Source organism: Thamnophis elegans, chromosome 10, assembly GCF_009769535.1.
Source record: "Thamnophis elegans isolate rThaEle1 chromosome 10, rThaEle1.pri, whole genome shotgun sequence".
NCBI lineage: Eukaryota > Metazoa > Chordata > Lepidosauria > Squamata > Colubridae > Thamnophis > Thamnophis elegans.
The window spans coordinates 54,133,362-54,277,540 of NC_045550.1; the positions used below are offsets into that span (position 1 = coordinate 54,133,362).

A 144,179-nucleotide genomic window follows, 5' to 3' on the forward strand; every position below is an offset into this window, starting at 1 on the left:
ATGTGAAAAAAAAGAGAGCCCAATAAACAAAGGAGACAAATGAAAGTCAGTTTTTATTTCTGAAGCTGTGTATTCACAATTTTAATGTAAAATTGAAATATAAACCAACTTGATGATACTGTCAGTAATCTCACAGAAAGCAATATTACCACATAAAAATGTCCAATAAAAAAGAAGTGTGCTGTTTAACAAAGGTGCAATTACAAGCAAATTGAAGCAGCAATAGTATAAGGTGCTTTGATTTTTCATTTATATAATCAGTTTTTTTTCAACAGACAGATTAATAACAAATAAATTTTACACCACTTTTACGGACCATAACAAATATGAGAATCTAAAATTCATCCACATGCTATACATGTATGTATGTATATCTGTATTCATACATACAAGATACATATAGCTTAAACTTTACCTCATTCGTTGTGTGGCATTTTTCTTTTAAGTTAAAAATGATTCAGCTTCTTTTGGAACAAGCAGTAATTAAAAAAAGCAACTCAACACTGGAAAGAAAATCCAAGTCCCAAATTAGTGCCACACCTATTCAAAAAAATTTTCCATGGTAGAGAGATTGGTTATTTTTATAATCTCATATTAGTTTATTTGGAAATACCCTCAGTACTCGCTCATTCTCACAGATGAGCTCATTCCTAACACAGATTCCTCTCTTTATTTGCTTCTTCATATACTGCATTTATCTGATAGGAAAGAGATTTTCCCCATATAAATTGTCACTGTGAGTATGGCTGGGGAGGAAGGGACTTCACCATAAATTAGCTATGAATAGATGATACTGTTGGAAAGGGGCTACTGGATAGGTCTGAGGCCTACAGCAGTGGTTCCCAAACTTGGCAACTTTAAGACTTGTGGACTTCAACTCCCAGAATTCTCCAGAATTCTGGGAGTTGAAGTCCACAAGTCTTAAAGTTGCCACGTTTGGGAACCACTGGCCTACAGGGCTGCTTTGAAATTAAAATAACCTTGCACATTGCTTATTGCTTGCCAGGTTGAATTTAATCGGACATCCCTACCCTGGGCAGATATAGTATTTGCTCCCTATCCATCCAACATGGTTCCCACCTTTGTCTTCCCATATTTCCCAGTGTCCTTTTTGCTCACCCAATACCCTTTGTAGCAAACTGGTGTCACCGTTGAAAGTGGTCATTATATATTTGTGTCCTCATATCTCACGCAAGTATGTTAAAGCCGCAGCATTTGGTTGATGATGTCATGCGTGTTTCATCCCCCTGCTCCCCTCACCCCACTTCTGGATGTATAGCTTCACCCCATTTACTGCCTCATTGGCATCGCAGGTCCTCACTGCTTTTCCTGGAATGACAAAAAAGGGTTGCAGTATCGCATGCTCTGCTTCTTTTTGGGTGTGCGCACAATCACAAGTGACCAGGCTGGCATCACAATGCAGCAATGCTGCTTTTGCCGTTCTGAACACCCCTTTCCGAAGCTCCTATATCTTGCTGTTTCTGATGGAAAAGGGGGGGAAAACTGTTTTGCATCCTTGCCTCTGTGTACTTGCGTGGATATATGAGTAATTGGTTTAGTTAGATTGGGGATCAATTGAATTTATAAATGTACTTCCATATAATCTTAATCTACAGCTATTAATTCAATATCAATTTATTTTTCTGTCTTTTGCTGGAGCGTGACTTCCGAGTACCGTACATACATATATACATACATATATGGACACACATGTACAAATAGTCAAACTCACGGATTTGAAAGTAGGAAATATCCTGAATTGGGTTTCATGTGGAAGTTGCCAAGGCTGAAATTGTTATACATTACTGCGATGATTCCCTCAGACGGTTCCCCAGTTATGTCTCCTTATGTCAGCTTGGAGGAAGATGAACCAGTTCCAGGCACGTCTGAGTTGGTTAATGGCTCCAAGCAACTGTCTGAGAGGGAGTTGATTCAAAGCAGCTGCAGCAGGACAGCCCAGAGGCTTCAGGTGGAGAAAGCATGCAGCTGGAGCCTATCAGGAATGAGGAAGAGGAACTCACTGCTGAAATTGATCCAAGAACACATTAGGGCAGAGAAAAGGCAAGGAGCAGCGAAGGCCAGCCACGTTACTCGTGAGGAGGAAGCCTCGTCCTTCTTGATGGGCCGCACCAGAAGCTGGCTATTTAGCACAACAGGTAGGTGGAAATGATGCTGGGAACAATGCGTTCATTTCCCAGCTGTGTGTAATCTGGTCGTTGTGATTCCTTGCCTTGCTTTGACTTGGATCGTGCCTTGTGAACGCTGGACTTTTCCTGCCTCGTGATCCCTCTCGTATTGTGGATTTAAATTTGTCAGGTGGGTTTATTTTGATTGGAAAACTTTCAAGTGCCTTGTGGCCTCATTGGCCATTACTCTGTGGGCTACCATTGGTCTGCGTGTGGCTGGACTTAATTAGGACAATTCTGGGTTTTTGGTGAAGGGAGTTGCAGGAGAATATTAATAAACCCACTAAACCACAGTTATGTGCGTGAGTGAGTGGGACAGCACAATCACCTACTCTGTTTTTAGGAGGAAAATTAAAATCAGGCAAATTTTCCTTTCAGGTAAACACAGTACTGAAGAGGGCAGAGTGACCCCAGAAACAAACAAACAAAAAAAAAGAACATATTGTCAAGAATAACTTGGAAGCAAATAAAGTCAAACATGACATACTTAAATAGCTTTCCAAAAACCAGTGCAGTACAAAGGGCGGTATAAATACCTTTTGTTGCAACAAACTGTAACTTTGTCCATTTTGCTGGTCCCTATATTCTTGTTTTATGAACAGAGAAAAGGGAATACAAAATACTAATTTTACAAAATCAGAGACAATAAACTTTTACAAACATTTAAGGTTACAGGTCAGTTGAACTTGTCCTCTTTCGCAGGGCACAGTTCTTAATAAACTTCATAAATTGGACAATCTTCAAAGTGGTTTAAATATTTATCAAATGAACCCTTATGAAAAAAACTATATTACAAAGGTACTCCAAAAGCATGAAATTTATCAAATGTTATGTAGATCAAACTTCTCTTAATATAAATAATAGCTGATTTTTCTTTCTTTCTTTCTTTCTTTCTTTAACCATCCAGATTCCAGATACAGATGCCCAGTTTTTTTATTAAGCTGGAAAATAGCTTTAGACCTTGATAACAAAATAAGGATATAATGAACCTGACTTGATAAATCATTGTTTGTAAGGGATGAGAAGAAGTTCACGGGCTCCTCTCTGCCTCCTCGAATTAAGTGCTTTTACTATCGTTTCTGAAACAGCTTATGTCTTAAATCACTAGCTGAAATCACAGAACTAAATGGTATTAAAAGGTAGGGGACAATTTATGGAACTCTTACATCTTACACTGCTGCCAAATTGAAGATGTGTGGACTTCAATTCCCAGAATTCCCCACACACAGCATGATGGCTGAGGAATTCTGGGCCCACACATCGTCAGGTTGACAGGGCTCAGAAACACTGTCTTACACGAAACCTTTTTAAGGCCTGTCATTATTGCAAGTCATTAGTCACGTATCATTTTACTTGTTAGACCCTCCAGGGCCATAACAAGAAAGTGCCTCCATCTTTCCTCTATCTAGTTTCTTTCCATGATTGCAACCATTATCAAGCTTGTCATGACTGACACAAAATAGTAACACATTCAGTAAGGAAAGCAAAAATACTTAGAAATATTTCAGAATAAGAAACGGCGAAATGCTGCGAAATTTTACAAAAGGAAACTATCATACAAATATTCTAGGAAGAACGTACAGTGAAGTCTCTGTTTAATACAGAGGTCTCCTGGCAGCTTTAAGCCTGGTGGATTTCAACTTTGTTGAACGAGATGAAGTCCGCCAGGCTTAAAGTTACCAAGGTTGGAGACCCCGGGTTTAATAGACTTCTATTTAATGGACTTTATATATAGCAGGCAAGATCCTAAATGGATGTGTGCCGCTCCCCAAATGCAGGTAGTCCTTGACTTACAATCACAATTGAGTCCAAAATTTGTGTTGTTAAGCAAGACATTTGTTAAGTGAGTTTTGCCCCACTTTACAACCTTTCTTGCCACAGTTGTTAAGTGCATCACTGCAGTTAAGTTAGTGCCAAGGTTGTTAAGTAAACCTGGCTTCCCCATTATGGACTTTGCTTGTAAAGAGGTCACAAAAAGGGATCAGATGACCTTGGGACACAGTAATTGTCATAAATATGAGTCAGTTGCCAAGTATCTGAATTTGATCATCGGACCATGGGGAAACCTTCGACGGTCGTTAAATGTGAAAACGGTCATAAGTCCCTTTTTCCAGTGCTGTTGTAATTTTGAATGGTCACTAACTGAATTGTTTGTAAGTCTGAGGACTACCTGCAATAGGAACAGTCCATTAAATCGAGGTCTTACTACCTTCTATTGTATAAGGTTTGCATTTTTGTGCAGTTAACTCTTATCAGGCTTATTTGCAAAGAAGATATTAAAGGATCTGTTTCTTTGTTTAAATATATATATATATATATGTACACAAGGATTTTCATTCTACAAGGAAAGTACACTTTAAAAACTGGTTTTCACAATCCTGTTCAAAAAGAGTGAAGCAATTGTAACCAGGATTTACTTTATCACAGGGATCCCCAGCTCCTGGGCTGTGATCCACTAATGGGCTGTGACCTATTTGGGATTGGGCTGCACAAGTGGCAGGGCTGCATGCGCAACTCAACTTGCACAAGCAGTGGGCCAGTGGGCACTCTTGCGCACGCTCGCTTGCCTGCTGCTTGTGCAAATTGGGCCAAGCTGTCCCACCTCTCACCGGCCCAGTTCCCCTCCCCCTCCAGCCGGACCACCAAACTGCAAAGGTTTATCTGCTTTATTGGGCCCCCTTTGGAAACACTGTACCCCATTCAAAATACACACTGCCTAGGTAGTCCTCAAGTTACAGCAGTCATGGTTCCTGCCTGTGAAGGTCGTCTAACACATGTTTTTGTAAATCAGGTTCGCCCTCATGACCAATTTTTTTAGGACCTTTTTTCTTTTGCGATGACTATTAAGCAGCTGCTGCACTTCAATGGCTGCCACGGTTGTTAAGCCACATTAATCATTAAGCGAAACACTGCTTGGTTTGGCTGGAAATGCCGGTTTTCAGCAAAATTACTGTAAAATGCAGTGATGGGACAGGGCGATACTGTAAATAGCGGTAAAAGTGCCCCATCCGATTGCACCCAAAATGCAATCATGGTCATGGGATACAGAAGGGATAACCTCACCATCAAAACTTCGAATCCAGATGGTGAAGTATCTCCAGGGAGATCTGTTGTAATGACCACTGCTAAGTGACTGGTTGTAAGTTGAGGACTGTCTGCAATGTATTCCTTTCCACGAAAAACTGCAGCCTGAAAAGAAGCCGCAGAAGCCGGGAAGTTTTCTATCTGTGCTCTGTTCAAGTCTATGAGATGCAGCTATGTTTGGCTTTAGTGGACAGGTGTTATGCCAGTCAGGGAAACTCATCTTTCCCCCCTCATCCCTTGCCATACTACTACAAGTAGTAAACAACACTACTATTATTTTCTAAATGGTCCCTGAACTATTACAAACAACTTTTCAGGGGATCCTAAGAACTAAAGTAGAATTAGAAAAACTAGCAACAGAATTCAGTGTCTTGTATACATTCAGACGTTTTTGTCGTGGGATGCAACAACTCGGATGAGGCAACTCTGATACAACAACCCTTGCGCCCCGGGAGATATTCTGCAGACACCTATAGCAACAGCCCCAATTTGCCAAAATAAAACAAAAATTACTAATGATCACTTGGTGCACTTTTTAGGGGGAGACTCTGCTGGCGAATCATGAAATGAACTTAAGAAATAGGACATTGCTAGAAAAAGAAGGGGGGAAAAATATCCCTCAGACAAAATCTTCTAAAATGTTCCCTCCTGCAATTAACCTCTTGCTTTTTATTTGACAAATTGCCTAAAGAAAATGGATAAACCTTCCAAATAAGGGCTCTCACTGTTGACTGTGTTCAGACAAGTCACAGGGAATTCAACTCGCACAATTATTTCCATGCAGCCTCCAACATCAGCACCCACGGAAATTGCAGTGAAAAATGCTCAAAGCAAACACAAAAGCATTCTAATTGGAGGCAATCCAAAAAGCTTTCTTCAAAACAAGTCCTTCCCAAGCAGGAAGCTGCCTAGACAGAGGACAGCACATTCTGCCCTTTTACTAACTCAGGGCTAAACTCTGCATGCAGGGGGAAATGGGACTGGAATTATTATTATTATTTTTTTAGCTACAAGACTATTCCCTCCCCATGGATGGCAAGCGGAGGGGGAAAGGATTGTATGCAAACACAGATAGTCCTTGACTTATGACCACAGCTGAGCCCCAAATTTGTGTTGCTCATCAAGACAATCATTAACTGCCAAATTTGTCATCTGTTATGACCTATTTGGACAAAGTTGTTAACTGGATGACTGCAGTGGTTAAACAGCAACATGGCTGTTAAATGAATCTGGCTTCCCCATTAATTTTGCTTTTCAGAAGGTTGCAAAAGGTCATCACGTGACCCCAAGACATTACAAGTGCCACAAATACATGCCGGTTACTTAGGGTCTGATGATCACATGACCATGGGGATATTGCGACAGTCGTAATGGTAAAAATGGGTCATAAGTCACTCCCCCCCCCCAGTGCCGTTGATGGTTTTAAGTTGAGGACGACCTGTGGGGTCCTCAGTAGCCTGACAATTCAATTTGACAAAAATGTTTACCACCTCCTCAACGCAAGAGGAAGGACCCATGCCTGTCAAATTATCCAGATTTAGATATGCCAATCACCCGGATAGTAATGCTTCGGTGTTCTTTCAGCAGTTATCTGCAATCTGTCAAATTCTTTTCCTGGGGATTAAGCTAGAACAAAATCTGTTTTTCCCCCCTCAGGACAGAATCCTTTGTGCTTCTCATCATATCCTGCATTCTTCAGAGAAACAATACTACTACTGACTACAGAAGAGTAATACCATAATCCTCTTTGTAAAATTACTGTAAAGGTTATAACATTGTGCAGCTAATGAAAATCAAGTGTGCATTTGGGTTAAAATATATAATACTTATCATACTACTATGAATATGAAATTGTGCTCTGCCGACAACTACAGAATATGCAAAAAAAAATTAAAATGCTGTAGCATTTACATATTTAAAATATAAACATTCAAAGAAAAGTCGCTCACAAAACTAAATCAACCCGATATTCAACTCAGTAAAATGTAAATCGTGTGCTAAAAGTGATTTATAAATCAGCATGTGTGTACTCTCTAATTTAGTCCTTTAGAGGACCCCACTCTTAAATTCTTTAAAGTGAATGGGACCAAAGTGGCTATTTTTGTTTGGAAGTTCAACAAATGGGGCCAAATTTGTAATTCTGCTTTGGCGTAAGTTCCCTTCACAAAGCTACCTTTATTTCCAATAGTTGCTCATAATCTTTGCTTGGCTGAAAACAAATTGTCAGATTTTTGCTACATAGCCACAAGGCCTTGCTGTATAAATAATGTAATCATAGTAAAAGTTGAGAATTGGAGAATAATGCAATAATATATTTGATCCCCACCCCACATGGACATGTTTTAACAATAGCAATTAATTTTCTTGTTATACAGATTGCTTTGAGCTTCCAATAACCTTCAATATTAATCTGTCAATATGTAAACAGCTAGGAATCCTTCTGAAAGTATTCCAAAATACCAGATATGGAATCAGTAAAATGCTGTTTAAGGCTTAAGTGCTCTTGCTAGCTCTAAATAACTGTCAATCAATCGAGGTAATAAGCATTTTTTCTAATAATTCTCTAATCAAATAAAGAAATTTTTTTTGAGATTTATAACTGTAATACTATTTATCACCAGGATGATACCCATATAGTTCTTAATGAGTGACCTTCTATCAGTCAGTGAAAGACGTGTGAGCAGAGTGATTATTTGCTCCCCATCCAGACTGATTTTGGGAAGTCTTCCAGTTTCACAATTTTAGGACCTCCAATAGGCAGGAAGGAAATAAATGAAAAATCACCCTTTATCTATTTTGAAAGATTCTTTCAGTGGAATAACCATAACCAGGTATCTTTGCTAGTACTGAGGAATTAACTACAGTAGCTTTCAAGTTCTTCCCAAGAAACAAATCTGTATTAATTGTATTATACTGAAGTCTACCTGTGTCAGAAATGAATACAGACCTTATGAGACCTTCTGGAAGATTTACATTCAATTATATAGAGGCTTCCCCTCACCTGGTCATCCCTAGTTAGGGCTGATGGGAACTGTAGTTCCCTGGAGAGTTCTGAATTGGAAGAAATCTGCTACAAGGAACTTCTTTTCTACCATAAAGGTCACCCTTCTCAAGTGTTATCTTACCCAAGAAAAATCATTGGTGTGCATGGCTGATCAAGCCCTATCATGGCAACAAGATCTTTTGGTTTATAGTGCAAAATATTAAGCAGACGCAGAGGGCAAACACCTGACCACTTGCTAATAATACTTTGGTGCCATTGATTTAGGATCCTCGTCACAGTGATGGTGACCAGTTTCTGCAGATAACACTGGGTTGTGAGAAAACGCTAAGAGCTGAAACCAATGTAATTTCAACCTGTGCTTCTTCCAATAACATCCCTAACAGCATTCAAGGAAGGAAGGAAGGAAGGAAGGAAGGAAGGAAGGAAGGAAGGAAGGAAGGAAGGAAGGAAGGAAGGCACAAAAGACAGATGGAAACAAAGCATGGTAGCCATTTTACTTCTTTAAAAACTACTCTAACAGAGCTGCACAATAGCATTCGGATGAAGAGGTGCCTCTACTCTAGGGATTGGACAGATGAGTGTCAACTCCTTTGGTCTACACGAACCAGCAGCAAAGGCAAAAAGACAGTAACATAATGCCCTCTTCAACACACAGCATCATACAAAGAGATAGTGTATGTGCTTTTGTTAACCGTGTCCTGCAGCTATACTGCTGCATGCATCATACTCACTATGAAGCTCCACCTAGTCATACCTCCCCATTGACTAAGGGGGGAATCTAAACATTGATGGGGGTTCTGCTTAAACTGGCAAGGAGGGCACATGTGATCTGTTAAGATCTAAGTGTCTATGGTAATGGTGGAAGGTTTGCGGGATTCCCAAAATATGACACATGTTTACAGAAAAGCTTCCACGCTTAAAGGAAATGGTATCGTGGTGGTTTGAGCTGTAGGATTAAGGGAGAAGAGAAGGTGAACTACAGGTTCTCTTCAAACCATAGGCTCAAGATTAACTGAAATCCAATGAGCACAATTAAATGCATAGCATTTTACCATAGTCAATGCTTCCACAAACTCTGTGGACTCTTCTGTTAATCCGTATTTGTAAAAGCTTTCTATAAAGGAAAAAAAAAGTGTATAGAAACATAATGTAAAACTGTAATCAAGGTTATATATTCAAAAGAAGCTTAATTATTGTAATTGCCTTTTTTTTTTTTTGGAATAAGCATCACCCATAACATTTTACATACAATTCTTAGAGCTTCCCACTGACTCTACCTCACTCAGGTTTTGACTAATTTTTTTTTTTTTAAAACCAGCACAGCTTATGCTTCCTGAATAGCTGGAAAGTTTTGAAAGTTCATATTAAAAATGTTCCTCCGACAGTTTTTATGTGGAAAAAAAAAGGCTTAGCAAAGCAAAGCAGTAATCATTGCATCGAACACTGAGATGTTGGCTTATTACTTTACAAGTCAATTTAAAACTGTGGTTTAAACCTTGGTTTTCCACTACAATTCCTTCAGAGAGTTGATCCGTGCACAGATTTTTAGTGCAGGTCCTAGCTTAATATTCATCGCACTCATGAGATGATCCTCTTTTAATAAGAGAAGAGCCTGCCCATCAATCTCTTGGGCTCGAAATTCATCAGCAATATCTTGACAACCTGCAATAGATAACAAACATTACTAAGAATGGAAGGCAGGGATGCCTTGAAATGAGGGACCAGAGGATATCCTTTATAACTGTGTCACCTGGGGCTTTTCAAGGTGGCGAGAAATTCTGGATAAGATCCCAAGAGATATTGGCGCAGAACCATTTTGCAACTTCCATCAAGAAGCACCAAGATATTATTTGGAATGTTTAGTAGCATTAGCACTTATATACCGCTTTATAGTGCTTGACAGCCCGTGTCTAAGCAGTTTACAGAGTCAACATATGGCTCCCAACCATACGGGTCCTCATTTTACTGATCTTGGAAGGATGGAAACTTAAGTAGAGGAAGGTGGGGAAATACTGACATATGTTTGTTTATATCATAACGTTTTATCTTCCTATTATATGCTATTAGATAGTGCACAGTACTGCAATGGAAATTTACTGCATTTTTTGGAGTATAAGATGCACCTCCCCCCCAAAGAGGCTGAAAATCTGGGTGCGTCTTATACATTGAATACAGCATGTTTTGCCTTCTGAAAAACCCACCCGCTTCACAAAAATAGACGTGGAGAGGATTTGGGAGGCCTGAAAAGTGCTCCTGGGGGCTGGGGGGAGGGCAAAACAAGCAAAAAACAGGCCATTTTTTGCTCATTTTTGCCCTTTCCAGCCCCCCAGAAACACTTTGCAGGCGCCTCAAACTCTCTGCATACCCCGTTTTTCACAAAAAATTGAGGCGTGCAGAGGGCTTGGGAGGTCTGGAGAGTGCACAAACTTAAAAAAAAAATTTACCTCTTCAAAATCTTGATGCGTCTTCACGAAAACAGGCCGTTTCTCCCCCCCCCCCCAAAAAAGGGGCATGAATAGTCCTTAGGAGGCTTGTAGAGTGCTCCGGGGGAGGGGGGGGAAGCTAGCAAAAAAAATGGCCTGTTTTTCGCATAAATGGGCCCATTTTTTGTCAAAAAAAGGTCATGGATAGCCCTTAGGAAGCTTATAGACTGCTCCTGGGGGCTGGGAGGGGGGAAAATTGAGCAAAAAATGGTCAGTTTTTTGCTCATTTCTGCCCTCCCCAGCCCCAGGAGCTCTCTGAAAACTTCCTATAAACTATGCATGGCCATTTTGGTGAATGGGGCGGTGTTCCAGGAGGCAAAAAATGCTATATTCAGTGTATAAGATGCACCCAGATTTTCAGCCCCTTTTTTGAGGGAAAAAGGTGCATCTTATACTCTGAAAAATACAGCATTTCCTGCTGATTATCAAACGCTGTAGATCTACCTAGTATTTACTTTAAAAAAATTCAGAACCTTGTGTGCTGCAAAGAAAACCACTAACCTCAGGAACAATGAATGCTTATATATAAATATAATATATACATTTCCTCTATACTTTTTCTTTTCCTTCTTATATTCTTCTTAGCTTGCATTAGTTTTTCATCTTTGTGCTTCTAAGCTTTAACAAAGAGTTTTGTTATTATAAATTATTAAATGAAAACGAACACCCTATATGAATGTGCAACCCCCATTAGGCTTCACATGGACCACGGACTCATTCTTTTAAAATAAAATGGTGTTGGAATACATTCCAGGATTTTTGATAGCCTTACTATATGGCAGATGAGTTATGACAGAATGCAGAAGATACAGACAGTCTGCCATCCTGTTATGTCACCTGTCACACATTCAAATTATTCTTGTGGAATCTGGGAAAAGAACCAGAAAAAGAGTTTTCACACACAAGCAAGTCTTCTCAAAATATTCTGAAAGTAAATTCTAGATATATCACATGCAATAGGCGGTGCATCCCAAAATTTCCCCAACGTTTTTGCAACGAAGTATGGACCTCATATACAGGTAGTCCTCGGCTTACAACAGTTCATTTAGTGAACTGTTACAACAGCCTTGAAAAAAGTGACTTATGACTGTTTTTTTCCACCAACACTTATGACTGCTATAGCACCCCCATGGACACATGATCAAAATTCAGATGCTTGGCCATTGACTTGTATTTATGGCGGTTGCAGTGTCTTGCGGTAGTGTGATCCCCTTTTGCGACCTCTTTTCAAGCAGAGCCAATGGGGAAGCCAGATTAATTTAACAACCGTGTTACTAACTTAGCAACTGCAGGGATTCACTTAACAACTGTGGCACGTAAATTGGGGCAAAATGCATTAAACAAACATTTCACTTAGCAACAAAAATTTTGGGCTCAAAGGCGGGTCATAAGTCGAGGACTACCCGTCTTCCCCTCCCAGCGAGCCTGTCTTCACAAATTGAAACAGATTTCTGCTGCGTACCAGGTAATGAGCGGATGAAGGCCCAGACATCTTCGACGGTCCACCCCGATGGGACCGACTGCATGGCTGGCGACAAATCCATGTTGTCGGCTGTTTTCCGAATTCTCAGTTCCCTAAGTTCCCGCTCCCTTTCTCTCTCGCTTTGCCTTCGCAGGCGAGTGGTCATGGCAACTGGCACGCTGTCTTCCTGAGAGGCCAAGTCTTCTTCTGCAGATGGATAAGTAATTGGTAGCTGGAAAATGCAGTACAGACAAACCACAGTATAACCATTTTCCTTTGCGACTCTTGTTAAAAGGACACCGTGGAGTTCAATTAGTATTCTACAGACCTGTCGAAGGAAGTGTTCCCTTGGAGCTCCATCAGAGCCACTGGGACGCCGCCCTCGCCGCCCAAGAGCTGGGTTATCTGGACTACGGCTCCAACGGCTGCTCTTGTCTGATGAATATAATCCAAATTTCTTACCACAGCTCACATTATACCTAGATGCAAATGACGAAACAGTATGCAATCATTATTATAATGCTTCTACAGTGAAAACCATCGAAAGTTTCAGTTGAAGTAAAACAGAACAATGAACCAGTGAAACGACTTGCCTCCTGAAGTTGTGAATGTTCCAACACTGGACGTTTTAAAGAAGAGATTGGACAACCATTTGTCTGAAATGGTATAGGGCCGGGATGACGAACCTGTGGCACGCTGAGCCATTTGTCAGGGCACGCGAGGCGTTGCCCTGTCAGCTGGCCAGCACTCATGCGCGTGCTGGCCAGCTGAGTTCAGCCGTTTTTAAAGCCATTTTTCGCCCTCCCCAGGCTCCAGGGGCTTTATAGGAGCCCGGGGAGGGCGAAAAGAGCCCCCCCACCCGGAGGCTTCAGGAGCTTCCCTAAAGCCTCTGGAGCGCAAAAAAAAAAATGGCCCTATGGGCAAACTGGAAGTTCAGGAAAGGACTTCCAGGTTGCTCGTATGGTCGGTTTAAGCCCTCCGGAGTCTTCAGGGAAGCCTCCTGAAGGTCCCTGAAGTCTCTGGAGGGATTAAACTGCCCCTATGAGCAAACCGGAAGTCCTGAAGGTTCCTGAAGCCTCCAGAGGGCTTAAACCGCCCCTATGAGCAAACCGGAAGTCCTTTTCTGAACTTCCAGTTTGCTTAAGTGACTTCCGGTTTGCTCATAGGGTCCTTTTCAGTCCTCTGGGGGCTTCGGGGAAGCCTTCTGAAGGTCCCTGAAGCCTCCGGAGGACCTCCGGAGGAGGCTGTTTTCGCCCTCCCCTGGCTCCCATAAAGCCTCTGGAGCCTGGGGAGGGCAAAGAAAGCATGCAAAAAATGGGGGGGAGAGCCTCTCATGTGCGCACGTGCACTGGGAGAGGGTCATGCGTTGCATTATGGGTGTGGCATGCCCACGCACAACCCCCCTGTGCTCCACCCCTTATGGCACGCAAGCCAAAAAAGGTTCGCCGTCGCTGGTATAGGGTTTCCTGCCTGAGCAGGGAGTTGGACTAGAAGACCTCCAAGACCCCGTCCAACTCTTCTATTCTATGTCAGGGTTCCAAGTAACACCCCAAATGAAAGAAACGTTGTAAAAGATGGCTTCCAGTCTGACATTGTATTGTGTTCTGTTCTGTTCTATTCTATTCTATTCTATTCTATTCTATTCTTGGAATTGAGGGTAGAGTCCCTTTAGTCTCATCACAAAAAGATGTTAAGATTCAGTGACTTGTAGTTCAAATTAATAATGTATGTTTCGATACTCTGGATGAAATACACACAGCCATGCATAAACTGGAAGTAATTTACACACTTCCTGTTATGGTTTTAAATGATGTAGTCACTTCATTGCAAAATATATTCATAAATTTTTTAAAAAGTAAAGATTTGATTTGAAATGTTTATATTAAGCACTCTGTGTGTGTGTACGCACGAGTGCATGCAGGCACACACACATTTCTTTTATAGCCTGAATTTTCCCCAAAGGTTCACTGTGGCTAATACAGTGTTTTTTTAATTTAATTTCATTCTTCCAATTCCCACCCATGAGATAGATTGGAATGAGAGAGAGGGATTGGTTCAAAAATCTGTTTGAGGACAAGCTAGAAACTGTATTTCTTCATTCCTCGTCTGTCCTTGGTGGAAATTTATCACTTTTGATTGTTTACATACTCTAACGATTCTTCAATGAGGAAGCTTTAGAATGTATCAACTGAATTTTACTACAATTTAAAAAGAGCTTTGTTTTTTCCTATTTAATATTGCTTAGGTTGAACAACCTGTTCCCTTTTTTGTTTTAATTGCTTTTGACGTACAAAGAATCATTTTTCCAAAGAACATGATCTCTATTTTCAACATATAATTGTTCTCTAAAGTTGTTTATGGTGTTAGAAGCTTCTGATTAAATACAATTGATTAAGAAACTTAAAAATCTGAAAGGACAGAAGAAAAAAAAATCTGAAAAAAGAAAAAAATGCATTTGAATGGACGAAAGTTTGTACATTCACCTCAGTAAAACTTTGGAGGCAGAAGCTTTATAGAAATTTATCGGCTTTATGAGCAGAAGAGTTATAGAAAGCGAGAGAGAGAGAGAGGGAAGGAGGGAAAGAGATTATTGAACTATTTTATATAATGTACACACACACACACATACATACATATACATATACATATACATATACCCAACCAATGCTGGGATTCAGTCAGTTGGCACCTATTTAGGAGAACCAGTTGTTAACTTTCTCAGCAGTTCGGAGAACCGGTTGTTGGAAAAAAATCTCCTTTGTTTTTTTCCACTTTACAGAGCTAATCCTGTAAGGAAACATTCTGGTGTTGTTTCTAGCCTAATCTTTATTGCCCTTCTTACAGAAACTGCCTCTCTGGTTAACCCTTATTAGATTGTAACAGAAGGTGAAGCGCCCATTGACGTGAGTGACGTTGAGTTGGCCATGCCCACCCAGTCACATGACTACCGAGCCACGCCTACCCAACTGGTCATTAGAGCAGAAAACTGGTTGTTAAATTATTTGAATCCCACCAGTGTACCCAACCATTTAATAACATATCCTTATGGATGAAACAAGCAAATCCTTTACTCAGAATCATCCCAGCGAGTACCTTTGTTTGAGACTCATCTGATTTAGTATCAGGGTTCTGAAGGATGCCCTAACTAAATCATGAGCCTTAAGCCAAGCTTCAAAAGAAATCCAATTATTTATTAGGAGCTTCATGTTGGCACGTTCCCAAGTGAAGCCAGGTCTGACCCCACGTAATTTACGGCCCCAATCATGACCCCCTCTTCCCAGGGTGTGTCATCAATCACATTCAACAACGGGCTGGTTGTAGAGATCACTCCCCTCCTGCCGCTATAATTAACCCTGGGATACAGCCTTGAGAGAGATAAGTTTGGAATGTGCATCTGTCTTTTGCTGCCAGTGCCGTTTTATCAGTCAGTCCCCCCCCCCCCCCCCGGCTACTTGAGAGCAGACCAGGGATCCTTTGCAAGTTGACATTTAATACATAAGAATTCGATTCCAAATCATGCACTGTATTCATGGCTTTTACAATCTCTAGAATGATAACTAGTGAAGAATACCTTTTAGCGCAGGACATGGTGCAGAACCGTTTTGACCTCAGGAACTTGTTCGCGTACCCCATTTTCCCACAAAATTCACACTTGAGAAGATCTGTCTCCATCTCATCCAGTCCCTCTAAAGGAAATAGCAGAATAACTGCAGTTAGTTTGTACCATTCCATTACAACAGAAGGGTTTGAAAGGCTCAAGTCTTGGCGAATTGTACGCCAAAATGATCTGGAGACTCTGAAAAGCTAGTGGTCACAAGGAAGGCCTTTCCTTATGACTGAACCTTCCTTGATTTAAAGATAAATCAAGAACATAGCATTAGTTCTGCCAGATTAAGATCAAATAATTAAAAAAAAATCTATCCATTGTGGACCATCTCACCCTAGGAACCACATACATCATTACAATTAACCTCATTAATTGTGAAAATATTCACAATTAACATTACAAATCAAAGATGGTTTTGTGCAATCAAACTATATGTCCAGCCTGCCTAGTTCCATTTTAAAAAATGTCAGCAGCTCACCATCAGAAATATAGGTGTTACTGAGTCTTTAATACTTAGTTAATGACAGGTATTACTTAATTAATGACACCCTAACAACCGTTGGAGCTTGCAATACCACTGAAGAAGTGGTGCTGACAACTGCTTCTCTAAATTCCAGCTGCTATAACGATCCCATGATCATTATTTGTGACCTTCCTTTCTAGCTTCTCACAAGTAAAATCAATGGAAAAGTCATGATCACAATGACATCCTTAACTCAGCAACCTACACAGTCCTCATTTAATGCTGGCAATCACTGACAATTGACATTGTTCAGCAAGAACGACCTGTAACTTCTTATTCAATAACCAAATTCTTTTAAACTGATCAGAGGTTTTAATACCAAGACCATCCATGTATAGAGCAATAGCAACAGCACTTAAACTTACCGGTATATATTGCTTTACAGTGCTTTACAACCCTCTCTAAGCGGTTTACAGAGTCAGCATATTGCCCCCAACAATCTGGGTCCTCATTTTACCAACCTTAGAAGGATGGAAGGCTGAGTCAACCTTGAGCCGGTGAGAGTTGAACTGCCAAACTGCCGGCAGTCAGGAATTAGTCTGCAGTACTACATTCTAATCCCTATACCACCATGGTATATGTTATTTGATTTTACTCTCTAGTGTCTAGTACACAAAAGCAGGTACATTGTATTGTTCTGTGTGTTATAGCTTGAAATTGTATGTCTTTTGATCCTGTAAAACCATATATATTTTAGCAATAATAAAAGAGTTCCTACATACGCAGGTTTACAAATGTCAGCATTCAAAACTACAGACCTGCATACATTTCTCGAGCGCAAGGCTCATTAAAAATAAGATTGATAACAACATGGCTTCTCCTCCAAATTAATAAATTTAGGACTAATGAAAGAGACATGGTATTTTCCAAGTAAATTCATATCTTTTTTTTTTTTTAAAAGCCCATAAGCAATATCTAATATCAATTTCCGTCACTGCTTAGTCATATGTCAATCAAGCCTCTGATTTTCATATAGTGAGGAAAAAAGCCTCCAATAGGTACCGTGTTTTCCCGAAAATAAGACAGGGTCTTATTTTCTTTTGCCTCCTGAAATAAGCCCTTGGCCTTATTTTCGGGGAGGTCTTATTATTTTTGAGGTGCAGGAGGCGGCGAGTGTGGGTCACCTCATGGCTGCTGCTGTGTTGCGATATTTTTAGCAATAGCAATAGCAATAGCAGTAGACTTATATACCGCTTCATAGGCCTTTCAGGCCTCTCTAAGCGGTTTACAGAGAGTCAGCATATTGCCCCCAACAATCTGGGTCCTCATTTTACCCACCTCGGAAGGATGGAAGGCTGAGTCAACCCTGAGCCGGTGAGATTTGAACCGCTGACCTGCTGATCTAGCAGTAGCCTGCAGTGCTGCATTTAACCACTGCGCCACCTTGGCTCTATATTTTGGGAGGAGGGCTTATTTTCAGGGGAGAGTTTATTTCAGCGCATGTGCTCAAAAGCCCGATTGGGCTTATTATCCGGGGAGGGCTTATTTTCAGGGAAACAGGGTAGTAATAACATGGTGGTGCAGGTAGTCCTCAGTTTACAATGGTTCCTTTAGTGACTGTTTGAAGTTACAACAGCACTGAAAAAAAGGGACTTATTTCTGTTTTTCCCGCATGCGACTGTTGCAGCCTCCCCGTGGTCATGTGATCAAAATTCTGATGCTTGGCAACTGACTCATATTTATGATGGTTGCAATGTCCCAAGGCCATGTGTTCCCCTTTTGCGACCCTCTAACAAAGTCAATGGAGGAGCCAGTTTCACTTAACAACCGAGTTATTAACTAAACATCAGCAGTGATTCACTTAACAATGGTGGCAAGAAAGAGGCAAATGTCTCACTTAACAACAGGAAGGTTGGGCTCAATTGTGGTTGTAAGTCGAGGACTACCTTTATTCCCTGAAAGAATGAATATTGCTTGCCCGCAGTAATAATAACAATATACATTTTAACCTATAAGGTAAAAGTAAATGTTCCCCTCGCACATATGTGCTAGTCTTTCACGATTCTAGGAGGCGGTGCTCATCTCCATTTCAAAGCCGAAGAGCCAGCACTGTCCGAAGACGTCTCTGTGGTCACGTGGCCGGCATGACTCAACGTCGAAGGCGCATGGAACACGGTTATCTTCCGACCAAAGGTGGTCCCTATTTTTCTATTTTTACATGCTTTCGAAATGCTAGGTTGGCAGGAGCTGGGACAAGTAACGGGAACTCACTCCATTACACGGCACTAGGGATTTGAACCGCCCAACTGCCGACCTTTCTGATCAACAAGCTCAGTGTCTTAGCCACTGAGCCACCGCGTCCCTATAAACTATATTAACCTATAAACATTTGAATTTTCCACCTTATTCTGTGAGGTGTAAATTGCCAGCCACTGTATTTAAATACACTGTTAATCTTCAATAAACCTTCGATGAGCTGAAGCATTCACAAGATTACCTCCAACAGGAATTTAACGATGGGATTCATGTGACTCATATACGCAGTCAATGCAAATTTTATTCCAATTTAGTTATAACAGTGCAGATGGGAATATACATCTTCTTCCAGAGCCTTTAAGTTAATCTAACATGAAAACCTAAAGCCAGGTACAGGACAGTGGTGGGTTCCGGATCCCGTTGCAATGGGCCGGCGTCCACATGAATGTGTGCGGCACCCGCACGCATCCTTACCTCCTGCGACGCTCCAGCTACTCGGCGGAGTGTTGCGCAGGCGCCATACACTCCATGCATGGAAGCGCCGAAGAGTTCAAATATAGGTAAGGAGTGCGGGTGGGCAGGTAGGCCCTCTGGAGCACTGTACCGGTACCCGGTGCTCCTGGCACGCACCGGTATGCCTGTACCGGGGCGTACCGGTTGTAGCCCACCCGTGATACAGGATGTTCCCTTGCAGTTTCAGCCCTGACACCTTACAGTTGATTGGTAACTTCCTTGCAACAAACTCTTTTAAGAATCTGGTATCCCAAAGGTGGGAAGGTCATTCTGGATGATATTTAAAGCTCCTGGGAAAATAAGAGGAATAAATATTCATATAGATTAAATGAAATAAAAAAACCTTCAGTAATTATGTCCTCCATCTCTGTGTCTGAGGAGTTGTCTGCATGTTTGGCATTGTTCTGAAGCTCCGGTTCAACACACATAACATTCACAACTTGCTCCTCCAATAAGAGTCTCTTTTTTGCAGGCTGGTCAGTCAGAAGAGATGAACAACTTACCTGTTAAGAGAGGAAGACAAAATCATTAACAAAAATAAATAAATGTTTGATTTCTCATATCAAGTGTCTGAAGAGTTCAGGGCTTTGCTGATTTGATAATCTAGCTACTGCTACAAGGACATACAGAGCCATAGATTAGATGCTTCTATCAATTTCAAAGACAGGCACCAGTATAGCCATTAGAGGGGTGGGGTGTCCAGAGGCTATGGGTGAACCACCAACATATGGAAGAAAATGTGAAATAAAATATGGAGATGTGAAGGGGGAAAAAATCAGTTTTTAATATGAAATAACCTTTGTTTGAATCTTCCATTTGTGGCTTTGTAATGAGATGCCACAGAAAAAGAAAAATGTTATCTTCAGGATACATCCTGAGTTACTGTTCTATTCTATTAAGAGGAAATGGGATTATAATCTGCTGTCTCTTTCCAGCCCTGACATGCACAGGAAAACAGACGGGGAAATATAACTTTTTGTTATGAAAGAGAAGAGCAACCAACTTTAGGATGAAGGGCCATAAGTTGAAAACACACATTTATATTTAGTTAGTTAGTTAGTGTGTGTGTGTTTCTGCGTGTGTCTGTGCATACTGGGATTTTCCATTTGCCTTTGGATGTGCAGCTCTTATGTGCAATTTTGCAAGCTGTGCTGAATGCTAACAGTACATTTAAATATATCAATACATTTAATAATAAAGGAATACAAATAATTGCATTTATGAAAGAGAAAAGTATTGAGCCTTAGTTGTGTTTAAAAGATGTCTTCAACAAAAAGGCAGGAGTCCATGCTTCCTGCCCAATGGAAAATGTCACCTTACTTCTACCCTGATGGCATCTTTGAGAAGCAACCTACCCCTGGGAAGGAACTGGTTTCCACTCAAAAAGACAATGGGAAGGACAAAGAAAAATCAACACAAGGAATCACACTTCTCAACCAAACACTTAATATTCCTCAGCTATAGATCTTGAACCCCCGCCTCCAGGATAAGTATTTTTAAAAAAATCTCTTAAGAAAAATAATTAAAAACAGATCAGTTTTAAATATAGTTTAAATGTAACTTTAGAGACATTGTTTGGTTTTTTTAAAATTCCCAATTCAAAATTATTGATGGACTAATCCCCGACATTTATCTCCAGGTTATGCTTTTTTCCCTTCCCCGAGTCAACATAATTTACAGGGATTTACAGGGAGCAAATACAATCATTACTAAGACTTATGGGCCCATCATAATTTTATTTATTAAAAATATTTAGCTACGCAGTTCACCAGAAGTGACTCTAGTGAGAATGCTGTTGATGTTGGGGAAAGGAGATTCGGTCATTTTGCTTTTATGTCAGTGGTGGGATACAACCGGTACGCCCCAGTACGGGCATACCGGTGGCTGCTGGGAGCACCAGGTATTGTTCCGGTACGGTGCTCCGGAGGGCCCACCCGCCCGCTTGTCTTCCTTACCGGTATTTGAGCTGATCGGAGCTTCCGCCCATGGAGCGTACGGCGCCTGTGCAACACTCCGCCGAGCAGCTGGAGCATCACGGACGGTAAGTACGCATGCGCATGCGGTGCATGCGCATGTAATGGACGAGTGGCCCCGTTGTACCGTACTGGTTGCACCGGGATTTGGAACCCACCACTGTTTTATGCTTATTCTTGATAACACTCAACACGTATTTTATGACCTCACATTAGTTCTCCATTTATGGTATACCCAACCACCCATGTGCTAAGTCTTACGTTACAAAATTTGGTGGGTAGGAACATGAACCTTTTTAGGGAGAGATTGTAGGAAGGATCTATGGTAGCAAATATTCTCAAAGCATCTGGTCCCACCTTTTCCAACCAACAAATCTGACTAAAAGGCATACATTTTTGTGAGTTTCCTGATCCTTTCCAGCAGAGGTCATTCTGATTGCAGTCACTAAAGTTCAGAACATTGTTGAGCAGAAAGCTTAAAACTTCACTGGCTTCATGAAGAACAGACAATAATGATTAATAAGACAATTAGTCTAAATTATTCAGAGTAACAAAGATTAAAGAAACAGAAGCCCCAAATAACCACAGCACATTGCCTTTTAAAAGGAAAATATCACACATACAAGGTGCAACGATGTATTTTTTTTTTTGCACTTACACTTACAGGAAATGGTTCTAAACCCTCTTGGATCACAAAACCCTCAATGACATGAGTCAGGATTTGTGGTTTAACGATAGCCTGTGGAAGTTTGTTTTCTATACTAGGGTTTCTATTGGACACTGATGCGCTGTGAGTCCTTGTTGCAATTGCTGGGAGCAAAAGAGGTGGCAGTGGAATAGAGGCATGCGAAGGGTCTGATGGTGATTTAATTACAGATGCGCTGACTGATGAGGCCATTGAAGAATGTCCCTCTTGTTCTGGAAAAAAAAGTAATGTATGTATTTTTAAATAACTCAAAATACCTTCATAATTATAGAAAGCAATACTTTCATTCACAACTTGGCTACTACAGAAGTCTCTTCCCATATTTATTGCATCAACTGACATGGAACTTTGGAAAATGAAGCAGATCTGCGGACCATATAGAACAGTGATGTCTAACCTTTTTGTTGTTGGGTGCCAAAAATGTGAGCGTGCATGCATAATAGTGTGCGCATGTGCCAGCACCAGAATGCAAAGCGTGTCTCCACATGTGCATGCACACACAAACCTACGCTCCCTCCCCCCACGTGGGCTGCACTGCTTGCCTCCAAGCTGAGGTTGGTATTGCCTCTGGGGGGGCTGGCGAAGGCCGCTTTTGCCCTCCCTAGGCTCCAGGAAAGCTTCCAGAGCCTGGGGAGGCTGAAAAACGGGCCCAACAGCCCTACCGAATTCCAGTAGGCCTGTTGGGTCTGTTTTTCGCCCTCCCCAGCTCTAGAGGCTTTCCTGAAGCCTGGGGAGGGTGGAAACGTCTCCCTTGGCCCTCTGGAAGTCCGAAAATCAGCTGGCATGTGCACTGGAGTTGACGGCTTGCGTGCCGGCAGATATCACTCCTCGTGCCACCTGTGGCATGTATATCATAGGTTCACCATCACGGATATAGAATTTCCACACATTTATTTCTTCTGGAGCAGGCAGACTGTGGTTCTGCTGGGGCTTTGCTGCCCTCATGAGGTTGATCGTATCTCTTGATTCCTCTTCATTTATCTGCTCCAGCAAATTTATTCACCCATTTGCAGCCACCCTTGTGTGTCTGGAAGATCCAACACCTAAATTAGACTTCTTTGACTCGCAAGGCCTGAGGAATGTAAAGCATTCTCTGTGATTCTACAGATTCTACAGTATCCAAGGCTCTGGTTTCGGACTAAAAGAACTCTATGGTTGTTGGGGCTTTGCAAAAGAGATCTTCAAGAAATCAGAAAATGACCAGTGGCTTCAAGATTGACAAGCTAGTAAGGCCAATGGATAAAGAGCAGATTGGTTTTATCCTCTTTCTTCTCGTAATCTCAGTTGCAACAAGGCTCCCCATATGAATGTATTCTTGAAAATGTCCAGCCTACCATCAAACCCCTGTATACAGCCCATGTGGCCAATAAAGTTTCTGCACAAGGAATAACTCACGTAGTAATTCCCAGCTGTCCACTATTATCTACTGCTCTTCTGAGGTTTGCAGACAGCTTAAGTGAAACAGTTTGCGGCTCAACTATGTTTGTTAACCTGCATGGCTTTTTTCCTCCTTGTAACTTATCGTATTTTTCAGAGTATAAGACACTCCAAAGTATAGGATGCACCTAGCTTTTGGGGAGGAAAACAAGTAAAAAAAATCTGCCTCTTTGCAGCAAACAGCTCTTTTCAGTTTCAGTGGCCTCCCAACGATCAGCTGTTTCAGGCTGCAGGGATTGCCATAGCCTATTGCCGCCTCCATGCGTCCCATTTTCGGCCTCTGCATGCCCCATTTTCTGCCCATTCCAGGTGGTGGGAATCGGAATGGGCGGAAAATGAGATGCTCAGAGGCCAAAAATAGGATGCGGAGACTGAAAATGGGGTGCACGAAGTGGCAATAGGCAATGGCAATCCCTGCAGCCTGAAACAGCTGATGGTCAGGAGGCCGATCCAATCAACAATCAGCTGCTTGTGCTAATCAAACTGTGCTGAAGCTGAAACAGGCTGTTTTCTGTTTGCTGGAAGGAGGCAAATTACTGGGAGGCAGAGGCCAAAGGGTGGGGGCCGGCAGGTAGGCAGGGCTACATTCAGTGTAAAAGACACACCCAAATTTTCACCCTCTTTTAGGGGGGAAATGTTTCTTATACTCCGTAAAATATGGTAATTATTCCTTGTGTTGCATTCTAAAATAACAGTTCTTGCCTTTCTTTCCTCTGACATTTCTCTCAATAAAGAATATTTGTAACTCGGGGCTGAAATGAGGGGTACTTGGTGATCTCTGAGCTTGGTTGTTTTCTTGCAGATGTTTCATTACCCAAACTAGGTAACATCAACAGTGCTTTTGTCTGAATGTTACCTAGTTTCAGTAAGGAAACATCTGCAAGAAAACAACCAAGCTCAGCACCAGGGCCCCCTCTGATATCTCATCAGGTATATGAGGAGAACCACTGTGTCCCTTTTTAGTCTTCTCTTCTCAAAGCTGACCATTCCCAGCCCCTTTTCTTTTTCTCCCTTCATAGGACTTCACTTCTAGTTCTCTGGTTAGCCCGTCTTTATCTGATGCTGTTCTAATTTGCCTGGATCCTGCTTCAATTTTAATGTTATGCAATTGCCCTGTGCAAATAAATGCAACAATGGGAGGTAACCAGATGAATCAGTGGACTAAAATGGGGGGGGGGGGGGGGGTTGAAATGCAATGTTCATTGTGGGGATTTAGCATGCAATGATGAACACAATAGAGACACCATATATTTATTGACCAACACCTGGTTTGCAGATGATCAGATTTTTGTAGCTCTAAAAAGTTTTGAAGTTTCAGTTTCCTAATGGTTCCCTTTTATCAAGTAGGGAAAAACCCACCTTGGGCAATATATATAGCCTCATTATTTTCTCTAATTCCTACAGCTCAGCAACACCCACTGTCAGTTAAAAAGTAAAGGTTCCCCTCGCACATATGTGCTACTCATTCCTGACTCTAGGGGGCGGTGCTCATCTCCATTTCAAACCCAAAGAGCCAGCTCTGTCTGAAGTCTCCGTGAACATATGCCCGGCATGACTGATAGCCAAAGGCGCACGGAACGCTATTACCTACTATTCTTACTTCTTACCTTCTATTTTTCTATTTGCATTTTTACATGCTTTTGAACTGCTAGGTTGGCAGAAGCTGGGACAAATAACGGGAGCTCACTCTGTTATGCGGTGTAAGGGATTCGAATCGCCAAACTGCTGACCTTTCTGATCCACTAATCCCTTTAGCCCCCACATACTTGTTCACATAATACAACCGTATTTTTCGGAGTATAAGACGCTCTGAATTATAAGACGCACCTAGCTTTTGGGGAGGAAAACAAGGGGAAAAAAATCTGCTTCTGCCTCCTAGCAATTTGCCTCCTTGCAACAAACAGAAAACAGTACAGACAATATACATTGTTTGTAGTGTTAAATTTCAAACTATACTTGTACAGATGCTATTAAAATTGATGTGCTTTCTGGAAGCTTGCTTATTAGTAGTAGTAGTATAATCTTTATTGTCATTATACTTAAATACAACGAAATTGGTTATTCTCTGCTATTTAAAAGAAGATACAATAACACTGGGCCTCTTCAGATCAAGCATTTATTTTAAAAAGCTTCTTCATTTTGTTAAGCTGCCTAGAACAATAATAAAGCAATCTGTAAAAAATAAGTCTAATAATTTGAACATTCTATAAGCATTTACAGTTATTGACTTACCTTCTTGCAGCAAACAGCAAACAACCAGATTAGCACAAGAAAAAAATCTGCTTCTGCCTCATGGAGTTTCACTTTCAGTTTAAGGTGCCTCCCATCATCAGCTGGTTCAGGCTGCAGGGATTGCTTTGGCCTATTGCAGCCTTCACAAACCCCGTTTTCCCCGTTTGCTGCAAGGAGGTAAATTGCTGGGAGGCAGAGGCCAAAGGGTGGGGGACAGTGGGGCTACATTCAGTGTATAAGACACACCCAAATTTTCACCCTCTTTTAGGTGGGAAAAAGGTGTGTCTTATACTCCGAAAAATACGGTAGCTCTCTCCATTGCTTCCAATATTTTTGAGCTGCCTAAGCTTGAGGTGTCAAGATGAAGAGAGATCAGTTGATGACATTCCTCCTCTTCTTTCTGCCTTGCACCAAGGGTGACTTTATGTTTTTAAGACAAGGCAATCCAATCTATGAGCTTCCACATTCTTGCTTTCAATTTACAACAAAGTCTGATTTTCAAATTGCCTTCAGCAGTACTGCACAGCCCTTAGAACTTAAAGATGATACCATGTTTCCCCGAAAATACGACCTTCCTGAAACTAAAGCTTGTCACATTTTTTGTGGGCAAAAATATAAGCCCACCCCCCGAAAATCAGCCCCTTGGACAATCCCCCCCTCCGGCCAGGCAGAGCACCACTCACCGACCTAGCGGTATCCCGAAGGTGCCAAGCCGCAGGAACAAGGTGGGGAGCAAAGGCGCTCGCGTTGCTTGGTGCTTTCGGGGTACTGCTAGGTTGGTCAGCGGCGCTGTGCCCAGCTGAAGAGGGGGGGCTGCTGGGCAGCTGCTCTCTTGTGAGCGGGCTCCCGAAGAGCCGGGCACAGCCTCAGGATCGAATGGCTGTGTTGTGCTGTCGCAGCAGCAACACAGCAGCCATGAGGTGTCCACGCTTGTGAGCAGCTGCCCAGCAACCCCCTTTCCAGCTGGACACAGCGCTGCTGACCAACCTAGCAGTACCCCGAAAGCACCTGACTCTGCAGAGTTAGCCAAGGACATCGTGAACCTGCGAGTTGCACGAGTGGGGAGCGGAAAAGCTGCTTGCGCAACTCCCCCCCTCTCCAGCCATGCAGAGCTCCATTCACTCACCTAGGGGCATTCTGAAGGCGCCGAGCTGCAGGAGGCGGAGGGCGGCGAACAGGTGCTCACGTTGCTTGGTGCCTTCCGGGTACCACTAGATTGGTCAGCGGCGCTCTGCCCGGCTGGAAAAGGAGTTTGCCGGGCGGCTGCTCGTGAGCGTGGCCACCTCATGACTGCTGTGTTGCTGCTGCGACAGTGCAACACAGCCATTCGACCCTGAGGCTGTGCCCGGCTCTTCGGGAGCCCGGTCGCAAGGGAGCAGCCACCCGGCAACTCAAAAACAATAAGCCCTCCCCTTTAATAAGCCCAAGGCCGTATTTCGTGGGTCTAAAAAATATAAGAACTTGTCATATTTTCGGGGAAACACGGTATGTCTATAGAGATTCTCAGTCTTCCAGGTCATGGTTGTCCCCAAGGTGTTTTTTTTAAAGAGGCAACTGGACTTTCTGGTTTTTCCTTGAAGACGTTTCACTTCTCATCCAAGAAGCTTCTTCAGCTCTGACTGGATGGTGGGGAATGGAAGGATTTATACTCCTTGCAGACAGCTGGTCATTTGCATCCTTTTAGCAAGTCGCTAAGGCCACCTGGAGGGTTATGTGTGTCATCCAGGGTCACCTGAGTGGTGCAAATGGGTGTGGGGCCTGTTGAAAGGGCTGTGTTGTAGACTGGAGATAGATGATGTTGTATCCCTCCTTCTCTGTTGAGGGCTGTTCAATTTTGACATAGATGGCCTCTTTAACACAGTCCTTTCAACAGTTCCAAGAAGGCTCCACACTTGAAAAAAAGCACCTTTGGGACTTACAGGTGATGCCATGAAACAAGACATCTGAGCCAGAAACTGGGCTCGGTTACAATACCACAATGTGTGTTCTTTTTCTCACCTGCAAAAGCGTCTTCGTAAGAAAGCTCTTCGCGGCTTCTTAAAGTTATAGCTGGTGGTGACAGCGTTGGTGGGGTGGGAGTCCTAACCATGCGAACACCATCTGAGTCCTCAGGCATCTCATCTTCACAGACATCTTCCTCCTGGTAAAGCTGCATTGAACAAATCAACCCTCTTTAGAGTCAAGCTTTGTGGGTATTTTGTTAACCATTTGAAAAATTATTTGCAACTACTGTCAGTTTGTTTATTAAAATCAATTCTCAAGAAATGTTAAATTAATTTTTTAAAGGCAAAACCTTAAAAACAGATCATATAGCAGGCTAAATGAATTAGATTGAATCAAATTAAATACTCAAACTATTTACAATAGAACAAATATATACCGTATTTTTCGGAGTATAAGACACACCTTTTTCCCTCTAAAAACAGGCTGAAAATCTGGGTGTGTCTTATACACTGAATACAGCATTTTTTGCCTCCTGAAACCCCACCTCCTTCACCAAAATGGTTGTGCAGAGCCTGTAAGAGGCTTTCAGAGTGTTCCTGGAGGCTGGGGAGGGCAGAAACAAGGAAAAACGGGATGTTTTTTCTTCAATTCCCCCCTGCCCCCAGGAGCACCCTATAAGCTTCCTAAAGGCTATTCATGCCCTTTTTTTTTGACAAAAAAACAGTTCCGTTTTTGCGAAAAATGGGCTGTTTTTGGGAGGTTTGCAGTTTGCCTCTTCAAAACCTTGGTTCGTCTTATATTCCAAAAAATAAGGTATGTGTATGTGTACGTAAGTACACACACACACACACACACACAAGAAATTAATTTAGAAGATGTTTTTGCTGTGAACCTGTCTTGCCTAAACTTGTTTCTTGGGATAAACAAATCAATCAGAAATCTGACACTGTTTTTTTAAAATTAGCTACTTTAAGTGGAATTATTTATTATCCCTTCATTTTTTTATGTGTGAACCATCCACAGAATCCTGGTAACTCGGTGGATAGAAATATATCAGTAAAGAAAAACTATGAACACGGAATATAAACTCATATTTCTGTAAAGAGAAAATGCCTAAAACTTTTCAAATTGGGAATCATCCCTGATAAAATCCATTGACATTTTAGGAGGTAAATACAGGCAAAATTAATTATGGCATCATCAATTACCTCTCAAGCAAACAAGTGCTTACAAAATTTCATTAGAGCTTTGCAAAGCATTGGTAAGGGGGCATTGCCAAGCACACTGGGCAGGCAAAGCCCCTCTCCCTCCAAGCATTAAAATAGCCACTCTCTTCAGAAGGCTCAGCACAGCTAAAACAATTACGATGAGCTTTCTGAAGGACACAGTCATTTTAATGCTCCAAGGGATGGATTTGCTTCTCCTGTACAAAACGCTCTACCTCGGTCTGCCTTCAACAGCTCTGCACAATCCTTATTTACAACAGTGCTTACAATCCTTCAAAATTTTGCTTCTTCGGCAGGAACCTAATGCCAATAAATATTCCAGATAACGTTCACTTGTCCATCTTTCACACAGTTTTAAAACTAGAACGGAAGTCATTCTCCAGAGGCTTACCACTGGGGTTTCAATAGGTACTGCTTGTTGCACTTGGAGGTTTACTGCAACCGTTTGGGGAGGCGGAAGAGTCTGAAGTGGCAGCTGGACCAAAGCTTCAGCAGCGGGAAGCTCCTCTTCAGAAACTAAGGTATTTTGTACCAAAACCTGATCTTGGGACAAAAGTTCAGGCTGGACTTGCAAAGATGGAACAGGAGGAAGGCTCATCTGTTGAGGGTGGGCTGGAGTTGATGACAGCTGTGGAGAGGTTGCAAGTGGAACTGGCGCTGGGTGCAATGTTGGGTATGGTTGATGAGATGATGGCGATGACATCTGTTGGGTGGGAGACAGCATGGAAGGCCGGTCTGCTGGTCCCCCGTGGACTAATGGGGAAGGGGACAACTGGGGCGGATGAGCAGCGGATTGTGAGGTTGATTCCGTTGAACTCTCATCAGCTTGCACCGAGTTATGTTCGGACTGGAGCGCCGACGATGTCAGTGGATGGGATTGAATAAGAGTCTGGGGGTGGATAATTATACTGGGGGATTGGCTGGGCGAAGTAGAGGGCGGCGGAGATACTACAACAGATTGTTGTGGGGATGGGGATGGGGTTGGAGAAAGTGGAGGAGGGTGGACATGGACAGGGGTGCAGTGCTGGGATGGGGTAATGGCGGGATCTGGAGTCAGAGGATGGCCCTGAAGGGGGGCACAGTGCTGGGACGGAGTGGCTTCGTGGCTGGGAGGCAGCTGGAGTGTGATTGGTTGGACTTGCTGTTGCTGAAAGATTAGCTGATGGTGAGAGAGCTTGGAAGGTGGCGAGTGAAGAGGGAGGTGCTGATGTTTTAACAGGGAATGAGGTTGCATCGGAGAATATGAGGCTACACAATAAAAATGGAAAGATTTACAATTAATATTTATTTTAAGAGCACAGAAAGCCATTAAAATATGCTTATTTTCAGATAAATATCAATATTTGTACGTAGGTTTACCTACTGTTTGCTGCTTAATACCCATTATATTTAACATTACTTAAATTTGACAAAGCCTTAAGAGAAAGACATCTGTGATCATGTACAATTAAACTTACAGTAAGTTTGAATAAATTAATCCCCAGTATGTTTTGATTTGGTTTTTAAAAAAAAATAATTTTAGAAATCTTTAACATGAGCAGCTTTATCTAAGGATCTATACAACTGAATTTCTAAGGAAAAAAACCACATTCAGAGCAAGAAAAAAAATCTTGTACCTTAAGTGACTTAAAATAGATTTTTCGCTTTGAACTTTAACAACAAGAACTAAATCCACTTTATCTTTATTTTATTAAACAATAAAAGAAAGCAATGAGAATGATTTTTCTGGATTATTGGATCGAGTGAAAGGAAAATATTGTATTGGGTTATTTATGCTGCCTAAACTCTACAAGTAATTCAAGGATAGCAATAGCAATAACACTTAGACTTACATGCCGCTTTACAGAGTCAGCATATTGCCCCCAACAATCTGGGTCCTCATTTTACCCACTTTGGAAGGATGGAAGGCTGAGTCAACCTTAAACGTGGTGAGATCTGAACTGCCAAACTGCAGCCACCTGGCAGTCAGCAGAAGTAGTCTGCAGTACTGCACTCTAACCACTGTGCTATCATGGCTCATAGTTGTCAGCTAGAACTTTGAATCTAACATTTGATGCCGACTGATTTCTGAATTTATTGAATTCTGTACCGAACTACTAAATTTCTTCTAATCAATTCAATTGGTTGTTAAGTGGCAAAACCTTCTCAAATGTTGATACACAGGGGATTCATTTCTTTTCTTTCTTAGCTTTCTCTAATAAATTAAAATATTGTAAATGCTGACTTCCCATATCTAATTATTCAGGTACATCAGATTTCTTCTTTGGAAAAATGTGATCCATGCTCTTAATATCGTAACTATCTAGTCAATAACAACATCTGAGATACAAAAGAGCCAGAGAAAAGAGAGCAGAGACTTCTGCTCCCTTAGTCCAAGGGCTTCGCATGAAATGGGTCCCCACCAATGAAGAGCATCCTTTAGTTCCGTAGAGATTCAGGTTTTGTAGCCTAGCCGACATATTATTGGATGCAAACCATCTGACATAATAATGCCTACAAATCAAGTGGTTTTGGTACTTGTGACTGGGGTAGCAACAAATGGACAAACATTTCAACAAAAGTCTTAACTATAAAAGAGCATCCTTAAAAATCCTTCTGTGGGCTTTTAAGGATGTCCTGCTGTTGGACTGTCCTACCTGGTGCCATTAACTGATGAATACTTGACGTACGGGTAACAGCTGGACTTCGAGGCTCAGCATTTGGGCTGTCTCCTTTCCTTTTGCTTTCTAGATCCGATTGGCTGGCTTTGGCACCGGTTACAGATTTGCTAGGACACACAGCTAATGTCTGGGGTTGACTAGCGTTTTTGGGCGTTCCGTTTTGAGAAGTAGACAATACACCCAGCTTCTGACTCCGCAAAGTCAAATTCTGGACCTAAAAACAAAAAGGCAAATAAATATTTTTAAAGGTATCTTTTCGTGTAAATACATGCATTCTCTGGGGCCGTGCCTGCACTGAGGAACAGCAATCCCTCCCAGAGATTTAGATGGGTTTAATTCTGTTAGCTTTTAGACTTAGAATAACTTTATTGTCACTTTGAATGTACACTAATCGGCATACATTAAAATGAAATTTCGTTGCATACAGCTCTCAAAGGATCACCACCTCCAATATGCACTACTTTTCGTAAGTCTTAAGTCCTGGCAGTCATTTAGGCTAGTAAATTAGGTGAGTTTTGTTGTGATGTGGTTTTGTTTTGAGGGTTATTGTTTTAATCTGGGCATCATGGGGAACATATTGTTAGGTGGATTTAATCTTTGTATACTTCCCAGAGTTGCTATTGTGAGATGGGAAGCTCTATAAATGGTTTAAACACACACAGACACACACACCACACACACACACTCTAGTTCAGGGGTCAGCAACCTTAAACAATCAAAGAGCCACAAAGGTCCTAACCGGAAGCTCCCTGTTCAATTGTGCAGCCGATCGGAAGTCCGGTTCCCCCACCATAGAGTCTCCTCCTAGTGTGGTATCTCTTTTCCTCTACCTGTCCTAACCAAAAGCCTGATTAATTGTGGAGCCAACTGGCGACAGGGAGCTACAGCAGAGGGATGAAAGAGCCACATGTTGCTGACCCCTGTACTAGATTTACAAAAAAAAAATAAAAAAATCTAATATTGAAGAAATTTGGCCATTTTCAAAACAAGACAGAAAAGCAAACCAGGATCAGGTTTCACAATAGCAAGAATTTAATATGCACCATGTCAGTGATATGGCAAATGTTGAAAATAATAGAAGCATTGTTTTAGCTGAGAAAAAGAATATAGTCTAAATTAAACTGGCAAGCCTTGCATTGGCAACGAGGAGTGGATTTCAAATACAGGTAGTCCTCAAATTACGACCAAAATCAAGCCCAAAATTTATGTTGCTAAGTGAAACATCTGTTAAGTGAGCTTGCCCATTTTACTTTTCTTGCTGCAGTTAAGTGAATCATTGCCTTCGTTAAGTTTGTAACATGTTGTTAAGTGAATCTGGTTTCCCCATTGACTTTGCTTGCCAGGTCACAAGAGATGATCACGTGACTCTGGGACACGGCAACCGTCATAAATATGAACCAGTTGTCAAGCATCTGATTTTTTTTAAATTAAAATATTTTAATTTTTAATTTAAAACAAATACAACATCTTTCTTTACATGCTATGGAAAGTGTATCAGTTGTCAAGCATCTGATTTTTGATCACGTGACCCTGGGGATGTCGCAACGGTCATTTAAGTGTGAAAAATGGTCATAAGTCACTTTTTTCAATGCTTCTCAATCGCTTCTCAGCCTTTTGGCTAAGATCAAGTGTAGTATAATTTGGTTTTTTTCCACTTTACAGGGCTAATCCTGTAAGGGAGGCAGGAAGAAAACATTCTGGTGTCGTTTCTAGCCTAATCTTTATTGCCCGGCTTACAGAAACTGCCTCTCCGGTTAACCCTTATTACATTGTAACAACTAAGGCGAAGGGCCCATCGATGTCAGTGACGTCGAGTTGTCCACGCCCACCCCGTCACATGACCATCAAGCCCCGCCTACCCAGCTGGTCATTAGGGGCAGAGAACTGGTTGTTAAATTATTTGAATCCCACCACAGATATGGTAGCAAGGAAGAACAAAAGTTCCCTCGTGAACTGTTCTAATCAGGCAGTTTGAAGTGGTCCATAAACAACTCAGAATAGACTTGTTTTGAGATTGGATAACTTCCAAATCAAAATATTGTGTAATGGAAACTTTCCTATATTCCCCACTTGGTAGTTCTCTGTGTCATGTTTACAAGAGGGTTTTTTTTTTTTTAAATTACTTTTTGGGAAAAAACTCCCAGTTGTTTTCCTCAAAACTTTCACAGTGTTAATAGATCAAGCTGCAGTAGTGACCTAAGTGCAGTCTAGTCACCCCTTTTGGTGCCACTCATCTCTCTCCACATTTGTCAAAATCTCCTAACTTCATAATTATCTCAAAAGATCTTAGTACATTATCAGTGCTTTCGCTATAATTTGCAGGGTATTGAAAATATCTTCTGAAATTCTGAAAAGGCAAATCAATTAACAGAGAGCAAACCCCACTTCCTTCTAGCCCTGAAAACATTACCTATTTGGGGAATGAAACGCCTGGAAGCGAATAACCAAGGACTCCGCAAACTATTTTCTGCGTTTCTAAACGTTAAGCTTATTTTAAGCTCCTTTCTGCCTTTCAGATTTGTACTTCGAAGTGACTGTTGCCTTGGTGCCGTTGGCTGTATGTTATCTAATGCAGACCTGTGTAGACGTGTTCCTGAAACTCATTTGGTTTAGATTAAAATCTCATTTATTTAATTATAATTTATTATTTGAAAACTTCAGACAAAACAGGGTGCAAAAGAGAGTGCAGGGGGTGTGGCAAGCCCCTCCCTCATGCCTTGTTTTTGCTCCGAGAAGGCTGCAGGGAGGCCTACTAGGCCCAAAACGGGGCAGGTGTGCATGTGTGCGTATGCACAGGGGAGCACGGTGTTGCGCGCACATTGCATTCTGGGTGCAGCACACAACAACAAAAAGGTTAGCCATCAATGACCTATTATGTAGTGCAGCTTTCTATGGAGTAGCATATATGGCTGATACCATAGTTGACTAATTAGACTTACTTGAATACAGGCAGTTAGAAAATATCCACATTTTTGGGAAGGGGAGGGGACAGTTACTCTTGCCAGTGTTGAACTTCTGTTAGGAAGTTTTTCAACTTAAATTTGCCTTCTTCTAACTTGATATTATATGGTCTTGACCTCCATGTATTTGAAAATGTTACCCCATGCTAATCTTTTCTTAAGGCTAAATATATCCAGTTCTTTTAAATTCCTGGTTACTATTTTCAGCTTACTGCTCTACTCTATATTGTATCACTTCTTCTGGAACATTAGTGATCTCATCCACTTTTGGATCATCTACAAATATGATAAGCTATTCTTTTTTTTTTTACCTCTTTGTCCAAATCTTTAGTTAAAATAGTGAGAGAGACTGCTCCTAAGGTCGAAACTACATTGCCTCCATTTGATACCAAACTTCAGTTTGATGAGAAGTCATCGATAAAAACTCTGAGTACCATTTTTCAAATATTATGTCTAATCCAGTGATTAGATATAATATCCAGACCTATTTAACTAAATGCTAATCAGATTACGATAAAACTAGTATATATCCTAGGTCAAAATATATTCTACTCAGCACCCTTCCACAATTTGTACGGGATCAAAAAATGAAATGAGTTAAGTTTTTGACAAATTCATGTTCTCACAGCCATCGCTGCATCACAATTGAAGAAACCAATTGCTGTTTTGAGCACCTTGGACACCTCAACCGATACCAAGTTTTTACTTTTTTATTAACACAATTTTTACGAATCCGAATGGCCTACATATACAATTCTTTGATGATTGGTCCCTCTTATTAACTCTTGCAATTGTCTTTTTATTTTCCTTCATTCTGTGTAACAATATTGGTTGTTATTCTTATGATTTATTGTGATACTGTCATGTTTTATTATTGTACTCTTTATGCCGTCTTCTTCTTTTTAAATAACCCCATTCATCTTAGGCTCTTTTCTCATTCATTCACATACCATTTATTTCCGGGTATATAATATACAAAGGCAAGCCAAGATGATATGAAGAAACTGCAAATGCAACTGATACAAAACAATAACGGATAAGAAAAATGAAGAAAAAAGTAATAGCATAATGGAAATTGATTCAGGAATAAGTGAGCAGATTTTTAAACCAAGAAAGGCTTAATGGACAAAATGAGCTTTCCTTTTTTTTGTGATAAGGATAGTTGTCAAAGATTATGCTTCACTTTTCAAACACATTCAAACCAAACAGTATTATCAAGCTTTGTGAAATGTAATAAAATATACATTTTGGGGGAAACAAAATGACTTTTGGATCAATGTTATTTGTTTTGTTGACAGTGTTCTAAACATTGGTTTATTTAAGCAGCAAAGAATACTTTTTCATGCAAATCCCATATCCTTAACAAGATGATTTTCATCCGTTGGTTTTACTTTAGTGCAGGTTGGGCAATGAGAACTGCAAAACAATCGAATGTTAACCATGACCAAGGGATGATTGGCTGCTGGATGATATTACTGCTTTATGATGTCACCGCTGTCATAGAAACAATCTGTGCACACAAATGAATATGCTACCAGCCAGCACAAGAGCATGGAAAGCTAAGAGAGGAGGCAACATCTTGAGTGGGGCAGGGTCAAGGTCAACAAAAACTGAAATAAGAGCGGTCGATGACCCGGGTTTCTATTCTGGTTCCGTTTAAATAGTATGGCTCATGAGATTGACTGGTTACACAGTCAATCTGGCCTTTGCAAAGTAGACCTATACAGCCGTGAAGGAGAAAGGGATCAAGATCGTAAAGTTATCTGTTTTGTTGATGTTGCCAACCTTAACATAAAGGATAGAAACAGACGTAAAAGAAGTGCCACTGACCCTTGCGTTGACCTAAGTAATCTTGAAGAAAAAGAAGTCATTGTGATTAAGGACAACGAACACAATCGGCACAGCAATACTGAAGGAGCGGTCTGCCTTTTCAAACAAGGGTCCTCTGAAGAACTTAACGTTGTGAGCTGGCTCAGCAACGACCTTCAGAAATACGCAATTGGATTCAAGCATGCACTAAGGCCCTCCGGCCCTCGTAAATCAGCTTACGAATCACCTACAATTGAAAAGATGTCCCAGGGAAGCGACACGTCATTCAGAGGCTCTTGTAGCCAGAGAGGAGATGACCTTTCATATTACGTTAACAAGCTTTGTTCCTTAGTGGTTCAAATGGCACACAAAGAAATGAAGGATAAACTGGAAAGCAGCGGAAGATGCATTCGTCAGTCCATCCGAGGATCTAATGGCAAGAATGGGGAAGACTATGCCAAGCTGTCTCCCAAACCATCTCAGGATGACCCAAGAAAGACCTCACTCTTTTACGGTGAGATGTCTAATCAGAGCAAGCAAAATGGCTACAACCAAGGAGCAGACAGACAAATGTTGGAAAGGAAACAGTCAGCACAAGATGATGGTTCTTGTAGCAAGGGACTGATGGTGTATGCAAACCAGGTTGCTTCAGATATGATGTTCTCGTTCATGAAAACAATGAAAGTCCAAAAGGGGAAGCATCCTCCACCAGCCTGTGTGGTGTTAAAGAAAGTCCTCCTCAAACACACCAGAGACGTCATATCTGACTTAATCGATTCCACCATGAAGAACTTACACAATGTAACAGGAGTGCTCATGACAGATTCGGATTTCATCAATACTGTGAAGAAGAACCTTTTCAACGCTGGGACCCAGAAATCAACGGAGATTCTGGAAGCGATGGTGAAACGCTTATTTAAAGCCCTTTCAGGGGACGATAAGAAATCTCAAAGCTTAGCTTTTGCAGCATTGAAAGCTGGTACTCATTGTGACTCCAGATCTCAAGGACTTCAGTTCGCATCACTTAAGGGCGAGATGCATGGCCCTCTAGGTGGCAGAGGAAACGGACAGATGAGACCTCTTCCATCCGGAAGCAAGGGTTCAGATAAGCACTGTTCAATGGATGTGTATGCTAAAGACCTTATCGTAACAGCATTAATGTTAATACAGCAACATCTGTTAGAAAAAAACAAAGACCAAGGATGCCGGGAGTCAAATACTACATCGTTTGGCTATGTCCATGACAGAACTGGAGGCTCCAAATATGGTTCAAGGCCAAGTGGAGGAAGGCAGGATAGCCTGGAATCACAAAAATGTGATATCTCAAGTATCCTTTTGTCAATCATCCAGAAAGTATTAAGAGAAGCTGGCTGTTCAGACGAGAGTTTTGACAAAGGCTACAAACAACCTTCTTTCGCTGAGTGCAGACCACAAAGGTCCCCACCAAAATCAAATGGATGCCCTGAGATGTATGACAACATGGAACAGATCAACAGACAATTTATTGACCAGCTGGTGGAATCTGTGATGAAGTTGTGCATGTTGATGGCTAAAGGCAATGAATCTGATGGAAGATGCAACGGGAGACCTTTGGTAGGTTCAGGATCCGAGGTGATTGTGAACAACCAGAACTGCAACAACAGTACCCAAAACAGAGAACTGCAAGCTGTGCTCCAGTGGTTGGTTGCTTCGCAGTTCAACGTGCCAAACCTGACTTTCATGAACGAGCACAATGGAGACCTAAACAGACTTCCACAGCTGGCTGATAAAGCCGTCAAGAAAGGCTACAGTGTGGGAGATATTGTTCAGGAAGTAATGAAGTATTACGAGAAACAACAGACGGATGGCATGTCAGGATGCAGGCCTCAATGTGGACTGGTCGACTGGCTGCTTTGTAACCTGTAAGAACCAACTCTTCCCTCTCATGTTACTCTCATGACCCCAGCGTAGGCGCCTAAACCATTCTTTCCTGGCGCATCCGACACCACCATTGCAACCCAACCGCAAGCAATAACGCACTGAATTGAACCAGGGTAGCTGGGCAAGCTCATCAATAAAAAAAAGAATAAAAAAAAGTGAGGGGGGAGACAGGCTGTTTATTGATCACTTCAAACAAACCGTTACAGATAGCCAAGTCCTAGTTAGCTTTACCATCCTATTGTCCAAGGATTCGGGAAAAAAAAGAAACAAAAAGCACAATAAATAAACAATATGCAAAAAAAAAAAAGAGGTGCGGCATGGTTATAGCCGTTCAGATTTCTACCATCCCCATAAAAGGGTATTGAAAACTAATGAGAAAAAGCAAAGAACAAAGAATTGGGGGTTGGGGGTGGGAATTCAGGATAATTTTTTGGGAGGGGGGAGGGAGGCGTGGCTTATAAATCTACCAGGCGCTAATACTAAAGGTATTCAAATGGTACTTACATTCAATTTAATTTTTGGCAAACTTTTTTCTAAACAGAGTTTGAAAATCTGCAGTAGTACAATAAGACATGTTTTTGCAATATGCATATTTTTCTACGCAGCTTACGCGATTACTTCGATACATATTTTTGCTGTAAGTTCCCCTAATTTTTTTCTTTGCAACTTTCCTAATATACTGACTGAAATGCCACTTAGCTCTAGCATATAATTTGGAACGTGATTTTTCTAACAATCTTGTTTATACAACCCTTTCTAGCTCAAAACAATGAGCAACAGAAAAGTCATTGTTACGGCAGAGGGCATAACAGAAGATCGTGGCATTTCAAGATAAACCCATAATAGGTTTTCTATGCTTTAATGGTTCAGAGAACATTTGGAAGCATCCATATCTCCACCATTTGGAAGTATCCATATCTCCATCTCTCCTTACATTGACTCTATTTGAAAGAGAAGCTCTCTTTTGGGTTCCAAATTGATGGGGCAGGGCAGCCCGCAAGATCCACCCCAATAGTACAAAAAAAAAATATCTTTCAGTAACCTGCACTCATCTAAAGTAGGAAGTTATCGTCCTTCGACTATTATTCATTGGTTGCCCCATACTTTCCATGATGAGAAGGAGCATGATCATCAGAAAAGAATCCCTTCAAACGACTTTGGCTTTTGAAGCATTTGTTTCAAAGCGCTTTCCTTCAGGATGTTGTTTAGGCATTTGACTCCATCCCGGTGTCATCAGGTGGTCCAATGCAAACAGGCTGGAACCAAATCCTGTTGCATTTCCTCACCTCATACCACCAGTTGCTTAAAAATTTAATAACTTGTTAGGCAAAGCTGTTCATCCCAATATTTAGGAGAATTGTATTCTCCTCTTTACCCAGAAGCTAACCGTTTTGCTGCAATCAAGTTATAATGGAAAAGATGGAATTATCATACCCTGTCACATACCTGTAGCTTTTATTCAATCACAGAGGTTATTGCTCATTAATACAAATTAGTAAGAAATGTTCTCAATCATGAACAACCTGAGGAGGAGGAGGAGGAAGAGGAGGAGGAAGAGGAGGAGGAGGAGGAGGAGGAGGAGGAGAAGAAGAAGAAGAAGAAGAAGAAGAAGAAGAAGAAGAAGAAGAAGAAGAAGAAGAAGAAGAAAAAAAAAGAATGAGATTTCCTCATCATGAGAATCATGGACCTTGCTTCCATCAATCATGGCATCCTGCTTTTAAGTATTTGTTTCAAATGTAAACATGAATTTAGATTTCACCACAGGCTTATCAGGTAAAATAAGGACTCAATAGCTAGGTTTATAAGGTAAAGGTAAAGATTTTTCTCCCACATACATGTCAATCGTTCCTGACTCTAGGGGGCGGTGCTCATCTCTGTTTCTAAGCCAAAGAGCCAGTGCTGTCCGAAGACTTCTCTGTGGTCACGTGGCCGGCATGACTAAACGCCAAAGGCGCATGAAACGGACCACCTTCCCACCAAAGGTGGTCCCTATTTCTCTACTTGCATTTTTTATGTGCTTTCGAACTGTTGGATTGGCAGAAGTTGGGACAAGTAATGGGAGCTCACTCTGTTACACGAGGCTAGGGATTCGAACCACTGAACTGCCGACCTTCTGATTGACAAACTTAGTGTCTTAGCCACTGAGCCACCACATCCCTTGGCTAGGTTTATATTACACCGTACACTCTGAATCAGGATTAGTGGAATATAGATGTATTCATATGATCTGAAAAGTACCCAACCCCATTTTAGAGTAATTTAGCATGTAACACAAAGCTGGTGGTTACCTACCATTTCTGGAACTCAGCAATAACAATTTAATGTGTTAAATTAAGATTACATGAATACCTACCATGTACTGGGACTAGGACTATGTTAACACTAAATTGGAACATAGTAATTTGAATGCCTTTTTTAGCTTAACACAAATTTTGCATTTGGGGTAGTACAATTAAGAGTGGACCTACACCCTAATTATTTTTTTGTAGGGAAGAGAAAACACAGAAAACCTTACCAGCTAGAAGAGTTTAATACTTAACAGGCGAGGAAAAGTGCTTCTATCCTGTAAAATCACCCATTATGGCCAACTGATCTATCTTAAGCATATCACAATGCATCTTGACATTTATCTAGAAAAGCCCCGGAATCAGGAAAGGCCAAGATTTTATAATAACATTTTAGTCATTTTGCAATTATAAAAGCATTTTTGGTGATACTTAAAGAACCTGGCAGAATGAAGAACAGAACCTCTTGCCCCAGGGAGCAGAACACAGAAAGCTAAAGAAAAGCAGATTCTGTTTGAATGTAAGGAAACGGCTTCCTAACCGTGAGAGGAATTTTACAGCACAACCAATTATCTAGGTAATAACAGCTAAACATTTCTCCAAAGGCGTCAAACTATTGGCTGGAGAACTACCTGTCCGGAAACTTTGAACCTGGATTACTATACAGCAGTGGTTCCCAAACTTGGCAACTTTAAGACTTGTGGACTTCAACTCCCAGAAGCAGAGCTGGCTGGAGAATTCTGGGAGTTGAAGTCCACAAATCTTAAAGTTGCCAAGTTTGGGAACCATTGCTATAGAGGGACTCCTTATGACCACAATGGAGTCCAACATTTCAGTTGTTAAGTGAGACATTTGTTAAGTGAGTTTTGCCCCATTTCACAACTTTTCTTGCCCCGGTTGTTAGGTGAATCGCTGCGGTTGGTAAGTTGGTAATCCAGTTGTTAAGTGAATCTGGCTTCCCCACTGATTTTGCTCACCAGAAGATCGTAAAAAGAGATCACATGACCTTGGGACACAGTAACACATCTAAATATGAACCCAGGGTCAAGCCCCCTGAGTTTTGATCACCTGACTGTGGGGAATGCTGCAACAGTCGTAACTGTGGAAAAATGCTCAAAAGTCGCATTTTTTCAACACCGTGGTAACTTTGAACGGTCGCTAAATGAACTGTTGTAAGTAGAGGACTACCTGTATTGACTTAGAGATAATCAGGATAGCCTGAATGGCCCCTTTCAATTCCATGATTCTATGAAAATGCAGACTTTTCAAGACAAACAATAAGAAGAACTGGTCTCCCTCCTTTCCTTTATACACACTTTTATTTGGGATGCTGCTTTTTTTCCGTTTATTTTAAAAGCACAGTTTGACAAGCCACAACTTATTTTTTGGCTCTGCTTATATCCATGTAAAATGTACCTAGGGCTTGTGTTGGATGACCATGGGCAAAACGGTGCCCTGATCTTAAGGAAAATATAAGCTTGGACTTGGACATTTATTTTCCTCGATCATTCCAATTTTACATCCTCACCATCCAGCCAGAGCTGAAGAAGCTTCCTGGTTGAGAAGTGAAACGTCTTCCAAGAAAAACAAGAAAGTCCAGTTGCCTCTTGAAAAAAAATCACCTTTGGGCTAAGCCAAAGATACTATATATCTAGAACAGTGGTAGTGAACCTGGTCCTTACCGCCCACTAGTGGGCGTTCCAGTTTTCATGGTGGGCAGTAGGGGTTTGCTGGAACTCTGCTTTATAAATTTTATAAATTAAAGTTACTTCCCTACTTTATAAATCACCATTTACTGTGGAACCAGTGGGTGGTTAGAAAATTTTACTACTAACAGAGATACAAACGTGGGCGGTAGGTAGAAAAAGGTTGACTACCCCTGATCTAGAAGCTAGATGAAATCTATTGAAAAGTGAGTCTAATGTTTTGAGTAGAAGAGTATTTTAAATCATTACGTTTTATTTTTGAAATATTTCTGTTGTTCTCTGCAAAACTAATGCAAATAAAGGATTACTACTGAGTCACAAAAATGTTAGGTAGATAGACAGGCCTAATCTTTAAATAACTAATAGATCAGGCATACCCTGAAGTCACCTCAATGGACAATCATCAATACACAGAATGGATGGGATGTACACGTAAAACACAAGAGAAAGGGAAACAACGAAGAAGTCTTGTTAAAAATATGAAACCACAAGGCCATTACATTCAGTCCTATATTCAAATTTAAATTAAAGCTGAATGGTGTCACAACTGGAAGACTAGATAGGGAAATCTGATTAAGCAAATACATTATATGCCAACATCACCACAACTTTCATAGATTCCTTACATTCTGTTCCAATTTCACATAGATGTATGAAGCTTATCTATTCTCTGCCGGTATGAAATGTTATATTTTGTGCTAGCTTCAGAAAATATAGTAACACATGTAAGGAAGTCAAGCTAAAACAATTCATTACCCCCAATTTTTGCTGTAGAAAAAGAGACAAATGGTATTTATACTACTGTGAATTTCTTCAGTGAGAATAAAAAGCTTAAGTGAAATCCTCTACATTAATTATTGATTTGTTATATTTCCTATTTTTCTTCTACATGTTCAAAATTGCTTCCATGGGAATTCATTTCATCCCCAAAACAACTGTGAGGCACATCTGGTTGAGATGGAATAACTCAGTTTTAAGGGATAAAAACGGATGTGAACTTGTCAAACATTCGGATGCAGCCTTTGATATGTTCCCATGGTGTATTTTTCTACTCATATAGTTTTAATTTGTTTGAGTCAATTGAGATGCAATTATGGAGAATCATAAGTGTGCACCCATTAAAATGTTAAATAAATTAATTGTAACATGAATATTTAATTCTTTTTTATTCTCTGCCAGTTATCTTTCGCTCTTCATTTTGGCATTGTTCCTTTTAAAATCTGTCCTCCACCAGATTATCAAAAGCTGTGTTTCTTGATCTCATGAAGTTCCATATCCCGAATTTCTAAATTTTATGGAACTTATTTCCAGGTATGTGATATTTTTGAAATGCCAACAGCACTTAACCTAAAAGAAACTTGAGACAGTATCAGCTTTGAAATTTTAAACATTTTATTGGAGAAAAATAACTACTTTCCATGCTGATTTTTACTTATCAGGTCATCTATCTTTCTTTCCTCTGAAATTTCAGTGCTGTGTTTATTTTGGTGGTATTTTAAAAAAATATTCATGACTTCTCCTTAAATAAATAGCAACTCATAGTATTATTTAATAAGTAGCTGCAGAACTCAGTCATTTTTCTACAGTCACACACACACACACACACACACACACAGAGTCTGTAGAGATTCTCAGTCAACTGGACTTTTTTTTTCTTTTGAAGAGGGAGCTGAAGAAGCTTCTTGGATGAGAAGCGAAACGTCTTCGAAAGAAAAAAACAAGGAACTCCATTTGCCTCCTGAAAAAGCACCTTTGGGACAACCGTGACCTGGATAATTGAGAATCTCTCCAGACTTCTAGCTATACAATTTGGAATGAACACCCTTTGAATGGTGTGGGAGTAGGAATGGATTTCCAGAGGGAAAAAAATGCAGACTACAGGAACCAGGAGCATTGCTCAGGTGACCCTGAGGACAAAGATAAACCTTCAAGTCTTCCAAGTGCTTCAAGAACCTCTAAAAGGATGCAAAGGACCAGCTGTCTGCAAGGAATATAAATCCTTCCATTCCCCACTATCCAGTCAGAGATGAAGAAGCTTCTTGGAGGAGAAGTGAAATGGCTTCAAAAGAAAAAAAAAAAAAAAAAACAAGAAAGTCAGTTGCCTCCTGAAAAAGCACCTTTGAAGAGAGAGAATTGAATCTGTGTGTGCCTATTGCCCTCTGGGTTAGTTGCGTCCGATGCCTGTGGCTCTCATACAACTGGTTGTTATTCTCTGTTGATTGACAGGGGCTCTCTTTGGAACCTTGATTGTGGCTGCTCCTGAGTGGTTGCTTTATTGCTGTTCTCCCAAAGAATTGGCTGCTTCATGCTTTACAAAGAAAATAATGCTAGATGGCATACCTATCAGACTTTTCCATACTCCCGAATGCTTCCACGGAGCTTAATAATTATTGGGTAGAGTAATAGTTGCAGGTTGTTCAGAAATAGAAATATAGATACAATGTACACAGACTATTGGACAATAAATAATAGAAACACAGGAAGCCATTCCAATACTGTCAGCATCGTTTGATGAAAGTTCTCCAAAGTTACTTAATGAGGGGTCTTCCACCTTCACCTTGAATGAGGCTGTGACATTGTATTTGCAATGCAAATCCTTTACCATTCCATTTCCAAATCTATTGAGGGCTACTAGACAAGCTACCTTGAACTGCTTTTATGACATATAGGGATTGTCAAAACTTTCCCAGATATGTCCTCTCTGTATTTTATTGCTTCTTGCATGTCCTTATTGCGCCAAATGCAGCTCAGTGTTTGTTACCACTGCAAACAGATCTGCAGCTAAAGAGGGAAGATTCTTTTTTTATGGACATGGCAGCTGAGCATGCAGGAAACAGAACTAAGAATTCCCTAACTGTAAGTGCTTCTCCAACTACATATAACTTGTCACACTACTTTTGCAGTGATGCTCTGAAGGACATTGTAATCAAAAGGTCCTCTAAGGTTTGGTATAGAAATAAGTTAACTACTCTTATTTCTCCACTATTATTTCAAGGAATGCAACATTCCTTTTTTTCCTAATGAAGACAAATTTCTCATAAACTGGGTAGGTGAATGAGAAAAAGTAGCTGAAATATATATTATCAGAGGGTGACAAGATGCTTCTTTGTGATGTCACTGCTGCCATAGAAACTATGTGTGCACACAAGTGAAAATGACATTTGGCAGCAGAAGAGCATGGAAAGTTGAGAGAGGAGGCAACATCTTCGGTCTGGCAGGGTCATCAAAGCAGTTCAGCTGATAAGGAACAACCTTATAGTCTTAGGTACATTTCCACTTCCAAGCCTCAGAAGATGTCTCAGGAAGTTGATTGGTTACACAGCCAAGCAGGTGTGTGTAAGGTCGACCTCTATAATCCTGGAGGAGGAAAGGATCAGGAACGCAAAGTGATTTGTTTTGTCGATGTTTCCAGCCTGAACATTAAGCAAACAGATGATACAGATAAGGATGCTGCTGGCCAATCTAAAAGCAGTGAATCTGCCACAGGACTTGATCTGGGGAAAATGCAGGACAAAGAGGTCATTGTTATCAAGGACAGTGACACACCAGAACAGTCTAAGACAGAAGGAGCAGTTTGCCTGTTCAAACAAGGTTCAACCGAAGAGCTTAATGTTGTGTCCTGGCTTTTTGATGACCTGCAAAAATATGCATGTGGATTTCAGCATGCACTAACCCCTTCAACCGCCCCTCCTGCACAAAAGCCATCGGCAGCGGACAAGATGTCCCAGAATAACAACAATACAGCTTTCAAACCTTCGGAAGGTCAGAAAACGCCATCAGATGAAGTAGCATGCACTGTCCAAAAGCTGTGCACTTTGGTTATGCAGATGGCAAGTAAAGAGATCTCTGAAAATTTGGAAGACGCCGCCAGCAAATGTATACGCAAGGCAATTTATGCCTCTAAAGATGGGAAACCTCTCAATGCCTCTGGTTCGGTAAGTAAGGTTGCATCCAAGATGGTGAATGACGTTATGGAAAATGCTCAGGATCCCAATAAAGAGGAAGGTAAAGGACTCCCCAAGAAAACGTCGCTTTTTTATGGTGAGTTATGTTCCAACCAAAGCGAATCATCACCAGATGACGAAGGAAGACCAACCCATGCCCACTTGATACATCCAAGAAAACAGTCATCCTGCAGTGAAGGTATTGGTTCTTTTAACAAAGGGCTAATGGTATATGCAAACAAAAATGCTAAGGATATGACATTTTCATTTGTGAATGCCACCAAGATACACAAAAGGCCACCACTCCCAGCCTGTGTGATTCTGAAGAGAGTGTTTCTCAAACACACAAGGGATGTCATATCGGACTTAATTGACTCTACCATGAAAAATCTGCACAATGTCACCGGAGTCCTCATGACAGACTCAGATTTTGTTACTATGGTGAAGAAAAACCTCTTCAATGCGGGAACCCAGAAGTCAACTGAGATTTTAGAAGCAATGGTATTAAGAATGTATAACGCTTTGATGTCGGATAATAAGGACAGAGGGCATAGTCTTGTATATTCTTTATTGAAAACAGGATGTTCGTTAGACCCCAATTCTCCAAATATGCACTTTGCATCTTTGAAGGGTGGGGTCCATATGAGGGAAAAGGGAAGGCAAGATGGACAGACATCAGCACAAAAAGTAGGTGAAACAATAATTAAGGATGGAATTAGCATGTTGAGATCAAGAGCAGGAGGCAAAGGTCCAGAGAGGGGATGTCATGATAAGAAGTCAGAAAAAAGTAACTCTACCACCGAGTTTCTAGCAAAAGACCTCATTTTGACAGCTTTAATGTTGATACAACAACATCTCTTAACTCAGTACAAAGAGCCTGTTTGTGAGTCAAATACGTCTTCATTTGGATTTTATGAAAAGGGAGGTAAACATGGTTCTAAATCTCATAGTGCCAGGAGTGAGCCACAGCAGCAAGAATACCAGAGGGGGGAAATACAAAGTGCCCTTCTGTCAATCATCCAGAAGGTCCTACAAGAGGCTGGTTTCAATGTAGATGAGTGTGAAATAAGCAAGAATCCCAAGTCGAACACGTATGACGATAGATCTAATAGAAAGCCCCCATCCAAACAGAATAGTTCAGATGTGGATTGTGAAAATATGGAACAGATAAATAAGAAATTCATTGATCAGCTGATGGAATCTGTGATGAAGCTCTGTATGTACATGACTAAAAGCCCTGATTTTGTTGTGGAAGATTACTCTGACGAGCAAGGGACATACATCACAGCAAGAAACAAAGGCATGTCAACTCCAGATTCAATGTTATCCCAGAAACCTCCACGAACTAATATTGGAAAACCGCTTGTGCCTGCTGGTTCTGAGGTGATAGTAAACAATCAGAGCTCCAACAGCAGCTCACAGAACAGAGAACTCCAGGCTGTCCTCCAGTGGATGGCTGCTTCTCATTTCCAAGTGCCCAATCTCACTTTCATGAATGAGAATGATGATGAGCTGAAGAAGCTTCCACAACTGGCTGACAAGGCAGCCAAGAAAGGTGCAAGCGTGGGGGATATTTTGCAGGAGGTAATGAAGTATTTCGAGAAACAACAGGTTGACGCCGCTGTGGGAAACATGCCTCGTTGCGGATTACTTGACTGGTTGCTTGCTAATATGTAGACAAGTACCAACACCTCCCTCTCATTACTTCCACCCAGCAAAGTTCCATCTTAATTGTAAGATGGAACAACAATACAGCTGATTTTCCATAGACAGCGCTTCCACAGGCTGTGACACGCAAGCTGGGCAAAATCACCAATAAAAAAATACAAATGTCAACTGTTACTAATTTGTTTATTATTTTTTATGTAGATATTATAAATAAGTTACAAGAGTAAAAATAAACCCTAAAAGTATGTCTTAATGAATTGTTATCAAAGCAGTTGGTATACTGATGGTATGTATCATCTTTGATTTCTCTTTTGTTTAAAGGATGTAGTTAATATCCTTCAATTCTAGGTCGAATTAGAGTTCGTTTTCTCTTTCTTCTTTTCATTACTAACTCTAGCAAATAATTCAAAGTTGGATGTTGACATTGTACTTGCTTAACCTTTTTCTCTTTTATATTTCCAATTTTTTTACTGTGTATTGATCAAAATCAATTAAACTTTAACATATTTATGAAAATAATTATGCTACTATATTTATTGATATTTAGTCATTCCATTGGTATCAGTCCATTGTACTAAAATTAATGAAATATGGTCATTCTTGCTGATGACCTGGAACTGTTGTGAAAAGTTTCATATATGTGTATTTACATGTAGGCAACACCCTGTCTCTGTCTTAACACACACACACACACACATACTGCTGTACTAATTTGTCTTTGTTAAATTTTACTTCGCTTTTATTCCCCCACCCACTTTTTTGTTGTTTTATTAAACAATGGTCGTTTTAAAAAATCCATAATAGTAGTGCTAAAGCAAATATAGAGGGATAGATATTTTAATCCACAGTACAAATTGTTATGATGTTTTTTCTGAAAAGTTTTTCACACACCCAGCATTTCATGTACACTTCTGCAAAATTGCCATGTCATTAAATCATAAAATCCTTTCCATTTTTCTGATATGGGATTGCTTATTGTTTGTTATAATTGATTGATCCAAAGTTGTGTTCATGCTTGTATAAATAACCGGGTTTGACCAAACACAAGAATGCAGGCATTTTCACAGATTATTTGAACAATAAAGTTCTCTATTGTCAATTTTTATTACTTTGATTAAAGACACAAATATATAGGAACCATGAGAATGGCTCAAGTGATTAGCCAATACTGCCTACTGTGTCAAACTTTTAAAAAAACAAGTAACTGAGGAAGTTTTTCACATAGGTATAAAAGACACCCAACTTACTTGCTCTATCACAGTTCTTAAACCTGAAGGCAGCTACTCTGAATGATTATATCACACTGTATGCAGTCTATTTATTATTGTTAAATGCATGTCTTATCTGCTCAAAGTTGAATTAAAGAAGGTTAAAGAATCTTAACATTAATGATTGCCCTTAGTTCTTCTTTCACCACAATACCACTGTAACTTTAAATTTTATACCAGGAAAATATGCTGAAGAAAGTTTGAATACTCAGCTGACAGTATTAAACAATGGACATTTTTAGAAGTTAATCCTGTTAACAGAGTTACAGGTACGATTAGGATTCAGTCTCTGTACAAATACGTTTATTCACTGTGTGCTTTAGGAATTAATGTTAAAGGTTAAAGCATAATAACTAGTGCATTGTTTTCCAAGTTGTTTTCCAAGTATGAACTAGTTAAGCATGGCCACATGTATCAGGTCTGTGAAGGTGCTCATCCTACTTTCCGTGGTTAAAATAATAATAATTTTATCTTCAAGAAAACACACATTCACAAACTTTATACGATAAATTATTTATAACTGACCAAAAAAGAATGCGCATCTAGAACATGTTGTATGTGTGTTTGCAAGAGTCCGGTGCCCTTTAGCATTTAAAAGCACCACTGGCTTTTTTTGTGAGTGATTGCACACACAAAAGCTCTAATGCAATAATATTTTGACAAAAAAACAACCAACAATGCATATGAACATAAAGAGGAAAGTCGCATCCCAGTCCTTCACAATGGTTCTGGGTTACAGGTAGACACACACACTCTCCACAATCCATGCAGCCTCACCTGAGTAGCTGCAGACTGACAGGGAAACGAAGATGATGAGGACACAACAGGAATGTCAGACTGGACAGCTGCCACAGTGGTAGCAGGCGTAAAAATCAGCTGTGAAGGCAGGAAAAAGAAAATTGAAAGCCACACAAAGCACACACACACAGGCAGTCCTCGGCTTACAACAGTTCATTTAGTGACCGTTCCAAGTTACAACGGCACTGAAGAAAGTGACTCGTGATTGTTTTTCACTTATGACCGCTGCGGCATCTCCAGGGTCATGTGATCAAAATTCGGATACTTGGCAACTGACTCATATTTATGACGGTTGCAGTGTCCCGGGGTTATGGGGCCACCCTTTGCTGCCACCTGATAAGGAAATCCAGTGGGGAAGCGAGATTCACTTAACAACAACAACAGCGATTTCCTTAACAACGGTGACAAGAAATGTCCTAAAAAAAGGGGACAAAACTCACTTAACAAATGTTTCACTTGGCAACAGAAAAATTGGGCTCCATTGAGGTCATAAGTCGAGGACTACCTGTAGTCTGAAAATAAAATTGGCGTGCCTTTTCTTTTAGCACAAGACCTACAAGTATTTATTCTAATGTCTTAAAAAGAACCTTAACACTTTTTGAGTAGCTTTGCTATTTCATCTCTTTGAAGAATGTCTACAGCCTGAGGCTTTCCCCAAGGCAACATAATTACATGCTGTTCTTCATTGGTATTTGAAAGTTACTAAAAAAAGAAACTAGGGACGTGGTGGCTCAGTGACTAAGATGCTGAGCTTGTCGATCAGAAAAGATGTGCAGCTCGGCGGTTTGAATCCTTAGCGCCGCGTAACAAAGTGAGCTCCCGTTACTTGTCCCAGCTTCTGTCAACCTAGCAGTTAGAAAGTATTTAAAAATAGTAGAAAAATAGTAGGAAAATAGGGACCACCCTTGGTGGGAAGGTAACAGCGTTCCATGCACCTTTGGTGTTTAGTCATGCCGGCCACATGACCACGGAGACATCTTGGGACAATACTGGCTCTTCGGCTTAGAAACGGAGATGAGCACCGCCCCCTAGAGTTGGGAACGACTAGCACATAAGTGCGAGGGGAATCTTTACTTTTTACTTTAAAAGGGAAACTGTCAAATAGATGTAAATACCTGGCCAACCTTGGCTGATCTTAGGAGTAGGTACTTGGTTGAGACACCACTAGGAAATATTAGCGTTGAGAACTAGGGTGGGAAATTGCCTACTTCCTGGAACCTTAGATCTCTGGCTGAACAGAGCAATCTAAACTTTACCAAAAGAGGCACAGATGCTTCTTCTATACTTACCAGAACATGAATAGGAATATTCCTATAATAATCGAAATAATAAAAATGCCACTGTTTGGAGTCAGACTATTTATTTATTTATAAAATGTATAGGCTGCATTTCTTATCTCACGTTAACTCTGGGCAATTTACAATCATTAAAAAAAAACTATATAGGTCAGTGATGGTGAATCTTTTCAGCACCAAGTGCCGAAATGTGAGCGCACAAGGGAAGCACTGAGTGCCGAAAAGGGGGCACTTCAAGTGTGCACTTGTCTGGGGCGCAACCAGGAAGAGGAATTGCCCAGGGGCATGCACACGCTGAAGAATTTACTTCTGGTTTTCAGCGCGCATATGAGTACTGCTGGCGACTCTTCCTGTTACTGCTGCGCATGCGCCAATCAGCCGGCCAGCATGCATGCTCACAGCATGCAGCTCTTCCAGTTTCCGGCACTGCCGCATGCACAAAGGCCAGCTGATCGTCGCATGTGCATGTGCACCAGAAATCAGGAAGAGGAACAGCCGACGCCACGCATGTCAGGTGCCACTTCGGGCACCCGTGCCTTAGGTTCGCCATCACAGATATAGGTTAAAAGCATAAATAGTTAATGCAGAATCCAAAACGCTACAGCCAATTAAAAAATGGGCAGGGCGAGAGCAGGACGGGGGGAGGAGATGGGATCCGTTGTTAATTGATCAACTGCCTCCACTATGATATTCCCTAACTGGAACCCCAAGCTAATTGAAGAGCCAGTAAGCTCTTCTGAAAGGTCAGAGAATGGGGGCTGACCTCATCCCTGGGGCCAAGATATCCCACGGAGCAGATGCAGAACATCTCCTGGATTCTACCAGTTGGAGTAGTCAGGCTAATAGGGCCCGTAGTATGTCTCCTCGGGGGCGGGGGGAGAATTCCAGTAGAATGAGACAGTCCCTCAAGTAGCCAGGACACACAAGGGCTTTATAGAAGATTACCAACACTTTGATTTGCATCTGTAAGCAAATCCGGCAGCCAATGCAGCTCATGGTGTTACATGGGCCATTCTGCCTGTGTGACCGCATCCTACCCTCCTATAGCCTCTGAATGCCCTTCAAGGGTAGCCCCATAAAGGGCACAAGTGCACTTACTTTTGTGACCCGTCAGCAGCCAGTAGAGCTGGCAGCAGATTTGGACAGTGAGGAGGTTGGAGATGAACATGGGCAAATCCTGGAGTCTCGGGAAGGCTCTGATGAGGGTCAGAGAGAGGGCCAGAGCCATATGCCAGTTATCAGCTGCCTTTAGAGTCAGACATCAGTGAGGCAGATGAACAGCTGGAGCCTATTCCCTATGTGTGCATGCACAGAGTTGCCAGATGAAGGGAAAAGCTAAGGAACAAGGGCCGACTTGGGAGTAAGGCCACAGGTGGATGGTGAATGGCCCCTCCCATAGGGAATAAAAGAGGAATGAAAGGGAGGAGTGTTTGCAGGAGACAATTAGTTCATTCCTGCATTCTTGCCAAGTATTGCGGCGTCTGAAGGATATCGGCGTGGCCACCCTCCAAGCCTGATAAAGGTCGGTAATTGTGAACTGTCTTGTCTACCGACCGTGAGAGAGGAAAGACTTTGCTGGAGAGGAATTCACTGTAAATTAAATAAAAGGGGTTTATCAGGAGAAGGACTCAGCTTTGTGCTGCTGGGGGAGCCTAGGTCAGAACACTTGCAACACGCAGCCAAAAGCCGTACATAGAGACAGGAGAGGACAAAAATGCCAAAAAGGGTAACATTAAATCTGCAAGACTTACCATCTGAGCTCGGAGATACATCTGAGCCTGACTGGCAGTCAGATTAGGAGAGGTGCTCCCTAACAGCATCGTCTGCTGCGTAAGACTGCTGCTACTAGTGTTGGAGGTCTGTGAACGGCTTATTAGCTGTGCAGGTGTAGGAGAAGCAGAAAGATTAATCTAGGGGAGAAAAATAAATTATCATTAACTATCTTTAGCCCTCTCATCTAAAGGCAGCCGCTCCCAACAATTCTATTCAATTGACGCTTCTACCGAAAACACGACAGCAGATGCCTAAGTAACATTCACATTATGCCGTGAAATAATATTTTTGTTTTGAAATTATGCTCTGTGGGACATAATTTGGATATGGCAAAATGCTAAGTCTCAGCTTTTAAAACTGTATTTTAGCCTGAAGTCTTTCCTCATTAAAAAGAATACTGGACATAGTCTACTACATGCTAACATTTGCTAACAAATAATAAGAGAATTTTCCAAGCTTAAACATGGCAATTAAACAGCCATATATTTTTTGTGTGTAAGCTTTGCCCATTTGTTAGCCAGCTATTACATCTGAAGCCAGAATTCAGTTCTAAACTCGAAACACTCTGCTTGCAATAAAAGTCCAACAACTTTTGGTAAATTGTAAATGTCATATAGTCTTCAACACTGAAAAGGTTAAATAAGGTTAAATAAATCATAAATAAGCTAACATCAAGTCAGCAGGTTCTCAGTAGTTGAAGTCAGCACTCTTAGTGGATTCTTTTCTCAATGTCCCCATTACTCTTGTACATTCTTTTCTCCAAAAAAACCTAGCAAATCATTTATATTTATCAGCACAAATAAACACACACACACACACACACACACACACACACATGTATGTAAGTATGTATGTATGTATGTATGTATGTATGTATGTATGTATGTTGCATTTGTGCTGATAAATAAATAAAGGGAGACTAGTATAGATCTATTTCAAGCTATTTAGCTCTCATCAGCTAGCCATACCCTTACTGGGATTTGATTAGCTAGCTGATGAGAGCTAAATAGCTTGAAATAGATCTATACTAGTCTCCCTTTATTTATTTATCAGCACAAATGCAACACAAATATAACAAGGGCAACAGTAAAAATAATGGCTTTCTGTCATGATGGTCTCTTGTGATGAGCTGATAGACAGAGAAAGGAAGCAATATGCTTCCTCCCATATTTGGGCATACCAGGGGTTGTGACACTAAATACATATATATGTATGTGTGTGTGTGTGTGTGTGTATGTATGTGTGTATGTATGTATGTGTATATATACAATCTTCCCAAAAGGGGAAAATAATGTTTAAACATCTATATTACTATTTCCAGCATTAAGGCACTGACACTTTAATACAGGAGTGTCAAAAGAAAACAGGCTCCCGAGGTCCATTTTCAGCTGCGAAGGCCTCCTTCAACCCTCTGCCAGCATTCAGCCCTCCTGAGCTCCGTTTTCACTGGCAGAGGGACTGCGGGCCATCCTTTGCTGTTTCCAGGGTGGCCCCGTGGGCCAGATCTAAGTACGCTGCGGGCAGATCCAGCCCCCGGGGCCTTGAGTTTGACACCCCTGCTTTAATAGGTCAAGAATCCCAGTTGTTGCTCCTCAAACATTTGCACAAACAATGTGAATATAAAGAATAAACATGGAACCTTATAGATTAAGAGAAATACTTTTGCTAGATACTTACCGAGGTTTCTGACATGCTGGACTGCTGACTGACACTGCCATTAGGAGAAGCACACTGCCTCCCACCTGAAAGATTTGCCTAAACAGCAAGCATATCTATCAAATGAGTCATCTGCATTGCTAGAAAAAATGCTTGACTAACAAGAGTGTACCCGCATTAAACTCAACGGCAGCCCCAAAGCCACAATTCTCATAATCACTTTTATTTGTGGTCTCCATTGTCTTTAATTCCAGTCGGCTTGCTATCTCTTTTGAAAGCTTAAAGAGTCATATGTTATCCTGAACTAACACTCCATCCACCTAGTAAGGAATTCCATAGTGATTTCCTTCAACCAACCAAGGGATGTTGCTACAATAGGGAGAACAATGTTTGTCCCCTCTCTTATTTTGTTTTCCTCTTTCTTTGCTTGGACCTTAAGGGTAGAAATGAAGCAGTAAATTGCTGGGTGGTAGAAATAGGAAAATGGGATTATATTTTCCAAATAAAAAAATCAATGAACTCTAACTTTTTATTGCATTTTGATGTCACTTTCATTCTTGCGTTTAATATTGCTGGAAGATTAAAAATCCCTGGACATGCAATTATTATAGAAAGATACTCAACAAAAATGATAGAGTACATTCTCTGATGTCAAAAGAGAGAAATGAAAGTCACTGTATCAATAACACAAAGGATTGAAATAATCAGATATTCATAACTAATAATTTTGAATCGCTACATAGTTTCAAAATGAAAATCAATTTGGTTCAGTCTCTAGTCTCAGGCTTCTGTTCCTTAATAGTAAGTTATTTTATTATTATTTTATCAACAGACCATTAAATTGCTTGGTTGAAATATTATTTTTTTAAAAAAAATTACCTCTTCCACTTATGAATATTTTCTTGACTATTTATATCAGAGGTAGGAAATGTGAGATCTTTTAATATTGTCAAACTGCAGTTCCCAGCATGCCTCACTATTGCCTATGCTGGTTGAAGCTATTGGCTATTAAAGTTCCACTGCTCTTAAATACCAAATTCTGCTTTAAGTGCTACAGACAAATATTTGTAGGGTGGGAGGAACGTTAGAAAACATTCCCTTAAAACCAGAGTATTGTATTGTATTATTATTATTATTATTATTATTATTATTATTATTATTATTATTAATAATAATAATAATATACTTTATTCATTAAGCATGAAACTCAGTCAACTGAATATTTAAAAATGTTTCACAAATATTATTGACTGGCACTGATGGTTGATACAGATTACTGCCAGCATCCTAGCTATCGACCAAATATCTTCTTAAAATGCATGACATTCTGAGTAGCAGAGTTTTTTACAGTTCCACTGATGTTATTGCAGGAATCTGTAATTTCTTGATGTATTATCATCATCATCATCATCATCATCAATCATCATCATCATTATTATACAATTGTATCACAGCAGCCAGTTGTTTCGCCAGATTTGGCATTGGTTACTAGTCGGACCCCACCCAGGGGCCTAGGACGTGGTAACGTATTTTCGTAATATGCATGCAGATCCAAGCAGTGCGGCTTTTTGCATTTGACTGATGGTGATTTTGTCAATATTTAACTGTTTCAAATGTAATTCCAGTGCTTTTGGAATAGCACCCAGTGTGCCAATTACCACTGGAATTACCACTGCTGGTATATTTTAAGAAGGTACTTGGTTGAGACCTAGGAAGCTGCCAGCAACCCGTGTCAACCATTAGCACCAGTCAATGGTATTTGTGATGCACTTTCGAATGTTCACTCGATTAAGTTTCATGGTTAATGAATGAAGTATAATAATAGTAATAATAATGGTCAACTTCGTGATCTTTATTTTCTAATCTACCCCAGTCTTACCTGTGGAACATTGGCCAAACTCTGGAACGGAGTACTGCTCAAATGTTGCTGTTGTAAAGCTGCAGTTTGTAACATTAGATGCTGCTGCTGAGCCGCATACATCTGCTGAAGGTATTGTGCAGCTGAGCTGGGGGGACGATGCAAGGCCTGCTGAATGACCTGTGGGGTTTTGAGTAGCGGTAACCATGGCAAGAACAAGAGATGGAGAAAGATCAGTCCTGTCATAACAGCCATTTAAGCATTAGTATAGCCTGCACTTCCAAGAAACTGCATCACTGCCTTTGTAACCAGGAACATTTTAGATCCCCTGAGCAACCCATATAATTAATCTGACCACTCAGTTTACTGCTAGTTCTATGATCACAGGCTTCCATGTCCAGCATCAGAATATATGGAAGACATGTGAGAGGTGGGGTCAATGGAAGGGGAGTTGGGGTGATAAATGATAGTGAAATGGCAATTTCTCACAGGAAGGAGGAAGCACATTCCAGAAAGGGAAGGGAGACAAGAGGCAGCATAGTCTAGATAGGAAACAGAGGAAGAGAAGAGAAGAGAAGAGCCACTCTCTAGAATCTCTCAGGATGTATCTGTTAGGCTGGGAGCGGTATTTAGTCTGGCAAAATTCCATCCGCTACAGCAGGTGTAAACAATTAAAGAACTGAACTCAGTTTGAATTGTCCAATGTTGTGCTAGGGCTCAGCCTGACAAGATATCATTCCAAGGCAAGTGGTGTGTCATTGTGTGGTCACCATGCCACAAGGCCAAATATATGTTCTCTTAGTCTGGACTATCCTATCAGATGCCAATGCTTAAAGTTAACCAACTACACTGACTGTACGCTGCACAAACCAGAAAGAGGGCTGAAAAAATATCTACAGACCCTTCATATACTTGTCACAAACTGTTTCAACTTCTCCCCTCAGGACACTGCTATTGGGCACTGCATGTCAAAACAAGTAAGACACAGAGACAGCACACACACACACACCTTTGCCGGTGCCATCACTCTGCTGAATACCTAATTCCCACAGCTCCAATTCAGGGGCAAATATATTTACCCATGTAGTAAGCTGTTGCTATTCCTTCTCATCTTTCTCACCTTTTCATTTCTCATCTTTCCTACTATCTGTTCCTATTGGTATTTTATGATTTATCGCTTGTTGTTTGTCTTTTATGATTAATGATTGCAACTAGGATTTACAATCTATGACCCACCACTTTGTGGTTTGCATGTACACTGAGAGGTTATGCACCAGAGAAAAATTTCTTGTGTGTTCAATCCCACTTGGCCAATAAGAATATTATTTATTCCATATCTGTTTTAGGTAAAGGTAAAGATTCCCTTGCACATATGTGCTATCGTTCCTGACTCTAGGGGGCGGTGCTCATCTCCGTTTCAAAGCCAAAGAGCCAGCGCTGTCCAAAGATGTCTCCGTGGTCATGTGGCCAGCATGACTAAATGCCAAAGGCGCATGGAACACTGTTCCCTTCCCACCAAAGGCGATCCCTATTTTTCTACTTGCAGTTTTACATGCTTTCGAACTGCTAGGTTAGCAGAAGCTGGGACAAGTAACGGGAGCTCACTCCATTATGCAGCATTAGGGATTCAAACTGCCAAACTCCCGACCTTTCTGGTTGACAAGCTCAACATCTTAGCCACTGAGCCACTGCGTCCCAAGTGTTTTGCTTACATCCAAACATGCTCCTTCTAGGACCATCGATGGAATGCCAAAGTCAATCTGTCTTTGGAAGGTTCTATGTCCTTCCCCTGTAGCCTGACTTATCATTGGCCAATTAGAATCCCCTAAATCTGTGCAGGGCTACTACAACACAACACTGGCTTGCCTGATGTTTCTAGTACTGTGTTTTTCAAACTTGGCAACTTTAAGAAGTGAGGGTCTCAACTCCTAGAATTTCTCAGGCAGCAAGTCTGAAAAACAGACAGGTCTAGGGGTTGGGGAAATGTCAAATGGTTGGGAAGGGAGGATTGGTGTAAATTCCTGCTCAATAGGAATTTAGCCCACCCCCAGGCTTTCAAGGAGCTTCAGCATCTGAAATGGCAAAAATTTTGCCATTTGAGATTTTGGGCAGTTCAGACAAAATATTAGCTCCACTGCTCAACAAGGGCCAAATTCTTGGTGTCAGTGGCCTCAGCTGAACTTTCATAAAAAAACGTTTTCTCTCAAATAATTGAAACTGCCTATTTTAAATAGTTTCCCCCCAGTCCTGATGACTAAGTCATGGGAGTTGCCATTCCAAGAATTTTTAGCCTCAGGCTATCCTGGCTAAGAATTCTAGATCTAACCCACCTGGAAGATATCGGGTTGCAAAGGCTGTTTTACTAACATTCCACACAATACCACTGTTTTGTAACGATCAAGCATTTTACTTGCCAGATGGAAATGAACTGTATTAAATAACTTTCAAAATCTTTGATTCTATATGAACCAAATGAACTACCAGTAGCAAATTTAGGATCAAAGATAAATCAGTGTTTAGAAGGAGCCTGGAAGAATCAAGAAGAGAAGCACTGAGATAGAAGAACAACATTAAAAAAGAGAGAAAGAATGTGATAGAAAAGGATGAAAGGGTACATACAGACAGGATGAGGTTTTTAAAAGCTAGGCCAATTATTCTTTATTTTCCCTATAAATAGAGGCATCCACATAGAATCAAAAAAAGTGAAGGCAATGGCCACAATCATCTAACAGAAACCCTACCCTATTTTGCATGTGTATTCACAGTCACTGTCTTTTTTTTTTAATTACCGTAACTCACTTCTCTCTATAGTTGCCCCTGCTGCTAATTCCAGAAATGATGCTGACTCCAATAAAGGATAGCAGAGAACTTCATTTGGTCTATGCTTTTAAGTAAATGAACAAACAGTTCCTAGATTGCTATGGATCAGAACACAAATATTCTTAAAACTGCTCATTTCCCAAAATAGTTTGCAAGCATTTAATCTATCCAGAACGCTACACTGGTTGCAAAGGAAAAAAAGAGAGAAACAAGCAGGAGGAAGGTCTGGTCAAGAGTTATTATTGAAATCATAGAAGCTGCATTTAATCAAAATATTTTTGGCAACGATTTTCAATTGCAATACATATTAACAGGGTTTCCTTGGTTAAATACCTGCACAGCATGTCGATCTGAGCCACTGTAGACAGATATCTGGGGTGGTTGTGTACGGGAGGGGGAAGATGTAGTAGCGATGGTTGTTGTGCCTGTAGAAGACGTTGTTGTGCTTGATTCATTCTCCATAGTTGTGGAATGATTTTGCCTCTGAACATAGTATTAAAAAACAACAACATCAAATGAATACCATTTTCTTCTACCTCCTAAAGGAAACACACATGTAGTTAGGATTCTATATAGAAAACAAGACCAAATTCCACAATATTCAATAACGCAAGTCCAAATCTCATGCCTGAAGTTTCATACTAGAGAACCAGAATAACAGTTTATCTCAAAATACTGTTGCAGGTATCATTTAAAAAATAAAGAGTGACTATTTTAGGAGTGAAATGGTGATGTTTCTTTTCTTTTAAATAGCTGTATATATTGTAGATGCTCTGCTGTTGCCAATCACACCTGTTTATGCTTTTGTCTTCTATGAAGTTGCCCCTGAAAATTTTGTACAGCCGGTGCAGAAGGCTGCCAGATATATCAGTACAATTTAAATGGCAAGTACATTTTGCTTTGGGAACAAACCATACTCAAGACTGGACAGGTAGTGTTTTATTTTCAACGAAAACAAGTGGCCCACATTTAGCAAATTAATTAAAATGTACGTTTGAGATGTGATTTGAACTCAGACCTCCAAGTTTAATAGCACAAAATATGCAAATGCACTTAGAATTAAATCCTGCTGTGTTTAATATTGCTTACTACTTTCAAAGAAGTGTGCATGGGATTACTATGTAAGACTAAAATCGTATCTGCGTCACGCTGATGCAATGTTTAGCTGATCCATTTTTCCTGTGTGTTGTACTATGCAAAATGAACATGTAAGTAGCTACCTGAAACAGGAATGCTATAAATCACTTATACTTTCAGTTAAGCCTTATGAAATAAAAAACTGTCCTTTCATAACATTTTAGAGAAAATGCAACTTTTATTGCAGGTGGGCACATGCTTGTGAATTGCAAAAATTAGCAGCTATTGTTAAAACAATTGACATACCTGTTGTTATCATTTTCATTTTTCAACTGCCACCTATCTAGTCATTTTTACATAGTCATATTTAGCATTTGGATATTTTGAAGGGTTCAGAAACACTTCACCTATCCTTACTGAAACCCTTTGAGTAAAAAGTATATCACCCACATTATAGATGGGAAATGAAGTTGCAATTTTTTAATAATCTGTATTAGGTTGCAACCCTATACACGACTAGCATCATCCAGCTGTCCAGATGATAATGTAAGACTCCAAATTCCACCAGCCTAGTCATATCAAATGATCAGGCATGGCAGGAAATTAAGTCCAGTAGCAGAAGCATTGCAGGTTATATGCTATTAGCAGATCATATCTGTTCTGCAAAACTCTCTCTCCTCTCATTTAATGGCCATGCAAAATTTTGCAATCCAGAAATACAGTAGTGGGTTTCTCTGTCAGCATTCTTTATACTGGTAATGTCTTAACTTTGGCAGCTTGAAGATATGTGGACTTCAGCTCTAAAACTGAAGGCTGCTGACCCCTATCATCTCAAAAACCTGTGACATTGTCACCTTTGCTGACTAGGGAATTCTGGGAACTGAAGTTCCACACATCTTCAAGGAGCCAAGATCAAGAAACAGTGGTCTGTACTTTACCTGGGAGCAAATATTATTAAAATCACTGAGGAGGAGTAGGTATGTCCAGTTCATGAAATACAGCATAATCTAGCACTGTGGCATCTTAAAAGATGTGTGTTATTCAGATAGTGAGAATCAGCAGCCTACAAATTTAGCAAACAGTAACAGCAATAGTTATTAATTAATTAATTAATACCAAATTAATACTAATTTTAAATTAATACTAATTTTACATTAATACTAATTTTAAATTAATACTAAATATTAAAATAGGTATTAATTAATTAATTAATAATAGTAAAATGGGGCGCGGTGGCTAAGACACTGAGCTTGTCGAACAGAAAGGTTGGCAGTTTGAATCATTAGCGCCATGTAATGGAGTGAGCTCCCGTTATTTGTCCCAACTTCTGCCAAACTAGCAGTTCTAAAGCATGTAAAAATGCAAGTAGAAAAATAGGTGGGAAGGCAACAACGTTCCATGCGCCTTCGGCCGGCCACAAGACCACAGAGACATCTTGGGACAGCGCTGACCGCCCCCTAGAGTTGGAAACAACTAGCACATATGTGCGAGGGGAACCTTTACCTTTACTTTAACAATAACAACAATGGTATTTTGGATGCCACAAGATTCTTTTGCCGTTCATGTTACACCAATAGTAATTTAAACCTAATGGGATTGTAGAAAAGCCAGCAAGGGCACAATTTCACTCCACCACCAGCACAGCAAATGTAAATTTTAACAGCTGCTACTTTATCTCATCAGTGAGATCTAGAGAATGAGCCCGACACGATTTTCGATTTTTAACCAACACTTCATTTTGATTCCAGGGAAAGGAATCAAATCCAATCCACCCATCTAGCAAGTCAGGTGAAAGGGGTGTACCTAGGTGTGTGCGGGATTTCCTCTTTCTCTTCCAGGACATCCTGATTTGCTTAGCTAAAGCATTGCACATGGGGGCTCTTCAAACACGGGGCAACTTTCATTTCTGGTCCCCAATATTAGACTTTGCACAGCACGGAGGGGTTGTCAGCGCCTTTTAAGAAAGGAGATTGAGCCCCACAAGGGGCGGGGGGGGATACGCGTCTCTCTCTCTACGTGGGTGATTTACGGTTCACCCTTCACGCAAGGCTGAGCCAATGCAACCTTCTCCAGACCGGCACCTGGGTAACAACTCCCGAGCCCGCAGAAGCAGGGAGTGCGCGCGCACCTCCGGAGGGCGCCGGGTTGGGGAAAGAGAGGCGAGAGAAGCCCGGGGCCCAGCGGGCTTCTCCTCTGCCCGGTTCCCGCCATCCCCGCGGCCCCGCACGGCGTCGAGGATCGCTTTGCGCCAGCCCACTCTCCCCGCCGGCCAGGAGCCCCTCCCGCGTCGGGCGGGCCGCTCGCTCCCCGCGCGCGAAAGAGAAACGCACCCGCTTCGGCGTTACGAACCCTTCACTCCGCTTCCGCCATGTTCTCGCCTCCCTCACAGGGAGGCAGCGCGCACGCGCCTCGCGGCCGGGAGGTTGCGCTCGACACGTTAGAGGGGAGGAATCGCGTGTGAATGGGCCGTTCCCGTGTCCTGGTCCCTAATTCTTCCCGATTTCTGTGGGGGTGGTGGGGATGGTTTGTTTTTGCAGCCCGCTTAGGCTTGTCATTTTTCCAGATGACGGCAAAACTGGATGAAGATTGTCCACCCCACCCCCCGACTCTCTTGGGGGTCCTGGGAAGCTTGAATGAGGGAAAATTCCCCGCGTGTGTTTGTCCAATCTTGGTCCTTTGCCGCAAGATTGGGAGGGGGGGGGCATCCAAAGGCACGCGTCAGCTGCATTCGGACGTTTCGGGAAGCCACCAATAAACGACGAATAAACAATGGCTTTTCAAAAATCGGGGAAAAAGCTTTCATAAACGTTTGCAACAAGAGACTGGGAACCGCAGACCAGCCAACTCCGCTTTAGGTTTGGGTATGACACACTTCCAGCCTGAGTGATTCCTTTGTGTGAATGGAGTCGGGGGGGAGGGAGGGATTCAATAAAAATCCTGGTGGCCATAACAAGGGTTTTTATTTTTTTTATTTTGTCACTCATGTACAACAGGAATAAGAATAAATATGAATAAGAACACAGGAAATGGGGACAAAAAAATGGGGACAGTAGGACAGGGACAGTAGGCATGCTGGTGCACCTATGCACACCCCTACTGACCTCTTAGGAATGGGGTGAGATCAATAGTAGATAGCTTAAGGTTAAAATTATGAGGGTTTGAGGATGTAACAATGGAGTCAGGTAGTGTATTCCAGGCATTGACCACTCTTGCTGAAGTTGCATTTTTGCAATCGAGTTTGGAGTGGTTTACCTTGAGTTTGTACCTATTGGGTATGTATCTCTCCCTCTCCCCCCCCCCCCCCCCCCGTGTATATATATTATATCGGATATAAAATATCCTGCATAGGGCTTTTCTTGTAGACTGAGAACAAGGTGTTAGGTAAAAAATGGACATCTGGGTTAATGAAAAACAATTTAATTACTTATGGTTTTTTTTCCTGTTCAGATGTCTGCACAAGTCCTTGAAGGTTTTGGATAATATTTTTCAGAAGCGATTTGCCATTTCTTTCTGGGACTGAGAGAAAGTGACTGGCCAATGGTCACTAGTGTGGCTTTGTGCCTAAGATAGGACTAGACCTTGGGAGGGGGGGTGGGGTTCCTGGATTTTACTCTGATAACTTAAGCACTGTACCAAGGTGGCCCTTAAGTGCTCTTTAAAGCACTACAGTTTTTGTTCAGATTTACATTGTAGCTGATTTCTATTTAGATTGAGTTCACACATCTTAAAGTTTTTGAGATTGGGAAACAATGGACTTGAAATGTTCCTGTTCTTAATCCGACTGTTATGTAGAATTTTAGGGATTAAGTTTAGGAAAGCATGTTTTGCTTGGAACCAAAGCAATTTGATGTGCAAAAACTAACCTCAACAATCATATAATAGGACAATATTCTAAAGTCCTTGATCAAACCTAAGAAAGAAACAAGCTGTGTGGGAAAGGATGAAATGTTACATATTTTACAAAAGATAAAGGGGTTCCTGCAACCCACAGCTGTCTCTAGACGTATACATTTGTTACTTGAGGAATTGTATCTAAGGATAAGATTTTCTCACATTTAATAAAAACAAAGCTTTTATTGCTCACCAATGGTTTGGTTTTTATAGCTGTCCACTCTTTTTTAAGACAGTAGTTTCAGCATCAATGGGGAAAGAGAGGGCAGCCTAATGGGTGATCATGCATTTGATCCTCTCTCCAATATTAACATGTTAAAAAAAAAACAATGAGAAAGGTAATCTGTCAGTGCAGGTCATGATATCACAAATATGATAATGATACACAGCTTGGTATATGCACTCTAATCTGAGTCATAAAAAAATGTTTCTTTAAAATAAAATTATCTCAAGTCAATGTTAAGTTTTAGGGACCACACAGATAAGACTTTTCTCAAGGATGATGTGTCCGCATGCTGGCTTTTTATGTCTTGAAATGGTCCGTTCATTTGTTATAATGCAGTTCATCTTGCTGCTGATCGTCCTCTTTTTTTTCTTCAACTTTTCCCATCATTATGTACTTCTCAAGAGATCTGGAGCTTCCCAAAATCTGATTGTTTTGAGTCTGACCAATTGTTCCTCAAATAATAAGTTTGGATTCATTTGTTTTAGCAAACTATTTGTTTTCCTGTCTATGGCATTCTCAGGAATGTTCTCCAACATCAATGTTCAAAAGCATCAGTCCTTTTTGTCTGGCTCTTCAAAGTCCAACTTTTGCATTCACAGAGCATTACAAGTAATACTATTGTCTACACTATTCTAATCATTTTAGATACAGCTACATCACAGCATTTGAATATTTTTTTCAAGACTTTCATTACTGGGCTCAAACAACTAGTAAAGCAAACGGTTTTTCCAACTATATTACTCTGCTTTAATATATATCATAATTTGCTCATATCATGTTGTAATTTAAAGCTAATAGACTGGCATATACAATGTGCTGAGATAATGGCTGAGTTTCCACAATACATGGAACTAAACAATCTAATCCCATTTCAGTCTGGTAGTCTAGCATATTCAACAACCTTTAGTGCAGGAGGCTGCCAGAAGGATTTCTCCCCAGTCTTTCTCTCCTTCCCCCCACCACTAATGAACAAAACATGGAAGCAAGAATGAAAGAATAACGTGGATTTCAACATCTGGATCTCTAAACGAGTCTAAATTCCATCAATTCAATGACTAAACGGGCAATGAAAAATTCCAAGACTAAAATCCATGTTCTCACGCAGAAGCAGCAATTGTTTTTCAATAAATCACGCTCCCACATTTTAAAGATCATGCCCCTACTACAGCTCAACACATATTGTAGCATTACTTTTCTGCAAAAAATATTAAATATTAAAGGCGTTTTCAAATTATGGAAGTACAGAAATGTGAGCACTTGTAAGTGCAAGCCAAAAAACGATGCCCATTTGAACCACCTCTGCAGTGCACTGATCCATCGTTTGAAGACTTCTACGCATCCCGCGATTTGCAGCATTCCCACTTTAGAATTCCCCTTTTGTGTCCCAATAACATACACAAAAGTTTTATACCACGCCGGCCACTTGTAATGAACTGGCGGCCCCCGGGCCGGATGCGTCACGCGCAGACCACGCCCACCCCGGCTCCGCAAAGGCAAAAAAACCATCGCGATACGTAATGTGACGCGATCGAGTTTGACATCGGTGTTCGGTCTTTTGCTTTCAGACATGCTAGACTGAGTATAGTACTATGCCAAAGTCGCCTCTCTATGATCTTTTCGTCAGGTGCGCAGACAGAAAAAAAAAGGGGGGAACTGCAAAAAAGGTTGACAAGCCATTCAGCCTATTTCCTAGAGAGAACGAATTTGGCATGCGTCGGGCTCAAGAAAAACAACGTTTCCTTCGTGCGGCCTCCCGGCTCCACAGGATCTTAAAGCCGCCCCTCTTCCCCCGGTTCTTTTCGCCCTTTGCTTCACCACCACCCCTACGCCCCGGCGAAAGTGGTTCGCTCCTCAGCTCGCACTCGGCCCCTCCCCCTGCTCATCCCTTCCGCTCCGCGACTTTGGCACGTTCGCCGAAGGGACGTACTACCTGTCCGCGCACGCACGCTCGCCTCCAGCGCGCGACCTCGGAGGAGGGTGTGGTGGCAGGGAGCGGGGGGGGGGAGAAAAAGGAGGGGAAGGCGGAGCGGTCTGAGCCGGCCATCCGTTACAGCGGCGGCTGTCGCTTTGGGGAGGGAGGGGGCGTGGGACGCACGCACGTACAGACCTCCCCCTCCCCTCTGCAGGTCCGGGGTGGGGCCGCCAGGGAGGCAGGCGGGCGGGCGGGGCCGGGCGAAGCGCGGCGAGGCACGGCTGAGGGGCGATGCCGACTCAGCGCGAGAGCGGCAGCAACAGCAGCGGCGGCGGCACTAGCATGTCGTACCCGGGCCCGGGAGGCAGCGGCGGCGGCGGGATCGGTAGCTTCGGCGGCCCCGGAGGGGACAGCGCCCATCAGGTCCGCGTCAAGGCTTATTATAAAGGGTGAGTGGCCAGCCCGGGTCAGGAGGAGAAGGACGGGTGGACGGCGTGGGGCGCCGCAGCAGCCGCTTCAAGCCGAGACAAAAGGAAGAAGATCAGGTTCCCCCTGGTGGGGATCCTCTGCCCCCAGAAGAGCCCCGGGGCTCGCGTGGCTTCCAAGGAAAGGGGAGAATAATTGCTCTTCCAGCCCGGCTCTCCACCCCCCTTCCCCCCGACAGCGGCGTGGCTCGGACCGACTAAGCTGTCTTCCTGGCCGCGCGATCGATAAGCTAAGCCCCAGGGCGAGCTCGGTTTGCATGCCGCGCTGAGCCAGCCATCCACTGCGATTTCCCGACCACAACCATGTGTGTGTGTGCGCGCGCGCGCGTATGTATGTATGTATATACACACACACATAAATGTGTATGTTGAAGGAGAGAGAGAGAAGTCGACACCAGGTGTGTGTGTGTGTGTTTGTGTGTATATAGAGAGAGACCATGTATTTATATATATATAAATGTATATATTTAGAGAGAGAGAGAGAGAGGCCTACCCCATGTATGTAATATCTATCTATCTATCTATCTATCTATCTATCTATCTATCTATCTATCTATCTACCTACCTACCTACCTACCTACCTACCTACCTACCTACCTACCTACCAACCAACCAACCAACCAACCAACCATCTATCTATCTCCATCATATATCTGTCTGTCTGTCTATCTCCATTTATATATTGAGAGAGAGAGAGAACGCAGTTTGTGCACTCAGTCATTATGGGAGGCTGGTTCTTTTGGGAGAGATTGGGTTAAGGGTCAAATTGCTGGGCAGTCTTCTCTTCCTATGCCTGGGCCTTAGAAACTGGCTGTAGTTGGATCCAGGTGAATAGGCTACCTTTGAACTCTTATTCTCCTTCAAAGGAAGCACCCTGATATAATTGCAAAATAAGAAGAAGGGACAATTGCATGGGCTGACTGACATGAGACAGATACCCTGCTGGTGGTAGCCCTCCACAGGGGTGGTTGGGGAATGGTTGATTACTCGCAACCATTAAGCCCATGCTGGTTCAGAATGACTTAACTAACTCACCTAGGACAGCCAGTTTGGTACAGTACCAGGTTGAAAACTGGGAGACAAGAATTCTAGTTTTGCCAAAGGCACAAAGGCTGCTGGGTGACCTTGGGCTAGTCTTCCTTAGCCCAAGGAGGAAGAATGCAGTGGCAAACCCATCTCTAAAAAAACATTGTCAGGAAAACTGGAGGGACTCAATCAAGAAGTTGCCAAGAGGCTGATTCGAAGGCACAAAAACAAAACCCCTCACCTACAGAGATGCCAAATGTAAATGGGCCTTTCCAGTGGATGGCAAACAAGGGTTAACAGGGATGTTTATGAAATGAATAGGGAGTTACAGGCTTAGATGGTTGCATTTTCACACATTCCTTAACAGCAGTAAGAGGATGGCGTCCTCACTCAATGGGGCCTTGTGGTTGTAAGGTACTCAGGATTTAATTGTCAAGGGAAGAATGCTGTGGGGTTTTGGGAATGGGTGGGGATGGGAATTTTTAATATTCCTCACCTAGAAGCAAGTAAATGATGTTGTGGAATGGCAGCTTTAATAAACTAAAGGAGTGCTCCTGGTGCAAAGCAAAGGGAGAAAAATGTGTGTGGGATGCCAGTTGTCCAAGGAATGCTTGTGTTACTAGGGAAGGGGGCAGGGAGGGAATTCAGGAAGAGAAAGCATGTCAAGGTCAGAACCTCAGGAATGTAGCATAGTGAAAGTTAAGGAATATGTACTCAGTGAGACTTCATGAATGATGGGTAAAGCTGAGATTTGAACTCACTCTTGAAATAACACAATAATCATAGCAATATGGTCTAAAGTATGTCAAGCCTGAATTACCACTTTATGCATTTTGTGGTTCTTTGTTTATGTTTCATGCCAGTTGCAGATAACTATTTAGAGTCACAGGGTGTGATACAGTGTTTATTGCATGGGATTGAAACTTGTTTAATGTGTGACACACACACACACACACACACGAAGAGGGAGAGAGCTTTGGATTTAGACAACCATCAAAATTAAGTCAAATAACTAGAAGAAGACTGGCTGATTCTTCAAATATGTATTTTAGAGAAATCCTCAGCTTCATGTTCTCCAGACAGCTTGGACTACAGCTGGGAGAACATGAAGCTGAGGATTTCTCTAAAATACAGTTTCCATAACAGCCAAGTAAGTTTGATAACTGAAAGGTGATAAGAATTCATAGGCTAGCGCTAGCACACGACACAGGATCAAGTTGGGGAAACTAAAGTGCTAATAACCGTCCATTGAAAATGAGTTGTGAGAAATCAGTTCTGCAAGTGGGGTGCCTGTCACAGATTAATTGAAGCATGTCATTTGATTTTGCTGAATATGTGAAAGAAAATACTTGGACCTGCCCATGACACTTGTCAATCATGTTGGACATAAAGACCTCTACTTTTTGTTTTATTTTCACCCTTGAACTGACTCATTGTTTTAGCAAGTGTTGGGCAACTTAGTTGGGGAATTAAGAATTCCTTATAGATTTTTGGTTTGAGGAACAGATGATATTTAAAGAAATATTTATTTGCAGTTTGAACTTACTCTTAAATTATTAATCCTACTTCGTGAAGTATTAGCAACTAGGGACAGAATAGAGTTCAACATAATATTATCATTTCTTTTAGATCACGTTTAACTAACATCTTGCAATCTCTGAATCCTCTCTTTTCCTTTTCTTTGTGAAAGAATTATCAATAGCAGTATATCTTCAAACAAGGCTATTCTCTTATACCGATACTCATCAACTTATGAGTATCGGTATAAGAGAATAGCCTTGTTTGAAGATATAAAGTTCATTTAAAGACCTTTCGAAGTTACAGCAGCACTGGAAAAAGTGACTTCTGACCATTTTTCACATTTATGACCATTGCAGCATTCCAACAGTCTCATGACAAAAATTAGACACCTAGCAACGGCCTCATATTTATGATGGTTGCAGTGTCCTGGGGTCATGTGTTTCCCTTTTGAGACCACCTGACAAGTAAAGTCAATGGGGAAGCCATTTTCATGTAACAGCCTGATTACTAACTTAACAACTGCAATGACTCACTTTAACAACGTGGCAAGAAAGTTCATAAAATGGAGCAAAACTCAGCAGTTGTTTCACTTAGCAACCCATTTTGGGCTCAATTGTAGTCGTACATCAAGGACTACCTATATAGGTTCATGCAAATTCATGTTTTATTTCATTGTATACAACGTTTATTACTTTCATGAATAACTCAAGGTAGTCAGCATATACAACATAACTTTCTCCTCCTATTTTCCCCACATCACTGACCCTGTGAGTTGAGTTGGGCTGAGACTGAATGATTTGGCCCAAAGTCGTAACTTATAGATCTTGTTGAAGAAATTTCATGCTGTTTTCTCTGAACTCTAGATGTAAACATTTCTGCTTGCAAATAATTTGAATGGGAAATTATCAAAGGGAAACCAGGGCTTCATCTAGACTAGAAAGTAAAAAAATATCTTGAAAAGCCGTTCCATATTCTTGCTAGGGAAAACTGCATGGATATGTCCATAAAACCATCAGGAGTCTAACTTGTTTGGAGTGATTGTACCTGGTAATTTCCCAGGATTTATTTAAAGGCTGTGTTTTATGTTTTCCAGTTTCAAATTAAATGTATTACTTTATCATAAATCAAGCAAGTAAATCTGCTATTAAAGCAGAATTTCTAAAAAGCAGCATTCTCTCTTTGTTTTCATCGTAGTGCTTGTGTGAATTACACCAGGTACAGACTCGAAAAAATATTTCTTTTTCTCTTTCTATTAGGTATAATATTTTAAATAACTCCATTTTTTTCATTGTGATGCTTTTGATTTAGTAATCAATAAAGGTCAGTCTTATTATGGCAATTGAATCCAAAATGTCCATTGCTAAGCAATGTGGTTGTTAAATGAATCACACCTGATTTTACAACCTTTTTGCCATGGTCGTTGAGCGAATCACTCTAGTTGTTTAGTGGATCACAAAGTCACTAAGCAAATCCAGATTTCCTTATCGACTTTGCTTATTGGTAGCCAGTTGGGAAGGTCACAAATGGCATTCACATAACCCCGGGACATTTCAACCATCATAAACACATGCTGGTTGTTAAAGCACCTGAATTTTGGTCACATGACCCTGGGATGCTGCAACATGTAAATGCAAGGACCACTTGTAAGACATTGTTTTCAGTGCTGTAACTACAAATGGTCACTAAATGAATGACTGTAAGTCGAGAATCTTAATATGTTAAACACCCTAAAGGTAGAAGCTTAGAAATAATGTCAATATGGAATTAGGGGAGGCGGGGATGTGTGTGGTTTGATAGCATATTTGAACTTTGAAGAAGAATGTGTGTTGTTGGGGGGGAAGACAAAGACATAACACTCAAAATCAGCTTTCATGATCTATTTTGAAAAAAACAAAAAGAGTGTTTTCTTGTGAACAGTTAATAACATTTGGTTAGTGTTGTATTCAGTGACTCTTCCCTCCCAGTGTCAGGTTTTATCATACTGCTGGTAGAATTACAGGGTAAGAGAGAAATGCCTATGTAAACCTTACATTCCTGTTCTTACTAAACAGGCATTTCCCTAAGATTTTTTTTCATTTTGAATACTTACATTTCCTCTCTCCCAATGCACTCCAGTATCTGTTCTGTGAATCCAAACTATAATAATACTATAATACATTCACTAATGTATATTGCAAAATACAGAATATTGTATTTGGTTTATTTGTATACCATAGAACCAAGTGCAACACCAAATTGAGAAAATAAGAACAGCTCAAACTGTTGGCATCCAGTATTTTTGTAGGGGAAAAAAAGAATGCATTCATTGTTCATCTTTTCTATTTTGTCTTAATACTTAGATGACATTTGGAAGCATAAACATTTTCAATAATGCATCTCAAGAAGAACAGAGGCATAGGATTGTAAAGGACTTCGGAGATCTTCTAATGCACGGGTGTCAAACCTGCGGTGTCATATTGCTGCACGCGACATATTGCAACATTTTTTTCGTGGAGCTGGGGTGGGCGTGCCTATGCGTGATGCATCTGGCCCATGCGCCGCCAGTTTGACACCCCTGTTCTAGTGCAACTCCCTGGCCAGGGCAGGAATCGTCAGACCATCCAAGACAAATGGTTGACTATCTTTATTTGAAAATGATCCTCTGATTGTAACGATTCCTCCTTATTTCAAGGTTTTCCTTGCGTAAAGGCTATTGATTCTTGTTCTGTCCTGGGATACCACAGATAATAAATCCATAGCCTCTATGACGGCCCTTCCAGTATTGGAAGACTGTTGTATGTCTTCCCTCAGCTTTCACGGGCTGAAAATGCCCAGGTTTTTTTTTAACTTTTCAGAAGACTTTCCTTTAAAGCCCTTACTTTCTTTGTTGCTTTTCTCTGTACACCTTCGATGTCTTCAGTTTCCTCCTTGTAATTGCAGTATTCCAGATGCAATCTGACCAGCACAATCTAAACTAGAGCTATCACTTCCTCTGATCTTGATATTATATGTCTGTTGATTCAACCCAAGATTGCATTGGTTCTTTTGGCAGCTGCAATGCAGTGCTGGTTTATGCTTAATTTGTGGTCTGCTAGGAAACCAAGAGCCTTTTCAGTAATATACTGCCAAACCACCTATGTTATACCTGTGCATCTGCATAAATGCAGAACCTTTTTTTTCTCACTGTTGAATAGAATTTTGTTGGATCGGGTCCAATGTTTACGTCTTACCAAGATCCTTTTGAATCTTGAGCCAGTCTTCTGAGGTCTTAAGTAGTCTATCCCAACTTTGTATCACATGCAAATTTGATGAACACCCTTCTATTTCCTTGTCTAAGTCATTTGTACAAGTATGCAAAAGAATATAGGTATAGGCAGTCTTCACTTAACAACTTCACCTAGAGTTTGCAACTGTTGTTGCTAAGATATAAGGTTGTTAAGTGAAATATCACATGATCATACCTAACTTATGAAGTCAGTTCTCTGCAGTGCTTATCAGGTGATTTTCTGGCAGTTATTAAGCCTGAAATGTGAACCAACTTGCAAATTGCCTGTTGGCTTTCCCATTGACTTTGCTTGTTGGGAGCCAGTTGTGAAGATGAAAAATGGTGATCACATGACTCCAGGATGCTGTGATTGTTGTAAATGCGTGCCAGTTGCAAAATGCTTGAATTGTGGTCATACGACGGGGGATGCTGTAATGGCTGTAAGTTCAAGCACTGGTCATACATTTGCTTCTTCAACATTGTTCTAACTTTGAGTGGTCACTGAACAAAGTAGTTGTTAACTACCTGTATAACACTAACTCTTATAATCACTGATTCATATAATCAGATTTGATTATATCAGAAGAAGGGCATATAAATAAGCAGTCTTGTAATTGAAGGATAGAAACTTGCCTTCAAAATTTAAATGTTCCTTCCTTTGGAATTGCCTTGTTTATCTTGGGTATAGGTTCTCAGAAGAAGTTGTCTCCGTAGTATCACTAGGCTTAAAGAACCATCTGTTTGCTATTGTGCTCAGACTTCCCACTTGTATATTGTATATTATTCTTTGAGTTGACAACAACGATGGTTCGGCTTCACCTTAGAGATAAATAAAAATGTTGTGTGAAACAGTCATAAATGTTCTTGTAGCCATTTGTTACAGACATCTAAAAACCAAAACCTTAGGTGCAAACTAAATAATTTGAATTTGTTATCATAAATGATATTTCTCTGGTACAAAAAATATCCTCTTTGTACAGATTCAGGCATCCAGTGCTATATTTGTACAAGAGTAAAATCTGACATGTTGAAAACCCTGTTTTCAATATTTATTCTGTTCTCTTGATTGAGAGAGTAACCTCCAATAGAACATGAAAGGAAAAACTCTAAATCTACTTTGATTATTTAAAAACTTCTTGCATCCTGTAGATGTTTTCAAAGAAATAACTTCCATCAAATATATCAGGATGTCCAGGTAAGGCTGGAGCATAGTTAGAAAATACATATTAATCTAACAGAGCTTTTGCACATTCTTGCTTCTGAACATAACTCCAGTTTGGTGATAACCAAAGTAAATATAGAATGTTCTATTATTTTTTAATGTTCTTTAAGAACTAATGTTCAAGATAAAAATATTGTGTGTAAAAAATCTCGGTCAGTGAATTCCTTTTGCTGATAGCTAGTTTCTAGTGCTCATAAAAAGATGGACTCCTAACTTTATTGAAGGAAGTGACATAGGCACAAAACTATTAACTAACCTTTGAATTGTCTTTCCCAGGTATTGATACTTGCCTGCTTGCTTTCTCTTAACTGATGAAAAGAGAAAAGCATTTTGTCTCTTGTTTTTAGCTATTGATGCTAAACACAGTTCAGATCAGGTATGTCCAATCCGTCCCTGGATAGCTAATAGTGCGGCTCCAGAAGAACGTTGAAAAATACTAAAAAAATTAAAAGGATATTTGTTATTTATGCAACCAAAGAGAATTCCTTTTCACTCCGTGAGACCCAGGCAAACCAAAAGGCTGGATACCCATGGTTTAGATACTGTTTTAATATCTAAATTAACCTAATATAATTTGCATTTTGGCATAGATCTAAAATTTCATATGTATGAAGATCTGTTTAAGCCATGCCAGCTGTTGTGTGTGTTTCATTTAAGAAGAGTACCGGTACTGGTGTAGTGGTTATAATGCAGTATTGCAGGCTCTGTCCACATTGCCAGGAGTTCAATTCCTTCGATCCTGACCTCTCAAGATTGATTCAATCTTCTTTCCTTCCGAGGTTGGTAAAATGAGGACCCAGATTATTGGGGGCAATATGCTGACTCTGTAAACCTATTAGAAAGGGCTGTAAAGCCCTGTGAAGTGGTATATAAGTCTAAACAGCTATTACTATTTAAATGTCTGGTGAACTTTATACATTTCAGGGTGATTGTTAAAAACACTGATTGAACAATAATGTTCAATAATGTAGATAAGTGGTTTTGTTCTCTCTGATGCTCTGTTAACTTTTATGTTAATGTTAAAAGTTAATGTTTCTGCAGCTGAGTATTACATGTGGAGTTTAAATGAGTCAGAGGGAGTTGTTTCATGGTCTGGCATAAACAGGTTAGCTAACTGGAATTATACTTAGTCACAATTAAGGTGTCATGCCTGTAAAAGGTTGATGAATACCTTTTCTTTACTCTCTCTCTCTGTCCAATTTATTTTTAAGAGGAAAAACCAAAGTAGACTAGCCTTTAATCGCAGAACAGTATTTCTGGAATTATGTTTTAAACATGGGCAGTAGTTGATGAAGAAAAAGAAGAATATTAAAGTTAATTAAGATTAATGACATTTGAAAAACAGTGTGGGTTTTTTTCTATCTAGAAAATATTATTGAACGTTGTGCTTCTGAAGATCTTTAAAGAGATTAATTTTCTTATTTATAATAGGTTATTCTCTTTAACTTGAACAAGGAATTTGAAGTTTCTTTCATGAAGGAAATGTTTTTAGCATGTTCAGATTTGACTGTAGGCCTGTAAATTGTTTGTATAACCATGAACGGCCTTTCTTCGCCTAACTCCTTTTTCCTTGCTTGTTTTTGTTGGCAAGAATAAGCTTTTCTGTGACTAAATTCTAATATATGGCTACAAAAGTGCAGAAACAATGGTGTAGTTTAGGGACAAATATCAAGCGGTTTTTTTATATTAGGAATTGAATGAAGATTCACCGAGATACTGTTGAGGGAAAGAAGGAATTTAATTCACCAATATGTCTAAACAGCTAGTGGAAAGAGTCTTCCAGATGCAATTAAATGTATTGCTATTGAGAAGACAAAGTACAGGTAGTCCTTGACTTATAACATTTCATCTAGTGATCCTTCAAAGTTAAAATGCCAGTGAAAACAGTGACCTATGACCATTCTTCATGCTTGCAACCATTGCAGCATTCCCACCGTCACATGATTAAAATTTGAATGCTTGGCAACTGACCCATATTTACGACGATTGGGATGACCTATATTTATGATGATTGCGATGTGTGTGTGTGTGTGTGTGTGTGTGTGTGTGTCATGTCATCCCATTTTGCAACCTCCTTTTGACAAGCAAAGTCAACGGGGAAGCCTGGTTCACTTAGCAACCGTGTTACTAACTGAACTACTGCAGTGATTCACTTAACAACTGTGGCAAGGCAGGTCGTAAAATGGGGCAAAATTCACTTAAAAATGCTTTGCTTAGCAACAGGAATATTAGGCTCAACTGTGGTCGTTAAGTCCTGGTGTTTTTATTGCATTATCTGTTGGCTAAGAATTATGAAGAATGTGAATAGCTAGGCCATAAATATGTTGGTTTTATCCTACTTTTATTGATGATGAGTTCATCAATAATGAAGCTTCCGGAAACTTCACCGTAAATGCCGTAGAACCAAATTTATCTTCTCGTACGGTTGAGCCTTTTATTACACAGGGCTTTTCAGTAATGATGGTGATTCACGTTTAAAAGAGTCCTAGCCAGAAGAATTCATTGAGGAGTGGCCTATTGTAGAAATATTTCTAAACTCTTCTTATGCCCTTGTTTAATTTAACAAAAAAACCAAAACCTCTTAACAACGTAATCACAATGGGGATCACGCTCTCATCACTTTTTTTTAAATTAGATTACTGCAGTGCATTTTGTATGGGGATGCCTTTGAAACCTCCCTGGAGGCAGCGGTTATTGCAAAAGGCAGTTAGTGGCTGATGTTAACCAACCAAGAGCCATAATTTGCCCCTCAGTCCCTGTTCTGGTTATTTAGCCCTTTGGAACGAGCTCCCTGTTGAGATCCGGACCCTTACTACCCTCCAGGCCTTCCGCAAAGCCACCAAGTCCTGGCTGTTCCAGCAGGCTGGGGGGAGCTGAGAAGCATCTACCTCCATAGAAATTGTGAATGTTGGTTTTGTTTTTAATATGTTGTCTTTGTCTTGTTCCCCCCTTTCCCTTGTCTTTTGTGAGCCCCCCGGAGTCCTCCGGGAGTGGGCGGCATACAAGACAAATAAATAATAATAATAATAATAATAATAATAATAATAATTTGTAGGGGTCACTCAGCAATGCAGAGTGCTGTTTTGGGGCTCAATCCCTTACCGCTCTAAGGTCCATGCAGAACCCACCTTTTAGTCTATTCCAATAAATTCTTCCTAGAAAGAGTTTTAGGTCATGCCCACTTTCATAAAGGGAGAGGAACGAAGACCCAGAATTGTTTCTCGGTTGCTTTTCTCTCCTTGCCCTTTAGCTGTGATGGTGAGCCTATGGCATGTGTGCCAGAGTTTGCATACAGAGCTCTTTCTGTGGGCACGTCAGCCGTTGCCCCAGCCCTGCTCCACTGCGCATGCGCGCACACCTCCACTGGGGAGCTGGTTTTTGGGTCTCTGCCATGCATGCATGGGGGCAGGAGGCATGCAGGGGAGGGGCACACGCATGCATGAGGGGGTGGGGTACATGTGCATGCTTGCATTGCATTTTGGGGCATCACACAGTATCCCTGCGCCTAGTTTTGGCTTCCAGGTTGTTGCAGAAGGCCTTCCAGGTGTGTTTGTGTGTTTGCGCGCACACATTGCATTATTGGTGTGGCCGCACATGGACGTTGTCACATGCACGCGCTTTTGGCACACAACAACAAAAAGGTTAGCCATCACCGGCCTATAGAATTAAGACTGGCTCCATTTTGTCCCAAAGATGCTTTTTCAGGAGGCAACTCAACTTCCTTGTTTTTTCTTTGAAGACATTTCACTTCTCATCCAAGAAACTTCTTCAGCTTTGACAGGATAGTGGAGAATGGAAGGATTTATATTCCTTGCGGATAGCAAAGAAAAAAAGGAAGAAAGATTTAACTGTTCTGCATGCTTTTGATGATTGTTTTCTAAACTACCACAAGTCTGCTTTGATTTGGAGATATATAAAAGGAATGGATAAATAAATCTTGTATACACTTTGTTTCCAGAGAAAGTAGAGGCTCATGCACATTTAAATCGGCATGAAGTTGTTTTGAACATACAGGCAGTTGCATGTAAATTTATCAATTAGGAGCAAATAAAATAGATACAATTACAAATGGATGTTCAGTTCTGAATTAATAGTCTATTCATTGTATTCTTTTCAGGGACATTATGATAACTTATTTTGAGCCTTCTATCTCCTTTGAGGGACTATGTAATGAAGTTCGAGACATGTGCGCCTTCGATAATGAACAGTTATTCACTATGAAATGGATTGACGAAGAAGGTAAGTACAAAGAAAAACTATTTCATAAATTATTAGCGTGTTCCATCAAGTGCCTCTGTAACTTTCTGCAGTGCTGTAAAAAGTCCCAGAGGCACTTTGTGGTTTTGGTCTTGACTCTAGATTCAAATTTATAATAGTATAGGGGTTATCAAATGATAGTTGCATTGCTTTAGGTTTCATGACGGTTGTATGGATAACTCTTTTTATGTTTGAAATGAGAAAAGAATATTAGAATTTAGGCTTCCCTGTTTCACAGATCCTTAATTTTCTTATCCTGCCTTAGTTTATTTTCAAATTACGTGGGAAATAAATTGAAAAAGACTACAGTAATTGTTGTAGGACATGTGGAAATTTATATTTCTCTTGTTCCTCTCAAATGCTTTTGATTGCATCTTACTGCATTTCCAGTTGATTCATAGAAAAAAGATTGTCCTACAGGCTGGCCAAAAACTCCAAAGGTAATTAGGTCACATAGCTGGTCAAGTTCAGTTGAGTAAAAATATAAGACATTAACTGTGGAAAGAAATGCAAATAAAATTATTGAACTGGAAAGTGGCAAGACAAGTTCTTTATTATATTTCATTCCAAGTAACCTGCAGTAGTAAACTTCCTGATATTTAATCTTAATTCAGAATACTGGAGAGGGAATCTTAACTTCCTGATATTTAATCTTAATTCAGAATACCGGAGAAGGAATCTTAACTTCCTGATATTTAATCTTAATTCAGAATACTGGAGAGGGAATCTTAAAAGTAAATAATATTCAGGTAGTCCTTGACTTACAACATTCATTTAGTGACCATTTGAACTTACAATGGCATTGAAAAAAGTGACTTAGGAGAATTTTTACATTTCTGACCATTTCAGCCTTATAGGCATGTGAACAGAATTTATATCAGAGGTGGTATTCAGCCGATTTGGACCGGTTTGCCTGAACCAGTAGCAGAAATCGTGGGTGGGCCCGCTCACCTGCCCTGGCTCTATGACATCCTATTTAGGCACGTTTTTAAAGCTGGGAGCATGCGCGGAAGGCACGTGCGCGAACAAAGCGCATCTGTGGAAGGCTGGGTGCATGCGTGGCAACAAACGTGTGGTAACAAAATGTGAAACCCACCTGATTTAGATGTTTGGCAACTGGCTCATATTTACAATAGTTGCAGTGTCCCAGGATCATATGAGCATCTTCTGACAAGCAAAGTTAATGGGGGAACCAGGTTAAATTTAATAGTCATTTTACAAACTTAACACTTACAGCGATTAACAACTCTGGCAAGAAAGGTCGTAAAATGGGGCAAAATTCACTTAACAACTATCTTGCTTAGCGGTGGAAATTTTGAGTTTAGTTGTGGTTGTAAGTTGAGGATTTACCTGTACTGCATTTAATTGTTTAAAAGGTATAGTGAGTTAGAGATATGAATAAATGGCTTGCTGCCCACTTCCAGCAATCTAATTCTAGATCTGCATTATTGGGGGGGGGTTCTGTCTACTGACGCTTATTCAATGAATATATTATAGAGTTAGAAATCCAGTTTTAGCTATTTCAGTATTTAACCCTTTTTCCAGCTACTTACATGATGATAGCAGGAAGGACTTTGTGGCGACGGTTAGGTAAAACAGGAAAGTTTTAAACTTTGGCATGCATAGAAGTATTGTTAAAGAAAATAAACATTAATTCCAGGAGGATTATAGGCATTAAATGCCCTCAAGGCATATTTGGGAACATGCTTCTTGGATTAGCATTGTATTTTTTTAAAAATTGCTCTGTAGTTTTGCTTGAAGAAGAACAGGTTTGTTCTCTAAACAAGGCCTAATAAAAGTTCTTTTTTGTAAAAAATAAAATAAAATCTGCAATTATGTTAGGTGCTTCAGTGTGTGCATTAGCTGGCCTTTCTAAGAGCTGCAAAGAAGGAAATGTAATCCTTGAATTTTGAATGGTTAACCTTTCAAATGAATATGCAAATAAATGCTTGTTTAAAAGCAGGATCCAATTGGATATGTTGAAAGGAAAGTATAGGTCTACCCTCATCAAACAAACAAAAAACCCCACTAACTAACACCCAAAATAAACAAAGGAAACAAAATGTTTAACTTCCACAAAATATTTGGTTTGTTTCTGCTTAGCTCATGAAATCTGGCAGAATGGACATGCTTTTAGATCTCTTTATGCAACAATATCACTCTGTGAGACTTGTGGACTTCTTTGTATCAGTGTCTGCTCTGAGGAACTTCATTACCACTGAGGTTCAGAGGGCATTTATCTTTCTGTCCTTCTTCAAGGCCCTAAATGGGTTGATTCTTCCTCTTTGGGCCAGGCCATGGGAGGACCCCTGTGTAGAATGTAAACCAGGGGTGAAATCCAGGGGTGAAATCCAGCAGGCTCTGACAGTTTTTGGAGAACCAGTAGCAGAAATTTTGAGTAGTTCGGAGAACCGGTAGCGGAAATTTTGAGAACCAACAAATGCCACTTCTGGCTGGCCCCAGAGTAGGGTGGGAATGGAGATTTTGCAGTATCTTTCCCCTGCCATGCCCACCAAGCCACACCATACCCACCAAGCAACGCCCACAGAACTGGTAGTAAAAAATTTTGAATTTCATCACTGATGTAAACCCCTTGGATGTTTGGGTTGATATCAGTTGTTTTTGTTGTTGTTGTTACTACAATGACTCCATTGTTGTATTTTTAAAAATTATTTTATACATCCTTTTATTTTTTTAAAAAGATCACTTTTTATTATCATCTTTTTTCAAACTGTAAGTTATTGAGATTTGCTTTTGCAAATTAAGCAGCCATATAAACCTAAGTACAGGTAGTTCTTAGTTAGCAGTGGCAATTTGGGCTAGAATTTTAATCACCAAGCCAGTGGTTCTCAACCTTTTCTTCACCAATGACCCCCTTTTTAAATACCTTTTGTAGCCATGGACCATAGCCACTAACCCCCAAGATTTAACTCAGAAGTTAACCTCAAGATGTAACTCACTCCCCACCATCCAGTCAGAGTTGAAGAAGGTTCTCGGATGAGAAGCGAAACGTTTTCAAAGAAAAACAAGGAAGTCCAGTTGCCTCTTGAAAAAAAAACAAACACCTTTGGGACAACCATGACCTGGATGACTGAGAATCTCCATAGACACTTAACTCAAAAATTTCAATTATAACATTTGTTCAAGCTTTTGTGGACCCCCTGTGATGACATTGCCTTCCCTAAGGGTCTGCGGACCACAGGTTGAGAACCACTACACTAAGCAATGGTTGCAAAGCATAACATCTTGTAACTGCACTACTTAGTGATGGCAGCTCTGGTACCTTTGGTTGCCATTACTAAGTGAATCCTAGAATAGAATAGAACTCAACTCAACTCTTTATTGTCCAAGTGTGACTGGATTTGGATTTTTTGGATTTTATTAATATTTGTAGGCCGCCCTTTTCCCTGAGGGGACTCAGGGCGGCTCACATAAAATCGGGGAGGGGGAATACAGACGTTAAGATAGAGACATATAATAAAATAGTCAACAACATACATTCATCATTCGGGAGGGGTAACTATCCTTGTCCCCAGGCCTGACGGGCGAGCCAGTTCTTAAGGGCTATGCGGAAGGCCTGGACGGTGGAGAGGGTGCGAATCTCTACGGGGAGCTCGTTCCAAAGGGTCGGGGCTACTACTGAGAAGTGGACACACAAGGAATTTGTGTTCTGTGCATAAGCTCTGAGTGTACATAAAAGATGTGTAAACGATAAATCATGATCATAGTCATCATAAATACATTCGTCATGAATCATAAGATACAACACTTCGTAATAAGGGCCTCCTGCTGGCTTCCTCATAGACTCTGTTTCCCAGAAGCCAGCAGTGAAGGTTGCAAATGGCAGCTATATGACTGGCATTCTGGAATGTTGTAACTGATCTGGGTGTCTGGATTGCATCATGTGAATGCTGATTTGCTGTGATAGGCAGAACTTCAAAGACCATAAATTCTAGCTGTTCAAATTACAGCTGGTAGCACAAGCATTCCAGAGAATAAGATGTAAGACATTGTTGGTCAAAAATAGTGACGAGAAAAAGAGCAAGAAAGTAATTATTATGATGAAGAAATATATGCTTCAAATATATGTTGAAGTACGACAAAGTATTCTTAAAAATTAAGGAATAAAGACAGTAAAAAATACTGACAATTCAAAAAGTCAATTAAATTAAAATAATTTAATAAAAAAAGTGTTATGCTTTATGATTTCTTTCCAAGCCAGAAATGAATTAAGGAAAGAGATTTAGGTCCATCTTTTGGAAGGCTAACTTTCCAAGGACCAAACAGGTCCGAATGTGGCATAAGAGGGGAAGCTGCCAGAGAAAGAATTAAGTTCAAAAATGCACAGGGACTGTGGAGAAAAACAGAATTAAAAGTTCATCACCAGTACTTACCATATGGTAAATATTCCTGAAAAGAAGGCTTGCTGGCAAGAGAGATTGCTGATCACTGAAGAATGAATCATGTGATCTTTTTGATGGATTTTTCATACATAATTTCATGCCCATCTTGTGAAACTGATAAAACGGAAACATTAATATAGCTCTGAGAATTCCTAAAAACTTCCTACAAAAAAAAAATAGTGCTGTCATGAGAAGCTCTCATAGAAATATGCAGTCTGTCACATTAATCAATTTATAAAACAAATAGGTTGGTGCACATTTATTTTATTCAGAAATAAGGGTGTGTATTGAAATAAACAATCTAGTATTGAAGGACAATATTTCTAAAATAAATACTTCATAAGTTTCCTTGTTTAAGTTGTGCAATTACCCTATGAAATTGCAACATTGAGAACGTTAAAGTATATTGGTGGAACTTATGCTTTTTTCAATGTTTCTGGAAAAAAACAATTTAAAAACATCTTGATTTAAATTTAGTTGTATCACCAAAGCTTCTGGCAATCTGGATTGTGGCAGGGCATATATGTGGTTAAGTAAAAATAACTAAACTTGAAATATCTCTTTTTATTTTTTAGGAGATCCATGTACTGTTTCTTCCCAGCTGGAACTGGAAGAGGCTTTTCGTCTATATGAATTAAATAAGGATTCTGAACTTCTAATACATGGTAACATGGTATAATCTCATTCTTCCACCTGTGTCTCTCCAAAGATTAGAGAGATGGAGGTGAATATTGTGGAACAGGTAGATAATTCTTTCCAGAATAGAAAACAGTTTTAACGAAGTGGAGATGGTTGAAACTGTTTTCTCTTTAGCAATAATTCTAGATTCATCTATCTTTGTAATGGAATGGTAGTAGACAGAACAATATGTGCAATTCCTTAGTGCTACTATGATTACTAATTTTATTGGATGAACGTGTTCTGACACAGCCTTAGCAGAACCAAGAAAGAGACTTCTTGTCCCGAAAAAACCCTCTTTATTTAACTACTGTGAATTCATGGCATTCACCCACAGGAAAGTCCTGGCAATAACCTTCCAAGGGTTAATTGCAATAACAGACCTTATCAGTCTTGGATAATTGCCAGGCCAAGAGCTTCCAGTTGCAAAGCTGTAAATTAATTCCTGTCCCGCTTCTATTTATTCCCCAGCCAGGGAGGGGCCATTCAGCGTCCACGGGTGCCTTTCTTCCTGAGTCATCCCCTGTTCCTGAGTTGTTCTCTCTCCTGACAGCTCTGCCCATAGACACATCTGGAACAGGCCCAGCTGTTGTTCTTCCCCACGTATCTCCAAAGGCAGTTGGGAAATGTCAGATGTTTCTGGCTCTATCTCTGCTTCCATCTATCAGAGCCTTTCCCCAGACTCCAGGACTGGTTCAAGTTCCTCCCCAACCTAGTCTGCCGCCAGCTCTGCTGGCAGCTGGCAGGGCTACAACAGAAGCTATATAATAACTCAGATAGATTCTTTAAAAAGGAATACTGGAGATTGCTACTTGAAATGTTGCATTGTATATGTTTTAGTCTAGAGCAGACATAGGTATTTTATATCCCCTGGGCCACATTTGGCCCTTTGGCTATCCCTGTCCAGCCCACATGGATTGCTTTTAGTTTGAAGGTGACTTTTAAAAAATATAATATGTGAATGCGTGCGTGAATATGTGAATGCATGAACGCCTATGCATCTTTATAGCCTTATTGGTTCCTCCCTCCAGAACTATCCCAGTTACTCATGCGATCCCCTGGGAAAATTAATTGTCCATTCTTGGTCCAGATCAATGGCCTTCAAACTTGAGATATCCGAGGAACCCTTTTCAATGTGAGAAATCAGTGTACAATCAGTGTATAATCCACTGATAAATCATTTCATATAATACATTTTATTAAGCAAAAGGTTACAATAATACATTTCACACAGTGTGAACAGAAGTTGTCATGTTGAACCCTTGGATGATTCTCACAGAACCTTCCAGGAAACACAGTATAATACTATCTAGTCTAGAGGGATGTAAATCTAGATACTGTAAAGTTTTAAATTAGTTTTTCAGATGATTTTTCAGTTCTCTCTAGGGCACAGGTGTCAAACTCGATCGTGTCACGGGCTGGATTGTGACGTATCGCAATATGTTTTGCCTTTGTAGAGCTGGAGTGGGCATGGCCTGTGCATGATGTATCTAACCTACGGGTCGCCAGTTTGATAGGCTTGCTCTAAGGGGAAAAACTGATTTAGGTTAAAACATAGTTACATAAATCATCTCACAAAGCATGAAAATTTCATCCTGTTTAACGATGCATCAAATCCTGAGTTGTGCTGGCGCAGCGCTTAGAATGCATTAGTGCATGCTGACCCTGCCCACTGCCAGGAGTTTAATCTTGACAGGCTCAAGGTTGACTCAGCCTTCCAGCCTTCCGAGGTTGGTAAAATGAGGACCCAGATTGTTGGGGGCAATATGTTGACTCTGTAAACCGCTTAGAGAGGGCTGTAAACATGATGAGGCGGTATATAAATCTAACGGCTATGTTATTATTGTTGCTTCCAACATCTTTGAGTTAATGACTAATCTAATATTACTACTTTCCTCTCTAGTGTTTCCTTGTGTACCAGAAAGGCCAGGAATGCCATGTCCAGGGGAAGATAGTAAGTATATTAAAGTTAATAAGTAACACAGCCATATCATTTAAATTGATAGAGCTTTTGTAAATGGAATGTATGACAGCATTATTCTTATAAATTGAAACTACTTATTTTAAATGGAAAGAAAAAAGTGGATAAAAAATAAACAGGTATTCCTCAACTTATGACTGTTTGAAATTACAATGGCCATCGTAAAACGTCACGCCATACTCAAACATATCTGAGGACACATGACTGCATTTTGCTGCTTGGCAACTAGCTTGTATTTATGTGATTTGCTATGTATTTTGTTGGTTTCTGGCAAAAAAAATGCCCATTTGGGAAGATGGATTTGCTTAACAAACGAGTGATTTGCTTAATAACTGTGGGTTTCGGACTTAAAACTGCATGATTTGGATTTAATGATTGCATGATTCATTGAATGAGCATTGTAACAACAGTCAAATACATTGGTGTCTCAACTTACAACCACAGACTTCCAATCTGAATATGGTGATAAGTTAAGGACTACCAGTAGTATATAATAGGTTGTCCCCACCCCCCGTCCCCTCCCCAATCTAACAGAAACACTGAATTTCTTATTACATCTATTTTCAGGCTTTAGTACAATTCTGAGTGATAAATTGGGATAGGAGAGAGTATCCTATCCTATAAAAAGCAACAGCTGTAGTTATAAAATAGCTCTGACCTATTTATAATTGAGAAATTTCAGTGCTTTTAAATGCACCCATTTCAGAAAGCACATTTTTTTTTAGAGGTGATTTTTTTTTCTGAATCTACCTTTAAACATACCTAATGGTCAAACTCTTTAATGTAAAAAGGCCCGTATGTTGTTAGATACAAAGCTGGTTCAAAAACATTTTTCTGGCTTTCCTACTGATAACCATGTGAAACTTCTGTTTAGCTGAGCTTGTGGAACTTCTGTTGGCTAGAAAGAAGATAGTAATAGCCATATTTCGGCATCCAGATATCCTTTGGACATTTTCCTGAAGCACAAGCAAAAATGGGCATTTCACTTTCTCATAAATTGGAATATGATACCTGAATACACACAGTCCTTGACTTACAACCAGTTGCTTAGGACTGTTCAAGGTTAACTATGTCTCCAGAACACCATCCCCTAATAGCCATGTGAACACTTCTTGGGTGCTTGGCAAAAGCTCACCTTTATAACCATTTGCAATGTCCTTCGGCTTTGTAGCTACAATTGGTGATTGCTGTGTTCACTTAATGAATGTTGTAAAATTGGTTCAGATCGCTTGATGCTTTGACTTAATGACTTAGAACCTACGACCATAATTCCAGGCTCAATTACAGTCATAAGTTGAGGATTGCCTATATTTGAACCATGCTATATATGATGCAATGCTCCTGGAAACTCCAAGGAACTTTTTTTGTTTTGTTTTGCATTTTCGTACAGCACATTTTCTCAAAGTTGATTGGTAATAAGTGATCCCAATTGAGATGAGCTATTATATTTGCTACTGGCTGGTATTTGTTACTGTCTGGTGAATTCTGGGAGTTGAAGTCCACAGGTCTTATAATGGCCAGGGTCGGACACAGAGGTAGGTTGTTACTGGTTCGCACCGGTTTGGGCGAACCGGTAGTGGAAATGGCGACTGGGTTGCTGAACCAGTAGGGATGGCAGGCTCGCCACACCCCCGAACCGGTTCCCCCATCGACGTGGCATGGTTTATTTTGGCATTTTTAAATGTTCTGTGCATGTGCAGACCTATTTACAGGCTACTGCGCATGTGTGCAGAGCACACGCAAAGCGCGCACACACCAACCGGCAGTAATGCTGACAGGAACCACCCCTAGTTGTACACCCCTCCTTTAGACCTTCTGACATCATGCAACTACTGCATTTTCTATACACCAGTGTTGTTATGGGGGTGGAGATTAGCTAATGTGAGGAGATGTTTCTCTATGGATGAATACCCCACTCTTGGTGTAAAATAGAATAATAATGGGGCAAGGATGCATCCTTGTTTAAATTAGTTTCCAGTTCATATGTTTCTGAGAGATACCATATTAAGTTACACTTTCCCATGAGACTGGTATTGTGACTTTGGGTTTCTGCAGTAAAGATTTTCCTAGATATTAGGTGGAAATCCTGCTTAAAATCAAAGAAGGTAGTGTACAAACCTGTTTTAGGTTATTGTTTTTGAATCAGATGATTAAAGTATTAACTGATGTATAAAGTGGATGGACCTGATCCAAAGCCTACTTGCTTTTCTGCCAAGATAAACTCCTAAAATATTATCTGAGCAGTGCGGTGGCCTAGAGGTGAAGATTCTCACCTCCTACTCGGAAGGTTGAGAGTTCAATCCTAGGCAGCGACAGACGTTTCTCTATCAGAGTGCAAAGAGAAAATATCTGCTGCAAACTCTTCGTAGGCGTCGGGAAGGGCATCAGGCCAGGAACAGCTCAACTCCATTCAATTTCCTGACTCCAGCCCGAATCAAGAGACGATAATTGTAAAAAGAGAAAAAAAACCCTCCTAAAATATTATCTGAGCCTTTTAAGCTAGCTATAATTTTTTTTTTTAAAACCATTGTTAATGAGGACACTGTTTTCAGTATATCTGTTCTATTTTTTTAGTATTACATGTAAATTGTTCTCATTTGCCTGACTTGTTCAGTCTTTGTGACAACAAAATTTGATTCTTGCAGTTCTTGAACAAGGGCTCAGCTTAACTACGTACAGCTTTGTCTGTTTGTCATAATTACTAGATTAAGTTAATTTATTTATTTCTCCTTAGAATCTATTTATCGAAGGGGTGCACGGAGATGGAGAAAGCTCTATTGTGCAAATGGTCATACGTTTCAAGCCAAGCGTTTTAACAGGGTAAGTGCATTGCTGCTTTCACTTTTCAAAATTGGACTTTGATCTTTTGTGGTGTCAGATAACTATTTCCTTTTATTTAAGTACTGGTGCTAAGAAAATAGACTTTAAAAGCTCAAATTGACTTTATCAGCTTTTAACCCAGAATTTATTTACATTCACTATAATACATCTTTATCAATAAGCATTTTTATTTTTGATAACATTTCAATTTTCAAACAACGACATTACGTACTTCCAAATTATCCTATGTCCTTAAAAGGGAAGAAATACCTTGCAACTATTTCTGAAGAATTAAAGGATCTACTCTTCCACTGGTCTGAACACATATACCGGAAATTATTGTGTAGACTATAGTTGTCCTTAGCAGCTGTAAACCACAAAACAGGGGTGGGAAATGAATTTTCTCAAGGGGCCACATGAGAAACTCGAACTGTGGTGGAGGGCCAAACGAACAGGCTGAACTTAATTCTACGCAATATTAATTTGACCCCTTTATACAAAGCAGAAACTTATATGGTTTTCATTAGATGCTACTGCTAAGAATACATGCCACATCTTATTTACATTTGATTTCTAATTTCCCGTTGATCTCAAACGGCCGGGTAGGGACAGCCAAAGGGCCGGATGTGGCCCAGGGGCTGTAAAATGCCCAGGTCTGCCATGAAGGATTGCGGCAACTAAAAAACATACAATGCTTTGGAAGTATAAAACTGCTTCATGTACCGTGATTGCATTTGGGTTGCTTCATTGTTCATGCTGTTTGCTCCCGCCTTTGCAACAGGAGCAAGCAAATCAGGAAGATTTTTAGTAATATTTTTTTGAAATTTATCCCTAGCATGGTTATATCTCAATTAAAAAACACAATAGTCAAATGAATTGAACGTATACTTGAACATCATAAGCTGGGAACCATAAGTCCTGCAGGTCTTTTGGGTTTTGATGCAATGCTGTCTGTCTGGAAATTAAATTATGTAAACATATTTCTAAACCAGTGGTAGTCAACCTGGTCCCTACCGCCCACTAGTGGGCGTTCCAACTTTCATGGTGGGCGGTAGGGGTTTGCTGTAACTCTGCTTTATAAATTTTATAAAGTAAAGTTACTTCCCTATTTTATAAATCACCATTACTGTGGAACTGGTGGGCGGTTAGAAAATTTTACTACTAACAGAGATACAAAAGTGGGCGTAGGTATAAAAAGGTTGACTACCCCTGTTCTAAACTATACTCCACTTTGTTTTACTGTTTGTTTGGCATGGTGTTAAAAACATAATCATTGTTGTATATGATTATGACAGTAATGAAAGTGTAAATCTGACATTGTGGTTCATTCAACAAATTGTCCTTTCTCATATTAAAATTAATTTAATGTACTTTTTAATGATTAATTTTTCATCAACAATGCACTAAGTACTAACTATGCAATGTCAGTAATTCCTTTGTCCACTTACAGATACTAGATTTATGTATCAGCAATTTTTCCTTTTCTCCTTTTGCTTGTTCATCCACATCATCACCCTTTATTATTTTTGAAATGATTAATAAATATTTTAAAATCCTACTGTTAACCCAGCTATAGGTTTAAATACTATATGAATATATGGTACCAAATATATATTCTACATTATGTTTGGTACCAAACTATATTATATATAGTTTTAATTGGGGAAGCTATTGATATTTTTTGCAAACATTCAAAAATAATAGAAAACAAGCACTTGTAGAATATAGGATGTTAGCACAGCTTCAGAATATAAAGAAAACTATAACTTGGGAAAAAAATAGAAAATTAACTAAAAACAATACTTAATGTAGAACAAATATTAGGAGTAATAAAGAAGACTATTGGTTTGTTTCCTATGTAATAATTTACAAGTAAAGCAGAGAATAGGAATTAAGTGCAATTCCAGATTGAGAGCTGATATCCAGATACTATTTATGTTCTTTTTTTTTCCCTAGAGAGCTCATTGTGGCATCTGTACTGACCGAATATGGGGATTAGGGCGCCAGGGATATAAATGCATCAATTGTAAATTTCTAGTTCATAAAAAATGTCATAAACTTGTCACCAGAGTATGTGACCGTCATGCTATACCACCGGTAAGTAAAATCGATAGTTGTACTTCTCTCAAGTGTATATGTGTCTCCATGTATAGCAGTACACTGAATACATTAGTAAGAAATAATCAAGGCTTGAAATCTGTGTTTTTTGTTTTGTTTTGCCTGCCTACAAAAACCATATTTGTTGATTTTTCCTACATTATTAAAGCATTTTTATGTACATTGAACTATTTGAGTGAATTCATATAATACAATAGCAGAGTTGGAAGGGATCTTGGAGGTCTTGTAGTCCAACCCCCTGCCTGGGCAGGAAACCCTATACCGTTTCAGACAAATGGCTATCCAACATCTTCTTAAAGACTTCCAGTGTTGGGGCATTCACAATCTCTGGAGGCAAGCTGTTCCACTGATTAATTGTTCTAACTGTCAGGAAATTTCTCCTCAGTTCTAAGTTGCTTCTCTCCTGGATTAGTTTCCACCCATTGCTTCTTGTTCTACCCTCAGGTGCCTTGGAGAATAGTTTGACTCCCTCTTCTTTGTGGCAACCCCTGAGATATTGAAACACTGCTATCATGTCTCCTCTAGTCCTTCTTTCTATTAAACTAGACATACCCAGTTCCTGCAACCGTTCTTCATATGTTTTAGTTTCCAGTCCCCTAATCATCTTTTTTGCTCTTCTCTACACTCTTTTAGAGTCTCCACATCTTTTCTACATCGTGGTGACCAAAACTGAATGCAGTATTCCAAGTGTGGCCTTACCAAGGCATTATAAAGTGGCATTAACACTTCACATGATCTTGATTCTATCCCTCTGTTTATGTAGCTTAGAACTGTGTTGACTTTTTGGCAGCTGCTGCACACTGCTGGCTCATATTTAAATGGTTGTCCACTCGGACTCCAAGATCCCTTTCACAGTTACTACTGTTAAGCAAGGTACCACCTATACTGTACCTGTGCATTTCGTTTTTGTTGCCTAAATGTAGAACTTTATGTAGAAATCTCATCAGAGGGTTACTTTATTTTAACTAAACAATTTCTAATGAAGGCTCCATGCAGCTTGATCTCTTGCATGTTTTTTTCTGGTTTGCTTGGAAAATAGTGAAATTTATCCCAAAATAAAAACACTGCCTCTTTCCAGAAATGGTAGGTTATTGAAAACTTATGATCTTACATTTTCCCTTTTCCTTTCATTTATGTTTTTTGTAGGAGCTTATGGATCATTCCTCAGTGCATTCTGATAATAGCGAACCAGGTAATTGCACCATCACCCCCACCGTCACATGTTTACTGTCTATTTGCTTGGCAACCTATTCACACTTATCACCGATTATCAAATGCCTCATGCTCATGGGATCCCAATTTGAAACAACCTCTGCTGGACTACCCAGAAAGTCATGAGGAAGCCATCATGGAAGGTTGTGAGGTGCTGCCACTTACCGAGAGGACTTCCTCTGGTCTCTGGGAGCTGCCTCCTGAGGGGACCTGAACTCCTTTGGTGGGATGCAGAAATAGAGCTGCAATTGTGAAAAGTTTGGCTCCATTTCTGCACCCCACCAAAGGAGATACTTTTCATGAACCAACAAGAGCTGAATTCCTTTGATCAGAAGCTCTTGAAGCAAGCCCCTAGCAATGAAAGTAAGCTGAAATCCAAGCAGACAGTCAGCATGGTAAGGTAATGGTTGCGAAGGTCCTCAAAGCTGGTTGGGGAAGGCCCAACCCAGGCCATGCATGAGTGGATCTTCACTCAGGCTGAAACCTTTTTTGGATGTCTCTTCCATGCCTCTGGCATCTCGCATTCCTTACCTGCAACTCCGCTTAATGACCTATGTCAGGGGTCAGCAACCCACGGCTCTGGAGCCACATGTGGTTCTTTCATCCCTCTGTCGTGGCTCCCTGTCGCTGGTCAGCTCCACAATTGATAGGGCTTTCGGTTAGGACAGGTAGAGGAAAAAGGATGCTGCTCTAGAAGGAGAGACTCTATGGTGGGGGAACCAGACTTCCGTTCTGTTCCAGAATTGAACCGAGGGGAGGGGGATTCTGGTTAGGACCTTTGAGTGTTTAAGGTTGTCGACCCCTGACCTATATGATCGCTCAATAATTACAGTTGGTAATACCAGGATTGCAGTCTTGTCATGTGACGTCTCACTAAACGACTGTTTTACCGAACAATAGAGATTACTATTCCAACTATGGTTATAGGAGAAGGGCTACCTGTACCTGCAGTCATGGCAGCTTGCAGAGCATAAGTGTTACATGTGCCGAGTGACTGGTACCTATAATTACGTTTTGCACCAGCTGAAACATGCACGATTACGTTTTGCACCAGCTGAAACATGCAAATTACTCTTATGGGGTAGTGCCATGTAGATTAATTGCATTAAGCCAATCTACTTACCAGTTTTAACACAATCCTTCTACAAAGATTTGCATTTATCTGGAGATCTAAGTTTTTTTTAAATTTCTTTTCCTTTTAGTGATTCCATATCATCCTTCAAGCCATGAAAGTTTAGACCATGTTGGTGAAGAAAAGGAGGTACTCTTAATTCTTTTCTACTAAAATTGTTGGTCCCTTTGTAAGTCCGTAACTGAAAATGCCTTTAATTGGCAGTGTGGTGACCTTATCACAAATTAGTAGTAAGAACTATTGGCTATAAGAATGGTTCAGCATTGCATCCTCACTAATTAAAGGAATTTCTCTTCTTACAGGCCAAGAGTAGAGAAAGCGGCAAAGTATCTTCCAGTCTAGGTCTCCAAGATTTCGATTTACTTCGTGTTATAGGGAGAGGAAGTTATGCAAAAGTACTTTTAGTTCGGTTAAAGAAGACAGAGCGCATTTATGCCATGAAAGTTGTGAAAAAAGAACTAGTTAATGATGATGAGGTGAGTGATGCTTAACAATGTTTTTAATTGCTACATATTGCACGATCTCTTCGGTGATTTTATCCTCTGCCTTACCTGCTGAAATTATTCTATGACTGGGATCCAGTCAAATCCAGTGGAGTACCCTCTCTTTCTTGAATGGACAGCTACCTGGTGCCTTATGCCACTTCAGGGAGTTGGTATAGTTCTTAGAATAGGGAATTGTTTATCCAATGATTGTTTCACCTACAACATTTATTATGGGTAAGCCAGGGAAATGTTTAATGAAGCTGCCAGTAGATTAGACAGTTAATAGTTTCTTGAGATTTGTGATCAGATTTTGTTTCTTAAAGAGCTTCATTTCTGAACTCCTATTACACTTAACTATTTTTCCCATTAACAATAATGCTGGAAATGTTGTAAACAAGGCTGATTTTTAATAACAGGAGCACTTTAAAGTCAGAAACCATGGACATTCAAGTGTAGTTTCATTGCATTTTGTGATATATTCAACCTAAATATGCCCAATAATGCATAAACTTATTAGCAAATCTCAAGTCATCATGTGGTGTCAAGATATTTGATTGAATTCATTGATGGAATGCAGTGAAATAAGCACAGAGACTAAGAGCTGTGGGAAATGTAAGTTTTTTCACTTGATACGTAAAGTTGGAAACTTTAGACTCCTCAGTGGTGCCTTAGGAATTTATGAACAATTGCTGCTGGTGGACATGGAGAGTACATGATTTCCCACCTTGCTATTATAAGAGTAGATATCACTGCTTATCTCCGGTTCAATAATCAACTTTAGCTAACAGGTTTAAATAGCATTTCCCAGAAAATATTGCAAGACAAGAAGTATTCTGTGTGTCTTTGTTACAGGATATTGACTGGGTTCAAACAGAAAAGCATGTCTTTGAGCAAGCATCAAATCATCCTTTCCTTGTTGGTCTTCACTCATGTTTTCAGACAGAAAGCAGGTAAACTACACAATATGTTTTTTGCACATATTTTTCTATTCTTTTTATAAGAGATTGTTTATACTTTGGTAAAAAAAAATTTATTGCTTTCATTTTAAAAAATAATTATATCATTACTTATTTCCAAAAGTGATTTTCAGAAGAAAGATGATCAAACAAAGAAATCATCTACATAATTAAGAATATTATCACATAAAGCAACATACACAGGGTTTTTAAGATGGAAAGATGAGAATATATGTTTTACACACAAAAAAAACCTTTCAATAGCTGTAAGGATATATAAATTATGAAAAATATTATTTGACTATAGTCTTATAACAAGCTAACATAGGATAACTTGATAAGAATTCTGAATAGGTTTGAGTTTGTTTTTACATAATAATATTTGGAAATTTCAGCTATAGATTACGTGGATCTATGTAGAAAAATTTAAAAAATGGCTTTGAGTGTGGAAAAACTGATCCAAGAGTGATGATGTGAACAAAATAATGTAATATGTAAATGATCCTTTGAAAATACAACTTCCTATGTGGAACAGATGCAGCTCTTGATACTAGGATTAGAAATCCTGGTAAAACAGAGTGGAAAACAATTCCCCAAATAGGTTGCAACAAATTAATCTTTGTAATTTTCATATCTGCTGTCCTGCTCCCATACTTACATGATGATGATGAATAAATTCTCACTGAAATTATCTAAGGAAGACTTAATAAAAAGAAATAATTAGTCTTGAGGTGTTTAGGAATGCTTGGTGTTCTCCCTATCTTCTATTATTATCAAAAAACAAAAAAAAGAGGGAAATTTATAAATAAAGCACAGTGATATGAGGGAAAATCTTACAAATTGGTAAAGAATAAATATGCTTTACAACGAATAGCGAGGAAATCATATTGTGAGAATTATAATCGCTTAAGATTCATAAGTAATAAGTAGGTGAATGATGATAACCGGATACGTGAAAGTTATCCATTACATAATCTCTCTTTGTGATTTAGGCTATTTTTCGTTATCGAATATGTGAATGGAGGGGATCTCATGTTTCACATGCAGCGACAAAGGAAATTGCCAGAAGAGCATGCCAGGTTTGTGCTTCTTTGACGTGAATTTTGCAGACTAGTTAGAGAGAGAAAACAAATATATTTGAGTGCAGCATATTGTTTTTTTCCCGCTGGGTATCAGCATTTTTTCTTTTGTCTCCTTTTTCCGGGAGCTGAACGGCTCTGATCCCAGCACTGCCTTTTCTGTTTATTCTTTCCAGCTTGGCTGAGAAAGGGAGAACAATATCTCTCTCTACATATTCATATTTTTTTCCATATTAATTTTCCTTGCCTTTCCAAGGATATTTTTTTGAATTTGTCAAGAACCAGAGATTAATTTTCCCCAGACCCAGTGGATTCAGTTCCGCCTCAAAGAGTCTCCAAAAGTGTTAAAGAAGTGATAGTAAACTATTTAACATTTTTTGTCACTCAAAGCCAAAAAAAGTAACAATTACAGTTAATGTGGAATTAACAGTAATTACCACTGCTGCAGCTCTGTGCAATTATTGGTGCTCAACTGAAACATGGTGGTGTCTGGCTGGTACTGGTAATTATACCCATCTTCTTCCAGCTTCCTCAGATAACAGCATATAAAAAGCAGAACCTTAAAAAAAATGAGCAAGATGAACTGTAGAAGGAATCTTGGGCACAGAGGCTTGGCAGTGAGCCTGTTAGTAAGGATTAAATCCAGCTAAGCAAACAGCTGATCTGACATAAAACGGGGAAATTCATGGTGGTTTTGAACCACCTTTAGGTAGAAAGCAAATGTGTATCTTGCCCTGTTTCTGATTCAAAATATTCCATGGATCTTCCCATCCAATAGCTTGTTCAGGAGCAGTGTGATGCCACAGCCTAAAAAGGCGCGGTGAGAAGAAAAATTAAGTGTTTTCATTTTTTCTGGGAAAAATGACTTTGTAGGCAGGGATCTATCCACATTTTTGGAAGTGTATTTTAAAATGCTGGTTTCATTTTAGGTTTTACTCCGCAGAAATCAGTTTAGCTTTAAACTACCTTCATGAACGAGGAATAATTTATAGAGACTTGAAGCTGGACAATGTTTTGCTGGATTCTGAGGGACATATCAAGTTGACTGATTATGGCATGTGCAAGGTGAGAAGAAAAATAGCCACAGGTTGAAACTTTTTTTGGTGAATGCCTTTTGATCAGAAACTGCTAGTTTCAAAAGCTTAAAAATGATTAAAATGCAGTAAAACCTTGGATTTCTGCAGCTTCAATTAATGGGATAGAATGCAAAATTTTCCTCTGGACTTCTCTCCTTAAGTTATCACTGTTTGGTGTCAATAGTTGGTAATAGTTGGCATAATTTGTGTCTTTTATATCATTTGTGTAATGTTTTATTTATACCAATGTATGCCATTTGTATACATGGAATAGAAATGTCAACATTGGACAACACATTTTTTCAAAGGTTTTGCTTTCAGAAAAGCTTGGTGATAATAACAGGCCCCTTCAAACTCAACACAAATATAATTTCAGAATTACTACCAGAAGGAATCTTGAAAAATATGAAATTAACTTTTAATGACTATAACTCATTTAATTGCATAGTGTTTCTGACATGCTGCATGAGTTCAACGGGACTAAAATGTTTTGCTGCTGATTTTCGTTTGTACTTGGTGTCCGTTGCATCTCACTGCAGTGTCCAACAATAGTCAGCAATATTGATGGATTTCAGTTGCCCTGATACTGTTTTTTTCTTTGTGGCAACAACTTTTCACCATGTTCATCACCTAGATTTTCAAGAAAGAAGTACTATTGTGAATGCAGAAAATGAACATGTTGCACTTCATGGTCTTCTATGTTGTTACATCACATGCCACATTTTTCTGTTTTGGAACCAAATTCTTTTGGAATAACCATTTCTTTTTAACGTATTGCAACTTTAGATCTCTACAGATATTCCAGTTCTACAGTAGTTGTAGTTCAACAACAGCTCTATGTTTCCGTATGTTTTATGTGTGAGTAGTAGCCAATAGGTCATGAAGGGCATTGCCACTGTGTAAAAACAGAAGATTTCTGTAAAATGGTACATGATAGATTAAATTACAGGTTATTTTCATGATTAGCAATTCAAAATCCATAAGATTCATCCAAAAGTGTTCAGGAAGCAAAATCTTGGTACTCCAGTGTTATGTAATGTCATTAGTCACATGTACTATGTCAGTTAGATACATTTGGTTTAAGGATGTAGGTGTCCATATTGGGCAAGAAGGAGATTGAGTACAGATCATTAGGAATTTTGTTAGCATGACTTAGTTTTTTGCTTACAATAAGCAACCAGAATATCCATATCCTAGGTCTTGGCCTTACTAGAATGTAAGTTTATATTCCTTTATATTCCTAAAATGAATTGGAAGCAAAAGATATATTTGAACTGTGTAAGATATATTTTCCTTGTGTCTATTTTAAAAGGAAGGATTAAGACCTGGCGACACCACCAGCACTTTCTGTGGCACTCCTAATTATATTGCTCCCGAAATTTTACGTGGAGAAGATTATGGTAACGCTTACTATTTTTGTAAAATGTGTAGTTAATATCCTAAATAATTGAAACTTCAACCAAGCAAGTGTTGAACTTTCCGTGATTAGTCAATGCCATTCACTCTATCTCTTAATTTTAATCTTGCCGTCAAAAAATAAAATATACTTTTCAGAAAAATACATTTTGATCCTGCTTTTAGTTATCAATTACATTTATATCTCACTTTTATACTAGAAGCTCAAAGCAATGTACATGACTCCTATTTTTTTCTTCATAATACCCTTGTAGGATGGTTTCACCTGATTCTGACAAATTCTGTGGAATCTTCTGTAGCTAATTCTTACTAATTCAGTTTTCAAAATCAACATCAAGTTGTATTGTTTTATCTTTCTCTTTAGATTCCAAGATATTTATATTCTGGTGTCTTCTGTAATCCATGTGGCCAGAGTTGTGTTAAGTTGTATTTATAAATAAATTTGCTTAAATAACAGTGCACAAACCATGTATTTATTGAACATGTTGAGACAACATTCTTTTTTGGAAAAAGTAATAAAATACTAGGATTACTAGCTCTTATAAAAGAGACTTTCTAATCATTATAATGACAGTATAGTCCCTTTCCTGTGAAAGAACCATTTACATTGGTTGCCACCAGTGGAATCAACTTTGCCTAATAAAGATATACGGAAGTGAATGCTCAATCAAAATAAAAGTTTATGGGTCTCAGAAAAGGAGTTGTCTATTGTAATGAAACTGAAAGGCTTACTAAACAGCTCAATACAGGTAATCCCCGGGTTACGAGCGTTTCAATAGTGAACGTTTGAAGTTACACCAGTGGTCCCCAACCTTGGCAACTTTAAGACCTGTGGACTTCAATTCCAAGAGTTCCTCAGCCAGCAAAGCTGGCTGAGGAACTCTGGGAGTTGAAGTCCACAAGTCTTAAAGTTGCCAAGGTTGGGGACCACTGAGTTACACAATAAGTGCACCCTAGCGTTTGTGAACAAGGAAAAACTACAAATCTTGCAGCACCATGGCAGTTGTTCGCCATTACGAATAACCAACTACTCTGCAGCATTTGTCCTGTATATTGCCTTCTGAAGGCATTGAAGGCAGAAATGGAGCTTCTGAGGTACAGATCTGCCCCTCAGAAGCCCCGTTCAGGCATCCAGGGGCCTCGTCCGGCATGTTGTCAGCCAAAATGGAGCTTCTAGGGGCTGGATCTTGGGGTGGGGGAGGGCTTGGGTGGTCTTAGGCAGGTGGTTTGCTCCATCTGTAGCCTTCCCCCCCCATGGTTGTTCCCACCCTGAAATACCTCATGTGCACTTAACAAGCCTTGCATTTAACTAGCAAATGCATGGGCAAAAGGAGGGAGCAATCCAATTCAAGTACGAGATTCACTTACACGAATCCTCGGGCATGAAATTGGCAGGCTCCATTTCATTCGTAACTCGAGGACTACCTGTACATAGTTGGGAAGATAGTGTACATATGAGGAATATACAGCATTGTGATTTGGGATTGCTTGGCTGCCTCCAAATCTAGGTAGCTCCTGGTCATTTAGGCAACAGTGCATTCTCAATTGTAACCACTATATTTTATAGGAGATTGCCATATAAGTCTGTGAGCTGAAACTTAAATAAACATGGATCATTTCATAGAGAAAGTGAAAGTTGGCTCTGTTCAGTAATGTCAAGAACCAGAATTGCTTCGTACCGTATATACTCGAGTATAGGCCGACCCGAATATAAGCCGAGGCACCTAATTTTACCACAAAAAACTGGAAAAGTTATTGACTCGAGTATAAGCCTAGGGTGGGAAATGCAGCAGCTACTGGTAAATTTCAAAAATAAAAATAGATACCAATAATGTTTTTGAATATTTATTTCAAAGAAAAACAGTAAACTAGCGGTGTATTCAATGAAATACTTCACTCACCTCATGATGCTGATGTCCCGCTGTGATGATGATGTCCCGTGCAGCCGCGGGAGCGATGTCCCGCCTCCTATGACACACGGCACAGTGATTCCTATCATTGGATCACTGTACCAGAGGAGGTGGGACATCGCTATGTGGCTGCTTGCCATAACAAGGAGGAGGTGGGACATCGTTGCAGAGCGGCAGGAGGGGGAGGAAGGGGAATCATAAGACAGCCCTGCATTACATTAGAACGTGAGGAGGGGGGATGGTGCGGTGCGCGCTGCGCGGCAAACTGACACAGAGGGAGGGGAAACTCACAGGGGCACTGGGCCATTCACGAGTGTCACCCAGCGGCATGGCCCCGCCCCTTTTTCTCCTCCATTTCGGGCAAATTTTTCACTGACTCGAGTATAAGCCGAGGCGGCTTTTTTCAGCCCAAAAAGTGGGCTGAAAAACTAGGCTTATACTCGAGTATATACAGTATATAGTTTCTTGAACCAGAATCTCTTTCTCTATTAATGGAACTTAAATGAAGCTCTGGTCATAACAACTACATACAGGGTTATGGATAATTCTAAAAATGCACATATTTTCTACTGTCATTGTAAGCCTTTATGCCCTAAAATTTTATTACATTAGGCAAAGAGAAGCATATTCAGCCTTTTACTGAATTCAACTAAACTCAGTTTAGGAATAAAGACATACCCAGTATGTGAATCAACACAGTGCATGTTAAAATAAAGTCAGAAGTCAGATTCCGTTTTATTGGGGAAATCCAGCCATTGTTTTACTGTCACTTAACCACTGTCTAATCAGACAACGATTAAGTCATAATATGGCTTATTTGGGGACATTTTATGAACTCAGAAGTTGCATTTGTTAACTTAAGTTTAACATGTTATATAAACCCAGTTTATCTTTAATGAAGTAACATGTAGGCTTAGTTGTCAAAATAAATATGTTGCTGTACTATGCTATTTCAGATGATAGGTAAGGGAAAAAAACATCCATTTAAAAATACTTTTTTGTGTATAAAATAGCTTTGTTGACAAGAACGCTGGGCTAAAACATCTGCTGCCATATATTTTTCATTTTATGTTTAATTGTGTGGGGAATATCTTCTATTAAAGTAGAATTAGGTTTTCTCAGAATTTTTGAGAGATCCAGAAAATTGATGGATGAGTTTAGAAAATGTTGAAATTCTTTAAGCATGTATGTTACTTCAAAATCCTTGTAATCAGGTTCAAGCTCTTAATATAGCGATATTTATTGCATTATCATAATTTTTAAAGTAAATAGGTTGATTGGATTACGCTCCTTAATGTGTTATATTGTCTTCCTCTAACTCTTAGGATTTAGTGTGGACTGGTGGGCTTTAGGTGTCCTGATGTTTGAAATGATGGCGGGAAGATCTCCGTTCGATATTGTTGGAAGTTCTGATAATCCTGATCAAAATACAGAAGATTACCTCTTCCAAGGTTAGTTAAGTCTAAATGGCTAGTAGTCAATGAAGAAAAATCACTTACATGCTAAAACTGAAAAAGTGTAGCAGATCTTGCCTTTTGATTTCCATTTCCATTCATGTTTGCTGAAAATATATGTATAATTACATCATATACTTAAAACACTATGGGAGATGCAAGTAAATTATTTGTTGCTGGGGAAAAAACCTGCGTTCCACAGAAAGCAACATAGAAATTAATTAAAAATTAATAAAAAGGTATTGTGTGGCATAAAAAAAAGTCTGGTTCAGCAGAACAAATAGATAGGAAAGATTACAGTATTGTTCTCGTTGAAAGAAGGCAGTGGAAACCCCCTTTCATAATATTGCCGAAAAATCCCTACAAGTTGTGTCCATGATGTCACCAGAAATTACACTCAGTTTGAAGGGGACTTTGACTCCAGTCCCCAGAGATATGTTGAGAATGCTAATTGTTGAAATTTCAGTGTCCCTAATTATTTCTTCTAGTTATTCTGGAGAAGCAAATCCGTATCCCACGGTCCCTGTCTGTGAAGGCAGCAAGTGTTCTAAAAAGCTTTTTGAACAAGGTGAGAGTTTGTGCCATACATAGTTTGAAGACGCCACGGTTAAATATACATCTTGCAGTTACAAAGTTGAGAAAGAAGCCTTTGGAATGATCAAAGCCAGTTTCTTATGAGATCAGCTTAAAAGTATTTGCCCAGAGTTTTCATTTTATTTTAGTCTGGGTTTGTTTGCAGTCAAAACTCACTAGTGGAATCTGCTCCCAATGCAAACATACTTAAGACTTTACCTTTAATTCTGAGTTTGACCTTGCATGGGTGATTTGTGTTTAATGGTGTCAAGTAGAAGGGTTCCAATGAAAGCTTCCTCTCCTGCATGCTGTGACGATGGAAGAAATTTGTCTTTGATCTTAGTTTTTAATTATTTATCTAGGCAAGGCATCGGTTAGAGAGGCCTCCGGAACCATTTTGATAGCATCACCTATTTCTCTGCAGGAGAAATACACTATTTTAGAGAAGAGATCTTGGAAATATTAAAGTGGGAATGGCCAGCGTATACAGGTAGATTTGCAGGATTGAGGTTTAAGGTCTCTGGGTACTTGTACCATTTCCTAAATTGATGCATTTCTACATAAAGTAGTAATTAATTGGCATGTTAGCATTAAAGATGCATAGTTTTAAAAGAAGACTCAAGCTAAAAAATGAGACATCTATCATTTATATCAGTAATTATAAAAGGATAATGAAAAGCTATACAAGATCTCCCCTTTGCAGAAATTGAAATTTTTCCACATTCTTTTAAAAGGAACACTACCATATTTTTCGGAGTATAAGACGCACTCTTTTCCCTCAAAAAAGAGGGTGAAAATCTGGGCGTCTCATATATTGAATACAGCATTTTTGGCCTCCCGAAACCCACCCCCTTTGCAAAAATGGCTGTGCATAGCCTTTAGGAGGCTTCTAGAGTGCTCCTGGGGGCTGAGTCCTTGGGAGAAGGGCGGCATATAAATCCAATAAACAAACAAACAAACACACAAATAAAAATGAGTGAAAAATGGGGTGTTTTTTGCTCATTTTTTTGGGGGGGGGCAGCTCCCAGGATCACTCTATAAGCCTCATAAAGGCTATACATGCCTTTTTTTGGGGGGGGACAAAAAACGTGCCTGTTTTTGTGAAAAACGTGCCTGTTTTTCTGAAAAACGGGCCATTTTGGGGAAGTCTGTAGAGTGCAAAAACTTTTTTTTTTAAATTGCCTCTTCAAAATCTTGATACTCCAAAATATATGGTAGCTAAAAATGCAAGTACAAAGATGGCATGGGGTAGCAGCTGTAAACTAACTGAATTTGCCTTTACTTTATAGGCTTATAATTGAGACATAACTTTAATCTGCAGTTAAACAATACAGATATTCCAGCTGTCATGCTTTGGCATAAAAATTATCAAAACATAAACTTGTCATTCAAGGCATTGTCTGTGTGAAAGAACATGATGCCACAGATTTGCTAAAAGTTAAATAGATGCAGTCATAGATAGTTGTGCAGGAGTCTTATGTATCTACTTCAAAGGTATTCATGTAGCTTTTATTATTCAGATATATGCTTTTTTTTTTCATTGCTAGGATCCGAAAGAACGTTTAGGATGCCACCCTCAAACAGGTTTTGCAGACATTCAAGGACATCCGTTTTTTCGTAATGTTGATTGGGATATGGTAAGCGTCTCTGTAAATATTGCATTTAAAAGCTTCAGGCACCACTAGTGGATCTTTGTAATCTGATTCAATCAGTCAGTTTCTAATACTGATAGGACAAAGTTGTTAAACGCTTTGAGATTTCCCCATATAATTGCCTTTTGTAGAACTCCGAAAGATTCATGTAAATCTTTTATGTAAGAATCTGAGGTAACAATAAATTCAGGGGGAGGAATTTGGTATGTGAGGTTGCTTAGATTTTTAAAAGAATTTTAAAAATACTGTCTTTTTAAACACTGAATAAGGTAACTCTGACAAAAGATTAACACCATTTAGCTCAAAATCATTTCTGAAATCTCTGCCCTATATAATTCTGGCATTGAGAATAAGGAAAAAGCCAGGAGATCTTCTGCTATCAGAAGCATGATCCCTTCTATAAACAAGGAAGGAAAATACCATGTTTTCTGAAAATGTTGGAAAAGATTCTTTCTTCTGGAATTTCTACTTCTCTAAATTAAGACCTATGGATTCTGCAGTGTATTGCTTATTTGCATAATTCAAAAGCACAATCAAATTGAAAATTCAGTCCAAATCAGAGATTTTGTAATAATATACTAAGTAAGAATCTGAGTTAAATTTGTGAGGCAGTCAAGGAAACTGTAACATTAAAAATCAGATAAAACTTCAGTGATCTTGGAAATATTATCCATTATTTATAAAAAGCTATATTTTAATGCTGAACACTTTATTCCTAGATGGAACAAAAACAGGTTGTTCCTCCATTTAAACCACATATTTCTGGAGAATTTGGTCTGGATAACTTTGATTCTCAGTTTACCAATGAACCTGTACAACTGACACCTGACGACGAGTAAGTAAACGATTTCCGAAGTTAATATACCCAGTTTTCCTAAAAAAAAAAAAAAAAGACCTCTCCAGATAATAAGCTCAATCGGGCTTTTGAGTGCATGTGCTAAAATAAGCCCTCCACGAAAATAAGACCTCCCCGAAAATATTGCAACACAGCAGCAGCCATGAGGTGACCATGCTTGCCTCCTGCACTCAAAAATAATAAGACCTCCCCAAAAAGGAGGCCAAGCGCTTATTTCAGGGATCAAAAGAAAATAAGACCCTATCTTTCAGTATCAGAAAAATACTCTTGTAAGCCTTGCAGTTGTCATGAAACCATGTTCTGTGGAGTGTAAGAGAGCTATGTATAAACTTCATGCTCATGTTTGAATGTTGGTTGCTTAATGTGGAGGCAGATATCGTCTCTAGCTTACACGTATTTTGATGATAAAAAAACATAGAAAATTCATGACAGAAAAAGACCTAGTGGTCCATTGCGTCTGCCTTTTGAGTTTATTTGGATTTTAGTTCTTTTTTCTTTCTTATTTTTATATATTATCAATTTTATTTATTTATTTTTGTTGGATGATGGACATGTGTTCATCCCAAGCAATTTTAAACTTGGTTACTGACGATTGACCCACTATCTCCGCTGGAAGTTGGTTTCAAATTTCCACTACTCTCTGTGAAGTCACACTTTCTAACATTACTTTTCAACTTCCTGTCCATTTGAAGTTGCACCCTCATGTTCTTGATATGATTGACCAATTAGAAGCAGGATATTTAACTTAATAGATCCATGGTCTGATTGAACATGGACTTGGATTGTTCCCCAGAAATGACTTTCTTAATGTAAAGAATAGAAAGGCTGGCGGTAGATTGGAAAATAAAAGTCTTAGTTACATTAACTTCTGCAATTCAAGGTCAGGGGGGCCAATTTAATGGTTTGGTCCTGTATTGATAATTCAGTGTAGGAGACTGATATAGGTAGTCCAAAATTATCTGACATCACTTCATGAAATCTTTGGATTGAGGATTAGCAAGTTACTTCATGATTCTAGCTGAAGATGCCACAGATTGATGTACAGGAATCTTTTAACAGTTAACACCTGGTTAGAACTAGATAAGGGTCACTTGTGGCTACATAATGATTCTAAACTGATGCCTCTTTAACTCCTCCTCTTTAACTCCTTCCCTTGGTTCTACCAGTCCTCCTACACTTATTATTGAGATTCACGCCAACAGGATGGAGGTGAATCTCAATTAAAAACAAAACAGCCTATATAGTCTATATTTCTGCAGGCACATGTGCTGCAGAATGATGAAATGTTTAGGTACACATGTCCATTCACAGATTTTTCTATCTGAGTCCATCCCTGTAAACAATGGGCAAGTTTTACTTCTTCTAGAGTTCATTATTTATGATTCATGGAGAGAAGAGTACCTGAGGACTATGCATATTAGACATTTAAGATCCTTGATTTAATGGCCATAATTGAGCCCATAATTACAGTTGTAAGTTGTGCTGGTTGTTAAGTGAGTCACCACATGGCCTAACCCTAACCTTTACTACCTTTTTATGATAGTTGTTAAGCGGATACAGCAGTTGTAAAGCAAAATTTGCAAAGGATGGTCATGATTGTTGCGTGAATCCATGGTCTGCAATGGGTAGGTTTTTCTAGAAACAGGAAGTAAATGCCAGTTTATGGCCAAAAAAGATCATAAATCATAGTCATGTGACTCCAAGACAGGGAAACTGGCTCTAAAGTTGGCCCGGTTACAGAGCACTCCAAATGCAGTCATGTGACTATGAGGGAGTGGCTTTGGAATGTCAAATCTCAATCATAAGTAGTCCTGGGGAGGTCCATTGTAATTTCGGTTGCTAAGCAACCAGTTTTAAGATGAGGACTACTACTATACTTTAATTTTGGAATAGAAATTTAATTTTGGTATTGTTGCTCATATTTTCAGTGATATTGTAAAGAAGATTGATCAGTCCGAGTTTGAAGGATTTGAATATATCAATCCCCTCCTGATGTCAGCCGAAGAATGTGTCTGATCTCCTACGCGCAGCCTGTGCCATCTTTTTTATAAATGTTTTGCCTGCATGGGTGAAAAATGTTTCTGTTGGGAAGCAGTGGATCCAATGCGTTTGTCATCTGGCATGAACTTTATCATAACGCATCATTAACTTGCTATGAGCAGAATACTTTTTCATTGATATAAAAGGAAACAAAAGAATAGTAACAATCACACCAAAATTGGAGTCTAAGACACGGTAATTGTTCTGGCCAGACGTTATCTAATATGAAATAAAAGATTTTGCCAGATGTTCTGCTTCACATGTAAAGTTAGTTTGTGTTTTATAGATTTGCTGTTGTATTAAGTGATGTTTAGCAAATTGTATATAAAGCGTGGTTTTTCTGACAACTCGGTTTAGAGATAGTAAGACTGCACTGTTTTTTCCCTCCCTCCATCTTTACTTATTTTTACTGACTGCTTTGTCCAAATTAAGCTACCAAATTAATTTTGAAAACACTTTTAATTAAAAACAAATTGCAAAATAAGAAGTATCCCCACACTGAATGTACTAAATGTTATGTCCGCACAAGATAGGAGCTTTTATACAGATAGTATAAAAGGCTGCTCTCATTTTGTAAACGTTCTGAACTTACTGTGAATTGACTTCATTATTGAGACCCCATTGAATTCTTTGGGATGTGCTTCTCTCTTTAATGGTCCTATAATTACCCTCTTGCGGCAATTGTGACTTTGAAACATCATATGTATACTTATTATCTGTATCCCTTAAGAATTATGAATGAAGCCTTCATTCTGCAGACTATGTGAAAGTGATACAGCATTTCCTGCGATAGTGATAGAACCATGGATAGTAGATGCAATGACATTAACGGTTCTATTTATAAAAAAGAATTTTCTTATTAATCACATGTACTTCATTGCTTTTAATGTTTAGTGAAATCCCTTGATAACTTATGCTATATAAATGAGTGCCTTCCTCAGCTTTTTGATTACTATATAGTATAAAGCTAATTTAAGCAAAAAAATAATAATCAGTTGTTGGGTCTTTTTGAGGAGAAATAAGTAGATGATGTTCCAAAAGTAGGTCTAAGGCGGCTATCTCATCATATTAATGGGGACCGTAATTTATTTACACAATGCTTTTAACAAGCTGGTGTACTATGTATAAAACAAAAAAAGATGTTGAGACTTCGGGAAAAAATGCAAAGAAAAGCAACTAGGATGATTAAGGGCCTGGAGACAAAAACATGAAGAATAGTTGAATAGGAATTGGGTATGGTCAGTCTAGAGAAAAGAAGGACCAGGAGAGACATGATAGCAGTGTTCCAATATTTGAGGGGCTGCCACAAGGAAAGGGGGGGTTTCAACATTTTCCAAAGGACCAGAGGGCAAGACAAGAAACAGTGGAAGGAAATCAATCGGGGAGAATTAAGGAGAAACTTCCTAACAGTGAGGACAATTAACCAGTGGGATGGCTTGCCTCCAGAAGTTGTAGGTGCTTCATCACTAGAGGTTTTTAACAAAAGACTGGACAGACACCTGTCTAAAATGCTATAGGTTCTCCTGCTTGAGCAAGGGATTAGACTAGAAGATCTCCAAGATTCCTTCCAGCTCCGTTCTGATTGATATATCATGTTTACCATTATGATATGCTATGAATCAGGAGGAGCAATGAGAGATAAAGGGGGCACCCACATAGCCACATCAGCCAAATCAGTCTGGCAGTCAATGGGGTGACAGATTTCCCAGTTAACTCCTACAAGTCCAGATTACTCTTTTTGCTACTATGGTGTTTATTGAACTTCAATGCATTGGGGAAAATTTGTTTATTTGAATAATATGAATTATTTTGTATTATTCAAATAAAAACACTAATTGATTCTTGTACTTTCATTATAATGCTAACAAGTGGTGTCATACTCAGGGTACATTTAAACATCTTTTTAGTCCTGGCAAATTTTAGATCTGGTAAGTGATCTTTAGTTAATCTTTTGAGGGGGACAGCAATTATTTCTGTGGCATAAACTTAAATGCTTTACTCCTTCCCTCTTCCTTTTCAGATTTCTTCATTACAGCAAATAAAATTAGGCAACTTACAATGGGCTCGTTACAAAATGGTTTTCTTACCAGAAGTACTTTGTCTGACTCGCACAAGTCTAGAATAAAATTTTAACATTCAAGAATTCTAAGCACAAAATTGATGCATTTACAGACAGAATTGCTTCTATTCCCTCCTGTAAATGTGTCTATCTGTCTGTCTGTCTGTGTACATGTGTAGCGTATATTTCATTTTGTGACGTCAACTTTAACGAAGATTTGAATATTAAAACAGATGTATTTTGAGGGGTTTTTTCATATTTGTTTCAGGTAAATGCCATGATATTAAAGTGTTAATTTTTAAACCTTTTTATTAAAATGTAGAAGCTATTTTAAAACAATTGAACTAGGAATTCAGATATGGACAAGTTAATGCTGCATGATGGGATGTAACGGTTGGTTTTGTATAAAAATTGTGTTGGTGGATGTTTTCACTCAACTTGTTCTGTTCTGTTGTGAGTTTCCTTCTTTTGTTGCCTTTGATATTTGTGTAACCATCTCCTGAAATTTCTACATACTTTTTAAACTGTCATTTTTAAGTTTCAAAATAAAAAAAAGCAGGGCTTTTGTTTATATCCTGTGTTGCAATTCGTCCTGCTCTTTTTCTCAAACACCCTTGGAATGACTACATTTGCTATTTTTCATGTAAGAGTGGTATAAACACTGTCTTTTGCTTACAGTTAATTCTGCTTTCTCTGGCAAGAAGCAGACAGTGATGTGTATTGCTCTGGAATGCAGACAAGATAATCAACCACTTCAGAGTAATCCCATCCATGTCTCCTAATCAGTAACAAAAAAACAGCATACTGTAGGTATCCTCACTAGCACTTACATTTTTTTGGTTTTTCCTGGTTCTTCAATAGTGCAGCAACCTTTTTCAGGGAGCTACCCAAACTGCGAAGGACTTTTTGTTGACAGAAAGTCCATTGTAATGTAGGATATGATGCAGCGCGAACCTCAATGGGCCAACCTAATAGTTAAAGCCCCACCTAACTAAGATAAGCAGAGAACACATGCTTACTCACAGCTACATTCCTTCATTAGGCAGAGGAGTAAACAACGATAAGTTGGGTGGTTGTGTGTGACACCAGTGCAGGATATAAATTACTTCCAATGCTATATTCTTTGGTTGGTTGAAGCTGTGGGTCCCATATTTCTTTCATTAATTAACAACAGCCTTATGTGAAGGTTAACTTTGTTCCAAGTACTGTTTTAGCACTTGAGTTTTATGTTTTGGGGGCAGGGGGAGGACTTAGAAAGTGCCAATAGCAAATCTGCTGCTTGTTCCCCTAGGGATACTATGAAGCTCGCCAACACCATACAGAGCTTTCATACTGACAACTAATGTGTTAAAGTATGCTTCATTAAGAGAAAGGGTGCATGCTACATCACTTGTGGTGGTGTGTGAGAATTTTATTTTATACTGAAGTGAGAACTATGCACCAAGAAAAAAAGAATACAGGACCGAGAAGTACGTAATAAAATGCCTATGCATTAGCCACTAAAAACGGAATACAAGATTTAAGTAGACCTCGATTGCAGGATGGGGAACATAAGCTGTGCACAATTGATCTCCGAAAAGGAATTTTGTGACCCTTGAAAAGAGGTGGACTTTTAAGAAAACTGGGAAAACTGAATTTAGGCTGGGTTGTAAGTCTAAGGAAAACAGTTGAGTGATTCATAACTCTTCATTATCTCCACTAAAGCTTTTCAGGTATTACTTGGGGGGGGGGGGAGAATTTACAAAATGCAGCAAGTAAGATCCTATGTCAGGGGTTAGCAATCTTAAACATTCAAAGAGCCATTTCGACCCGTTTCCCACAGAAAACACCGGGAGCCACAGAACCCTTCCCGTGCCTGACTATTTCCTGAGCAGCCACAGAACTAGCATATATAGTTGAATTAAACATTCTGTTTTCTTCTGAAACTTTTCTTGGATTTATCCATGGTTGGCCTACCGGGGGTCGAAAAACTCAATAAATCGTGTGCCGGCAAGTATCACACATTGGCGGCTGTGATGCATATTTTGAGCGACAGAGCCACAGCAGAGATGAAAGAGCCATATGGGGCTCCAGAGCCATGGATTGCTCTGACCCCTGTCCTGTTATTTTATGGCAATGATGATAATTCTGTGATAAGCTATTGATTCCGACTAAAGATGCAACTATTAATCATTTAACTCACAAACTTTCAAAGTTTTTGTGTGAGAGGGCTCTCCTTTGAGGCCATTCCTTCTGATTGACGTCTACTATATGCCTATCTTTAAATTTGGTAAGCTATTAATAGTAGCGAGATGAAAATTGCTTTGTATGGTTGCTGTAACTATTTGCAAACACGTAATGCTAATTCTTGGTAACCATACTGTTAACAATAGGTAAAATTTAGAATAACTTTCCTTTCTTAATAATAAGGTCAGGTTTTAGTTAAGAATTTGCAAGGAAACAGAGGAGGAAGAAGTGATAACAAAGGGACACTAAGAATTTCACTTGGAAAGAGGTCTGATTTTTATATTCATAGGCCTTTCTGTTCATAGGTTTTTGAAGCTCAATGTTCAGAAATTGCTTTAAAGACACATTCAGTAAAAGGTTCATCTGAGGGATTATCTAGGTGGGGATTAACAATATATTTGAGCGTTAGAATTTCAACACCCATCTCCTAGGAACTGATGAAGGATCATTGGTTATAAATACTGAATAAATAAAATCAGAAATCGTTTTTGAGCAGTTGCAAGCTATTCTTTTTATAAATCAAACCAGTTTTCATAGATTATGGATTTTTTAGAAGGCACTTTTCTTTCCGCCGTCGTGTTTTAATTATGTAGTGGGTTAATGTAGGAAATCACATCTCTTGTATGACAGATGTTTACAATGGGCATGAAAAATTAATTCATAAAACAGTGTGATAAAATTCGGAATCCATTTTAGCAGTTTGAAAAACAGGCTTGGTGTGTGCCTTAACCAGTTTGACAGGAAGGTTATTTTTAATTTTTTGTACAACCCTAGTCAACACCTTTCTTTCAACGTGAAGCAATTTGGGAGGGCAATTTTCACTTGGGTATTAAAAATGCAGATCAGTTGTCTCGCTTTTCCCTTCATGTGTGGGTGAGAGAGACATCACCTATCAGGAACCACATAAAAAAATGTGAAAGGTGAGCTATAAAGAGACCTTAAAATTGCACCGTGGAATTTTCACACTGCCACACAGAAGGCTCCTTAAAAGAACTTGTTACATTTATTTTATCTTGTATGAGAACTCAGAGCTTTACAACTTTGCTAGCAATCTTGTGGACATAATGAAAGTCGTGGATTTGGCGTTCTTATTATATAAATTACATTGCTTCCACCATTTCCTTTGCTCCTTCCCAGTCTAAATTTCTTAAAATTGAGCTCGCCACCCAAGGCTCATAAGAGAGGAAGTTGGATTTTTTTTTTTAAATAGGACCTAATAAAGATGGCTCTCAAATCATGACCACAAATGAGACCAAAATTTCCAGTGCTAAATGTTGTTAAATGAGCTTCGTCCCATTTTACAACCTTTCTTGACGCAGTTGTTAAGTTAGTAAGATGGTTGTTAAATGAATCTGCCTTCCCCATTGACTTCACTTGTTAGAAGGTTGCAAAGGGTGATCACATGACCCCAGGACACTGCAACCGTTGTAAATATGAGGCAGTTCCCAAGCATCTGAATTCTGATCATGTGACCATGAGGATAGAAGACTTAAAGGCTTTAAACATTGCATGGGAAAACACTGGAGTTCTTGCCCCAAACAGAAAATTCTGGAGATCCCTTACTGCCTGATACATTACCATAGCATGGGAGGATGTGATGCTAATGGGAATGCTGCAATGGTCATGTGTGAACAATGGTCATAACTCTTTTTTTTCTACAGAGGCTCACTAAACCAATGATTTTATTTGAGCACTATCCATAAAAACACATTTGGTTCTGACTGGGTTACAGATAGTCCTCAAATACAACCAGATTCATTATTCAGCGAGATTTATTATTCAGCTGCCTCTTGCTAGTTATTTACTTTGCAAGAAATAGTCTGTATTTCTCTCCCATTCCTATTGGAATTTATTTTCGATTGTTTCTTAGGCAGTTCTCTGACCTCTTACCAAGTAATCTGAATCTCCTGTTAGATCAATTCAGTTGACAATCACACTCCTAACTTGGGTTCCGAATAGCATATTATCCATAATACATATATATTAGCCCTAATATTCCACCATATTGTCTGTTTGCTTTGACTGTAGTCTGTGTGATTCATGAACCTAGCCATTGTGATTTGAAAGCAGTGTTTTATCGCTGAGCAAATAGTCTGTGTGGGAATTCAACTTTGCAAGCAGTGGCTTTTTGCACTGAAAAAATCTATCATCAGGGCCAATCGAAACAAGTAGCTAGCAGAGCATTATGTGTCCTTTTCTTGAATGACTTAGTTTGCATATTACTATTTAACATGCCCCTTATTAGTACAACTGGAATTTTTAGAGCTTTCATCACTTTCTTCCTCTTTCCATTCAGCTTGCTTTCTGTTCACAATGAATGAGAGACCATACACCCTACACATGATTCACCCCCCCTCTCTCTCTATCCATCTCTCCATCTATGTATATGTACTGTATATGTATATCAGTAATCATAATTGGGGTCGCGATGGGTGACACACAACTTTGCAACTAACAACAAATTATAATTATGGTAAATTACTATTGTATATTTATATTACTATTGTACATATATATTTGTAACATTAAGCATACATTATAAATATATAAATATATGTTATCTGTGTGTGTGTGTGCGCGCACGTATAAATTATACACCCAATGTCAATGTTTCTCTGTAGTATCCGCTACCCAAAAACTCCTTATGTTTTACTCAGCAAATCATGGCTGTGCAAATTGTGATTAATCACAATTGTTTCAATTTTTGAATGATTTTAATGTGTCCTTAACAACTTGTTTGCACCAGTAGAGTTATTCCAGCACAGTATAGTGTTGTAATATAGCTCCTTGTCTAGGTGTGGGTCACCCATGGTCCAGTTTGTACCAGGGCATACAGAGCCACGTTGAACCACACAGGAGAAAACAAACTCCTAAAACCCCATAACATCCTGATAGTTCATAACATAACATCCTGAGATGTGCCCTACCAATGACGTCCAGGATTTGACCATATATAGACAGAACTTCCCTGAGCAGTAGATTAGAAATTGTACTTTTACAGGCTGTTTTTAACCACATGCTATTGCTCCTCCTGCCTTTGTCCTATCTCAATAAAAGGGGCTACCAGACCCCCAATCTGGGTCGCTCCATCCCAAGAAAGGTTGTGTCCTGTCTTTTCTCAATATTGGCCTCATGGACGAACCACGGGAATGTTACAGTATAGTCATTTTGTTTTCAGTGAGTCTTGTAAACAGGCATTATTGAATTCATTGCAAATGCATTTTTTTCAAATTCAAATGTGTTGCCTCTCTCTTCCCTTTGTTTTCACCTTTACCAGAATTTAGAGGACTTGATCCTTAAATCAAAGATTTGGTATTTTTTGCTTAGGGTGCACTGCATATTGTTTTAATCATCCTGCCTTAGTAATTTAGACAGGGGTGAAATTCAGCATGTTCCGACAGGTTCTAGAGAACTGGTAGTGGGAATTTTGAGTAGCTCGGAGAACTGGCAAATACCATCTTTGGCTGGCCCTGGGGTGGGAATGGAGATTTTGCAGTATCCTTCTCCCAGGAGTGGGGATGGAATGGGGATTTTGCAGTATCCTTCCCCTGCCATGCCCACCAAGCCATACCCACAGAACCGGTAGTAAAAAAAAATGAATTTCACCCCTGAATTGAGACTGTTTTACCCATGAAGGTAGCTGGGTAACTTTGGGCCAGTCACTCTCAGTCCAAAAAGAAGGAAAGGACAAACCACTTCTAAAAACAGTTTCCCAAGAAAACTAGTAGTCACTGAGACTCAAAACTGACTTGAAAGTGCACACACTTATTGTGCATTTCCTGAAATGTATGTGTACCCGTAACTGGATTATATATTTAATTGTGATTGGAGGCTACCCAGATGTTTGAGAAATATACAGGAAGTTTCATTAAAGGAAAGGAAACTGGTTAACGACGACTCCTCCCCGCATTAAAAAAAAGTCTTGCCAAATAAACTTTATCTGATTCTAACAGCTGTGATGGAAAGCAATACTGTAAGATGAAAAAAAAAAAACTTGTTACTTGTAAGCTTCAGCTTTATAGTCAGAATATATGTAGAAGTTAAAGCATGGTTTCTCAATCTCAGCTTCTTTAAGATATGTGGACTTCCCAGGCTAGTTGCTAAGGTTTATAAACTCTGGGTTCAAGGGTTGATTGCAAGCTACATAAGAAAAAAAAATAGAATGGGAGTTTTTACCAGACACCCTAAAACCACACATCAAGACAGTTTTATCAATATAAATTGCCCATCGAGTGACACCAGACTCACATCGCAATTCAGAGGGAAGTCGGATATTTTTGGGTAATGGAAGTGGGAGGGGGGAAGACGTCATTTGGATTTTCTGCTTTAAGCAATTCATTGCACGAAAGCTTTGCTTTCGAAATGGCAGTAGAGAGTCTGGTTTTTCCCAATCAGGTGAACTCCAGATGTGCCAGAACTGCAACTCCCAGAATCCCTAGCCAGGAATTTGCATTTAGACTCCCATTGCTGGAATAATCAACCCCACTAAGACAAGATGCCATGATTCTGGATTAGGACCAAGATTTGGAAATCCTGGGCTCTAAAGTCCTGGAAAATCTGGAGGCAGCTAGTTTCTGGTCCAGGGGTCCCCAAACTTGGCAACTTTAAGACTTGTGAATTTCAACTCCCAGAATTCTCCAGCCAGAAGTCCACAAGACTTAAAGTTGCCAAGTTTGAAGACAGCTGCTCTGGTCCATAAATACCACATAAGACCAGTCTGCCCACCCCTCCTATCCTCCGCCATTCTTTTATTGTGAACTCGATTTTCACACACAAACCCCAAATGGAGCATCCTGCGAAAACTGTGGCACCCTCGCCCTGCGGCTTGCTCTTCTGAAACAACCCCAAGAGGAAAGCAAAGAGAGGCTGTCTACTCATAAACACGCTGTGTGGTTTGGGGGAGACAAGGGAGGACGACAAGGTTCGAGGCAGCGGAAAGATGAGAATTTCCACCTTAGATCATATGTCCCTATATATCTTGCGGGATAGGAAGTGGCTGCCTTACAGTACTCCTCCCCCCCCCACCTCCCTGGTAAGCCTACAGCCTGGGATTTCCCGGTGGTCTCCTCTCCCACAGAACTGACTAGGTGGCTCAGTAGGTAAGACGCTGAGCTTGTCGATTAGAAAGGTCAGCGGGTTCGAACCCCTAGTACAGGTTTCCTGCGTGAACGTGGGGGGGTGTGTGTTGGACTAGATGACCTCCAAAGGTCCCTTCCAACCCTGTTAAGTTTAAGAGCCTGGCGCGAACAGAGCCGGCTCAGGCTTTTTGAGGTCAGCCAAGGTCGGCTCGGGATCACGTACCATGCCAGGGCGGGGGAGACGCCGGGGGAGTCACGTGGCTCTCGAGGCACCGCACCTGAACCGGGTTGAGGAAATCTAACGGCCTCTTTCGCTTCCCCCCCCCATCGCCCATCCACCCCCATCCATGATCTTGGTTTGGCCCACCCGTGCATGGAGTCCAGCCGAGCGGCGTTCCAACGGCGTCGCAGACGAGGGTTTCCCTCGCTCGCCTCCCCCCTCCTCCTCCCCCAAGGCGGGGGAGGCAGGATGACGTCTCTTGGCAGACACACACGCGCCGCAGCGCAGCGCCGGCGCCGCCTGGCCCAGACAGGGGCGGGGCTTGGCGGGACGCGCGAGCCGGGCGGATTCCTTGCCCGTGCGCCGCCGCCACCACCACCACCGCCGCCGCCTCCGTCACGGCGGCTTTTCCACTCTTCCTCCTCCTGTCTCTGCAGTGAGGTCACGGGTGGGCGGTACGTTGGCGGCGGCAGTAGCAGCCGCTTCCCTTCCACTCTTGGGAAGAACCGGGGCGCCCGCTGGGATGTGCGGTAAGGAGAGGAGGACGTTTCCCACCCTCTAACCGGGGGGGGGGGCAGTCTGTGAAAAGAAGGGCGGGCGGGCGGCGTGTAGGTTACACTGAGTTAAATGGAACGGCGGGGAAGGCGGGAGGGGGGGGAGAGATGAGAGGCGAGCACCCATCCCCCCCAAACCCGACCCGGGGTGAGAGGGAGGGAATTACAGTGGGGGGGGGGGACTCCGCCGCCGCCGCCGCACAGTCAGGACTCATTTTTCACCTCACCCCCTCTTCGCCACCTGAGCTGCGCCACGACGCCGGTGCTCCCCAGGGCGGGGGGGGGGAGGGGGAGGATGGGAATTGTAATCCAGCCGCTCCGCGGAGAAGATGGCTGGGAGTTAGGGAAGGCTGGCCTAGATCGCCCGGGGAGGCTTGGAAGCAGGAGCGGAGGAAGGGTCCGGGAGTAGGTTTGGGGGCTGCTGCTGTGGGGTGAGAAGCGGGGCTGCGGAACGGCATTAAGCTTCCTGAGGGGGTGTGTGGGAGGGGCGGGAAAGCCCCCCAACCCGATCATCGTCCTGGAGGTGAGGGGGGGGGCAGACACGGGGTGAGGGGCAGACAGAGGGAGTGAGGGGGCAGACGGGGTAAGTGGAAGGGGGCAGACAGGGTGAGGAGCAGACGGGGTGAGGGAGGCCGTCAGAGGGAGTGAGGGGGCAGACTGGGGGTCAGAGGGGCAGACGGAGGAGGGGAGGGGAGGAGACAGGGAGTGAGGGGGAAGACGGGGTGAGTGGAAGGGGGGCAGACAGGGTGAGGGGTGTGGGGGGCCGTCAAAGGGAGTGAGGGGGCAGACGGGGTGTCAGAGGGGCAGACAGAGGGGGTGACGGGGTGAGGGGTGGCCGTTAGAGGGACTGAGGGGACAGGCGGGTGAGGGGAGGGCGGCAGACGGAGGGGTCAGGGGGGCAGACAGAGGGGGTGACGGGCAGACGGGGTGAGGGGTGGCCATCAGAGGGACTGAGGGAACAGGCGGGTGAGGGGAGGGCGGCAGACGGGGGGGTCAGAGGGGCAGACAGAGGGGGTGACGGGCAGACGGGGTGGCCGTCAGAGGGAGTGAGGGGACAGGCGGGTGAGGGGAGGGCGGCAGACGGAGGGGTCAGGGGGGCAGACAGAGGTTGAGGAGGCAGACGGGGGGAGTGGAGGGGGCAGGCGGTGTGGGGGGGGGTAGGGGCTGAGGAGGGCAGCAGCCCCTTTCAGTCTCTCCCAGCCCCGCGCGGCGTCGGCGTCGCCCTCCCCGCCTCCACTGCTAGACTTCACCTTCCTCACCCCCGCGGGGGAGGAGGAGGGAGGAGGAGCGTCTGGAGCAGCAGACGAGCCAGCCCGTCTGGCTGAAGAAAGGGGGAAGGAAGGAGGAGAGTTGAAGGCAGGGCAAAAGGAGGGGGAATTCCGCCCGCGAAAGCAGCCTCCCACCCGGCGTAAAAGAGAGGAAGGGGAGGGAGGCTTTCTGGAGGATTGGGGGGGGGGGGCTTTGAAGCTCCTTAGTTTCAGCAAAGGATATTTGCGGGGGATGCAAACTCCGGGACCCCAAGAATTGGGTCAGGGACAAAGGAGGAGTTTCCTCGCTTTTTTCAGGCAGGTTATTATTATATTTTGGGGAGTGGGGATGTTATGAGAGGAGCGACGACCACAGTCCCACACACTGGAAGCCCTCACGTTGCGTTTTCAGGTAATCTTATTCAGGTGAACTGAATGTCTGCTTGGGGAAGTTTTGCTCCTCTTTTTGGCGTGTCTGTCGGATTCAAGGATTCCAGGCGGAGTATATAGGGTGTTTTTTTTTTTGCAGTGGATCGGGCCCAACTTTTGTTCTTTTGGGGCAAAGGGGTAAACGGCAAACTTTAAGAAGTTGTGCCTCAACCGATCAGATGTGGTTGTGATCTGCAGACTAAGTGTTAAGTCAGACTTTCGGGGAAGCTTTGCCTGCCATTTTCTAACTCTTGTTTTCATCGAAAAGAACTGCTGTCAGGAGGATATAGGTTAGGCTAAATGCCACTGGGGTGCGGGGGGGGGGGCTTCAGATATCTTTCTTAAGGTTACATAGATATGGACAAAGGGGGTTTGCTGTGGTTGTGGAAAATAAGCTCTGAATTATTTGAACGTCTTAGTTTCAAGAAATATTTTGTGTGAAATTGAGGTGGGTGTAACATGGGAACTTGTGTGGCAATTAATAAAGGGAGACATTTTTTAATCTGAGGATTTTGCTCTTTTAATGGGAAAATAATGCAGTTTTTTTTCCCGAGTGAGGATGAGAATATGTCTAGTAAATAGGAAGTGCGGATGATTCTGCTGAGGAGTAAAATATGTTATTGTAGCATGCATTTGAAATTTAGACAAAGTATGTTGAATGTACATACACAGTCATAGGATAAGATTTACATTTTTCTACATTAGTTGATGGGAGAGAGAGTGATTCTCTAGTGCTGAGGAGGTAGGTTTTGAGAAATATGCTGAATAATAGAAAACTGGAAGAATATTGGCTGTGTTTTGTAATACAATCTGCATTGTTTAAAATTCATTATGTTTGAGTTGCTTTATGTAAAACAATAGTGACGGGGTTGTTTTGTTTTTGCACAACAACTGGTATACAACAGAAGTTTCCATAATACGCTCATCTAACTTTAGTTTTATGTTGATTTGAAAAGGCTGAAGTTGCTCTAAATATAGAGTAGTTATTTTAGTATTTGGACTGTAGTTTTAGTGTTTTTAACATACTAAAAATTTTAGTGTTTTGAATTTTTTTGTTCTAATGATTTCTGGTAGAATGTGCAACACAGAAATTAATTTTAAATATGAGTATGGTTGGAGTTATGAGTATGGTTGCCACCATCATTACTTTAAAAGACTGAAGTCTCTTTTCCAGATCCCTAGAAAACATTACTTAGGAATAATTTGTGTAAAACATTTTAATTTATTTTCTAATTGTGCATGTAAGTGTAGAAGGCAATAAATGTAGCTCAGAGATAAACTGTGGAGTCTGGTACAGTTCCATATGAAAATGGGGAACTTTAGAAGTGTGCTTCTAGTTAGAGGAAGTTACAGCTTTGCAGCAAAATTAAAGATCTAGAGGAAAGGAAATATTTTTTAAAAGAAAACTGAGGAAATGTGGCACCATGTATGTGTTTATGAAATCAAGCACTAGTAATTAAGGGCTTTATGAAAGTGTAAAATATCTCATTGAGGAAGGAGAAAATTTAGCAAAAGCTTTCCTTGTATTCTACTTTCTTTCAAAATAAGTGTAGGAATCATTATGGTTATGTTAGTATCAGTATGTAGAGATAGAGGGGAATATTTCCCTCTAAAAACAGAAAAAGATGGTCAGATTATAGTGCAATCAAATTGCCTAAATTGTATTTTGAATGACACAGTTACAAGAACTGGAGGTCATTGGAATTTATGGATGTAGCTGTCCTTTTTGTGCATGCATAGATGAATAAATGTAATAGGAAGTATGAGATTAGAAAGGAGAAATAAGGAATCCCCTACCCCCATCTGCAAGGGAGAAAATATCATGTATAGGGAGAGGATTATCATGTACAAGGGAAAAAAGAGTTAAAACACATTTTGCTCTTTGCTGCTACTCTATTTTTTATGGCTGATTTGTGCTTTACAAATATTTTGGAATACTGGTCATGGATCTTTTTTGCAAGATAACATTTGGATTCTAAGAGGTTACAGGCTTTGTATTAGTATGTTAATTAAATAGTTTCAAAGACATACCTAGAATCTTTATCTTTTAATCCAGAATCCTAAAATATAAATCATATTCACTCTGGAACCATTGCTGTGCAAGTATTTAATGTGCTTTAATCTCTGGGCCCAATATAGTAATATCCATTTAGGATGCATCCTATTATATTTGGAGGTTTTTTTTAATTTAACCAGGGTGAATTTGATTTAAATCAAGTCAGTTTAAATCACAATTTAAATCCTCTGACCCTGACAGTCCCAATATTGCTGAATATACAGGCTCATGCTACATAACTAAGCTCCATTTCATGCTGAATAAATTAAATTATTAATGTATCTTAAATAGAAAACTATGTTTAGATAGATTTTTTTACTCCAAAAGCATTTTATTAAAATAAATTTGATAAAAATAAAAATAATCCAATGTATATAAACAAATCCAATTTAAATTTTTTTTTTAAAAAAAAACATCAATTTTTATCCACCCTGATTTTAAACTATTTCTAAATTTATTGTTTTTCTTTCCTTTGTTCAGATTCCTTTAATGGATAAATATATGTAAAATACTAGCTCTAGAAATTAATTTTGCTGAAGTCACAAACTTTCTTGTTCTGATTAAGGATTGTGGTTGGAACACTGGAATTTACAGTGACCTTTATTTATAGATGTGCTGCCCACCTCGTCAGATACGTATAGGTAGTGTTGAAACTAGGACAATGGTATCAGATTCCTTTTGGCTTTCTTTTAGAAGAACAAGTGTCATTCTTGCTCTTTTTCTGTCCAATAAACTCAAAGCATTGCTTATGATACTGGGAATATCAGAACTCTTTTACACAAAGCTACCTCCAACTTATTTTTCAGTCCAGTTTGAAATTGGTATGCCTTGAATGTGAGAACAGGTTCATTTGTGATTCAGGTTCAAATGGAAAGAAATATCTTTTATTTGTATAAAAATGGAAAATTTCAAAAGTAGAGTTTATGTTAAATCAAAGTTTTATGTTGGATTATATCATTGGATCATTTTAAAACAAAGGTCTGAGCCAACTATTTTGATCTGATACTGAGTTGTACATTTTATATTGTCATTTTGAAAGAATATTGCATTAAATGTCAGAAATTTCATGTAATTCTCAAAAAGCCATATTAGTTTTTGCAACTAAGCTAACTGGAAATTGAGATGTGAATTAGCTACCTTTGTTGAAATTTCAAATTTACCTATTTCAAATTTAGCTATGGAAGCTCCACAGAAAAAAATCATCCTGGGACATCAATCAAAAGGGACTGTTGCTCAAGAAGATGGCAGCCCTCCATCAAAAAAAGCCATGACAGAAATCCATGTAAAGGATAAAATACACACAATGGTAAATAAGTTGCCAGTAATTAAGAAGGAACATTTGGATGAATGTGAAGAAAATCCTATAGATGACAGAGAAGAAGATGCCAAACCAAATATTGCTGCAGCATCAGAGCCTTTGAACTTAAATCCTGGTTTGAAACATACATTGGCACAGTTCCATTTAAGCAGTCAGAGTTCACTTGGTGGACCAGCAGCATTTTCTGCTCGACATTCACAAGAAAACATGTCATCTGTTTTTGTACCTCTTCCATCACCTCAGATTCTTCCTGGCCCATTGCTTGTCCCTTCAGATAGTTCTACAGAGTTGACTCAGACTTTACTGGAAGGGGAGTCTATAGCTTGTTTTAAAGTTGGAGGAGAAAAAAGACTTTGTTTGCCTCAAGTTTTGAATTCTGTCCTCAGAGACTATTCTCTACAGCAAATTAACACAGTGTGTGATGAACTTTACATCTATTGTTCTAGATGTAGTTCTGATCAGCTTCACATCTTAAAAGTTTTGGGGATTCTGCCCTTTAATGCTCCTTCTTGTGGACTTATCACTTTGACTGATGCTCAAAGATTATGCAATGCATTGTTGCGTCCTCGCACTTTTCCTCAAAATGGCAGCCTACTTCATGCTAAAAGTTCACTGGCCCAACTAAAGGAGACTGGAAGTGCCTTTGAAGTAGAACATGAATGCTTGGGCAAGTGTCAAGGTTTGTTTGCTCCACAGTTTTATCTTCAGCCAGATTCCCCATGTATCCAGTGTTCAGAATGCTATGGAATGTTTTCACCCCAAACCTTTGTGATGCATTCCCATCGATCTCCAGACAAGAGGACTTGTCACTGGGGCTTTGAGTCAGCGAAGTGGCACTGTTATCTTCACATTAATCAAAAATATTTAGGAACATCTGAGGAAAGAAATGTGAAGCAACTCTTAGAACAAATGAAAGAAAAATTTAGCACGAAGACTCAAAAAATACCCCAGTCTAAGGTAAGTCTGTTTATAAAATATAATATTTGAATAGCTTAGTTGTAAAGATTGCTTTTACATGCATTAAGTGTATGCTTTATAGAGTTGTTTATGTTTTTGAAAAAAATTAAATTGCGACCACAGAACATGATAGCCAATCCTGGGAAAGTAATATGCTTCAAATACTGTACTTGAATTTCTGATGTATGTCTATGACGGGATAGAATTTTGTTGTAAAAATGTCTTAAATAATTTTGCTTCTGGTATAAAACTCAAATGCCTAAAATAATCACAAATTATGCATTGATAAAAGTAAAGTTGTAGCTCAGTCTCCATGTGCAGCAGTATGAAAAAAAGACACTCAGGAGTGTTTGGAGCAAGAGTTTTTATTTTAAAAAATAAGAGAGAACTAAAAAAAAAATAGAATCAAGAAGATTACAGGATTGGCTGTAAAAAGTCATAATACTGCAGACAGATCAAAATAGTTATTATCTAACTACGCTATTATCAAAAGTCAAACCAGACTTGATGGAATCTATCTAATCAATGGTATTCTTCTATGCCAGATACCATTTAGCCATGGCTCTAAGTAACTACAGCATTTGAAAATCCCCATATTTCCCTCTATGTTGCTAAATTGTTTTTGTACTCATCATCCATCTCCATGTATAGCGTGAGTTTTTGCTGATTGACACTGCCTTAAAGGAACAATCAATTTGATTCAGGATTGGCTAATTTATTTTTCTTGTGATCCATGTTATTATTAATAAGCATCTTCAGAGGCATAATTCAGAGGCATCTATCTTTATCTTGGTTTTGATTCCCAGCTTTCACAGCTATACATTATTACTGAAGAGATCATTGCTTTCATTATAGTGATACCAGAAAGACCAATGTTTTATACTATAATGATTTTGTTGAGAAATATCTTTAGTCTTCATAGTCTTATTTATGTTTGTAATTGTGTCCCTACAATTAATTCCTTCTCTATTTCTTAAATGGACAGTCTAGTCCTGTAATTTATTAAGCCTCTCTGTCCAGTTCCCCACTCCCCCCTTACTCAGTTCTTGGTTGTCAATTGTAAGTTCACAAAGCACACTGGTTGGCATTACCTTTTAATATTTAACATTAACCCGAGTTTATACTTTCAAGTTTACTTACATAATGAGCTTTTCTAACATTAAGCTACAAAGTGGTGATTTCTGGATATGTTTGACCACCAGTTTTTAGCCTGTAATTTCCAATCCTGCCATTCTTAACAATATTCACTGAAAACATTTAATAGGCCTGCAGGTAATGTTCTCCCTTGACTGTCTTTGTTTCCTGTTTTGAAATATTTCTTAATTCTCTTTCTTTTGTTATTTTCATGTATAGTTTTATATGCTTTAATTGAGATATCCAGTCCAAACCTTCCTGTAATTCAAGGTTTCTCCATTCATTCCATACTGTAGTCCATACATACATTTGTAGCAGTATGTCTTTTCTTGAAGTTGCATTTAGTATCTTTTGCAATTTCTCATAGAATTTTAGAGTCTTACCTATTATAAATAACCTAACCACTGCAGTTACAAGTTCAAATACTTGTGTAACATTGATATTCACTAATTCTACCATAATAGACATAATTATGTTAGTTATTTAGATAAAGCCAAGCACATTTTTTTAAAATCCCAGAGACATTTCCATTTTTGTATGGTCTAACAGCATAGATATCGTATCCTATTTTAAAGTGGCCCATTCAATCTATCTAAATTTCACCTATTTATAAATCTTCCAATTAGCATGCTTTATTTCACTTTGACAATTTCAAGGGTGGTTTTTTTTTGTTTTTTGTTTTTTGCTTCCTTGCTTTCATATTCCATGTTCCAATTATATGCACGTTGATGAACTCTTCTTCTGATACTGGTCCGTTCTTTTCAACTTTGCCTTGGCCATTTTATCTTCAGGCTAATTGTTGAGCTGCCTATATATGGTTTTCTTTGCGATAATATAGAAATAGTTTGCCATTTAAAATATATATTTTATAATTGCTAGATCTTATTGACCATAAATAAATCACTACGCCTTGATAGCCTCCATGTAAGTGGGTTAAAACTGAGATTGTAGACCTTCTAACTAAAATATACAACCTGCCACTACATTCTACTGTTGAGAAGTAGCTTGAAAAGCACAAGGAAATATGTGATAAAAATCTGCTTAATGTAGAATTTCTTAGAAACAAGGAACAACTAATTACCATGAGCCATGGTGGTGAAATGGTTAGAATGCAGTATTGTAGGTTAATTTTGCCAACTGGCACCAGTTTGATTCTCACAGGCTCAAGGTTGACTCAGCTTTTCATACTTCTGAGGTCAGTAAAATTACCCAGATTATTGGGGGCCATATGCTGACACTCTAAACAGCTTAGAAAAGGCTGTAAAGCACTGTGAAGCAGTATATAAATCTCATTGCTATTGCTATAAGAGGTACAGAAGGCCATGAGTTCTAATCCGACTTTAGGCACACAGCCAGATCTGAGTGACCTTGCACTAGTCTGGGAGCCCTAGGAAGGAGACAATACAAATCACTTCTGAAATCTTGCCAAGAAAGCTACAGGGTCTTGTTCAGGCAGTTGCTATAACCCCAAGGAACTCCACCCTCAATTATTAGCACTGCTAAAGCCTATATTCTGGGCAGCAGTTAAACATATTTTTTGCATGACAAAAAACAAAACAATACAATTGATCATGAGACAAATCACAGTAACTGTCAATGATTCTTTAAAGACAGTAGGGGCATTTCTTAGGTCTTTCATGAAGAACATCTGTTTGGTCACATACATGTAAGAGGCTACGCCACATCATTTTCTTTTTATCATCTACATGTACAAATCAACCTATTATAGCTTATCATTATGATGAAAACCTGTCACTCAATTTTTCTCAATAACATTGGTTTTGTGCTTTATAGGTTGTGTGAATGCAGCATATTTACCGGTAACTATACCAGTCAAAGACCTAATGGCTGCATTCACACAACATGGGATATAGTTTTAATCTTAGAAAGTTGTGTGAATCCGGCTGTCTAATTAGTTACTATTTAAAGGATTAAGTGCATTTATAATATGGATTAATTCAGTAATCAGGTGAAGCATGTTTGTAAACCTAGCCATTTTATATCCCTGATCCCTGAACAATTCAAAATTTTCCTGGGATATACCAAAGATGCAGGAGAATCATCTATGTTTTTCTTCATAGACAATTAGGAAGGAGACTGCTGGAAAATGCCAAGATCATGCCTTAGTTTATTCACTTAGAATATTAAGGTTTTTGAGAAGGAAAATTTGCTCCAGAGGGGATTCCATTTTCAGTAGCATTGATTTCCCAGTTATAGGACCAATTCATCCATGGACTAGTTTGCTTGTTTGCCTACACATTGGAAGGGTAAAGTAAAAATAAAATAAGTAAAGCAGACAGAAGTAGGGTTCATTTAAGGCTACACATACAGGAGCAAATCCAGTCATGATATGATGACTGGCAGTAATATCATGTTTTAAATTAGTCTTGTACAGATCAGTTTTTAAGAGATTATTTGGTTAACTGTATGTAAATAGGATACAGCTCAGTTTATGGAAGTTGAAATTACATTTGTAAGCTTAACATGATTTATTTACTCATTAATGATGTAGCCAATTGAATTGTTTTGCATTCAGCTGCAGTACTATATTTGTCTAAAGTCTAAACCCTTTCATAATAGTATATACTAATAAATAATACTGAATAAATTAAATACCTTACATTGTAAGTCTTATAAATGACCTATCTTGTTTGATATATGATCTGCAGTGTATTTTAAAGCTATTGTGCTGTGTGTGTGTGTGTGTGTGTGTGTGTGTAACCATTTGGAGCTTTCATAATACAGATCAAAAAAATGATTTTTAGAGAAAAGAACATTTTAATAAAAACAAACTTACGAATATATATACACACACACACACACACAACCTTATGTATCTTATTTCAGACTTATAGAGCGTTTAAGGAATGATCTCTAGTTTTGATCTGAATTCCTTCTTAGGCTCATTATAAGACAATTGCTTATGTACATTAAAAATATATAGACAAGGTAAAGATTACCCTCGCATATACGTGCTAGTCATTGTGCTCATCACTGTTTCTAAGCCAAAGCCAAAGAGCCAATGCTGTCTAATGACAATTCTGTGGTCATGTGGCCAGCATGACTAAACACTAAAGACACACGGAACACTGTTACCTTCCCACCAAAGTGGTCCCTATTTTTCTACTTGCATTTTTACATGCTTTTGTTAGTTTGGCAGAAGCTGAAACAAGTAACAGGAACTCACTCTGTTACATGGTACTAGGGATTCGAACTGCCGACCTTCTGATTGACAAGTTCATTGTTTTAGCCATTGAGCCACTATGTCCCCAAAAATACAGCTGGCACAAAGGGTTGCAAATCACTCCTGTCAGTCGCTCCTATAGTTGCTTTTTGTCCTGAGAAACACACAGTGGCAGGGTGAGTGTGGGCCTCACCACCTGCCTGTCCTTGGAGCACTGCAGAACCTACTCACACTGCAGCACCTCTTCTGCATTAACATCACAATGCTCATTTGTGCTCACCCATTGCACTCATTTAATGCCCACCTCCCTGCTGCACTCGTGCCACAATGTCCATCCCGTCTCCTTACACTCCATAGTAGGTGTTAGCTGACTGGCCTGCTTGCAAGCCACCCAAGGAAAAGCTTGCAATTGGAGCTTGCTACTTCCTGCAGCTTCCCCATTGACTTTGTTAGAACTTGGTAGGAAGTTGCAAATCTCAGTCACGTGAGGTCTCGCTTAATGATATACAGCCCCTCTTTTTGGCAACAGAGACTGCTGAGATTGCTATCACTATGTGATACAGTCATGTGATGCTACATTTTACAACTGCACCACTTAGTCAGGGAAATTCTGGTCCCTATTACGGTCATTAAATGAGGACTATATGGAGGGAATTGAGGCCACAGTATGTAGAGCCATTATATACATACTTATACATGCACTCGTGAACTAAGACAAGACATACATTTCTGCCATAATTTCAAGCACTTTTTAAAAGTTAACTTACTTCGCCTCCTTTGTCAAAACAAATGTCATCAGAATTCAAAATAGTTTCCTCCTTTTAGTCTTAACTGCAGAACTGTAGCTCTGGCTCCCAAAATTAAAGTGGATTTAGAAATAGAATGCAAAATACGCAAGGTGTTTTTAAAAATAAAAACCTTCAATTGTTCCTATTATATATGCATTAACAGAAAGTGCAGAAACACTTTGCTGCTTCAGCAGTGCTTCTAACACTTCTGATTTGTTAACAGCAAAATAACAAGTGTTAAAATTCAGAGTACAGGGGAATCTTCACATTTTGAACAGAAAAGAAAAAACTAACTGGGCTATGATGTGGGTAGGGATACCCTTCTACTAGTATGAAATAGTCCTAATTCTGAAGAATTGTTGAAAAAGCATGAATGAGAGAATCAGAGCCATTCAAAAATAAAATACATTCTTTAAAATTATATAATAAAGATTTTTTTAAAAATAAAGTCAGGGGAAAGATTAGATATACTAGAAGTCAATTGCCTGCAAAAATTGGGAAAATGCTGCTCTTTGTAGTAGCATTCATACAACAGAACAAAATGAAGGCATATTGCTTTGCTCCTTTCTATTCATGGGAACATTTGATTCATGTGCAAAAACTTATTTGGAGGCAAATAAAAGTATTCATTAAATTAGAACTTAAGATCAAAGTCTAGTTGTTATAGTAATTAACTTTATTGTTAGCCTCCATCTTTAATTATTATTTTGAATTTTATTTACTATTTTTAATCAGGCTATTTCAAAGTGAAATTTGATAATGATGATAAATAGAAAGAAAACCTGCAAATAGAAATAAACAACTATGACAAAAGAAAGCAAAGGTAGTACCAATAGTAGTAGGCACGTTGAGTGTGCCAACATTAGCATGATCAACATTGATAAATTCACTGTCAGTCAATTGCAAATGGTATCTTTGCTCAGAATAGCTTACATCATATGAAAATACATTTAACACAGTCAAACATCCACATCTGCCTATCCAAGTTCCTCGGAAGGACTTGATAAATGGAGAAATGTGCCGAATCCAGCTTGAACATTTAGTTGACTGCCAGAAACCAAAATAATAAAAACATTTGCCTATCCCAGATACCTGGGAAGGAGTCAATATGCCAAATTCAGTCTAAATTTCTGGTTGACTGTGACCAACCACAATAACAGTAATATAAACAGGAATGCGAAATGAAACCAATTTGTTCTATACCAACTAGAACAGGGCTGTCTTCAAATGTTTATCTGGTTGCCTTAGATGGCAGACATAATGGCATAATGATATAAAGTTAAATAAGCGGCTTGAGAAAGAGGTGGAATCATCTGCTTTCTCTAATAGGTTTGATAGACTTCTCCGCTGGTCCTACAAAAACCTATTTTCTCTCCTTCAGTTTTGAAATGTAGATGATTTGCTTTTAGCATAAAAACCAATGATCTAAAAGCATAAAAATAAAAACAATTTGTAAGGCTTCAAGAAAACACTGATTTTCTAAAAAGGTCTGTTTGAAAAGATAGGAATGAATGAATGAATGAATGAATGAATAAGAGTTCCTAGATATATTAATTATCATATTTATTTAAAGCAGCTGCTCATCTTATAACAAACTCAACAATATAAGAACTATATTAAAACTATACAAACTGAATGCATTAAAAACAAAAAGCTGGCACCAAGTAATGCTTCCCATGTACAGTCAATTTTACCTATTATTGGATTGGTCACTCAACCAGTGTGCTTTTATTGTCTCATGTTGATTTTCTTGAATTGTTCCCTGTAAACTTTGATAAGCAGTTTTCTTAGGAATTGAGTGAATTTCCTGACAGTCACAATTCCATTTCTTAAATAGGCAATATTAAATTAAAAAATATATTAATCAACCATTTTATTGATCAATAATTAATTGATGTTAAATTATCAAAATACTGCACAATTTCTTTTGACTGAAAAGGAAATACAGCATTCGTTTACAATCTTTACAAAAGCTGCTTATGGCTTCATTTACATTGTATTTGAGTAGGGAAAATGGAAACGATGCTATTTATATTTATGATTTTGTTTTTCTGTTACAAAATTGATTAAAAATTGCAATTGCTATTTGTTTTAAAGCTAGAATGGTATATAACAAACGTAAATATTTTTCCCTCCTTAGGCAGATTCCCATTATAATGTAGAATTTCAGCAGTGGTATCCAGTTATAAAGCAAGAAACAGATTCTACAGATCAGCCACATTCATTTATACATCCCAGGTAACATTCTTCTGTTAATAAAAATGATCAGAGAATCATATTTTAATTATTTCATGATCCATCTTATAAATAATTTCATAGTTTACCTGAGTTAAATTGATGTTTTACATAATTTAATTACACTTTCTGGGGTTGTATGGAGAATATGCCTTTTACATACTGTTGGATCTACATAAATTATGTAGAGCAAAGCATTATGTAATAGATGTACCTTTTGCACGGGATTTTTTTTTCTTAATCCCAGAAAGTATAATTAAATTATGTAAAACATCAATTTAACTGTTGCCAGTATCTTTGCTAAGAACTAGTTCCACTCAAAACCTTAAACTTTCCTTTGGAGGACCTAGAAAACTTTTAGCGTTTCCCATCCTCTGATGCTGTTTAATATCTGGGACATCTACTTTATTAGCACCAGAAGGACCAAATTGTTTTATTCAGATAAAAGATAGTGGCTCCTGGAACTTCCATTTGTATGTACAGCATCCTCAGGGTCTCTAATCTGTTGGTCTTTGAAGTTATGCACTTAATCTGATTTACATTTGTGTGAATTTGAGCTAAAAATGTTCCCCTGTTTTCTGGAAATAAATTGCATAATACATTGAATCCTAAAGCTCCATTTTTGAGACCCTCCTCTGTGGTAGAACTTACATTAGTATGAAATGGTTGTCAGTGTCACATCATCAAAACTATGTAAGTAGGGAGGAGACTTTTCAAGTAGCTTGGAATAATTTATGTGACTGAATCAATTAGTAGCTTGTTAATAATAGCTTTGTAGTGGTTGCTTTTCATTCTAGATGATGCTGCATTGAAAAAGAATAGCAAGTTCAGCCCATGTTCAAGATTATTTTAAGAATTTTAAAAAATGCTGTCTACTTTAGAAGTGCTATAGAACTATAGGGCACGGTGGCTTATCATTGTCAGAATCAAATGGAGCTATATTTTAATCACATGAAGCTTGCTATGCAGCTTATTGAAACCATTTGAAGCTCTACTGTGCTGATGGACATGTCTGTACAGTGCTGATGTAGCAGTTAAAGTGTCATTTGAATTGTTCCTCAGCTAATTACACCAACATGTTCACGAAGTGCCGAAAGTTCTACTTGTTTTGAATGAGGTTTTACTTTTAAGAAAGCAGTAGAACCTTTGTATTAAATATTAAAGCAGCAACAGCATGTTCAGTAACAGAACCCAGGAAGATGTTTTCATTAGTGTCTATATGAAACAGCTTAGTGAGGTCATCTAACAATTTAGAATAAAATATTGTCTGTAAGGTGATGATGCTCAATATACATCCAAGGTTGAGTAGGACTTACAGCAGAAGTCCTGGCCTGGTGGTTAAAGATTTTGAGGGTCAGGTTGGAACAAATATGGCCAAATTAAATTCAACAAGATACAGTGGCTGCTTATCTGAAAAACATTCTAACTCCACAGCGGCTGCACGATTGGCTTTTCCTGGAATTATACTTCGTTAGAAACAGATGGTCTGTGATCTACAGGTTCATGTACAGTTAAGCTCCTGCCTGAGTGAAACAGATGGAAGACCTTGCTTAGCTTTGGCTCCTGCATGAGATATGATTGTTTTTGGCACAGGATGCTCTGGTGGAAGTGAGGAGTCCTTGAGTTATGTACTGTGCTCTACTTGGAACTCTCTCTGAATACTGTTTGTAACCTACAATCTGTGCAGTGCCCCTCCTGCTGCACCGGTTCGCAGGAGGTTTCTCAGTATAAATCAGAGTATTAGTAATGACCTAGAAAGCCTTTATGACTTGGGTCTTCACCTTCAGCCTTTGTAAATGAAACCATTAACAACATGGAGTTCTGCAAAAGCCCTTTTGGTTACAAATGTCACCTGCTCTTTGATCTGCCCAGAATCTTTGAGCCGGCTACGCGGTTATAAAACAAGTACATTAAAATGCATTTGGAAGCTAATAAAATTGGGAGTATTAAAATACCTCTGAAAATTAAAATCGACTATTTCATTCATTTTGTTAATAGATCTTTGAGTATACTGCTGGCAATATATTTTCTTTGTAATTGATTTGATAGTTCCTGTGCTACACAAAATAATGATTATCTACAACTACTGTGTAGCAGGCTGGGTATTAGAGAGTAATATTTTGTTTGTTTGCTTGTTTGTTTCCATTGTTGGCTATATTGTGCTTGATTCAGTATGATTTAATTAATGTATATTCTAATAATTTTTTCAATTTTGTGGTTTCCAGCTATTTCTTTTACATGTGTGATAAAGTGGTTGCTCCCAATGTATCTCTTAGTACTAAAGAAACCACAAAAACGGTTGAAAAGATATCAGACGTATGTAAATCATTTCCCGGGCAATCACTGAAACAGCAGAATGGTAGCAAACGCAAAAAAAGCATCTTTTATCAGGACATCGCTCTTGAAGGACAAGAGAAGGTTGACTTAAAGCCCAGATCTGGAATTTGTGCTAGTATAGGTGAGTAAAAAATGAATTTGTTTCATAATAACAATAATAATAATGTTAATGGAATTACTGTTTTTGTAGAAAATCAACAAACTTTGTCTTCCTGATTTTTTGATTCTGTAGATCAACCCATACCCATGAAACCTGCAAACAGAAGGAAAACAGAACAGGTCAGTTCCAGGGAGACTACCGAAGATGAAATGGAAATAAGTAGTGATGCACAATCCTCATCTCAGGCTCTTTCCAATGGTATTGGATCTGATGATGATAAAGGGAAAATGATGGAAGAAGTCATGAAAACGTATATTAAACAGCAAGAAAGGTTGCATACAATTTTGCAAAAGAAGCAGCATCTTCAAATGGTATGTGTGAACTTCATTTTATTTTTGTCTCGCTCCCAAATAGTGTCTTCCTTTTTTTTGTATCCATCCATATTAAGATGAAAGTTTATAATTATGAATAAAACAATGACAGGGTTAAAAAAAAAAAACCTTTCCCTGTATTTCATTTAACATTTACTTGTATTAAAGCTTGCTTTCACCTAAGAATGCTAATCTGAAAGTTGGACTTCAGCTATTATCAAACATAAGTGTTCTCCCGCTTAATGCTTTGTTGCAATACGCTGACCCATTTCAGTCATTCTTGCATTGATGGAACTTTCCCACTCTGGAGTGTATGCAGAGAATCCCCTTTTAACATCTGGGTCAAAAATGGGGTGACTGCTCTCATCTAGTACTTTGAAGAAGAAGGCCCCTTTGATTCAGTACTTTGCTAAACAGTGTTCTGATAAAACTCTGAGAGGGATCTTGGAATTTTAGTGGACAACCATTTAAATATGAGCCAGCAGTGTGCAGCAGCTGCCAAAAAAGCCAATACAGTTCTAAGCTACATAAACAGAGGGATAGAATCAAGATCATGTGAAGTGTTAATGCCACTTTATAATGCCTTGGTAAGGCCACACTTGGAATACTGCATTCAGTTTTGGTCACCACGATGTAAAAAAATGATGTGGAGACTCTAGAAAGAGTACAGAGAAGAGCAATAAAGATGATTAGGGCACTGGAGGCTAAACATATGAAGAATGGTTGCAGGAACTGGGTATGTTTAGTTTAATGAAAAGAAGGTCTAGGGGAGACATGATAACAGCGTTCCAATATCTCAGGGGTTGCCACAAAGAAGAGGGAGTCAAACTATTCTCCAAAGCAGAACAGGGCAGAACAAGAAACAATGAGTGGAAACTAATCAAGGAGAGAGGCAACTTAGAACTAAAGACAAATTTCCTGACAGTTAGAACAATTAATCAGCTTGCCTCCAGAAGTTGTGAATGCCCCAACACTGGAAGTCTTTAAGAAGATGTTGGATAGCCATTTTCTGAAATGGTATTGGGTTTCCTGCCTTGGCAAGGGACTGGATTAGAAGACCTCCAAGGTCCCTTCCAACTCTGCTATTGTATTGTATTGTAAAATCTTTGCTGAATCACACACATCCTTTTTGAAGATTGAAATTCCTAATAACATTTCGCATTACATTGGTACCTATTATTTCTCCACTGGATAATGAGCAGAGGTTAACTGTGTTCCCTAAGGTTCCTATGATGAAAATTACTCCGTACTCACTATCTGGAAGAAGGATATCCAGGAAGTCATGAGACTTCCCTTTGGTGTTAGAAGATATAGTAGAAATAAAATTAGGGCAGTTTCAGATTGTTGTAAGTGTACATTTGTGATTAGCATTTTAATTGAATATAGAAGAAAATCCTTTACAGTATAAAATTTAAAGCTGTGAGGGAAAAACTTTCAACATTTCACACATTTTTTACTTATTTGAAACATTTTTTCCCAAAATATCTTAGAATGTGTTAATGGAGAATGTTGAAGTAGAAATACAATACTGGTGAATAATTGATAAGAGTGTGTGTGTGTGTGCGTGCATGCATGTGTAATATATGTGTGTGCATGTATAGAGAGTATATATAGTATGTACACACAAATACATGCTTAACAACCACAATGAGTTACATTCCTGAGAGAAGAAAGCACAAGATGTGTATTTATACTAAGTCCTATTTCAAATGAAATAGAACCTGAAACTATGAAATTCGAAGCATCATTTTTTTTGTAATTCTGTGTTTTGAAAACTTTCTATATAATTGTCATTTCTTCATAGGAAGTTGAAATGTTAAGTAGTTCCAAAGCCATGAAGGAGCTGACAGAAGAGCAACAAAATTTACAAAAAGAACTTGAATCTTTGCAGACTGAGCATGCTCAAAGAATGCAAGAGTTTTATGTTGAACAAAGAGATTTAGAGAAGAAGCTGGAGCAGGTAATAAAACAAAAATGTACCTGCGATTCCAGCTTGGAAAAGGACAAAGAAGCAGAATATGCAGCTCAGGTGAGCAGCAAAATTGAGTTTCATTTGGGCCATCTTTCTTTGAAACAAGTACTCCTCAATTTAGGATTATTGTTGGGACCAAAATTTCCATTGTAAGTCATTGTGGTCATAAATTGAGTGATTCAATCTTATGTTAGTTTTTACAGTAGCAAATCAAATAACCACAGTCATGAAGTGAATCGTGATCGTTAAGTCAAATTCAGCTTCCCCAGTGGGCTTTTTTTTTTGCCAGAAATTGACAAAAATGGTTGAAAATCACAATCGTGTGACTGAAAAATGCTGCAACCAGTTGTTAATATGAGCTGGTTGCCAAATGCCTGAATTGTGGTCACACGACTGTGAGGGTAATTCAACAGTCATAAATGTGAGTACATGTTGTAATTTTTCATAAGGCTGTTGTACTTTCATTAAACAGTCGTAAACCGAAGATTACATGTAATGCTGGATTGCTGATAAAATATACAAAATATACACTCTTGCTAGTTCTGCCCTTCAGGTGTCTGAAGATCTAACACATTGGAGCTCCATGCATTCAAGCATATGGATTGTAGCCTTATTTATCTTTAGAAACAGTTTCCTTATTTAGCACTAAATATGCCTTACTTTTCTTATGCCTACACTATAATGTGTACAGACGAAATGCCATATATCTTTCACTTCCCTTACTGATTTGATTTTTCCTACATTATTTACAGTTTACTAACTCAAAAATAGCTATTTCCGTTCTTTCTATTCCATTCTTTAATGAATGTTTGGTTTTTCTGGAAATTTAGAAACCTCTATGTCAAAGAAGTAAGAATATTTTCACTTAAAATATTGCAATAACGAAGTGGAAATAGAAAATGTAAAAAGAAATTTAAATTTGTAATATTTTTTTGGTATATATTTGGACATATTTATGTTTCAGTCTGGTATTTTTTAATGCCATGATCACTGAAAGATGCTCCATTTTGAAGCAGAATGAAATGTCTGCCTATGTCACCAGGATTAAGGAACAAGTGTATGATATACCAGCTGTTCTAACTTGTCTTTACTTTTCAAACTTGCAGTTAGCAGAACTGAGGCAGAGGCTGGATCATGCAGAGGCCGATAGACAAGAGCTCCAAGATGAACTGAGACAGGAACGGGAAGCGAGACAGAAGTTAGAGAAGATGATCAAGGAATTAAAACTTCAGATTCAGAAATCTTCAAAAAATGGAAAAGGAAAATAAAATGCCATCCAGAGTGCACCTGCATTTTCTCAGCAAGGCTAAAAAAAAGTTTACCTGCCAAGGAGAGGTCAAGCCATGGAAAAGTGAAGGTATAGGGCACAATTATGGAAAATTTTTCCTGTGCATCTCACATCAGTAGCGGAGGTGTTTGGGAACTCACAAACATTTCTATGGTGATCTGCACAAGAAACGTTTTCAGTAGATTATGTCCAACATGTGCATAGAAATCTACAATAATATGTATATTTATACAACTTCCAGACTGACCAAATCTGTATTTGTGCTGCTTTTTTTATAGTTATGAGCAACATTGAAATTTTATGTTTTACAGTGGTCAGTATGTATCTGTTTATTTTACAAACTGTCTTGAGGACTCTTACTGAATGCAACATTCTTGATTCAAAGTACACAGTATCTACCTTTTTGCATGCAATTCAAGAATCTAAAACTGAAAAAAAAGTAGTTTTATTTTTGCTTTGCTCCAATATTTCATTTCATGATTCTGTATCAAAGAGAAAACTGTTAATTGGAAATCATTAAACAGTGAAAACATCTTTAATTGCAGATTTTCATGTTGAACTTTTACACTAAATGTTAATTATTAATGGTTAAATAACCAGTTTTTAGTACTATACTGAGTGCTGTTTTGAAAAGGGGTTGCTGAAATTGAGTCTGAAATATTTTATTTATTCACTCTAGTGGGTTAGAATAACAATTTGATAGCTAGTAAGTATTTTCATATTTAATATTGTTCTTTGAGCATTTCTAAATACCAATAGGAGCTTTATAATGTCAGTCTTATTTTGTGAAGTAGCATTTTTAATTATCACATTACTTCAGGAGCAATAGCATTCCCACATACTATCTTTGAGTGCATGAAAATAGGTGATCTTGTCATTTTAAAAAGTGTTACAAAGCCAGTAGGGAACGAATGGTGTCAGATATTGGGAAAGTATGCTTATTTTTTTTAAAAAAAGAATCAAGGCAAACCATTAACATTTTTCAAAAACAGCTCTGATATTAAAACTTCTATTTTTTTTGAAAATACTAAAATCTTAGTGTTTGACACTGGTGTGAGGAAGCATCTGGTGCTGAATCATAAGCCGTTCATTCCTGAATTTATATAATTGGAAGTCAGAAAGATAAATGAACGAAATGAATTTATGGATTTTTCCCCCTTAAAAATGTTGACCAATAAAATGTTTCATTGAACAAAGACTTAGTTGATGAAAAAATTGGAAAAGTATTGATTCTGGGAAGCAGTTTTGCATAGAACAGGAAATACATCTCTTGGCTGTACAGAAGAAAAGAAATAATATGGTTTTACATTGAATACAGATTGATAAGTTTTAATTGCTAAAATGTATTAAATATTTGCCAATTGTTGGTTATGCCTCCCTATTCAGATCATTATACATACCTAGCAACGTTACCTATTAGTCCCAAAAGTATTAACTTACTTTATCATAGATTTGTGTGACTGATGATACAAGAATGCTTGTGAGAAAATGTTCTGCAAAATTAATGGAAATGGGTCTTTGCAGCAGTAATTGAAGCAGCGGATTTGTTCATCAGATGGCCGACTGCATTCTTGTCCTTTCTTCTGGAAACCAGTAGTGTACATAGATATACCACATATTTATGGGAAAGGATTAAACATATTTATGTATAAGGATTATTTCATTATTTCACATATAATTTCATACGGTTAGTCCTTGACTTACAACAGTTCATTTAGTGACCATTTGAAATTACAACGGCACTGAAAAAAGTGACTTATTACAGTGTCCTCATGGTCAGGGGATCAAAATCCAGGCGCTTGGCAACTGACCCATATTTATGACGGTTGCATCGTCCCTGGGTCACCTGATCACCTTTTTTGACCTGACAATCAGAGACGATGGGGAAGCCAGATTTACTTAACCATATTCCTAATTTAACAACTGCAGTGGCTCACTTAACAACTGTGGGAAGAAAAGTCGTAAGATGGGGCAAAATTCACTTACCTGTTTTGCTGAGAAATAGAAATTTTGGCCTCAATTGTGGTTGTAACTCAAGAACTACCTGTATTCATCAGTTTAAATTGATAGGGACAGATCATTCCATGAGATGTAGGGAAACGGAAAATGGGCTAAAAGGTTTTTTTTAAATAAAATAAATGAGTAGCACTAAAACACTAAAAAAACACTCAGCTTTTCCCCAGCTCTATAAAAAATTCTACTTGTAGGTAAAATATTGTCATCTTCACAGCAGCACCTATAATAATCTGATTTTGAGGTCAATTCTGGTGGGTCAGTAGTTTATGCAGGCAAAGGAGAACCTTCAAAAATCCTACGCTCATAATCTTAAGACTAAAAATCAATTCTATGAATTAACCCTGCAAATGAATTGGAAGCCAATGGAAATGCTGCCGAATCATGGCAAGCCATAATGTAGTCACTATCAGCTTAGCATGTTGTGCGATCCTAAGCACTAAAATCCATGGCAGCATGATATGAAAATTACAATAGATTTTGTGTGTGCTAGACAATTCAGCTATTTCAGTTGAAGCTGGCTGGAATGTTCCGATTCCTCAAAGACGACAACTATAAAGCACATAATTCAATCATTTGCTGCTGTGTGGACCTTAATCTCCAAAGAATGTGCCTAACCACAACTGAAGTTCAAAGAGTACATTCCAATCAAGGTGCATGTAAACTTGTATTTCTTGGATGAGCTTTTTGAAACAGGTGAATTCAAAATTTCCCGAGTCATTAAGTCTTCCAACAAATAAGGTGTTATTGCTTGTTCAGAAAGGTAACCAAGATAATCCGTTATGATACTTAAGTAAAATCCCTACAAAACTCTCTTCACAGTTACAGTTATGCTGTCCTTTGAAATAGTGAGAGGCAGGAAGGGAAGTGACCATGTAGAAAATACTGTTGCTGTTTCATTATCTTTTCATGCTGTAAACTACTCTGTAAATGCCAACAACATGGCAATCCCGATGGTCTGTAAATAATCCAAGATGATCACCCAAAGTATACGGCTATGGAATTGACCAGTTCTATAAGGGTAAGAGCACTCAAAAAAGCCATTTCACCAATTTACATAATTGGCTGCACACCTAAAAAAAAGGTTGCCTACAATGGTAACAAATTAACAAGCATAGCCACAATCAACCCTCCTGGGTGTGTAATATCTAGTGACTACAATTCATTCCAAAATCGCATGTGCTTAAAATGTCGAGTTGTACTCACTGGATATTGGAAATCTTGCTATAGTAGTCTGGTAAGATTATTTTGTCATATGTTGACAAAACTGGTAGGATGATTATCACAGTATTTTATCATACATTGCAGGCCAGTTTGGATACCATAAGTCACTATTTATCCAAATTGTCTCATCTTAAAATACATTCTCATGTATAAATACATGAAATTGTATTTTTTATTGTTCACCAGTAATAGCACTGATTGCAGTGGTTCGTAGTTGTCAATAATTATCTAGATGGCTGAAGGTTCATGAAGACAAATATGCTTGGCCAGAGCATGAAAGAAAAATAATGTATGAGTAGTTAATATTCAAGCAGCGGCTTCCTTATACTCAGTATCGAAAGAATTCACACTTACATATGGAAAAATAGGTTTTTAGAGTGTATTTTAGAATCTCTGCAATAGCTACTGTGTTGTTTTCTGGGTATGCACACTGCAACAATGAAGCTGCAAAATTAAGTGTATTAAATGTGTGTGTAGTCCCAACAAATACTGGAGCTGAGCTTGTGAGGGCAATTCTAACTTTATTTTAGAAAAATAAGTTTATGGTTATAGTAAGGGGTACTGGTGAAAGAAAGTGAGTAGATTTTAGATTATTATGTTTAAAAATGTGAGACCAAATCTGCACATTCATAATTAAAAATAATAAATTAATTTCTTTATACAATAATTTCAGCTTCTTTGCATATGTTTTTCTGTAGAAGTTAAGTGTGTACATAAAATTGTGCCATAAGTGTCCATAGTCAATAAAAGATAGTTTTATAGTAAACTGTACATAAGACATAGAGCAAGTAATTTCTTAACGTTCCTCGCTTGGCACAATGTACTTGATGAATAATTTATTCTATTACATATACATCTTGATTTGATATAAGGATGCTCATTTTAAGAGAACAAATAATCCTGTCTGAATTTGCTATTTTAGTGTGCTTGTAATGTTAATTATTAAGTCACATATACATTGACCTTCTCTAAGACGTTTATTTCTGTTTTATTTCTTTCATGCTTTTCTCCAAGGCTGCTTTAAATCTGCAATTCAGAATTAACAGCAAGACTGCCAAAAAGGTCTTTAAAAGAAAAAGGGGAAAGTCAACATTCTTGTTTTTTTTAAAAAAGGAAAGTTTTACTAGGAAGAATTTTAGCTCAGTAAGGAAATGAAGTTTAGTACCCCAATCTTTAAATAAACCAAAAATATTTGCAAATTCCTTAGGGCACAGTCTCAGCCATAAGTAACATTTCAGAATATAAATTATGCACATATATACCACAATATAAAATTATATGAGTATTTTAAAGAGTTTGAGGCATCTACATGCTTTACAGATAAGTCATCTTAGATAAAATCTTGATGTCTGGTAACTTACTTCAGTGTGATTCAAAAGTGGCTTGCCATTTCTACTATTGGAGATACTTTTTCAACTTCCAGTCTTTACAGAAATTTCATTATTTCCTAAGGGTATGTCAATTAAATGAAAAGTGTTATGGTATCTTAATGATAGCATATGTTTTAATGATGAGTCAAGTTTATGTTTAGGCCCACAAAACCTGAAAGCTAGAATTTGTATCTCAAAAGAATCAAGTTAATTTTCTAAAAAAAAAAACCTTTTAGTAGTAATGTTATTAAAAATTACAATTCCAATGATAAAAACTAATACAAACTAAAAAAAATTAAAAATCGATATAGAAAAAGGAAGAATATAGAAAACTGTGTATATGTATGAGACTTCTCTCTTCATTACAAATATAAGCAATTTTAATAACATACCTCTTAAAATACAACAAATGATCTCTTCTTCCCATATCCATCTTTTATCTATGATAAATCCTTTTAAAAACTCATCATTTCAGTCCTGATCATCAAAATTCCATTAACGGTTGCAAGAGAAACAACTTGTCTATTTAACCATGATAAATAGACCAACTTTATATTCCTTTCTTTTACTTTTAGCAATCTTGATCGTTAGTCCCTTCAAATGTCCTAAAATTGATTTTAATTTTTTCTTTGTCTCCACACAAATTTTTCAAAGCTTTAACAAGATACTTTTGTAAATCCAACATAGGAAGATTATCCAACTCTTAGTTTGATATTTGTAGTTCCCCTTCAGTTATTAAGACATCAACCAATTTCCTTTATATATCTGGTGTAGCTTCTTTTTCCCCACTTTCAGATCAGTCTGAATCTTGTTCAATAAAATTTGTTCCTCTTTCATAACTTCTTTTAAACAAAGTGCATATATAGGCACAGACTAATTTTGGGGACCATTGATCAAAAATATTCTTCAATATGTTGAACGTTAAACTTTTGCCCTATTTGTAAGTCAAATTTAAGTGTTCTTCTTTAATTGCGATCTTAAATTCCTTCTAGTTTCCTCTAACACCCAACTTTCAAATCCCATTTTATGTTTTTTAGAGAATTCAAAGCAAAACATTTTCCCATGGGAAAGATTCTCTATAATGAATTCCAAAATATTGTTTCAATTTTTTTCTGGACCCTTAGGCTTTTTGTAGTTTTTAAAAAATCAAAGTTTTAATCACCCTTTTCCTATTTATTCTAGATGTTTTTAAAGTTCTTGCACTTGCATTTGAAACTTATTTCATTAAGAATGTATGGTACTATTGATCCGAATGTTCCCACCGTAATAGCTGAAACGCAGTTAACCAATTTCTGAAAGTGATTAGAAAAGAAAGCATGGGAATGCTGTGTCCTTTCAAAAGCTCCAGTTCAGCAAGAGGGCTATTCCCTTGTCTCCCACAGCTTCTATCTTGCAGTCTCCTTGCAAGAAGTAACTGTATGGAGCAATGGTGGGCGATCTGAAGTTTTGTCCTTGCGCAGAGAGGAACTATGAGTTGGTGGTCTTCTTGGCTCTTCATTCTGCCATGTTGTTTTTAGTTCTCCCATTTCTTCTTTGGTTGAATTTTCTAAATATTTCTGTTTATAAAGGATTGAATACTGAAACCCAGAACAATCATGGTTAGATAAGCTAAGTCTGCTCTTTCAAATAACTAAGCATGATGAACCTCTCCATATATAGACAGGGCACTAGTCAAGAAATTTTCAGCTGCTCTCAACCAAACTGGCAGCATTAAAGACACCAGATTTAAAAAATGGGCTGTTAAGGAGTGTATTTCAGCAAATTTGGGTTATGTTCTGGATTTATATTACTTAGTTTAAATATTTCAGGTAAATGTGATAGCTTTATGTTTTTGGATTAATGCTAATTATGTATTTAATATATTGATAGTTGTATGATAATTTGTACATAGTCAGTGTATTGTAACGGCACCCTTGGAATAAAATATACTAGGGAAGGAATCCAATCAAGCAACCTGCCATCTCAGTATTGCTTAGCTTTGCATCCTAAAAACCTACAATGATTATACTTCTATATTTAGCTTCAAAATGCAGAATTTTCAGCTGGGTGGGGAGCTAATTTGCAGCTATATGGTTATCTGTCTGACCTCAAAATAATATCCAACTCAAAAATTCTTAGGAAAGTGTAAATGCTTATTTCTTTTTTATTTTTTCTTTGCACAGAATATGGAACAATATGTACTGTATTGTTAAAAATATGATTGTGTAATACCAAAATACACCACTTGTAATCTTAGACTAGAAATGCTTCAGTGTATGTTGCAACTATAAAATAATTCAGTTCCGCAGAAACAGCTTGATATTTTAATTCTAGCTTTTTACCGGTTCTTCAATGTTTATCATACTGTAAGACAGTCCATAATTTCAGAACAAGAAATACTTTGATTAATACTGTTGCAAATGTTCTCTGTTGTAAAAGCAAAAGTCCTATCATTTACAGATCACACAAATGTATCACATAGTATAGCCACAATCTGGAAGGTTGTTGAGATGATATAGTGATCTGTAATATTCAAGCACCAAGAATCTCCCCGCCGTTCCCCAGATGTCTCTTTAAGGACCCAATCCTGTATTTTTTTTTCCAAATACCTCTGATTAAGAAAAGGGAAGCACAGTTGTAATGCATCTGTTTTGGTGAATACACAGAATTACTGGTCTAAATGAACTTGATGCAATTACATTACTTTCATAATAAAGCAAATCAACAAAGAACTAGCAAACTTCTATTTTCTGTTGTAGTCATGATGCTTTGGAAAATGTTTATTGATCTCAATCTTAATTGTTCCACAGTCTTGAAAAATATATATTTTGAATACTCAGTGGGACCTCTGACATATATCTTGAACAGAATTTCTCCCTACTATATATAGTTGTATGGCATGGTTTTATCTATCTATCTATCTATCTATCTATCTATCTATCTATCTATCTATCTATCTATCTATCTCAAATGGTTACATGAAAGCTCTTGAACCAACTTGTCCTTCTGGATCACAATGAAAACATTTAGAAGAGTTTATAACAATTAATGTGAGAAGTTGTACAAGGAGTCAAGCCCAGAAGTAGATTGGTCAAACAGGTCTAATAAAATATTTGGTGTAAACCAAGAGTTTTCCATGTTTTGCCATTGATGTACAGTTTGAGTTCATCTTGTGACACACAAAACTGTCCTCTACCTCATGTGATTCAAAACAAGACAGAACAAGAGAGAGATTTTATACAGTTTTAGTAAAACAAAAAATAATGCATTTAGCTGTTCACTTAGTTTACAAATTTTGGATTCTATTTATTTAAATATGACATACTGTGCTCTTTGCTTATACCTCAAATGTATTTTGTGCAGTTTTCCATTTTTCATGCATTGTAAATATCTTGTATAGTTTGTGATCCACATTCAAATAAACAACTCAAATCGAAGGCTTCATCTTTTTTTAACCTTTGTACAAACAGCCTTGTGAATTGAATGTTTGTTCCAATCAATGCTAGTTTTGTACATTGACAATGTGCCATTCACTGTAGTCTTTATAATGGCATAAATCAGAAGACCTCTATGACTATCTGAAGTTGAAAAACATTGCTTCCCATGGTGTTTACCCCGTTGAAAAAAAAAATCAGGTTTTTGAAATAATAAAAGCCCCTGGATTCCCATCATTTTGTTTGCAAAGGTACGAAAGTTAAATTTCGTCAACACAATGACAATTTAGCCTATAATTCTGAACATGCCTTCATCCCTCATCATTTTTTAGAATATTGGAGCATATAGTCCTGAACAGAAGACAATTATGCAGTTATCCTCACTCCAAGCAGCTGAAAATTGTTTTGCCATTTATCACCAGGCTTTGATGATAAAAGTAATGTCAGGGTTCCAAGTAATAGACCCATGGCAAGCAAAACTGCGAGGCAGGTAGAATCCTCAAAGAATAGCTTTATTGGATATATGGCACAGATTTGGTGAAAACTGACTGAAGATTCCCAGAGTTTTCACCTAATTAAAAGTAAAAGTTTGTAACTTTCTCATAACAGTCACATGGTCCAATCACGGTGTTGTCTAGTTGCCTGATAACATCACTCTGCCTTCCTCTGACCAGGTGTAGAGTGTCCTTGGTTCCCGAGAGAAAGTATTTTATTTTGGCTACAAAATCCCAGCTATCTCAAATCCCCCCTCCCTATTCATCAGCTCCAGTGTGGCAACACTAAACCTGTCAAGCTGGCTTTGGTCAGGTCAGCTGCAGGATTGACAGATCTCACTTAATGACAGGTCACTCAGTGTCCATTCACTGGACCTTCCCCCCCCCCCAAATACTTAAAAGTTGGATTTTCAA

The 144,179-nt window shown here is 39.3% G+C and overlaps 5 protein-coding genes and 1 pseudogene across 14 annotated transcripts; 5 read left to right on the forward strand and 1 right to left on the reverse strand.

Annotated features, from left to right (window-relative positions):
• Positions 1 to 4,427: 4,427 nt before the first annotated feature.
• On the reverse strand, positions 4,428 to 62,482 carry PHC3 (polyhomeotic homolog 3). Of its 7 annotated transcripts, none has more exons than XM_032225136.1 (15): positions 62,423 to 62,482; positions 59,330 to 59,479; positions 56,198 to 56,356; positions 54,340 to 54,417; positions 52,641 to 52,799; positions 49,574 to 49,672; positions 31,213 to 31,450; positions 28,968 to 29,824; positions 27,405 to 27,555; positions 21,690 to 21,949; positions 19,402 to 19,561; positions 15,791 to 15,905; positions 12,548 to 12,698; positions 12,220 to 12,451; positions 4,428 to 9,936 (listed from the first exon to the last, which is right to left on the reverse strand). In XM_032225136.1, the coding sequence occupies exons 2-15, from the start codon at positions 59,456 to 59,458 to the stop codon at positions 9,782 to 9,784; spliced, it is 2,943 nt and encodes a 980-aa protein (XP_032081027.1). In that variant the 5' UTR covers positions 59,459 to 59,479; positions 62,423 to 62,482; the 3' UTR covers positions 4,428 to 9,781. The 7 variants fall into 7 exon arrangements, with proteins under 7 accessions (XP_032081027.1, XP_032081029.1, XP_032081028.1 ...); XM_032225138.1 differs by having other exon boundaries at positions 52,641 to 52,766; positions 62,404 to 62,465; XM_032225137.1 differs by having other exon boundaries at positions 21,696 to 21,949; positions 62,404 to 62,465.
• Positions 32,835 to 32,959, forward strand: LOC116514475 (annotated as a pseudogene).
• On the forward strand, positions 35,862 to 38,054 carry LOC116513868 (A-kinase anchor protein 4-like). The gene has a single exon (XM_032225142.1). The coding sequence runs from the start codon at positions 35,862 to 35,864 to the stop codon at positions 37,908 to 37,910; it is 2,049 nt and encodes a 682-aa protein (XP_032081033.1). The 3' UTR covers positions 37,911 to 38,054.
• LOC116513867 (A-kinase anchor protein 4-like) lies at positions 45,102 to 47,537 on the forward strand. The gene is made up of 2 exons (XM_032225141.1): positions 45,102 to 45,860; positions 45,903 to 47,537. Exons 1-2 carry the CDS (start codon positions 45,210 to 45,212, stop codon positions 47,535 to 47,537), a joined length of 2,286 nt encoding a protein of 761 aa, XP_032081032.1. The 5' UTR covers positions 45,102 to 45,209.
• A 1,683-nt stretch (positions 62,483 to 64,165) lies between the features above and the next one.
• Positions 64,166 to 106,843, forward strand: PRKCI (protein kinase C iota). 3 transcript variants are annotated; one of them, XM_032225486.1, is made up of 18 exons: positions 64,170 to 66,551; positions 77,718 to 77,839; positions 82,836 to 82,925; positions 84,842 to 84,892; positions 87,654 to 87,739; positions 89,696 to 89,836; positions 91,004 to 91,049; positions 92,272 to 92,330; positions 92,504 to 92,677; positions 93,539 to 93,636; positions 94,635 to 94,721; positions 95,651 to 95,786; positions 97,110 to 97,197; positions 100,449 to 100,574; positions 101,066 to 101,145; positions 102,698 to 102,787; positions 103,522 to 103,637; positions 105,587 to 106,843. In XM_032225486.1, exons 1-18 carry the CDS (start codon positions 66,394 to 66,396, stop codon positions 105,672 to 105,674), a joined length of 1,836 nt encoding a protein of 611 aa, XP_032081377.1. In that variant the 5' UTR covers positions 64,170 to 66,393; the 3' UTR covers positions 105,675 to 106,843. The 3 variants fall into 3 exon arrangements, with proteins under 3 accessions (XP_032081378.1, XP_032081377.1, XP_032081379.1); XM_032225487.1 differs by lacking the exons at positions 101,066 to 101,145; positions 105,587 to 106,843 and having other exon boundaries at positions 64,166 to 66,551; positions 103,522 to 103,609; XM_032225488.1 differs by lacking the exons at positions 64,170 to 66,551; positions 77,718 to 77,839 and having other exon boundaries at positions 82,917 to 82,984.
• An 8,795-nt stretch (positions 106,844 to 115,638) lies between these two features.
• SKIL (SKI like proto-oncogene) lies at positions 115,639 to 135,785 on the forward strand. 2 transcript variants are annotated; one of them, XM_032225060.1, is made up of 7 exons: positions 115,639 to 115,811; positions 120,743 to 121,842; positions 129,089 to 129,186; positions 131,409 to 131,641; positions 131,753 to 131,991; positions 133,796 to 134,020; positions 135,070 to 135,785. In XM_032225060.1, the coding sequence occupies exons 1-7, from the start codon at positions 115,805 to 115,807 to the stop codon at positions 135,229 to 135,231; spliced, it is 2,064 nt and encodes a 687-aa protein (XP_032080951.1). In that variant the 5' UTR covers positions 115,639 to 115,804; the 3' UTR covers positions 135,232 to 135,785. The 2 variants fall into 2 exon arrangements, with proteins under 2 accessions (XP_032080951.1, XP_032080950.1); XM_032225059.1 differs by lacking the exon at positions 115,639 to 115,811 and adding an exon at positions 117,147 to 117,494.
• Positions 135,786 to 144,179: the final 8,394 nt, after the last annotated feature.

Bases quoted from the DNA above. Each gene is read 5' to 3' on its own strand.
- LOC116513868 (XM_032225142.1), top strand. From the start codon at position 35,862: ATGGCTCATGAGATTGACTGGTTACACAGTCAATCTGGCCTTTGCAAA.
- LOC116513867 (XM_032225141.1), top strand. From the start codon at position 45,210: ATGTCTCAGGAAGTTGATTGGTTACACAGCCAAGCAGGTGTGTGTAAG. The intron at 45,861-45,902 runs GTTGCATCCAAG...GAAAATGCTCAG, and splicing joins CCTCTGGTTCGGTAAGTAAG to GATCCCAATAAAGAGGAAGG.
- PHC3 (XM_032225136.1), bottom strand. From the start codon at position 59,458: ATGGAGAATGAATCAAGCACAACAACGTCTTCTACAGGCACAACAACC. The intron at 52,800-54,339 runs GTAAGTATCTAG...TTTCTCCCCTAG, and splicing joins CCAGCATGTCAGAAACCTCG to ATTAATCTTTCTGCTTCTCC. The intron at 9,937-12,219 runs GTACGCAGCAGA...TATCTATTGCAG, and splicing joins CTTCATCCGCTCATTACCTG to GTTGTCAAGATATTGCTGAT.
- PRKCI (XM_032225486.1), top strand. From the start codon at position 66,394: ATGCCGACTCAGCGCGAGAGCGGCAGCAACAGCAGCGGCGGCGGCACT. The intron at 92,331-92,503 runs GTACTCTTAATT...CTCTTCTTACAG, and splicing joins ATGTTGGTGAAGAAAAGGAG to GCCAAGAGTAGAGAAAGCGG. The intron at 101,146-102,697 runs GTGAGAGTTTGT...TTTCATTGCTAG, and splicing joins TAAAAAGCTTTTTGAACAAG to GATCCGAAAGAACGTTTAGG.
- SKIL (XM_032225059.1), top strand. From the start codon at position 117,437: ATGAGAGGAGCGACGACCACAGTCCCACACACTGGAAGCCCTCACGTT. The intron at 129,187-131,408 runs GTAACATTCTTC...TGTGGTTTCCAG, and splicing joins CATTCATTTATACATCCCAG to CTATTTCTTTTACATGTGTG. The intron at 134,021-135,069 runs GTGAGCAGCAAA...TCAAACTTGCAG, and splicing joins AAGCAGAATATGCAGCTCAG to TTAGCAGAACTGAGGCAGAG.